Genomic DNA, 121,896 nt, shown 5'->3' with positions numbered 1-121,896 from the left:
CCAGGGTCTCCCCGCAGCACACGCGAGTATTGATGGGCCCAGCCCTGTTCTCTTCCTGGGACCGACCGAGACTCAAGGCTCCCTGAACACAGCCTGTCACCCCACAGGTGGGGCCAGTGCTGACTCAAACCTCCATGCTGAGGGACGGCTTGACTCCAAGTGGAAACCAACTCATTCTGCCCCATAACTTTCCCAATTTGCTTGCATTCCACAGCCGAAAGAGCGGCCGATGGGAACGTTACCATTATATAAAACAGTTAGCCCAACTTCAAAGCATCCTCTAAAGTACATTTAATTACATTCTCCCCAACAAGACGTCCGGAACGGGCTCGCTTTGCTTTTGTGTGGGTATTTATCTTGAGCACAATGCCCACGTCCTGTGACATCAGTATTTCTCTTCACATTGTTGGAAATACGAGTACTTTGGAACTGGCAGCAGCAAATTAGAATGCACCCAGCCAGGGCCTTTTGTTACGCAGCCTTCAACGGTGCTGCCCGCCTGGCCCTCTGAAAGCTGTGGGACCACTGGAGTTCATTTGAGAACACTCTACCCCAAGTTGGTCTTGCAAATTATTTCTGCCCTATGCAGAGTCTTTTTACTTTCCTTGTGGCATCAAGAGACTTTGAATTCTGCATAATACGTGCTCACCCCGGCACAGGGGAAAGGACTATGGCTCAACCAGGATTAAGTGATGCTAATGGTAATGAGCTGGTGACAACAGAACTGCAGAGCTTCCACGTTTGTCCCGGGAGCATGGTGGTGTTGGTGGAGTGTAGTCAGGGAGGAGCTTCAGGACGCCACGGCTCTGTCTGCTCCAACAAGGACTGACCACCCTTCACACACTCAGGACCTGGACTGGGCTGCTGTCGGGTGTGGTGAAGCCTATTCCTGAGCCCAGGAAAGAGAGGACTTGGCCTCTTTCAGAGGCCAACTAGTGCTAAGATGGCAACCAGACAGCAGAGGGTCTCCTCTGCTGCTTCAGGACCTGACTTCCTAAACTCAGCCATGAGCTCACTGCTGGCCAGGTGGCCCCAGACCCTGGCTCTGTGAGAAGGGGGACCTAGCCTCCCCTGCCAACAGCTGATCAGACCAACAATCAGCACCAGTGCATGGGTAGCACAGAGAACTCATCCCCATAGAGACCGGTGCTAACTCCCCTCTCCAGTAGGCTCCTCCAGTGGTCAGGAACACTCAGCTGTCTCTCTGTGGTCACTCAGCCACAGGCCTCTGCCTCTGGTAGGGATGGAAACCTTTCTTGCCCCTCTGGGAGTAGGGAGAGCCTGATGAGGAGGTGGAAGGTCAGGCATCTTCCCAGGGGTCACTTGAAAAGGACACCAAGCCAGCCCCTGCATCACAGTGCCCTCAAGTGGACACGTGTGAGCACAGCTCTCCTTCAGGCCCCCATTGGGATGGCTCTGCCATGACCAGCGCAGGTCAGAGCCCTTCTATCCTAGAGAAAGAGAGGGTGGCATGCCCTTTCACGGTTGCCTTGGTTCATTTATTAATAGAAACTAAGCTGCTCACATCTCCAAGAAGGAATTGTTGGACAAATACCCAAAGGCGGTCAGCCGCTGGTCTGCTGGGGGCCCGCATGCCCCTCTGTTCCCACCCTCTCCCTTCTGCGCATGCTCACGAGCCACATCCATCTCCTAAGGAAGCAGGTGTCTGTCTTTGGGGACCTCCGGACATCTGGGGGTGTGCTGGCACAGGGAGACACGGCAGGGAAGCGTGACCAGTGATGGAAGAAGTGCTCACCGAGCTGGCGTTCGTAATTACACACTCGCCCAAAGTGTTCCAACTACAAGGGGGCTGGGAGTCCTGGCTCCGCATTTCCCCGTGGGCTCTAAATTGAGGCTCTAGCACAGCATTTTGAGGGGATCCTTCAGGCAGGACTGGCTCAAGCAGCAGAGCGCTTCAAGAACTGGCCTCTGCCTGGTCCCTCCTTCCCCCGACTCCCTGCCCTGCCGGGTGGGGGCTTGGCAGCTCAGCCTCCATGCACATCCTTGAGCCCGGCAGCCTCAGGGAGAGAGGGAGAGAAGTGCCCGCCACAGGGGTCAGACCCAGGACAGACAAGTCCATCTCAATGTTCGTCCTTGCATCGGGAGCACCCCACAGCCCGCACTACTTAGTGGGCAGTCCTGCGTGCTCTCAAGTGCAGAGCTCAGGACCTGACCCCTGACCCTGGGACAAATGCCGGTGCCAGCTAGGAGAAGACCCCACCCCACGCTCGCCCCCTGTGCTTCCTAGTGCTGCCCCCACGGGATCACTAGGTGTGGGTCTATGGGATGAGGATGGGAGGGGGTCATGCAGGGAGGAGGGGTGTGAGTAGTTTCAGCCTCAGGGGTAATTTACGCACAGGTGCCATCAGCAAGCTGAGGCTCCAAAAGCCACGGGATGTCTCCAGGATGTGACAGAAACTTGATGGCTCAACAGCCAAACTGATTTGGAGGAAATGCAAAAGAATGGAAGACCTAGCCCTCCCCCTCCTCACCAGAGCAGAGCCGGACACGCCTTCCCCAGAGCTGCAACAGACCTGTCGGGTCAGGAACGCTTTCGTCTTGGACAGTTTTATTAGAATATGGTGGCAGTGCTTACCTGTCACACCCCACCGTGACCCTACCCAGGGGGTGCACATGTGACATACCTGATGGTTTCTGTCTTGGGGAGCGACCCAGGATTTGGAACTGTGAAGTCCTAATGATCGGCATTGACTGTGGGAAGAACAGAGCCTCCCCTCTGCCGCCCACTGCACCCCAGGAGTGGAGACAGTCTTGCTGGCCACAGGCAACCCAGCAGCAGGAGGTGTAGGTATGTTAAGCTGGTTAAATCTCTTGAAGACCTTCTCGGGGGCCATTGGTACACCACACTGCTCCTTCTGAGGTCTCCTGCGGGCATCATCAGCTCCGTCAGCACTCCTGAGAGTCCTTCTCCCTGCACATGGCCCTGGAGGGGAGGCCTGGCAGCTTCCCCGATGCCATGTCATGCCGCTGCCTCCCAGAGGACCGCGGAGCAGCGGAGGTCAGTAAGACATCCTCAGCTCCTGCCCACCTGGCTCCATCTGTTCTAGTGAGTTTGGGCGTCACTGTGACCAAAACGCTTGAAAAGAACAACTTAGAGGAGGGGCAGCTTATCTGGGGCTCACGGCTTCAGAGGCCTCTGTCCACAGATGACGGACTCCACTGCTCAGGGCCTAAAGTGAGGTGCACATTGTGGGGAAGGGCCGGTGGAGGGGAGCGGCTCAGCTCAGGGAGGGTCAGGAAGCAGAGAGAGAAGGGGAAGGGGCTGCAGGGCCGATGCGCCCTCCAGGGCTCACCCCCCACCTCCTCCAGCCTTGCCCACCTGCTTGCCGTCCCCACCCCGTCAGCCCCTTCAGACGGCATGGATCAGGTCACAGCTCACCACCAATCACTTCGCCTCTGAGTATTCCTGCGTCAACAGGAGCCCTGGGGACACGTCACATCCAAACCACAACACCGCACTGTCTGCAACCCCGAGGATTGCAGAGAGGACATGGAGAGTGAGTGGGAGAGGAGACCCCCCTGGGGGTGAGTCCTCGGTGGACCACCACAGTGCCACCAGCCCGTGAGGAGGGGGGTCAGCCATATCAGCTATGTCACCTGCCACTCAAAAGGATGGCAGGTGCAGACTGGTCTTAAGGAGCCTGCCCAGGGCTCCCACACCCACGAGCCCCTGGAAGAACCCAGTGTGTTGATCACCTGTGTGACAGTCACCGGAGACTCTGGATCCCCGGTGGGCCTCACTGCAGCACTGAGACACACCTCTTCATGTCAACGTGCGCTTGTTGGTCTTGTTAATAAGAGGAGTCTTTATCAATGGGTCGTGTTTCAAGCCTGAGATCCTGCATTGTTAGCAAGCTCTTGGGTGTCCCTGAATTTCTGGTCCCCCTCGATGTAGTTACAAATACAGCATCTCAGCATCCACTGCTCCTTGTCTTCCCCAGTGGCTCTGGGGGACATTTCAGAAGTGCTGTTCCAGACACAGCCTTATGCACTAGAAATCAGAAAGGGGTGTCAGGGTGTGGAGGTGAGGTGTCCCCCAAAAGCTCACAGGTGAGACGCTGCAAGCAGTTCAGAATTGCATTGTAAGAGTCTTAATCTGATCAGTGAATTGAACCCCCTGACGGGATTAACTGGTGGGCACTGAAGTGGCGGAGTGGGCTGGAGGGGTGTGCTGGAGGGGTGGGCTGGAGCATGGTGAGGGATGTTTTATATATGGGGGTGGAGCTCTCTCTGCTTCCTGACCACGTGTGAGCTGCCTCCCTCCTCCACACTCTGCCACCGTGATGTTCAGCCTCAGCTGGAGCCCGAGGAATCGAGCTGGGCCTCTATGGACTGAGACCCCTGAAACCCTGAGCCCCAACTAACCCTCTCCTCTGCAGCTCTTCTGGTCAGTCAGCCCCTCTAGTCACAGCAGTAAAAAAGCTGGCTAAAACAGGGGGTGGAGTGAAGACTACTAGGGCATGTGGCCACCAGAGGAGTGGCCAGAGGAACAGGGGGCTGAGGATGAGAGCTGATAGGGTTGGAATGTCGCCTCCAAAGTTCAGGGGTTACCAGTGTGACGGCGTTAAGGGGGACCACAGGGCTCTTCCCTGTGAATGGAATCCCTCAGGAAAGGAAGCCACAACCGTCTGTCTGTCTTTCACTTCCTGAAAGTTCAAGGCGATGGCCCCAAATGGCCCTTAGCGCTCTTGTTTCCGGCGTACCAAGCCGTGCTACTCAGGGGTCTGCCAGGTTGGGGACAGTCACGGGAGCCCCGTGGAGGCAGGGCAGAGGCAGTGTCTGAGAGGAGGTGGGTCGCTCAGCTGAGTAGTGCTGCTGCCTGAGACCCACTCCCCAGTGGGCAGCACTTGGGCAGCGGCGCTCAGCATGCCGGGGCCTCCGCAGCGGGCGCCAGGTCCTGTCTTCCCCACAGCACACACTCTGCCCTCCGTGCCCAGGATCAACTGGCTTGAAAACTGACCCTTGACAAATGAAATACAGAAGTACAGGAGCCAGCGGCCCCCAACGCAGGACAACGTGGGACTTCTCTCTGCGTGGCCTGCCCCTCACCGACTCCTCCCTGGGTTTCATACTTGAGAAGATACTGAAATAACCAGAAATCGGCTTGTTTTAATTTGCTTCTTGTTTACTGCCATCGAGATTGGGTGTTTTTCCTGTGTCCTGGAAACAATTTCTGAATATCCTTCCATTTCCCTGGATGTCCCTCTTTCTTGTTGGGTTACAGTGCCTCCCCCCACACTGACACAGAAGCCCTCCTGGTCTTACACAGTCTCTCTTCTGTCTTCTGACTCCACGTGTAGTTTGTTTCAGATGCAAGCATCTGCCATCTTTACCTAGCCAAATCTCTTTATTTTCCCCAGGGGGCTTTCCAAGGCACTCCCACTATAAGATCAAAATAATTTTTTCTTTATTACCTTTATGGTCTGTTTTAAATTTTAGGTAACATGTCAGGAATATATTTCCATGTCTGTTATCAGTTAACACTCTGAGGAGGTGGGACAGGAGAGAATGAGGAGATGTTTGCAGGAAAAATGTCAACTGCACTTTTTCCCAGTGAATCAGTTATCTATTGTCTTACTTTTTTAATTTTTATTGTTAGTAACACATGACAGTAGAGTGTATTTTGCCAGAATATACATACATAAGCATAACTTATTCTATTAGGTTCCCACCTTGTTGTACATAATGTTCAGTTGCCCTGGTTGTGTACACAATACAAGGCTAGGAAAGTTACAATCAATTAATTCTACTTCCTATTCCCTCTGTACTGCCTACCCTTCATTACCCTTTGTCTAGTGCAATCGATTTCTTTTGTTCCCACCCCAACCTCCCTTGTTTGGGGTTAGCATCCACAAATCAGAGAGAATATTCAGCCTTTGGGTTTGGGGGGGATTGGCTTACTTCACTTAGCATAATATTCTCCAATTCCATCCATTTAATGGCAAATGCCATAATTTCATTCTTCTATGGCTAAGTAATATTCCATTGTGTATATATACTACAATTTATTTATCTATTCGTCTGTTAAAGGACATCTAGGTTGTTTCATAGCTTGGCTACAGTGAGTTGAGCTGTTATAAACATGTGATGTGGCTGTGTCACTGTAGTATGCTGATTTTAAGTCCTTTGGGTATATTCCGAGGAGCAGGATCCTCTGCAGTCCCAGCAAGTGCAGGTTGCTGTGTCCTCATCCACAGCAGCATTCAGGACCCCTGCTCCAGAAGGGTCCCTCTCGTCCATGTCCTCCTCCATCTCATCTGTTCCTCCTGTCTATCATTCTGCTTCTTCCAGGGGGTTCCACAGATGGAATCAGTCTGACTGTGACCTTTGGAGAATGACAGCTCTCAGTCAGCGCCACGCTCTGAGATCCACACTCCTTATTGAATTCCAGCGGTTTGCTAACCCTGTAGAGAAGTAACCATGGTATTCGTGCACTGCTGCCCACTTAACCATCCCAGATAAGAGATACTTGGGCTATTTTAAGGTTCGGGTTATCACCAAACAAAATTAATAATAAAGTTGCTAAGAGTATCTACGTACCTGTTTGTTTATTCCTTCTGGTGCTGAGTGTTGTTGGCATGATTGAGCCATCGTCCTTCCCCACCTCCACGTTATGAATATTGATCTTATTCCCAAGAAGTAGAAACAAGCCTGAGATAAAACCTACCAGTCTGGAGACCACCAGTCTCTCCCTGTTCTCTCACTGACAGATAGGAGACAACTATCTGCCTTCCCTGTTCTCTCTTTGAGAACATAAAGGGACAGCTTCCCTGTCCCCGCTTCTGAGAGATGGGGAAACTGCCTGTCTCTGTTCCCAAGAAACAAGCTTGCCTTCCACAAGACCAGGGGATGCTCATCATGTCCCTGAACACAAACTCACCTCTGTCCATGGCCTCGAGCCTAGCTGGTAAAGTGACACTCAAGGGGGAGTGGCTGCAGCTGTCCCTCCTTGCTCCTTCTGTTCTCCTTCTGCAGAGCAGCATCCTCAGGTTTCTGACAATAAACCAGCTTCTTATCCCAGGGGTGTGTGATCAGTCCTTATACCAGGTGTGTGTGTGATCAGTCCTTATACCAGGTGTGTGTGTGATCAGTCCTTAACCAGGTGTGTGTGTGATCAGTCCTTATCCAGGGGTGTGTGATCAGTCCTTATCCAGGTGTGTGTGTGATCAGTCCTTATCCAGGTGTGTGTGATCAGTCCTTATCCCAGGTGTGTGTGATCAGTCCTTATCCCAGGTGTGTGTGATCAGTCCTTATCCCAGGTCTGTATGATCAGTCCTTATCCCAGGTGTGTGTGTGATCAGTTCTTATCCCAGGTGTATGTGTGATCAGTTCTTATCCCAGGTGTGTGTGTGATCAGTCCTTATCCCAGGTGTGTGTGTGATCAGTCCTTATCCCAGGTGTGTGTGATCAGTCCTTATCCCAGGTGTGTGTGTGATCAGTCCTTATCCCAGGTCTGTATGATCAGTCCTTATCCCAGGTGTGTGTGTGATCAGTCCTTATCCAGGTGTATGTGTGATCAGTCCTAATCCCAGGTGTGTGTGTGATCTGTCCTTATCCCAGGTGTGTGTGATCAGTCCTGATCCCAGGGGTGTGTGATCAGTCCTTATCCCAGGTGTGTGTGTGATCAGTCATTATCCAGGTGTGGGTGTGATCACTCCTTATCCCAGGTGTGGGTGTGATCACTCCTTATCCCAGGTATGTGTGTGATCAGTCCTTATCCCAGGTGTGTGTGTGATCACTCCTTATCCCATGTGTGTGTGTGATCAGTCCTTATCCCAGGTGTGTGTGATCAGTCCTTATCCAGGTGTGTGTGATCCGTCCTTATCCAGGTGTGTGTGATCAGTCCTTATCCAGGTGTGTGTGTGATCAGTCCTTATCCCAGGTGTGTGTGATCAGTCTTTATCCCAGGTGTGTGTGTGATCAGTCATTATCCAGGTGTGGGTGTGATCACTCCTTATCCCAGGTGTGGGTGTGATCACTCCTTATCCCAGGTATGTGTGTGATCAGTCCTTATCCCAGGTGTGTGTGTGATCACTCCTTATCCCATGTGTGTGTGTGATCAGTCCTTATCCCAGGTGTGTGTGATCAGTCCTTATCCAGGTGTGTGTGATCCGTCCTTATCCAGGTGTGTGTGATCAGTCCTTATCCAGGTGTGTGTGTGATCATTCCTTATCCCAGGTGTGTGTGTGATCAGTCTTTATCCCAGGTGTGTGTGTGATCACTCCTTATCCCAGGTGTGTGTGTGATCACTCCTTATCCCAGGGGTGTGTGATCAGTCCTTATCCAGGTGTGTGTGTGATCAGTCCTGATCCCAGGTGTGTGTGTGATCAGTCCTTATCCCAGGGGTGTGTGATCAGTCCTTATCCCAGGTGTGTGTGATCCGTCCTTATCCCAGGTATGTGTGTGATCAGTCCTTATCCAGGTGTGTGTGTGATCAGTCCTTATCCAGGTGTGTGTGATCAGTCCGTATCCAAGTGTGTGTGTGTTCAGTCCTTATCCCAGGGATGTGTGATCAGTCCTTATCCCAGGTGTGTATGATCAGTCCTTATCCCAGGTGTGTCTGTGATCAGTCCTTATCCCAGGTGTGTGTGTGATCACTCCTTATCCCATGTGTGTGTGTGATCAGTCCTTATCCCAGGTGTGTGTGATCAGTCCTTATCCAGGTGTGTGTGATCCGTCCTTATCCAGGTGTGTGTGATCAGTCCTTATCCAGGTGTGTGTGTGATCATTCCTTATCCCAGGTGTGTGTGTGATCAGTCTTTATCCCAGGTGTGTGTGTGATCACTCCTTATCCCAGGTGTGTGTGTGATCAGTCCTTATCCCAGGGGTGTGTGATCAGTCCTTATCCAGGTGTGTGTGTAATCAGTCCTGATCCCAGGTGTGTGTGATCAGTCCTTATCCCAGGGGTGTGTGATCAGTCCTTATCCAGGTGTGTGTGATCCGTCCTTATCCCAGGTGTGTGTGTGATCAGTACTTATCCAGGTGTGTGTGTGATCAGTCCTTATCCCAGGTGTGTGTGTGATCAGTCATTATCCAGGTGTATATGTGATCTGTCCTAATCCCAGGTGTGTGTGTGATCAGTCCTTATCCCAGGTGTGTGTGAGATCAGTCCTTATCCCAGGTGTGTGTGATCAGTCCTTATCCAGGTGTGTGTGTGATCAGTCCTTATCCAGGTGTGTGTGATCAGTCCTTATCCCAGGTGTGTGTGTGTGATCAGTCCTTATCCCAGGTGTGTGTGAGATCAGTCCTTATCCCAGGTGTGTGTGATCAGTCCTTATCCAGGTGTGTGTGTGATCAGTCCTTATCCCAGGTGTGTGATCAGTCCTTATCCAGGTGTGTGTGTGATCAGTCCTTATCCCAGGTGTGTGTGTGATCAGTCCTTATCCCAGGTGTGTGTCTGATGAGTCCTTATCCCAGGTGTGTTATCAGTCCTTATCCAGGTATGTGTGTGATCAGTCCTTATCCCAGGTGTGTGTGTGATCAGTCCTTATCCCAGTTGTGTGTGTGATGAATCCTTATCCAGGTGTGTGTGGTCAGTCCTTATCCCAGGTGTGTGTGATCAGTCCTTATCCAGGTGTGTGTCTGATCAGTCCTTATCCAGGTGTGTGTGATCAGTCCTTATCCCAGGTGTGTGTGTGATCAATCTTTATCCAGGTGTGTGTGTGACCAGTCCTTATCCCAGGTGTGTGTGATCAGTCCTTATACAGGTGTGTGTGATCAGTCCTTATCCCAGGTGTGTGTGATCAGTCCTTATTTCAGGTATGTGTGATCAGTCCTTATCCCAGGTGTGTGTGATCAGTCCTTATCCCAGGTGTGTTTGTGATCAGTCCTTATCCCAGGTGTATGTCTGATCAATCCTTATCCCAGGTGTGTGTGATCAGTCCTTATCCCAGGTGTGTGTGATCAGTCTTTATCCCAGGTGTATGTGTGTTCAGTCCTTATCCCAGGTGTGTGTGATCAGTCCTTATCCAGGTGTGTGTGATCAATCCTTAACCCAGGTGTGTGTGAGCAGACCTTACCCCAGGTATGTGAACAGTCCTTATCCCAGGTGTGTGTGATCATTCCTTATCCAGGTGTGTGTGATCCATCCTAACCCAGGTGTCCTGGAGCCTCCGTTGGATGCAGCCCTGATCCTGGCTCACTGGGCCAGGAGCCTCATTTCAAGATTCTGTTTTGGTAGAGATGGACATCAGGAACTCCTGGCTTCCAGGTTTCCATGCCACAGTCATTCCTTCTCTGGCCTGTGTCACAGAATTCCGGAAGACACCCGAGTCTTTGAGAAAACGGACAAGAGTTGCCCCACCAGGGAGAATCCTGGCTCTAGGGATGGAAATGTCTGTGGCACTCTGAGCAGGCACAGGGGTCCCCAATAAAGGCAAGGCACGAGAAGTGTTCTGCACACGTGCACACTCATGCTCAGAGCAGCAGTAGTCACAACAACAAAAGCAGAGCATCAGCGGATGAATCACAAACAACTGTGGCCTCACCTGGCTCTGGAACACCACCCAGCCTCAGAAGGAAGGACCTCCTGTCACAGGCTGCAACATGGGTGAGCCTGGAGGGCGTGTGCCCAGTGAAGTCAGCCTCGAAAAAACAAAGACCGCGGATTCCATAGAGAGGAGGTGTTCAGAGGAGTCGAGCGTAGACTGTAGAGTGGGGAGCCGGGGATGCAGGGAGAAGGGGTGGGTGCTGGTCCTGGCAGGGTGGCTTGTGGGTTTGGGATGCTGAAGAGCGTTCTGAGATGGGTGTGGTGATGGTTTCACTCTCTGTGAGACTCTGAACCATTCACTTGGGAAACGGCTAAAATGGAAAATTTTACATGGTGTGCATTTTACCACAACTTCAAAATAAAACAGGCTTGTTACTCTCCAGGTCTGGCCTGGCTTCCACTTGCTGCCCAGGTCTGCCCTGAAGCAGCCTCGCTCTGGTTCCCAGACATCCAGGAAAGAGCAGAGCTCACCATCCTGGCTGCTTACAGAGCAGAGCCTGCTTCCTGTGTGCCGGCAGGTGAGTCCCACCCAAGTGCACCTGCAGCCTCCCTGGCCCTCAGAGCAGCAGAGACAGTGGCTTTGGGGCAGCCCCTTAGGGAATCTCAGATCTTCAGCTTTTCACTGGGGCCAGGGATAATCATTAGCATGAGACTTCCAGCTGCGCTGATCCAGAAACCAAAACCCTGTCCCCACAGGGTTATGCCCATAGTCACGGGTCCAGGCCAAACTACCGTGCACATGGGGCGCCCCAGTCCTGCCTCACTGAGCGCCATCGTGTGATCATGGAAGGAGCATTGACTGAGCCCCTGCTGCAGGCCAGCACTGTTCAGGTACTGATGTGCTCAGTAGTGTCCTGTGCCTCCCATTTTATGGATAAGACAACTGAGGCACAGAAAAGAGAAACGGTCAGCACCCCAAAGCACTTGGCTACAGAGATGTTATCCCAGACTAAATCCAAAGACTAAGGAGCGAGGGTCGTGGCCAGCCTCACACTGATGGCACTTACCCTGGCTCCTTGTGGTCCCAGCTCTCATAACTAAACCCCTTCTTCCTTCACAGAACGGGCACACAGAACACTGTCGGCACCACCGCAGGCACCTTTCCTACCCAAGCCATAGATTTGCCTCTGCATAGCAAGGGGGTGAGCAAGTCCAGATGGCCCTTCGCAGGCAGCAGGGAGAACACCTGGGTGCTGCTGCCCCCTACTGGCCTGCCTGGCAAGGCCTCAGGCTCACCCCGCCTAGGCCCTGCCGCCATTTTCCAGGGCTTACAGTAGAAAAAGAATCCCTGCAGACAGCCTTCCGCTCAGTTCTGAGTGGCCAGTGAGAGGATTCACAGTGGAGAGCTCCTCTTTCCACTGCTAGTTAGTGTCCCCTGGGAAATGGGTGAAGATGCTGTGAGTGGATCTCACCAGCTTCCTTTCTATGAGCTGTCATGAGCTGTCTCCCCTCATCTGAGGCAGAGTTTCCAATATGCAGAGCTGAGGCCTGTCAGAAATGGAGCAGCCAGTCACCTGTGGCCCACCCAAATCAATACTCCCTAATTATATTGGTCTGAAATGTGTATAACCCACAGGAGATAAACTTGTCCTTCCATTAAAATTTCCCCTCTTTATGTTTACATTCAGAGAGGTTTCCTGAACTAGACTACTTGAGAAGTAAAATTGATCCATTTAAAATTTAGATGATCAGCTAGGTGTGGGGCCACACCTATAATCCCAGTGGCTCAGGAGTTTGAGACAGGAGGATAGCAAGTTCAAAGCCAGCCTCAGCAATGGTGAGGCACTAATCAACTCAATGAGACTCTGTCTCTAAATAAAATACAAAATAGGGCTCAGGATGTGGCTCAGTGGTTGAATGTCCCTGAGTTCAATCCCTAGTACCATAAAAAAAAGAAAAGAAAAAATTTAGATGATGAACTAGTAGGTCTCTTGTTTCTGCATGAGTTAAATCCAGAAATTTTGTTAACTAACTGCTAAGCTCAGTCCTCAGTCTGCCAGCTGGTGTCAAGTCTCATGGCCTCTAGGCTAGACCAAGCAACTGAAAGCACATCATACACAAACTACAGAAGTGGGTCAGGACTGGTAGAGATTTTTTTTCCACTCATGATTTTTGAAGTGTTGAAAATGTTATGACAGTTCCATGAATAAATACATTTGTCAAACTGAAGTGATATGATTTGCAGATAGGATTAAAAAGCAAAACACAACTACATGTTGTTTGCAAGAAACACACCTTATAAGTAAAGACACTCACAAGATGAAAAGATAGAAAATAATATTCCATGCAAATGGGGCTTAAAGCAAGCAGGAGTAGCTACTCTCATATGCAGAAAAGTATACTTCAAGCCAAAATGAGTCAGAAAAGATGATGGAGGTCACTACATATTGGTAAAGGAAACATTCCAACAAGAATATATAATATCAGTGAATATTTACACATTAAATGCCAGGAACCAATTGCATAAAACAAACACTACATGAAATTAAGGCTCAACTATATCCCAATAAAATAATATTGAATGGTTTCCATACACCTTTCTCACCAACAGAGTGGTCACCCAGACACAAAGATACTTCAGACCTAGAATATATTAAAAATCAAATAAAGGGGCTGGGGATGTGGCTCAAGCGGTAGCGCGCTTGCCTGGCATGCGTGCGGCCCGGGTTCGATCCTCAGCACCACATACCAACAAAGATGTTGTGTCCGCCGAGAACTAAAAATAAATATTAAAAAAAAATTCTCTTCTCTCTCTCTCTCTCTCCTCTCTCACTCTCTCTTTAAAAAAAAAAAAAAAAAAAAATCAAATAAACTTAATAGACATTTACATAATACTTAATACAATAAGAGGTTAATACATTTTCTTTTCAGCTACTTATAGAACTTTCTCCAAAATATATTGTAAATATCTAGCAAGTCTTAAAAAATACAATACCTTGCAAAACAGATCATAATGGAATGAATTTAAAAATCAACAGCAAAAAAGAAAATTACAGAGACTACATAAACACATGAGATTGAAAAATACACTTTGAGTGATAAATGGGATATCAAAGAAGTTGAGGGGAAATTTTAAACTCCTTAGAATCAAAGGAGAACAGAAATAACAACATGCCATAATCTCTGGAACACCATGAAGTTTATCCTAAGAGGAAAGCTTATAGTTGTGAATGCCTAAATTTCAACAAATCAAAAAAGATCCCAAATAAATAACCTAATTGTACATTTCAAGATTTATAAAAATAAGAATAAGCCAATTCCAAACCAACAGAAGGAAGAAAATAATAAGTATCCTGGCTAAAATTAATTAACTAGATAATTTTTTAGATATATAGAGTTGGTTTTTGAAAAGACAAAAAAAAAAAAGATTCTTAAACCCTTAGCCAAACTAAAAAAGAGAGAAGACCCAAACTAGCAAAATTTGTGATGAAAAAGGAGATATCATAACAGACATCACTGAAATCCAGAGGATCACTAAGGACTATTTTGATAACTTATATTCCAAATAAACTGGCAAATCTAGAAAAAAAGGGATAGGTTTCTAAACACATACAATTAAAATTTTAACTGACCAACAACAAGCAGTGAGATCGAAACAGTTATAAAAAGCACTTCAATAAAGAAAACTGCAGACCAGATGGATTCTTAACTGAGTTCTACCAGATCCTTAAGGAAGAATTCATGCCAATGCTCCTCAAATTATTTCATGAAGCAGAAAAGGAGGGAATACCCCACTCTATAAAGTTATTATCACACTGATACTAAAAATAGATAGGGACACATCAAAGAACAAAAAGTGCAAAAATCCTTAATAAAATATAAGCAATTCAAATTAAAAACACATGATAAAGATTACACACCATGATTCAGTGGGTTTCATTCCAGGGATGTAAGGTTAGTTCAACACATGCAAATCCATAAATATAGTACATCATATAAATAGAACCAAGGACAAAAATCACATGATCTAAATAAATGCATTAAAGGCCTTTGAAAAAATTCAGCACCCATTCGGGATTTTTTAAAAATGAAGAAATCAGGGGTAGGCTAATATCCCCCAAGGCTTAATATGACAAACCTGAATCCAACACCATACTGAATAGGAAAAAGCCGAAAGCATTTCCTCTAAAATCAGCAACAAGACCAGGATTTCCTTTCTCACAAACCTATACAAGAGAGTACTTAAAACTTTAGCCAGAGCAATTAGGCAAGAAAGTAAGTAAAAGGGATACGAACAGGAAAGAAAAACATCAGATCATCACTGTTCACAGAATGATATGACCCTTGTTATGGTTTGGATGTGAGGTGTCCCCAAAAAGCTCACATGTGAAACAATGCGAGAAGGTTTGGAGGAGAAATAACTGGGTTCTAGCCTGCACCTAATCAGTGAATTAATACCCTGATCAGGATTAACTGAGTGGTAACTGAAGTGGTGGGGTGTGGCTGGAGGAGGTGGAATTGGGGTGTGGCTTGGGGATGTAGATTTGTATCTGGCGAGTGGTCTCTCTCTCTCTCTCTCTCTCTCTCTCTCTCTCTCTCTCTCTCTCTCTCTCTCCCCTCTCCCTCTCTCTCTCCCCTCTCCGATCATCATGTGAACAGCTTCCCTATGCCACACTCCTCCACCATGATGTTCTACCTCACCTTGAGCCCCAAGGAATGGAACCAACCTTCTGTGGACTAAAATCCCTGAAACCATGAGTCTCTAAGTCAACCTTTCCTCCTCTACACTTGTTCTGGTCAGAGCCTTTTAGTCACAGCAGCGAGATAACTGACTAAAACAACCCTGTACCTAGAAGATCCCAAAAGTTCCACCAGAAGACTTTTGGACTGATGAACAAACTCAGCAAAGTAGCAAGATACAAAATCAACATACAAAAATCAATAGCTTTTCTATACACCAATAATGAATCTACTGAAAAATAAATCAGGAAAAAATTATTTACAATAGTCCCCCACAATAGAATGCCATATCCTCCCATCTAAAGATCTCAATATTATCTAAAGGCCCATGATTCCCAAGTTCCATTCCCCACCAGGCTTTTTCCCCAATGGTAGATGTATTTCCAGCGCTGCCTACTCGATGCCTCCCTTGGACATACAATGCACAACTCAACTTTTAAAAGTCTAAAGTCCTGGTTTTGCACCCCAGCCCTGCCTCTCCCACCGTCATCCTCCGCTCAGTCACACTTCAGCTGCTCCTCCCACGGCACTAGGAGGCGCCCTGGTTCTGCTTGCTCACACCCACTTCCCATCCCTCTGGGAATCCTGGCTTCTCCATCTTCAAAACGCACACAGATTCAAAATTCCTCTCATTCATCTGGGCCACCAATCCTTTCTTGAATTGTCACTGCTGCATCCTGGTGCTTGGAACAAGGGTTATTGATTGAGTTCTTGAATCAATCGTGGTATGCTCTTTGCTCTGCGCCCCTCCTTCACCCCTGTCCTGCTGTGTTGGTCTCTCCTCACCCAGCAAGCCTCCTTCCACCTCTGGAAGTCATGCACCATTCTAAACCAGGCAGTCTCACCTGTTCCAGGAAATCTCCAGAATAAATCCCAAACTCAGGATCAGTGTGTGTGACTCCTTTGCCACCTGCATATCATCTTTCCCACCCTTACCTGTCATCGTGCATTAAAAAATGCTCTCTAGACATCTCTTCAGCACAATACAAAGCCCTGCAGGGAGGGATCGCCTGGTGCCACTGTCTCTGCTCTCCACCTTCTGAAGGTGTCCGGAACCAAAAAGGCATTGAGCTCACAGTGGTGAGATGTGACAATTCCCTTTTGCTCCAGCACATACTTGTGGGAAGCCCTGAACTCAGGGCTTAGGGGCCACTCAGGAAGAGTTACCCTCAGCACAAGGACCAAGTCCCTGCAACCCTAGCCCATCTGGCAAAGTACCACCACCCTCCCAGCAGCCTTGTCCAGCTGGTAGGATGGGTGAGACCATGGGATGGCCATGACATGAGGGAACAGCCCCACAGCCCATCGGCCTAAGAACCACAGATTTTCACACAAACGTGCAGGTCTGACACATCCAGCTGTGCAGGGAAGTGCAAGGAGTGTCCTCTCTTGCGTGTGCTCCCTCCTTGGATCCCACCCAGCTTCCTCTCCAGTCTGAACCACCATGGAGGGCTGACAATGCTGCCCATTTATCTGCTGGGTTGGACTTGGACATCCACCTCCTGGATTGTCACGAAGGGAATTTTGGTGTCCCATGTGACCTTGTTTGGTGTGTGAACGTGTTCTTGGAGATACATGGAATTGTAGTTTATTCTCTACATGGAAGCAGCTGGACTCCCATGCCCTACTCCGGTTTTTTTGTCCTTTGCAAGCTAAAAACTCAGAAAGGACACAAGGGAATGAAACTAAGAACCAATCACAGCCTAAATACAACCCACCTCCAGGAAGGCAGCCTCTCGGAGAGGGCAGAACTGAGTCCGCAGAGCAATGGTGAGCGCCATTCAGAGGTGAGACTCCTGGGGATGGCTGCACAGAGCCTCCGATTGTTGACTTGTGCTTCCTCCCAGCACCCTCCCTCACCCCCGACAGAGAGGAGCTTCAAGTCAGAATACATTTGAATGGCAAAATAATTTATGCTTCATTAGGGTGCTGGATTTAAAATCAGACGTTTACATGCATAATCACAGGGATTGCTTAATCTCATTGTGCTGCCACGTATTAGCTGCTCTTCTTAGAGGTCTGTGACACTGGGGTGGGCTCCTTATTCCCAGGTTCCCTGTCCTCTCGCACCATATACTGTGCCTTCCTAAAACCACCCTCTGTTCATTTCACAGTCTTCCTCCAAAAGTGGATAGCCAACATCTGGCTTCTGGGACCTGACCTGCTTCCCATGTCCTCTCCCCAGGGCTCCATGGTCACAGCCAGGCCTGCCACTCCTGCTGGCCCATCTGCACACCCGTCCTCCTCCACTTGCCTTAGTTCACTCTGCTCCCTCCATCTGGACAAAAGCACTTCTGCCTTCCAAAATTCTGTGCATCCCCTCAGACCCAATTCAAGAGCCACCTGCCCGTCGATTCTTTGATCATGATGGTAAGAAGTCATCTCTCCACCACCCCCACTCATGGCTGTCCAGCTCCTTGGTAAGGATTCCTGTCTTCTCTCCTCCCTAGACCAGATGGCCCTGGAGACCAGGAGCCTTGTGTAGGCCTTTCTAGTCTGTGGTAGGGGTTCACCAGGGGACTGTTTTAGACGTAGCACAACTGAAAGATGGCCATGCCTTCCTAAACCCTTTGGCGTTGATCAGAGAAGACAGGCTGTGATGGACTCAACCCAGGACCTTCCCTTATTGGAGATGCTACTAAAGTCCACAGGCTCTCGTTACCACTCGCCCATTTCCTCTCCTTCCTCGTGGACTCCCCTCCCACCAGCCTCCAGCTCAAGCTCTCTACCCAACCATCTCTCCCCTCTCCTCAACAAAAGACCTTTGACTCTTACTTCACCAGAAGAGAGGACATCCTGAGGCGTCCTCCCTCACCAACCTGGATCTGTGACCTTACACTGTCACAGCCTCCTCCCACCAGTGCCTCCTGCTCTGGCTGAGGCCAGGGCCCACAGCCTCCCAGACCACCAGCCATCTACTCCATTGCAGCCTCCTCTGCCTGTGTACTCTCATTACAATGAAGTTCTTCTCTCTAAGCTTTTACCTCTTGAAATACGAGCAGATTGAAGTCTGGAATCGCACGATTACTGGTCTCCCCTTTCCTCCCAGTCTTCTCAGACAGCCTTCACTCCGTCTCCTATGCACTTCTTAGCAAAGTTCAGCTTGCTGTCTGCCCTGGGGCTCTGCCTAACTTGCCTCTCTGTATTTTTAGACCCTCTGAACTGCTCTGGACCTTCTGCTCCAGCCCAGGACTCCCTGGGCCCCACCATCCCCTCCACCCTGGGTTGCATATGGCGCCCCCTCCTCTGCTTTTCCTGTGGCCTCCTTTCCTCTCCGTGCCTCTGAGTGTCACAGTGCCTGTGACCCCGTCCTTAGCCTCTTCTCTCCCATTCTGTGTGTCCTGGGCGCTCTCCAAGAGTCCCATCCTCCTGGCCCGGTTGACTCTTCCAGCCCAGAGTCCTCGCCAACAGCCTGGACGCAGACCCACTCACCCACTCAGGATCTTCACACTCGGGAGTTCACCCTGAGCTCACCCTTACTGCCGGCAGCCCCCTCCTCGGGGCTCCTCGGTCACATGGCCCCTGACACTACTGCACCGTTGTCCCTTCTATTTCTCTGGTCATTGCTCATCTCTCTCCACAAAAGCTCAGCTCAACCAGCTGTCTGCAACAGACTAATGACCCATTGATCCATCATCTACAACCAAAGCTGGGCCACACCGTGGGAACCTTCAGAACCGAGAGGAAGCAGAAAGGCCAGAGTCTCCGGCAGCCAATCAGGGTGGCCATCCCACATAATAGGTGCTTCCATTGGGGACCTTCACTCTGAGCAGTCCAGAGGCTGAGGGGCTTCTCCTGTGACTGGGAGGCCCCAGAGGACGTTGGCCCCTCTCTCATCCGCAGAGCCTCCTTCCGAGGGACCCTTTCTTGGATATTCTGATTCATTCAGGCATTTGAGAGCCAAGTCCTACTGATGTAAAAACCATTCTCTCTTTTTTGTAACATTTTATGTAAAGTGGATATAAACTGATCCATAGTATATTTTTCTATAAAAGAAATAGATGTTCATTATAGAAAAATACAGACAAGTTAACAGGATAAAATAAAATGCATTCTTCAATGTTTTTCTCTAAATAATAATGTTTTTTACAAATTTAAGATAGAGCATGCATTCAGTTCTGAAACTAGATTTTCCCTAAACTGTATACAAATTTCCATACCATTAAGTGTTCTACCATCACAGCATTTTCATGTCTACGTGGAATCTCATTGAATCAATGCACCATAATTTGTTTAGCCATTCAATCTTCTTGGATATTTAGGTTGCTTCCAGTTAGCAGGGGCTCATCCATGGCCCCTGCTAAAGACAAATTCCACTATAAAAAGCACCTACATTCCTCCAAATGACAATTTTTTATCTTCAACAATTTGAAGACCCAATATTCACTGAGGACTATTTCACATTGTCTTCCCGGCTGCGCACTAACTCCCACACCCACACCACACTTCCAAGGACAGCCACTTTGTGCTTCTGAGGAGCCTCTTCTTTGACTCACTCCTCAAAGTTTTCTGAACTTTTCTCATAAATGTATTCTTAAAAAATAGTTTTGGGGGCCAGGAGTGAAGCTCAGTGGTAGAACACATGCCCACTTTATGTGAGGCCCAGGTTCATCTCCAGCATCAATAAATAAATAGCACACCACAAAGGTAATATTTTCTTGTAGAAAACTGACAAAATACAGATACTCATTTAATAATAACTACTTTAAATATTTGGAATCTGTCCATCTCATCTTCCTTTAAGTATAATTTCATGTGTATTTACCAAAAATAAAATCATGCTATATATTCTACATTCCAGAAAATTGTTACTCACCAGAAATATATGTAAAGAATCCAGAAGGGGCCATTACTCAGCCTACAAATACATTGTTAAACTTTTGTCAATGTAATGTCCTCTTTTAATTTGCATTTTTGTAAATGTCAGTGATATTTAACATTAAGAGGATTTGTTGGTATTTTAGCTTCCTTTTAGTGTATTGGCTATTAGGATCCTCGGCCTCTTTTGCCCAGAATTTTTTTTTCACCATTTCTACACTTTAAGGATAATTGAAGTAGTTCTATAACATATTTTGCCATCTGATAAAGCAGATTTCTTCCAACATTCTTCTTTTATTACATTTCCTGAACACTGATGTGACTCTTTTTCCAAGATTCCCTCCTCCACGTTTTACCCAATTTTCTAATTTTACTGGTTTATAGAAAACTATTAATTTTGTTATTTGGGATGATAATAGGCTAGCTTACTGAACATTTTTACAAGTTCTAAATAATATTTTTATATTGATTTGTATGAGTTTTCTAAATAGATAGTTGTGTCATCTACAGATAATAATTAATCATTTTGATTTTTAAAAAATATATGATATTTTTGTTCCTTTTTCCTATCCTATTACAATGGCTAAAACTTCTCAAAGAGTATAGAATACTGATGAGGGTACCTTTGATCTCATGTTTCCATTTGTAAAAAGTTGCATTTTTATGACGCACCTAATCTCCTTCTAACCTCTCACACATTCCCTCTTGGGAGCATTTTATTGGTACCTTGAGAAGAAAGAGTTTGCTTGCATGTCTTAGCCCCTTCTGGAGTCTTTGGATCTGTTGTTAAGAAGAGGCATCCTCTGGTCTCTCTGCTCCCCAGGAGGGGGTCAATCAGAGCTGTATGTGGGTGGAGGAAGAAGGGTCAGAGCTGTCAGTGTCTGCGTAGGTAGTCTAATTCAGGGATTGTTAGCAAGCTCCTTTGGCTTCAGATCTAAAGCCACATTCTGCAGTTGGCTTCATCAGTAATGAAGTTGACATTTGACCCCCTGTGTCTGAGGCCTCCTTTCAATTGATTCCAAACTGAGACAAGGAACAAGTGGTAACGGCAAGCTTGCTTGCTTCTCGGCATAGTAAAAATATCTCTGTTGCATCATTAAATTGGATGTTGGCTGTTACTTTTAGAAAGATAATCTCTAATCGTGCAAGAAAGTATGCTTTCATTCTATCCAAATCAAAGTTGTAATAAGAAATGGGTATCAGGTGTTGTCAAATATTGTTTTAGCACCTATTGAGATGATCAGACTGTTTTCTCCTTTGGTATATATGAGACAAAATGTATTAGTAAATTTTTTTAAACTATTAAAATATTTTAAAGCTAAAGAATTTTGCAATCCTGCAATAAATTCTATTTTGTCACATGTATTATTCTTTCAACATATTACTGGAGTTTATTTTTCAATATTTCATACAGGATCTTTATACTTTTATTGGTAATTGATATTGGTCTAGCTTTATGTGTTGTTATTGCTGATTGCCATTATCTCTGCTGTGTTTTATTTTAACTTTTTAGGAATATTTCTTTGACAGACTCTTTTTAGTGTCTTCAATAAAATTGTTGTATTTTAGTTTTCTACTATTTTCCTTGTTCAGCTTTCATGTCTATTTATTTTTCTGAAAGATCATCCATTTCATTGAGACTTTCAAATGAAATAGAATATATTTTCTTGAAGATTTAAATTTTTACTCACTAATTATGACCTCTTTTTTCCTGAAGGTTATACATTTATGCCCATTCTTTTGGTTTTTGATTGACTTTTTTTTACATTACCTTTCAAAATAATGTTGAATTTTTTAATCATCTTGATGAATTTTCTATTTATTCGATTCTTTTTTAAAATTTATTAGTTGTCTATTCTTGTTTTCTTAGTTTTATCTCAGTATTATTTTCCTCTGTTGTTGAGGTGAAAGTTTAGTTCCTTTTTCTCCCTTCTTTCTTGTCTCACAATAAAGGTAGTTAAAGCTATGAATTTTCTTCTAAAGACAACTTTGGCTACCTCCTACAAATTTTGTTGTATAGTACTTTCATTATCATTCATTTGAAATTAAATTTTTTCTGATCACTAATTTGAATTCTCCTACAATGTATTAGTTACTTATTTAAAACCCTTTTGTTTCTTCTAATACCTAAATACTTTGATAATTCTATCTTTCCCTAAGAGTGTTGTTATAGTTTCACTTTACTCACTCATGGTCAGAGAATATAAATTTTCTTTGGAATTTTATTACCAAATTTATTACCACCGCCCAGCACACTATGGAATTTTCACTAATCTCCATCCCATCTTATCTTGGTCAGGAATCCTTTTTCTTCACACTACTCTCCCACTGCAAGTCTCTTGCTCTCATTCTCCTGTGTCTTCTCTTCTATCCCATTGGTTTTAAAGTATGTTTTGATGCCAATTCTTAATGTTTCAAACTGGCGTGTAGGAGCTCTCTTTAGTAGGATTTTTACCCAGGCCCTAAAAGTTAGTTGCTCACAAATGACAAGTGAATGGGGGGAATAGGGTAGAAGAGGAAGTTCTGGGAACATCAAGTATCATCCAAACCAGATGCCCAATGACCCATAGATTGACCTTTGATGCAAAGGTCTAGAAGGTCAGCTAAGGACTTCTCAGTCATGAGTCAATCCCCATTGAGTCTTCCATGTTTGCAACAGAAAATGTTACTCTTCTAGGCTGCTGGGGGAGACCATTACCCACATCTCAGCCTCCCCCAGCTCCAACTTTTTGGTTTCAAAGTGTAGAGAAATTCTCAATGAAAAACCCTCAGAATATTTTGGTCTGGTGCCTGTTTCTGCAAAGCTAGGTGTGATGGCACACACCTGTAACCCCAGCAACTCAGGAGGCTGAGGCAGGAAAATCCAAGTTTGAGGCCAACCTTGCAAGGCCCCGAGCAACTTAATAAAACCCTTTTTCATAATCTTTTTTTAATGTAAGGAGTTTAGAGATATAGTTTGATGGTAAAATGCCCCTGGATTCAACAATCCTTAATGAGGAAAAAAAAATTTCTTCATAGCAAAGGAAGCAACGAAGAGTGTGAAGAGAGTTTGTGGAGTGAGAAAATCTTTGCCAGCTGCTCCTCTGATAGGGGATTTATATCCGTAACATAAACAGAACACAAAACACACAAAAAATCCACAAGTGGACAAAAGAACTAGAGACATTTCTCAAAAGAAGAAATACAAATACATTTTTTAAAAGTTCAGTATCCCTAGCAATCAGGGAAATGCAAATCAAAATTACATTGAGATTTCATCTCACTCCAGTTAGAATGGCATCATCATCATCAGGAATACAAATAATATCAAATGCCAGTGAGGCTGGGGGTAAAATGTACACCCATACACTGTGATGGGCTTCAAATTAACCACTTTAGAAAGCAGTATGGAGAGACCTTAAGACTAGGAATGGAACCACCCTATGACCCAGATATCCCACTCCTTGCTATTGATCCAAAAGAACCAATCTCAGCATTCTGTAGTGGTATAGACACATCAATGTTTATAACAGCACAGTGCACAACAGCCAAGTTACGGAATGAGCGCAGGTGCCTGTCAACAGCTGAATGGATAAAGAAAATGTGGTATTTATACACAAGGGAGTTTCACTCAGCCATAAAGAAGGAAATTATGGCATTTGCTGGTAAATGGGTGGAACTGGTGAATTCCACTTTTATGTGTATCTAGAAAGCACCAATTTAAATAAATAAATAAATAAATAGGAAGACCATTAGAGTAAAGAAAGAGAACAGGGAGAGGAGGTGATAAAAACAAGTACTAGGGACCAAGTAGAGTACATTATTCCATGCATGTATGATTATGTCAAAATGAACCCATTACATACAACAGTAATGCAGTGATGAAAACATTTTTAAAAGTAACTTAGTGAATCATCAAAAACATCTACCCACACTAAATAACTGCTGGTGAATCATCACAAACACCCTGGGACCTGTTCAGAGATGAAGTGCCACCAGGACTTGCTCATACTTCTGTCCCCGCCTGCTGTATTGTCTCTCCTGCAAAAGCTGTCACTCTCGTGACTTCCATCGCTGTAGTCTAGTTTTGCCTGTTTTTAATCTTAATATAAACGCTATCATATTCAAGTGTCTGCGAGAGCCGCCCACCTGCTGCAAGTCCCTGTAGAATATGAAGCTCCGCTGCTGCCCGGGTCTGTTGTAGAGCACACTATGGCTTATGTAGCCGTTCTATTGGTGGTGGATATTGGGATGGCTTCTAGTTTGGAGCTGTTGGACAACATTGCTGTGAAGGTCTTGCGTGCCTTGGACATGTGAACATATTTCTGTTGGGCATTTCCCAATTGGGGAGTAACTGGATATAAATATCTTCAACCTAAATATATAACCCCACTTTTCCCAATTGATTGCACCAGTTTATACCCTAGCAGTACATGGAAGTCACATCACTTCAAACCCTTAAAAAGACTGGCCTTGTGGCTCAGTAGTAGAGGGCTTGCCTAGCATGTGTGAGGCACTGGGTTCTATCCTTAGCATCACATATAAATAAATAAAAACTAAAGGTCCATCAACAACTAAAAAATAAAATTAAAAAAAAAAAAACACTGGCCTCCTTTAGGCTGTACTTGCAACCTCAGGATTCCCTCTTCGTGCCACCGTCCTCACACACAGTCTGGCCTGGGTCCACTAGTCTATTTATTGCTCTGCTTGTCTATTCCTGTGCCAATACCACGTGGTCTTAATGACTGTGGCTTAACATGAAGTCTGAATTTCCATTACAGTAAATTGTCTCAGCTTGTTTTATCACCACAATGGCTTTGTTATTTTCATTCCTAATCTTGTTCTTAATTCTTATTCTGTTTAAATTTTAGAATCAGCTTATCAAGTTAGTTTTTTAAAAAGCCACATTTGGGTTTGGGTGGGGATATGTTAAGTCTATGGATCAATTTGGGGATATGGGGAACATGTAAGTATATTACATATAGACATATTATACATATGGATATACACAGATTATCCAGATTTATCTCTGTGAAACATTTGTAGTCACAAATGTAGCTCAGTGGTCAAGGAGTGGGGTGCTGGCTCCAGCATGCTCCTTTCTGGACTGCCTGCTCATTGGCTCACTGGGAGCAGCTCATGTCCTCTGCCACCATCTCTCTCTGCACTTCCCTTACTTCTCAGGTGCCACAAGGGCAGCAAGTATCTGGAAAATAGAAATCCACCTAGAGAGCAAATGCCAGCCTCCCTTCTGCAGGCTCCCGCCATCCTTGAGTGAGCCACCCTCGTCGGCTCTGGACAGTGTCTGTCGACGCCTCCTCTGCAGGAGAGAAAGAGACAACCTCCTCCTGAAACTCCAAACTCCAGAGCGGAGTCTCCCGGCCAGGTGTGGAGGCTCTCGGTCCTCCCTTTCAGAAAGAGGCTGACTCCCACCTGCAGGCAGCTCTGCACCTGGAGGGTTCTGACCCTTGTTCTCAGCTAGGGCCTCTGATGCACTCAAATCACTTCCTTGATTATTGTACTCTTTATTGTTCCCCGAACATTTTTTTTCTTTTTTGACAACTGTTTAGCTCATGTGTGTGCTATAACAAAGGACAACAGACCGAATAATCTTGTTTTAATATTTATTTTTTAGTTATAGGTGGACAGAACATCTTTATTTTATTTTATGTGGTGCTGAGGATCAAACCCAGTGCCTCACCATGCTAGGCGAGCCACAACCCGAGACCCCCAGACCGAGTGATCCTGAAACAACAGGACTTTATTTCCTTATGGCTCTTGAGACTGGGGTGTCCAAGACCAAGGTGCTATCAATTTGGTGTCTGGTGAGGGCCGCTGTCTTCTTCCAAGACAGTACCTGGTGGTGTCCCTTGCCTGGTGGGAAGAGCAGATGAGAAAGGACCTTGCTAGCTCTCCAGCCCTTTTATAATCACTAATCTCCTTGTGAGGACTTTGCCCCCATGATCTAAACCCTTCAAACCAGAAATTAAGTTTCAACGTATGAATTTTAGGGAACACATTCAGTTCATAACATTGACTGTTCTTTAAACTCTATCCCAAATCTTAAATTTTTTATTTCATACAACTAAAATAATTCTTAAAGTTTATTTTCAGGAGATAATGTGTTTGAAATATTTCCTGAGTCCCTACATGTCTGAGAACCTCCTTCCGGAGTCCCAACATGTGATCATCAGATTAGCCGAGAAAAGAGTTCTTAGGTTATAACATTTTGCCCTTCAAACTTTGCAGGCATTTCTCCGTTGCTTTGACCCACTTTTGATAGGAAGAAACCTGCTTCCAACTAGAGAATCTGTTTTTTCTTCTGTGAGGTAGGAATTGTTCCTTTCTCCTGGAAATACCAAAATGTCCTCAGAATGTGTTCAAATATGTTTCCCTCTTTCAAAGAATATTTTGAAGAATACCTTTAATTTAAAGGCAGCTCTTAATTTCTAGAAGTATTGGAAGGAGTTCTGATTTAGAGAAAAAGACTTCCTTCTCAGGGAACTTGTCTTCTTCTGCTGGGCAGCCATAGCAAAACTCCGGTACCACAGATGGGGTGGCGGCTCAAACACCGACGTGGGGCTCAGGGTTCTGCAGGTCCAAGATCACGGCCGGCCTGGCTCACATAGGCACGGTCTCACTGGGCACTCATATGACCTCCGTTTTTGTGCCCAGAGAAAGAGCTGTGGTGTCTTCCTCTTCTGGGAGGACACCAGTTCTACAGGATCGGACTCCACCCTTCAGGCCTCATGACCAGCCATCCCTTCCTTCGGTCCTGTCTCCACTGCAGTCTCATGGGGGTTAGGGCTTTAACCTAAGGGGACTGGAGGTGGGCACAAGTCAGTCCTAGCAACATTATCCTATGTTATTTCTTCATTTACTTACTGGATGTTATGGCTTAGATATGCGGGGTCCCCCAAAAACTCATGTGTGACACAATGCAAGAAGGCTTCAGAGTAAAATTATTGGGTTACCAGAGCCTTAACCCAATCAGTGAGTCAGTCCCCTGATAGGTGGGTAACTGCAGGCAGGCAGGGTGGGGATGGGGAAGGCGGGTGCCTGTGGGGCATGTCTCTGAGGTATGGGTTTTGCCTTGGTTGAGCAGAGCTGTGCTTTCTCTGCTTCCTGGTGCCATCTCCTGAGCTGCTTTCCCCTGCCACACTGTTCCACCACGAGGTTCTGTCTTACCTGGAGCCCTGAGATGGGGCTCACTACCTATGGACTAAGACCTCTGAACCATGAACCCCAAAATAAACTTTTCCCCCTGAAATTATTCTTGTTGGGTCTTTTCATCACAGCATAAGAAAGGATGATGAAAATACTAGATTATCTCTATTCTCTTTCTCCTAAGGTCATATGAATGCAAGAATATTCAGAGCAAAATGATTAGACCCTGAGAACTGCAGCCTAATCCATCCATCTTGGCTTGGGTGGGCTGACTGGGCGGTAACTGTGGGCAGGTGGGCCACTGGGACATGACCTGGAAGGGCACTGCTTCCTGTGCCCACCCCCATGTCTCTACCTCTTGCTCTCTCTACTTCCTGTCATGAGCTGAGCCGCTTTCCACTGCTGAGACCCTCCCCCAAGATGTGCTGCCTCACTTGGACCCACAGCCATGGAGTTACCATCTATGGACCGAGACCTCTGAAATCGTGAGCCCCTCTAAATGGTCCTTGGTAGGTGTATTGGTCACAGCCACACAACAGCCAGCTAAACGAATCCCAGAAATGTGTGTATAGATCATGTTCACGGATCTCCTGGCCCTCTCTTCCACCTTGCTCTGTTTCCATAGACCATTTTCTCTCTTTCATATGTTGAAGTGGAAGTTGAAGAGAACTTCTGTGTCTGGTCTTCTTGATTGGATTTCCCACAACCTCCCCTCACTGTGTAAGTGATGACCAGCCCTGTGGAAGGACCCAGGTGAGTGGATAGTCTGTGGCTTGTCCAGATCCTAGGGGACAGTACGAAGTAGAAATGTCCCCAATGCTTGTTTCTTGCAGCAATTCTGATTCCTAAGAAGACACAAGCTCTTCTGGCTCAGGGACCCACTTTAGCTCTGTGAGGCCAGAGCTCACACTCGGCTTATCTGTGATGGGGAAGGAGAGGGGGAAGGACAAGCTCTTTGGCTGTCTTCAAATAGTAGTTAAGGTGGCAGACCAATCATCTATTGCTGAATAACAGATTACTCCCCAAGCCTAATGCTTAAAACAACACACATATATAATTTCACACTTTCCAGTTTAAGAGGGTGGTGCCAGCTCAGAGCCTCTTGTGCAGTCACCTCAAGGGTAGACAGGGGCCGAAAGCTCTACCACCATGCCCCCTGCATGGCCGTGCCCCCTATGGGCACCACAGACTATCCACTCACTGGGCCCTTCCACAGGGCTGGTCATACTTGGCAGCTGGCTTCTGCAAGACTGAGCCACGCCGGAGAGAGCTGAAGAGAGCCTTGGGATGAGCCAGACCTTTTATAACCCAACCTCAAGCAGCTGCCTCTTCTGCATGAGCAGCACCAGCTGTTAGGAGTGCATCTCAGAGGCCCCGCAGCCCTCGGAGCAGGGAGGTTACCAGGGCGATGTCAGCAGGCCGGCATCAGGAGCTGCCCACCAGGGACCATTCCAGGATGGACTATGTCATTATCAAACATCTTCAGACTCCTACCAAGAGTAGACAACAGGGTCGGACCTTGTAGACGCGCCACTCTTCTGTAACAGGTGTAGAAATTGGAAAGAATTAGCAAGAGGGACAGGGAACGTCACCTGTGGGGCAGGGTGTTCCTGTCCTATTTCTTGTTCATTTTGTTTTTCAACGTCCAGCTGCTGGAATGGCAGGGCACTGTCCTTTCTGAAACATGCTTGGCTGCCTCCCAGGAGCCCGCCGTGCCCAGGCCGTGCTGCTTGAGATGCGGGTGTTTGGCGTGTGCTGTGGGACGCAGGGCCCCTTTCTGGGCCTGCTGATGGGGCAGGAACTGCCCTCCACTCACCCTGGCTCTCTCTGCCTCCCTCTTCCCCCACCTCGATCAGCAGCTCAGCCCGCGCCCGCCCTACCTGCCCCGTTGTTAGCAAAGTCCTCACGACTTTCTCTTCGTGGATGCTGCACTCTGCCCTCAATGCCATCCGGGACACGTTTCCCCATTTCTCCCAGGTTCATTGGTTCTGAAGACTGAGTGAGGTGGAGGGAGGGTTACGAGTTGTCAGACTCCTCTGCTTTGCCCTGTCAGGGAGCCTACCCAGCTCTGCTTTGACCTAACAGGGCGACTTTAACTTCAGCTCTCAGAAGGCAAACTCTTCCCCTGAGTCATGTGCTTGGAGGTGACAGTGACACCATGATTAGCTGTGCGACTTTTCAACAGGAGGCCTTCGAGGTCCAGGCTCAAGGCAGCGTCTTGGTTGGGAAAACACCGTCCAGCCACACAGAGCTCACAGGGCGGAGTTGCCTTTCTCTCTCCGTCCACTTGCCACCTGAGACAGCCCCCAGCGATGATGCCCCGAACGCTGGCGGCTACCCTCACCCTTGCACCTCTTCTTTCCCTACCATTCCTTCCTCATCTCTTCTCACGGTACTGCATCTCCTAAAAAGACCAAACGAACAGAGAGGAAGGAAGAAGAAGGAGCTGATTCCTAGAGGAGGTGATGGACAGCCAGGAAGCAGGACCGCACGGCCATGAGACATGGTCCCACTGTCAGCCCCACCCCTTGACTGTAGCATGACCTCAGGCAAATTGTTTCTTTCCCCAGCTTCCTCACCTGCCAAGTGATGGCAGCAATAGCTCCTGCCTCCCAGGGTGTCAAGAGGGGAAACTGCATTCACATTTGCAATGCCTGAGAAGGGTACCTGGCCTGTGTCACCAACTGTCATGGGCATATGGCACATAGCATCACATCGTCAGCCACCCAGAATTGCCTGGCCCTAGCAGGGCTCCAAAGTGTTTGCTGCATGAAACTTCCATGTTATTTCGTTTGGGTGGTTGTATTAATGGAAAATATATGAACCTCCAACTGAACCGGTCTCTCCTTGTGCCTTTGCAAATCATGACCCAACAGAGGAAAAAATCTTGCAAGAGTTGCTGATGAATTTCCGCATATCTGGTATCTAACTCCTGCATTGTTCCCAACCTTGTAACTACTGGGGAGATGGAATCGGAATCTGTTGTCTCCTTGCACAGAGACCTGCCATCAAGACCCCACTCCAATGCCACTCTACAAAGAGGTGCAGTGGGCCAATGAGCAAGCCTGTTCCATCACAGAACAGTCAGTTCACTGACACAGATATCTTGGTTGTGATTGACATGCCTAAAATGCTACGAACGGCTTGCTTAAAAGGGATTCAGAAGACCCTCCAGCCAAACTGAAAAGCTCTGGCCTCAGGGACAAGCTTCTGTGTCACTCCAGCAGGGAATTAAGAGTCGCCATGTTAGTCCACTTTGTTGCTATGATGAAATACCAAGGCACGCTACTTTGTACATTACAGAAAGTTCATTTGGGCTCATGATTCTGGAGATGAAAGGTTGAAAGCTGTCACCTGGTGATGCCCTTCCTTCTGGCAGAGCCCCAAAGTGGCACAGGGCATCACATGGTAAAGGACAGGAGCACACATGTCTGGGCGTCTGGGCTCTCTCCCTCTTCTTACAAGGCCACCAGGAGTCCATCATGGAGCTTGAACCGAATAACTTGAATCCCAACAATTTCCCAAAGCCCCAACTCCAAACACCGTAGTTAGACATGTCTCCACCCTTTTAAGACCTCACCATGAGGGCCAACTCCATTGTGCCCCACGGGAGACAAGCCACAGTGAACCACAGCAGCTGCAAACAAGACCCTGGGAGCGGGGAGAGAGAGAAAGAAGAAAGACAGAAAGAAACTCTGCCCAAGAACAAAGCCCCAGTTTAACTGGACCTGGGAAGGTCGGGCAGCTAGACTGGGAGGGGAGAGTGACCCAATAGCACCCACAGGAATTCTCATGGGAACCGTGGGCAGAAGGAGCAGCCCCAGACTCTCCACAGGAGTGGGAACATGGCAGGCTCAGTGAAGATGTGGGCCCAGAAGTGGGCCTCGGTCACTTGAGTCATTTGTACATGGACCATACTTGTCCCTCACCTGAGGTCCACGGGGTTGGCACATTTGAGACTCTCCATTTCTCCCCGGCCAGGACCCTGTTTTGGCAACTGACTCTCACTGCTGTTCAATCCTAACATGGGGCTGACATGTAACTGGACTCCAACCATGTCCACTCACTCTCCAAGCTTGGTCAGCTCATGGCAAAATTGCTCAAAACCAAAAGGATAGATACAGAAGAAGCTGCAGGTCCAGCAGTCACAGAAGGTACACTTTGGGGGCTCTGAACAACTACACCAAACTCCACCGTAACTAAAAGCCAGAGCTTTTCAGTTCGGCTGGAGGGTCTTCTGAATTCCTTTTAAACAAGCCTTTCATAGCATTTTAGCCACCGAGCCTGACCTCACTGGACACAAACCATGGGACATAAACACCCCCACCCTAGAACCTGCGTGCTTCTCCCTGAGGATCTGTGCTGCTAGCCCCCCCCCCCCCGCCCCGGACATTTGTAAACATAAAGACGTGAGTCAGTACCGCGTGTCACTGAAAATATATGACTTATGGCACCTGATAATGACTGTTTAAAAATTAAACTAGAACGATGAAGCGACCTTTATCTGATTCAGAGAAGCCGGGATGTGTCTGCCATTGATTGCTTAAATATATTTTGCACCCTTCAAGGACAATTGCTGAAGGAGAAAATCAAATATATGATCTCCAAGAAGTGAAGGGGGAAGTCTTGCTACTGAGTCCCTTTCTCCTCAGGAACAGTCCAGGCTAAGAGGGGTTGGGTGGGGAACAGCGGTCACACGAGCTATCAAAAAATAAATAAATAAAGAGGAAGAAATAGAGATTAGAAGATTTCATACTGAAATAAAGAAATTCATGTTGCCTTAAATATAATTTGTGTTCGTTACATTTCAATTCCTAATTTATACATAGCAGGGTTGATAAAGAATTACATTATAACAAAATTAGCCAGAATAATTAGCATAGCGTATGTGCCACTGATTAAACACCCAGCGGATAGCGCAGTAATTAAGAGAGAGCCGGATTTTGAGGCTTTGTCATCTTGTTATCTGCCTAACAAGTGCTTCATCTTTACCTCCCTTCTGATTTGAAGTTTGATATCAGCCTCTAATAATGCTCATTCGATTTTTTTTTTTTTTGGATTCATTTATTTTTTTATTTTATAAGCACTTTTTACATATCTGCTAATTTTTATACCATACATGATATATGGACAAATCACCTCTCCCGATGGAGATGATTTTTCCTGTGGTCACCACCCTCCCTCTCTGTGTTGACACCAATGTGCTAAATTCCTTCTGGAAGTAAAGCATTTATAGGGCATTTGCACTTGGAAATTCAAGCTCACAACTCTTTCAAATCCCTAATTCTTTGGGCTGGGGAAACGTGTCTGGCGTGTGTGAGACCCTGAGTTCCATTTCATCCCCAGCATAAAGTAAACAAAACCCCTAACTCTTTGGGCAAAGAAGGCACTCGAGGCCAGTGGCTGTGTGTTGGAAGAGTTCCCGTCTGCTTCCTGGGTGGCATCCACTGCCTGTGACTCCAGTGATTCCAACGTCCCCACAGGGTCCAGTTTTCAGTGCATGTGGCTTGAAGGCGGTTGCCCGAGTGACCCTGGACTTGCTGGTGGCAAACTGGACCCAGGAGGCCTGGCTCCCCCACTTGGGGTCTGGGGCTGGCTGCTTGCGGCAAACCCTTGGTGGCTTTGCCCTGAGACAGGAAGTAGCCATCAGCCAAGAATGGGGAGCTGTTCCTCACCTCTACCTGCATTTTTGTGGAGTCTCTTTAGGCAGAAACTGAGACCCGTCTGTGATTCAAAGGCAGAGCGAGTACACAACCTACCAGGGAAACCTTCACCTCCCGGGGCACAGCACACAAACAGCACCAAGGACTAACCCGGGGACCCCGGGCACAGCCAGCGCCAGGCAGAGGGTGAGGGCCTCAGGAGCCAGCCTTCCCTTCTCCCTGCTTCGGGCCCCTCCACCTGCTGACCTTCATCTCCTCGGCCTCCCTCTGCCAAGCTCCAACTACGGGTCCAGTCCAAGGAAAGGAAAAGGGAAGCAATGTTCCCGCTCAGTCAGGACAGCAAAGGGCTTCCCAGACGACACCCCAGACAGACACCCCAGACACCCCAGATAGACACCCCAGACACCCTAGACACCCCAAACACCCCAGACACCCCAGACAACCCAGACAGATACCCCAGACAGACACCCCAGACACCCTAAACAGACACCCCAGACAGACACCCCAGACAGACACCCCAGACAGACACCCCAGACAGACACCCTAAACAGACACCCCAGACAGACACCCCAGACAGACACCCCAGACAGACACCCCAGACAGACACCCCAGACAGACACCCCAGACACCCTAGACAGACACCCCAGACAGACACCCCAGACACCCCAGATAGACACCCCAGACACCCTAGACACCCCAAACACCCCAGACACCCCAGACAACCCAGACAGATACCCCAGACAGACACCCCAGACACCCTAAACAGACACCCCAGACAGACACCCCAGACAGACACCCCAGACAGACACCCCAGACACCCCAGATAGACACACCAGACAGACACCCCAGACACCCTAGACAGACACCCCAGACAGATACCACAGACACCCTAGACAGACACCCCAGACAGACACCCCAGACAGACACCCCAGACAGACACCCCAGACACCCCAGATAGACACACCAGACAGACACCCCAGACACCCTAGACAGACACCCCAGACAGATACCACAGACACCCTAGACAGACACCCCAGACAGACACCCTAAACAGACACCCCAGACAGACACCCCAGACAGACACCCCAGACACCCTAGACAGACACCCCAGACAGACACCCCAGACACCCTAGACAGACACCCCAGACAGACACCCCAGACACCCTAGACAGACACCCCAGACAGACACACCAGACAGACACCCCAGACAGACACCCCAGACACCCCAGACAGACACACCAGACACCCTAGACAGATACCCCAGACAGACACTCCAGACACCCCAGACAGACACCCCAGACACCCCAGACAGACACCCCAAACACTTCAGACACCCCAGACGATACCACAGACACCCCAGACAGACACCCCAAACACTTCAGACACCCCAGACACCCCAGACAGACACCCCAGACAGACACCCCAGACAGATACCCCAGACAGACACCCCAGACAGACACCCCAGACACCCTAGACAGACACCCCAGACAGACACCCCAGACAGACACCCCAGACAGACACCCCAGACAGACACCCCAGACAGACACCCCAGACAGACACCCTAGACAGACACCCCAGACACCCTAGACAGACACCCCAGACACCCTAGACAGACACCCCAGACAGACACCCCAGACAGACACCCCAGACACCCTAAACAGACACCCCAGACAGACACCCCAGACAGACACCCCAGACAGACACCCTAGACAGACACCCCAGACAGATACCCCAGACACCCTAGACAGACACCCCAGACAGACACCCCAGACACCCTAGACAGACACCCCAGACAGACACACCAGACAGACACCCCAGACAGACACCCCAGACACCCCAGACAGACACACCAGACACCCTAGACAGATACCCCAGACAGACACTCCAGACACCCCAGACAGACACCCCAGACACCCCAGACAGACACCCCAAACACTTCAGACACCCCAGACGATACCACAGACACCCCAGACAGACACCCCAAACACTTCAGACACCCCAGACACCCCAGACGACACCACAGACACCCCAGACACCCCAGCGCAGAGCTGCTCCAATGGCAGAACCTCGTCGTGAGGGAGGCTGGAACACCGAGTGGCCAGTGGTGGAGATGGGATTTAAACCACTGTGAGTCACCCCCACGGGCTAGTCACAATCTACAAGGTGGTATGCAGGAGCCGAGTGGAGAAGAGAGTTTTCCCGAGGAGCAGAAGCAGCAGGATGAGAGAGCTTAAGGAACTGGTTCACCAACCGTGGAGACTTGGTAGGTCTGAAGCCTCAGGGCAGGCGGCCCCCGGGACAGCTGCAGCTGGGTTCCCAGGCTGTGTGCCGGCAGATTCCTCGCTGCCTGGAGGGCGGTCTGTCCTGGCTGGGCCTTCAGCCATTACCCTTTATTCCAAATTCACTGAGCTTAAATTAATCTCATCCAAAAAACATCTTCTCAGAAACATCCAGAATAAGGTGTGACCAAGTAGCTGCACACTGTGGCTCAGCCAAGTTGACACCTAAAATTAAGCCCAGGGAGAGAAGAGAGAAGGGAAGAGGTGGCAAGACCAGGAGCCAAGGTAGCCCCTCCAAGGCCACAACACACTTAGAGTTAGAAGGGAAACTGCTGGGACAGCCATGTTTGTGCACAGATTGACATTGGGACACCCAGGAGTACAGGAGGCAGTGGCCGCCTTGAGAAAATAGCCCACCCACTCCCCAGGAGTGCAAGTAAATCAGGACAGGGCTTTGCTCCTGCATGGGTGGGCGCTGTCACTTTGAGCCAAGTTTATCAGCCTTGGGGGGGGGCGGCTAATGTTAGGTTGCTTCCTGTGTCCCCTGGTCTGTGCTTCTGTCCCCAGCTGAGAAAGAGTTCCTGTCTATGCTTTTGTCCTTCTTTGAGACCAGCCTGTCCATCTCTGAATTCAGAAACCCAAGTTCCCTTGCATTCTGTTCAGCTGAAGGCCCGCCCACACTGTCCTTTAGATGAAGTAGAGTGTGAGCTACAGAAAGTCAGAAAATGTTCTCTTCAACAAGCAGAGAGCCAGCCCGTCCCGGGGGACAGTGTCCAAAGTTTCTGGATAGAACCGCACTTTTGACAAAGGAGACATTCAACAATGCTTCCAAGAGCTTCCTTTGAAAAGGCTGGCTCTTCCTCTCCCAGCACCACAGACACGTCCACTGCCCCCATCGAGAATAGCTCTTCCCTGCGCCCGGAAGACGACCTCACAGCTGCCCGGGGCCAGTGGCCCTGGCTGTAAGGGAGCCACAGAACCTCAGCTATTTATAGCCCCCGCGCCACTCCCTCCCCAGGCAGCTGCTAACTTTGGCCTGAGATTAGAGGAAGAGAAGAAAGACAGATCCCCACATAAAGGATATTACAATGTCCAGCTCAGATGACCCGCCCGATTACCCTGTCAATTCAGACTTAGTGAGGAGACTGAAGGCCGCCCTGGACACCAACGATGAGGGTTCACTGAGGGAGCTGATCGGCACGGAGGTGGAGCCAGTGGATGCGGTGATCGAGCTGGCCAACGACGACTGGATGAAGGACCCCTCAGCGCAGCTCCCGTCTGGCGCGCTGCTAGGTAACCAGAATGAGGCCCATGGGGGAAGGAGATGGCTAACTCCCACACCAGAGTGGGCCATTCCTGAGTAGAGGGGCCGACGGCAGGAAGGGGCCAGGACAGTGGTTGGATATCAGATTCCTACTGCAAAGATACCAATCATAACGGAGCGAGATTCTCCAAAGATATGGTGTTTATTAGGGAGTGGGCATTGCAAAGGGAACACCATGTGCCGCAGTGAACTGCGAGCAAATCGAGGAGGCAGAGGCCAGGGGCAGAGCTAGAGGCAAATGAGAAGGGCCACATATTTGCAACAATAGCCCTTGGCTACAAGGATCGACAGCCGGCATCCGGCATCCATCCGAGGCTGGACGGGCAGTGGCTGGGCAAAGGGCCCTGCAGAAGCAATTTCTGTGCAAGGTCATGGTAGCCTCTGTACAAGGCTGTGGCTCTGGCAGAGCCCTTGGTGCAGTCTTGGTTTCCAGGCACACGTGTGGGGCCCCTCCTTCATACCCTCCCGGCTTTACCTGCTGTCTGTCAGGATTGACATGGTGACTTCATCTGGGTTCTGATGGCTTTCACATAAACACACTGCGCCCAGCCTGGTGGGTGTATCACAGGACCAACAGCACAGCACCCCACAAGATGATTCAAAGGAGAAATCCACCCTGGGTGCCCCGTCCTGGCACAGGGGCTGTTGTTGGGTCTCTGTGTTCTCCCACACTGGTCCGTCTGCCTCCTTATAACCGCATCATAGACAGCATTTTGTGCTCTTTCTTGAGATCCAAAAACCTGCTTTCCATGTTGCCACCTAGGCTCCTGAAATTGTGTTAATCAGCTCTTTGTTGCTGTGACCCAAGTACCTGACAAGAACGACTTAGAGGAGAAAAAGTTTATTTGGCTCACCCTTTCAGAGGTTCAGTCTATGGTCACCTGACACCACTGCTGTGCGTCCAGGTGAGGCAGAAGAGCATGGTGGGAGGCTGTGGAGGAGGAAAGCCACTCTGCTCCTGATAGCCAGAGAGATATAAACCTCAAAGTTCCACCCCCGAGACCTACTTCCTCCAGTCCCACACGCCCTGCCTACAGTTACCACCCAGTCCAATAGTTCTAGCTCTTTCAAATTATTAATCCAGAAAATGAATTAATCCACTGATCAGGTTGTGGTTCTCATGACCTAATCCTGAGCTTTGTGGGACACCTCAACTCCAACCCCTGACCCCTGCACAGGTGATTGATCACAAAACGTCATAGGAGGAGGGTATCGGTTTCTATTTTTGTTCCTATAAATAATGCTGTAACTAGCATCTTCATTAGAATCCACATGACTTTTTTCTTATTTGGGGTTTATCCTTAGGATACATTCCTAGGAGCCCATTACTGGAATGGGAATATAAATTTCCTTGAGTATAATTCAAATTGTTTTCCAAAAGGACTTCTATTCCCTCTGACAGAGAGCTGTTTGCCACGACCTCTCCAACAATGAGCGCCGCAGAAAGGAATCTTCACATTGAAACATTTAAATCACCAACTTAATCATTGTATGTGTGCAATTCTTTGCTGCCTGCTCGTCCATCCTCTCTTTACAGGCCAGGACAAGGGACTTTGCCTCTCTTTGGAGGCCTCTTCACATGAAATGCAACTATCTCTTTGAGTGATTGCTGTCACTTAGTAGAACATCTGCAAGGAACAGGCACAACCCCTGCTTGGGTTTGCTCAGGACGTCTTCCCTGGCCTGATTTACTTTTAATTGTATCCTGCTATCTTCTAGCTGGTGCAATGTGCACCCTGGGAGGCCTGTCTTGGCTGAAGGCTCCTCTCTGCTCTCAGGGGGTGAAAGGGGGAGCCTTTCTGATCATAAGTGGCAATTTGACTAGGAGTGTTAAGCGCTGTCCTGACCCACCCTGCTGTGCCCTGTGCCCACCCTTGAGGCTGATCTTTATGAACTGCATCTATCCATCCCCTGCCCTCTGGTTCCTGTTGGCTGCAGCTTTTAGAAGGTGCTAGAAGAAGGGGAAAGGACAGGGTATTTGCTCCCTGGGCCCTTCCCTGCCAGGTGGCTGCTGCAATTTTGCAACATCGTCCAGATGTGGACCCCGCTCCTGGCCGGCATCTCCTTCCTCCTCGCTGGCCCTTTGGGTGCAAGAATGGAGAACCTCCCCCTGCAGCTCCTCCCCTGCTTGACTTCCCTCTCCTGCACCCTGTGGTCATGCCTCTGTCTTCTGTGGGATTCTGACTGGAGCAAGGTCGTCTCCACACATCCTCCTTTGCAGACCGGCCACGGCCGGCACAGGCTTGTGCATTTGGAGCTCCTTCACAGTATCACTGCTGCTCACGCTTCTGCTGACCTGCCAACCTTCCCATCCCCGTCACTGGGCTGAATGCTTCAACCAGTGAGATTTGTCTTGGGAAAGCCACACACCCTTCCCTTGGATCCATCAGCTCATGGACACCACCATACACAGGGACCATTCCCTGCTGGATGGCATGGTTCCAGAGCACAGGGGCCACGGGAGGCTGAGGACGTATTTAGGCACTCAGGTCTGGATGATGATACACGGTATGAGTAGGTGCGTGGTCAGGAGTGTCTTGTCACTGGTGATTTCATTTCAGACAGAGCAGGCTGCACTTCTCCCAAGGGCAGAGGGAGCCACGTGGTCAGAGTTGTGTGTGTGGCGTGCCACTCTGACTAAATTGGGAAATTAGGGCTTGAAGGAGACAAAGAAGGCTGGGAGGTAGGTGTAGTCAGGAGGGGACTGAAGGCAGCTGCCCAGGTGCACCATAGCAAGGGTCTGGGATAAACACAGATGAAAGGACAAAGACAGGGAAGAGCAGGGCTGCTCGTGGGAAGGACTTGGGGAGGGACAGGAGGCATGCAGACGGATCTGCTATTCTGTCGCGTGTGAAGTCTGCTCCGTGTGTGACGGAGTGGAGAGTGGAGGATGAACACAGGGTCAGCACAGGAAACTCCCTCCCAAGAGCCTGTGACGCAGAAGACGTCATCATGAGAAGCTCATGAGGAGCCCCGGGAAACAGCTGCCTTCAAATGAGGCTCTCAGAGTCAAGCTCAGGTTCTGCCACCAGCGAACTGTTTGACTGCTAGGAGCCACAAGCAAAATATACGATGTATGGCACCTTTGGTTGTAAAGTGACGCCAGCTAGCCACTGAGGTATTATTATGCTAAGATTTACATTCATATGCAAATTGGGCTCCTGCTGTTCACCTTGGCCTACTACTGGACTCATCTTACGGGGACTCATGGAGAGTTCCCATTGGTTGGGGAAGGATAGTAGGAGGGAATTCCGGGGGGGAGGTCCGAGGAGACCTGCGGTTCCGGGAGACGCGCGGTTCCGGTCAGACGCCCGCGTGGGAGGACCGGTTTTGGCTTGCTGGCGCTGAGAGTGTTGGCGGCTTTTTCAAAATAAAGTTTTGTTCCTGCTTGAGTGGCTCGTGATTCTGTGCCCAGCCAAGACTGCGGCATTTGACCTCAAGAAAGACACTTTCCCTCTCTGAGCCAGCATCTCCACTTACCAACAAAGATGAGGTAGGAGTATGTTCCCCAAGCAGAGGTCCTAAAGTTTCCTGAGAAAAGCTCCAGGATGGAATGAGCTGGGAAGGGCTCCTTGCTATCCTACCCTTGGAGACTGGCACTTGGAGCAAGAGTGGAACAAGGGCTCAAGGGTTTAGCCACAAAGGGACTTACAGAATGCAATCCTGCTCTCCATGATTTCTCCTCTGACCTCAACTTTGCTGATGACCATGGAAAGGGGGCTTGCAGATGCTCATTGGGATCTTCTGGCCTGGGCTGTGAAATGGGTCTCTTCCTTCTCCATGCCGAGACCAGCATCCCCAGGACTCACGGTCACAGCCCAAGATGGGAGTGTGTTCCTCTGCTCTCAGGGGACACCTGAGGCCTTGCAGAGCATCCTAGAGGAAGCAAGAGCCATTGCATTCCGACGGACATGTGGGGACATGAGAGTTTCTGGAACTTGTGGCAGGAGCCTGAATGCAGCCTGGATCAGGAGCAGATGCTGTGAAGAACTGAGGCCCTCGGGAGGAGGAAGGTGAAGGGTGGTAGCAGCAGGAAGAGGATCAGGCCAGGAGGGCGGAGAGCCAAGGATGCCCAGCAGGGAGAAAGCATCTGCCAAGGTTATGGCAGCCTCAGCATCTGGGGAAGAGAGAAAAGATTTCCAGGATAGCCTGAGCTGACAGAATTCTGGAAATCATTCAAAAGGAGACAAGTGTGCAAAAACAGGAAAAAGTAACCATTCTCTGCTGGTTGACAGATCACACAGGGATCCCTCTAAAGCTAACCATCCTGTGAATTTTTATTTCCACTAATTTGAACAGAAGGGAAAATCATTTATTTTGATGTGTCCCATCCAAGACAATGCAGGAAATGGCTTTTTCTGGAGAAGTCTTGCAGGTGCCTATGTGCCCTGTGGTGTGGACAGAGGTTAGAGGAGCAGGAAGTTCAGCCCTGCAAATGACAGAGTAAATGTGCCTCCTGAGGTGGGCTGAAGACAGGAGAAAGGTCATCAGTCAGGGTCCCCTTCCTGGGGCAACTCACCTGTGCCCCGGCAAAGACACCAGCTCTCTAGCAAGACATGCCTTGGGATGCCCAGCAAGATGCCCCAAAGGGCAGGGAAACTTCTCATGTGCACTCAGCCTGCCCCAGTAAGAACCACTGTGATCCCTCCTGGCTCTGGATTGTCCCCTCCTTGCTCACCCTGCTGCAAGGAGTCCTGTGTTGCCAACTCTGCATTCCCACCATGGAGACCCTCGACACATGAATGGAGTCCAGCAATGTGTAGTAGGCCATCTATGTGAGAGAGAAAGACACACCTCCTCCTTTGCCAGAGTGCAATAGCCTTAGTCTGCATTTAATACTGAAATATATGGCTGTCTTAGTCTACTTTCTGATGCTATAACAAAATGCCTGAAGTTGGATACTTTAAAAAGGAAAGAGATACCCCTAGTGGTAGTACACACTTGTAATCCTACCTAGGGTTTGAAGTCTGGCTTGTGTTGGGAGGAGTGCAGGTTGAGGCCAGCCTGGGCAACTTAGGTGAGAACTTAAAATAAAATACATTTTTAAAAATGGGGGTGGGGGACGGGATGCAGCTCAATGAGAGCATTTACCTAACATGCACAAGGTCCTGAGTTCAATCCCCAGTACTACAAAAAAAGAAAAAAAAAGGAAAAAAAAAGAGGTTTATTTATTTCACAGCTTTGGCAGCTGAACACCTAAAACCAGGCAGCCCTTGAGCAGAAAAGACAAGATGAGAAAGGAAGCCAGAGACCAGGAGTGGCCCATCTTGCTCTTTTCAACACAACTTTTCTCCAAGTATCTCACTCGGGCCCCAGGAGGTCTGCACTCACCCCTCTGAGAGTGTGTCCCCTGTGACTTCGTCACCTTCCACTAGGCCACACTTCTGAAAGGCCCGCCAGCTCCCAGAGCACCATACTCCTCTGGGGAAGTGTGGGACCAAGCTTCCAGCCTTGAGCCTTTGGTAGTCACCCTGAGACCATGTCCGGACCATGGCCCTGGCTTCTATGTTATTCCCACTGATGTTTCAAACTCAGACATGCCTCCTCAAGGGCAAGACCTTGCCTGACACTTAGTGCCCAGACCTCACACAGGCTACAGATTGGGGTACAGTGACTGCCACAGGCCAGCCAGACTTCTCGGCTGGTATTCCGGGGTGGGGGGTGGGGGGGAATGCACTTCCATAGACATATCTGGAATTCGTTTTTCTGCAAAGGAATGTTTCATTCTACTTTCTTCCAAAGCCGTCTAACTACCATCTAACATGGTGAGCATTGCATTAATTGTCCTTGTACCTGCTCATCACCAACCGGCCCACTTGGCATCAAGAACACAGAGAGGGAGAAAGGACGACTGGGGGAGGGTGGCAAGGCCCATCTTGCCCCCCATATGCATCAACTGCACAATTTGGTAACTGGTGTAATCAAACTACTTAAGGAACAACTGATTACTAATTGCTATTATTAAGGATGTCAGCATCCTATGATTTTGCTGCTGATATATTATATACAAGTCAAGATGCTACTTGAATTCCTGATTGAAATAGAAAAATAGAGGCATTCTGTTGTGTTTGGGGTAATGGTATTTAAGCATCCAGAGGAAAGTTAAAGAAATACTAATTGGGTCTTTATTAAGAGGTCTGTATAGGTGGAGAATGAGCGTGGGTAAACGGGCAATGGACACGTGCGCACCCAGGAAGCTGGGGTCCATGTTTTGAATTACACTTCTCGTCCACAGCTGGACGCTAGGCCGACCCTGGGGCCGCATCCACCACCCCAGTGGGCCGTCCTTCCTCAGGCACCTGGTAGAGATGGCACCAGGACAAACAGCTGGACCTCAGCTAAGCCAGCACAGCTCCGGCCTCCTCTTAAAGCGCAATGAGGTGTGCATGCGCATGGACCTTGGCACAGTGAGAGGAGCGAAAGGCCACCAGTGAGGTGAGCCGGTTCCCACCGGCGCTCTGCCACTACCCGGGTGACCTTGAATGCATCAGCCCACCTGTCCAAATGAAAAGTCGTGCTACAATTGTATACAATGAACCAAAATGCATTCTGCTGTCATATATACCTAAGTATAATGAATTAATTAATCAATTAATGAATGAATGAAAGATAAAAGAAAGAAAAAAGATGACATTATTCCGGATCAACCCCAAGGGTCTATACAAATTGGACTAACTCGGGTTCTAAGTCTGACTTGTGTCAGGGAGGTTAGAGGCACTCCTTCCCACCCCAGGTGCCTTCCCAGGAGTGGCTCAGCCTCTCAGGGCCTGTGTAGGCCTTCCCCTGCCTTCACCAGAAGGGCTCTGAGGCCACTTTCAGGTCAGCTGGGCAATGAAGCTATCAGATGGGAGGCTGGTGGAAAGCTGTACATACAGACCAAGCAACCATATCTCATTAGACCTCGAACCCACCTAACCTACAGGCAGAGGGGAGACCCAACAACTCACAGTGATTATTTTCCAGCAGAGGAAAATGAGGCTCAGAGAAGCTGAGCTGCATATCTGAAGCCTCACAGCCTGCAGTTGCATGCTTACATCCTGCATTTTGCAGATGGGACCCTGAGGCTTTCTTGTATGCACTTACTGGTGAATGGACAGTAAGGAGCAGAGTAAAACCCAGGTGTTTCCTGTTTTGTAGTCAAGGCCTCTTGCTGCCTGCCCAGCCAGTGGCACTGTGCAGGAAAATGCATGAAGAAATGTCCCCTTTTGAATTGAGAGTAGCATACACATGCATATACACACATGCACACACACACACACTCACGCACATGAGCATAAACACACATGCACCCACAATATCAATAGCCTGAAGTCCCTGGATTCAGCAAAAGTGTTCAGGAAAAAAAAAAACATGGATGGTTGAGTGGGGTGCTCCTCTGAAGAATAAAAGCAGAAACTAGAAGCAGGAGGTCACCCATGACAGGGAAAGAAAGAGAAGCATCCACCAACTCAGCTGCTCACCCGGCCAGAGAATGTGGGGGCAGGGAGACCCTGCTCGAAGCAAAATGAAATTAAACCTTTCTAAGCACTTATAAATCAGCACCTAATGACACTATCCCACCACCAGCCTGAGCATTGCTCTTATTACTTTGATTCACAAGCCAGGAAAAGATCCGGAATTATGCACAAATTATTGTCCCATCTTCTTAATTAACGCTGATTGCAAAATTCTTGCTAAAGTCCTTGCTAACAGACTCAATTATGCGCTGCCTGAATTGATTCACCCAGATCAAGTGGAATTTATTAGAAATACACTTTCCTACAATAACATCAGATTATCTTTGAATATAGTTAAATTATTTAGGAATAAAATGGTTGCTGCTGCAGCCCCTGCTTTAGGTACAGAAAAATATCTCTCCCCACCTAAAATTAGAATGTTTCTTTGCTTTCTACAAGATATCTCCCCCACCCTGGGCGCTTATTTTTCCCAGAAGCAGGTTGGATCACACTGTGATGAGATTATATGCACGCCTTAGAGCTAATGGTCCAGCTTCAAAGGCATATGGGAAGGAAGGAAAACCCTACAGGGTCGCGTCTCTGCTACCCCCAGTACGAACCGTCACTGCCTCTGGAACACGGTGAAATTGCAATTAGACTAAATCAGGATATTTTCAGAATCAAAATTGAGAAACAGGCTAATAAAGAAATAATGTATGCTGATGACATCCTTCTATTAGCATCACTCCCGAGCACACTGGAGAGGTTCGAAAGAACAAAAAGAAACGAGGATAATAGGGAAGAGGATGTTGTGCCTTCCAAGATGAAGGCGGCAGCTGCCTGCAATGGAGGGCTCTGCTTCCGTCTGCAACACTCCTAGGGGACGCGGTGCAAGTGGCAAGCACACTCCCTGGTCCCACCTACCTGCTCCACTTCCTGTCACCTCCTAATACCAACTTCAGCACCCAGAGGTTGAACAGGGACTAGGTTGGTCTTATTCACCATATCTGGGCACATAATAGCTCTAAAATAAATATGTATGGGCCAAGTAGCACAGCTATTAGGAATAGCAGTCTCCCAGATTGGCCTTGCAATTATGAGCATGCTCTGAGAGGGTGTGATGGACAGAAATAAGCCAAAGAGAGGAAGTGGAGTTTCCAAGGGAGATACAGCAGGGAGAGAAGAACAGGACCCAGCTGGACCTGGGGTGTGGGTCTGTGTTGTGGGACTGTACCCATGAGGACACAGACTCTAGACATAGTGGCTACACTTGTTTGCAAAGGCAGTGAGGAGCCATTCAGCAGAGGAATGAGATCATATGGCTTGGAAAAATGAAAAAGAAAACCATGTGACTCTTTCACATAGGAAGGAAGGCTAGAGCCGAGAAAGTGAAGCTGGAAGACTCGTCCGGCTGTCTGCTCATGCCCTCTCCAAGCCCCCTTCCGCGCTTGCTATGAGAATCCCTCCACAAAGTGCCCACCTGGAAAGTGCCCCTTGACGCTGGGGTTGGTCTCATTCTTGTCAACAATGGGTTAACATCACATCAAGGATGACAGAAGAAAGAAAAAGAACCTGCGAATGTGAAAACATATCAATACAAAGTTCCCAGTCTGAAGAACAGAAACTAAAATGCCTGAAAATAAAAATGACCCAGGACTGGGGATCAGATAAAAGCTCTAACGTATTCAACTGGAGAGGAAGAAAGAGAAAGAGAATGGACAGAAAAAAAAAAGATCAAAGAAATAACCACCAAGCTATGCCAAAAATTTAGAGGTAGAAGACATAAATTTACAAGTTCAAGTTCAGCAGACCTCAATTACACTGAGTCTCTTTTCCCTGGAAAATAAGGACTAGGTTTCACTGGAGTGGGGGAGGGAGAAGCGTGCCCAGAGAAGGCTGGTATGCCCACCTGCTGTTGGAGGCCGGGGCCTACACCACCCAAGGCAAGGGCTCCCTCCTGCCCCGCCAGCCCTGCCGGGACCAGCTGCCTGGCTTTATGAATAAAGTTTTATTGGAGTGCAGCCACATCCTGCCTTCATACAGCATCTCTGGCTGCTCTCATGCTGCCACAGAGCTGATCCGTCACCACAGAGACCACACAGCCCTGAGATAAGACCTGAGATATTTATTCTCTGGACTTCACAGAAAAAGGTTGGTGAGCCCTGTCCAACCACAGACAGGCTCCATTTTGTGGCAGGAATCAGAGGACCTACCTGACCTGTGCGCTCCCAAGACTGGCGGGTGGCAGGGCTGCTCGGAGCCTGGTGGGAAGCAGGTGTCGTTCTGGGGGTGCCGGGCCCTGAGGGGGACAGTGAGCATTGAGAGTGTTCATAGCAGCCCAACATTCCCATGTGAGGACGTGTAATTGTGTTTTTTCCTTTTTTCTTTAAGAGATCAATTTTCATTGGATTTTGAACAGATCAGGATTTAAAAAAACAAAAACAAAACTCTCCCTGGCCTTCACCTCTGGTGTGGAGTGAAGGTCTAATCTGTGGTGAGGGGCCATTGTTTCTGGCCCTCCTCTGCCTTTGCGTGCAGTCTCCTCTGCCGGCTGCCTCCTGTCCTGGTACCTGGGGACCGCCATCCTTCCCGGTGGCTCAGGGGCCTCGGGGCCTTGGGGCCTCACAGTTGGGTGCTGGGTGGAGTTTGACCCCAGGCCGTTTTCTAGGATCAACACCTAGGAAGCCTATTGGCAATAGGAGAAGGGACTCTGGTGACACCGCCTGATGGTGCCTTGGCTAGCTGCAGTCACAGCTCTGGAGCTAACTGGCTTGACATAGTTTTCCCACCTTGGATCCAAATGTCAAGGTCTGTCTACCTGGACCTGCCTGTGGGTCTGGCCATGTCGGGCAGGGTGCCTGGGTGAGGCAGCTCTCGGCCCCTCCTTCAAACCTTAAGGCACTGACAGCTGCAGTGACAATCTCCCCAACACTGGGGTCTGTGTCCACCCACGTCCAGGCCTCGCCTCGCCTCAGCTCTGAACCTCAGACCCACGGCCTTGCTGGTTTCCTTCCCACCCAGGTCCCCTCTGCCTGACCCTGCCACCTGGCTTCCAGATGGCCCCCTTGTTAAAGATGCCCACCTCTCACTCTGCCCAGGGCCTTCAGCTCCAGACAGCAGGTAAAGAGGGGGAAACAGACACCCCAGAAGAACACACCGTCCTCGTCCTGTCTCCTGGCTCTGCTAGGTGCCGCCTGGAGGATGCTGTCCCAGCCACCCTCCCTGCCACTCGGACGCCTCACCTAGCACGTCACCCCGGTGCAGTGACCACTGAACTCCGCTTGCCCACAAATGGTTGCCACGTCTCTCCTGCCAAATCTGACGCTGCTCCCTGGCGAGGACCTCCACTCTCTCCCTTTGTGCTTCTAGAATCTGAAAAGTGCTCAGGACATGTAAGTTCAACTGAATAGAAATTCACCCTCTCACCTGCAAATCATGGAAGTATCAGCATCAATAAACTCTCCCCAAACTCAAATTAAAAAAAAAAAACTTTCATAATTTAGTAGGCAAAAGAAAAAATTCGACTTATATTTTAAATTAGAAAAATGTAATATTTTGTATGTTAAATATTCATTCATATTTTAATAATTTTCACTGTTTTTCTGTTGGAGTTTAAAGTTCTAATTTTTTTGCCAATAAAAAAAAATAATTCCAACAAACTCTCAGTCCATCAAACAAACACAGTGGCAATGGGACCCAAAGGGGCCCCAGGGAGACCTCCCTACTCAGCAGCAGGCTCAGAATACTTCTAAAAGGGGCACTGAGGATGATCAGCATAACAATCAGACAAACCAACTTCAAGAGAGAAGTATTTTGCTCCCTGTGTGAGATTCATAAAAAACAATCAGTCTGAACATGCAATTTGTCTCAAGAGGCAGAAGCTGCAATTTCATCATGTAATTAAATCCCCATGACAGTTGTAAAGAAACTTCGTCACCTTTATCAGGGAAAGTGTTGATGATATGCTTTCCAGCAACATCCCCAGAGCCTATGAATGTCCTTCCAGGGCTATTTGCTCCGGGCTCTGCAGGCCGAGGATCTGGCGGCTGGGTTTTCCACTCATCCACAGTTGATGCTCAGTGTTCAAGGGTACCTTTGTTTCTCAGCTTCCCCAAAAAAAGTCCTCCTGGGCTGTCAGTGCAAGCAGCACTTGACCTTTGGATAAGATCACATTAATAATGAGAAGTGACTTTGTGGTTTTGCATTCTCTGCACTGCGCTCGGTAGCAACATTGGGGAAATAAGTTATGAAGGTGGTTTGTGCCCTCCCCCCGCGCCATTGTGTTCTTCCACATGATGAGAATGAGATTTCTTAATAATGTGAAATCAGTACAGACAATTTAAGTCATTATTAATAGATACAGTTGATCTGAAGAAGTAAAATGTTGTAATGTTTTGTTAAATGAGGTGTGATGTGCTAACGTTGTTATTCAGACAGGAGGTTAAGATATTTAACATGTTTGATGTTAATGTCTATGTGACTAACTCTGGTGAATATGTCTTAGAAGTCATGAAAACAGAACCCTACCCACCTGCCAGCTTCTTATTTTTAAAAAAATTCAAACCAAAAAAATTTTTAAGATGGACCCCTCCGGGGAGGAGAGGTGAATGAAGAGTAGTGTTTAGAAATTTTGTAGCGAGATTAAGACCAGGGAAAGGGAGTGAAAGTGAGCCACTGTCAGGTCTGCAGCCACCATGTTGTTGGGGGTAACGTCATCCCAGGCCCAGGGGAGTCAGCCCACTGCCATCTGTATCAACTGTCATCCAGGGAGGGCAGACTGACCCCACCAGCATATCCACGGGTGTGTGTAAGAGTGTGCATGGAATCTGTCCTCGGCTCTGGCCTCTTGCCCTCCTCTAACCAGTTACATGGGCCCTTGTATCTAGGAGGAGGGCAGATATTTTCCAGTGACCCAGGAGAGAGTCAGAACCTTGGCCCTTCCCCAAGAACACGAAAAAATGACAGGGTCGTCCTGCCACCTCCAAAACCCTTCCTCTTGGCCAGAGGCATGGAAGTTGCTGTGTGGAGAAGAAGCTGGCCCAGGGGGGCACTGTGTTCATTCAGGAGCAACATCTCTGACCAGCTCCCCGGAGCAGAAGCCGGAACGCTGCAGGGACTGAGAAAGCATGGAACCACACTGCAAAGGAAAGGGACAGGATTTTAATGGTGGCACCAGGGAGAGAGGAAGCTGAGCGGGTTGGAGAAAGGTGGGATGAGGCTGTGCAGACTGTGATCAACCCACTCAGCCCACTCACCAGGCCCATCCGTGTTGTTAGGGCTAGCGTACAAACAGGCTCACCTAGAAAACTCCACGGAGCTCCCATGGGCACCAGCATGGGTCAGAGCAGGGGGAAGACAGTCCCCGGGCACACAGAGGTGGAGGCCAAGTCAGGGGCTCTAGGGAGACTCTCCTGTCTTCAAGCCAGGCCTTGGTGACTGAGGGAACCCACTCGGACACCTGGCTGACAGTTTCTCTGGCTGCACATTCACGCTTTGCATGTTGTGAAGCAGCTTCCGTGACTTGCTGCATTTATGCCATCTAAACATGGGTGCCAACATCAGCTCACCCACAGTCCCAAACACTCTGAGCTTACAAAGAAGAAAGAGAAAAATCTAGAAAGAGCAACAGGAGAAGCCACAGCAAGGAGCGGCAGCTTTATGCCACAAAATTCACAAGGATCCTGTGTGTCAGAGGTTTGGATGTCAGATCGGGGCGTGGATGGACTCAGCCCTTTGCTCTGGCCTGTTACCATCTTTAGGAACCCTGACTGTGTCCTGCTCCATGCCACCTTTCTGATACCCAACTCTGCCTGCGCTCAAGGTCGGGCTGAAGCCAGGCTCTGTGGCTTCCTTTCGGAGCAGTGGTTCCCAGCCCTGCTGCCCGTTAGCAGCACCTGGAGAGTTTCCGGCAGTCCTGAGCCATGCTGAGCCCAACACCACCCCAGAGCCTCTCTGCCCCAGAGCCGGGCACCAGCAATCGTTACAGCTCATGGGCGAGTCCACCTCATGGCTGAGGTTTGAGACACTCTTCTAGAGGCATTATGAATATTATTTCTCCAGTTTGAGTTTTTAAACCAAATTTTCTCAAAGAAAGATGTTGGGATCCCGTCTCCTGAGGTCATGGAAAGCACACCCTGAAGAATCTAAATGCAGAGTTCCTCAGCCCAAGCCAAGGAGGCTAGAAGGCCGCAGGTGGCAGCACAGCAGCAGCTCCCACACCAGGCTCGTTCCTGTGGGGCACGATGACCCTGTTTAAGGAGAAACACAAGGCCCCGGCAGCACGACCTGCTGTGTACTTTAGGTGTCTGTGTCCTGGCATTTAATGAGAACACATCCTGTTTTGCCACTGGGGAAAATGTTTCTTAGAACTAGCCAATCAGTTCCTTGTCTCCCATGTGTTTTGCTGTAGTTAAGATGTAGCCTCACATGGCCCTGTAAAGGGAGTGCTGTGTGAGAACAGGGCAGGCTGGGGCTCTGCGGGCCCAGCTCCCCACAGTAAACACACTGTCAGTTTTAGGACTCAGCGTCTTCCTACATAATTGTGGGACGGAATGCTCAGCACAAAGACACATCGTTTTTCAACTTCTCCCAAAAGTTTTCATAACACTTTCCATTAAACATTGAGATATGCACAATGGCTGCTACAGCCCCTCCTTGGAAGTGAATAACCAAGTCACAAGAGACAATTCTCCTGGTCCACCTGGCCATGTTCTTAGGAACTCCCCGAGCTCCACGTGATCGCAGTCCTTTTCTAAATATTCCCAAACCATCGTTTCCATAATGCCACAAGGGGACTTGCCCAGGGCTAATGTGAAGCTCGAGAATCTGAGGAATCCCTATTCTTTTCCAATTTGACAACTAAAACTCCAGCCTTCAGGTCCTGATGTTCCACCAAAATTCCCTCAAAATTTCCAGCAACTTCGGATGCATATTTACTCTTGAAAGAAGCTGAGTTTTCCTGTGGACTGAAGGTAGCAGAGCAGAGAAGACTTGAGTTGCATCTTGAGGCTAGGCCCTGGGTTTGACCAGCTGAGGGATGAAGGCGATAAAAATGACACAAAAATAGCTTGACCAACAAGGTATGGATGGCAAAACTGGGGTTCAGGGGGCAAGAAGGAGCCCAACCAGGAACACTGGGTCAGGAAACAGTGACACTTGAACCCCTAAAGGATGTCACCCAGCGGGCGACAAAGAACAGTAACCAGCTCTTGTCTATTGGGGTCCCCTGGCCACTGCTCTTTCCTGAGTGATCCTTGCTGGTAGGGGTACTGCCATTTACACCTCTGAATCCCCAAAACTCCTACCCTAAAACATAAAGATTACGTAAATGTTTATTGAACAAATACATGAATGGAAGTGTTGGTTTCAGGTTTGTTTATTTAATATAATTGTCAACAGTGTATCTATTCTTGTCTTTAAAAAAAAAAAAACTCTGTGCCAGGCCTTTGGAGTCACCCCCATGCCCCACTTATGAGGCAGTGCTGTCATCGTGGGCTATTTTTAAAGCTCTCACAAAGCACCAAGTCTGTTCTCGACTACTACTCCCCACTCCTGAAATCAAGCTTGGATATTTAGGGAGCTGTTGACAAAAACACATGGAAGCTAAATTTAGCCTAGAAGAACGTAGAGTGGCCTCTCCCCTGGACTCCCCTCAGAGCCCCATCCCTTTTTAAAATACCCCACGACAAATTATATCAAGTACAAAAATAAAATCCTCCAATTTAAAGTGAAATGCAAACTCAAGCAGGGTCGTATTAAAGTTGTGCTTGAGCCAGGTATGGTGGCACACCCCTGAATCCCAGCCCCTAGGGAGGCTGAGACAGGAGGATCATGAGTTCAAAGCCAACCTCAGCAACTTAGCTAGGCTCTAAGCAACTCTGTGACACCCTGTCGCTAAGTAAAATGCAAAAAAGGACATGGGATGTGCCTCAGTGGTTAAGTGCCCCTGGGTTCAATCCCTGGTGCTGATAATAATAATAATACAGTTGTGCTTGAATAAGTCTTTCAGAAATCTAATTACAAATAATCAGTTGTAGAAAAAAATGGCCCGACGGCTATGCTTAGAGAAATTAAATATCCGAGGAGCCTAACACTGCTACTAAAAAACGGAGCAACTATGTACGGCTCATGTCCAGGCGGCCCGACCCCAGGCGTAGCTGTCCCTCACCGACATGAGCCTCTGAGGACCACCCAGACAGACAGACAGGGCCCATCGCCCCAGCACATCGTCTGTGGCGCAGGAGCGGGTTTGACCTTTTGTGGGCAACCTCTGGGCCTGGGGTCGGTCTGTGCCCACAGTGGTGCCTGGACTCAGTCCACGCCAAGGGTGAAGGCACACCCTCCTCTGCCCGACTCCCTTGGTTGGAGATGTTCAGGAAGGGGCAGCCCAGAGACCAGGTTACTGTCAGAAATAAAGAGCCTGTTCCCTCTGGGGCCCACAGCTCTGGTGGAGCTCAGAGAGGATGGGGAGTCACGGGCAGCCTCCACATGCAGAACAGAGACAGGACATGGGGTAAGAGGCTGTTTGTGAATTTTGACTGCGACCGAGGACGTGCTGCCTGGATGAACTCTCCAGCTTGACTTCACGTCTGCCTTCCTGTCGCTTCTGAGCTGTTTACTGGATTGCAACACCACATGGGCACGAGATGTGTGGGTCCCGTGTCTCCTGCTGGCAGGGCATGGATGGCGGATATATCACCCTCCCTGGGCTCAGCTCTCCTGGCAGACCTCACTGTTCCTCCCTCAACCAGCCAGGCACAGCCCTCCTGACCCTCTTCCTGCCTTTATCATGATGCATGTGGACAGACCAACTTCCTAGGGAGAATATAAGGTGGGAAAAGAGCTTATATTTAAAGCCCTGAACTAAACTGTAGTAAATAACAACTATTCCTATACAAAATGCTTGAGACCAGAAGTGTTTGAGATTTTAGAGTTTTTCAGATTTTGGAACATTTGTGTAGATTTTACTAGTTGAGCACCCCGAATCCAAAACACTCCAAAATCCAAAATTACATATCAAAAAGGTTCAGATTTTGGAGAATTTTTAGATTTTCAGATTAGGGATGCTCAGCATATGGTTAGTTATTAATTTTTTTAAAAAACTAATTATTCGGTTTTTTTTAATTGTGGCACTTCTCATCTTGAGCAAGGATGCACATTTAGGGATATATTCTCAGACACTGGAAGTAACTACAGGCCGCCGCCACCTCAGAGGATGCCTGAGGGAAGTCCTGGTGTCCCACCAAGGGACACTCATGTAGAGCCTGGTCATTGGCAGCTCCAGCTGGGCCTGCTTCTTAGGGGCTGATGCAGCCCTCAGACCAAATGTCCACTCACTGGTGGCCACAGCCACAGAGACAGAGAGTGAGACAAGAAGCAGAAGGAGGCCCTGCAGAGTGGGCAGAAGAGGCCTCGCCTACTTTTTAATGGTGTATTAGTAAGAATTATCAATGAGCCTTTGCTGGGAGGGGTTGGCTGGCTCTCTCCACTTCAAGACCAGAGTCAACTTTTTCCTGCAAAGAGCTGGAGAATAAAACCGTTCTGTTTTGTGGGCCATCTGTCACTGTCAACCTATGCAAGCCTGCCAGGCTGAGTTTGAAAGCAGCAGCAGACAACATGGACATGAATGAGACGGAGGGGATCCAGTAAACTGTATTCATGGACATTGAAATTTGAATTCCTGTCATTGTACATGTCAGGAAACAGTCCTCTTTTGATTTTTTTTTTTTTTTTGCCCAAGCATTTATAAATTGGAAACCATTCTTAGTTCCCAAGCCATTCAAAAACTGAGCACGGAGAACACCGACAAGGGAGGGCCTTTCAGCTCCATCCTCCTGACAGTGGAAACTATGAGAGAATACACTCTGAGCAGCAGAGAGGCATCTGGGGAGTCATCCACCCAAACAGCAGATGAAAGAGAAGAGTCCATCACAGCTAAACGTGTGTGCTGGGCATCTTCCCCAGACACGCGGAGAGCAGTTTTGAGATAGACAGATGTGTCTTTCTCTGAAGCTAGCATCTATAGAGTCACAGGGGTGGCCGAGCACTGTGGCATCTCAGTGATCACATGACCCTGGTCATATCAAGTAACCATTATCACATCAGAGTCCACAGGAGTTATAAATATACCACCATCGGGCCCCAACTGGAGGACAATTGAGTAATGACAATAGAAATAGCTCACACTCTACAAGACCATCTTTCCCCTCCTCAAGACTCGTTCTGAAATCCACTGCTTTGTAATGGAGAGACGGCCAGAGCCCGTCACAAGAAAGCTTCAGATCTTTCAGAAGATGGAAAAAGAGCCTCGGGTTAGAGCAGGGTCCCCGGAGCTGGAGTACCATGCCGCACTGGTGGCAGGAGACCTGGACCATATTCAGCCTCTCATGGACCAGTTCTTCCAGGATGCCAACATAGTGTTTGAGATCAGCAAGGATGAGATGGAGTGGCAGGTGAAATCCCCAGCTACGTTTGGGCTGTCAGGTACCCTCTGCCTTTAAAGCTCAGTTGTGTGTTTCTAAGGAGCTACTAACACTCTCGGAACATACGGGGCACATGTGTTTGTTGGGCAAGTGGACACTGTGTTTAAGGAGAGTCTCTAAGCAAAGGACATCTGTAAACGAAATTTGGTCTTTGTGGGTTTTAAGATGTGGGGTTTTGGTGATGGGATATGAGAGATGCAATTAGAAAAGCAAAACCACCAGTGAGAAATGCCCATCTGATAATGCTCCATCTGCCTCTTGCCTAGAAAAGGGAGCTGGCTTAGATGCCGATGTGCCAGCCCCTACACTTGGCAGCCAGGGAGGCAAGAGCCAGAGGAGGAGAGTCAGGCCCCTGGCATGCAGCTCTGTGGAAGGCCCTTCTATGAATCCATGATTGCCACAGCCTCAGGGAGAGCTGTGCCCCAGCCACCCCACACATAAAGGTCAAGAGGCGCATAGCAGACCTTCCTCCTGGAAGCGAGGGAGGCTGGAGAATGAAACCCCACGTCCTTGTGTCACATTTGTCTGAGTACACTCTTGATGCCTGGATGTGGTCACCTGGGCCCAGGCAGGCAAGCAAGCCCCCAAGGGAAGAGAAGCCTCCCCACCCCACCTGGATGTGCAGATGCTTGCTGACCACCTGGCTGCATCCAGGCTTCTTGGCTGGCGGTTGCACTGGGACCCCCCTACCCAGGCCCATATGCTAGAATCCACTGCAACTCTGCCAGACATGGGAATTTGAGAATCTGCTGCCAGTTGGGCCAGGGGCCAGTGTCCATGTCCCTGACCTGTGAGCGTCTGGCAGACAAGGAATGTGGAAGGTCCATGTCCAGAGACCCAGCATGATTTGGTTTATACCTCACAAGGGGAGAAGGGGATAAAGCAGAGCACCATGGAAGGACTGAGCAGCCCTAACCCACATGAGGAGACAGGGCTGCAGGGAAGGCAGGCGTCATTGCATCAGGCTCACTGCCTCCCAGCTGAGCCTCTCCAGGCCCCCTCTCCTTCACCTGCCCCTGCCCCGAACCAAGAATGCCACCTGCTTCAATACTTGAGCCATGTTTGTGTTATTTTGCAGGCTGGGGATTGAACCCAAGGCCTTGAGCATGCCAGACAAGCTCTCTACCACTAAGCTATACCACAGCCCTATTTATGTTTTATTTTGAGGCAGGGTTTCACTGAATTCCCCAGATTAGAATTTGATCCTCCTGCCTCAGCCTCTCAGATAAGTGGGGATATCAGGTGAGCACCACCACACATGGATGCCACCTGTATCTTTTTGTCACATGCTTCCTGGCCCTGCACTTACTCATATGCTCAAGCCTCAAATTTCAAATAGATGCTAATTTTAACCCATCTCTTACATGTCTGAATTCAAAGTCTGGGTTCTATTTTCCTCAGTAACCTTCCTGCCCCTAAGCTCTGCTGCTTTCTGTGGCACACCTGCCCAACCGAAGGCACAGCCTGCCAACAAAGAAGGGATGGGAAATGCAGCCCAGAGACTTAGCACTGGCCTGAGGCTCTGTGCACACTGGGAAGGGAGGGAAGATGGGGCAGCCTGGACCCCAAGCTCTTGGGCCCAGCTCTCCAACCTCCCTGAAGCAGAAATAGCCCTGGCTGAACAGTGCACCTGCGCTGCACTCTCCTGCACAAAGACTTCCTGGTGGCCAGTTCCAGCCCCCCATGGCAGCTCTGAGGAAGGGTGTGCTCTGGGTACAGGCTGTAGGTTCACAGTGGCCAACTCCTGAAGCCCACAGTCCCAGGAGCGGTTGGCATGGGGAGTGCACAGTGAGAATCTTCAATCCATGTTCGTCCTGGTGGGAGACCAACAGGGTCAGGGAATTATGCAAAGCTAACTCAGACTTTCTTCTGAAAGGGCTGCCCTAGAATCCAGGCTCTCTTGGCCTACTGGAAGCTCCTCATTCTCTTTCAGGACCTGGGGAAGGTGCTGTCCCTACCTCTGGCTGAGTCAGAAACCCACCCATGGCATTTCCATCAGTCTAAGGAGAAACTCAGGAATCAAGGATGGGTGAACAGAGCTGATGGGAAAGAGTTGGGAACTCAGCATGTCCTGCAAAAGTCAGTAAACAGACTTCATGTCTCTGGAAAATGAATACAATCAAAGAACCAAGAGTGGGCCGGTGCAGGAATGTAGAGTACTGCTATCATTAGGAATACCTCCATCCTGCCTCTTCAAGTCTGACTCAGAAATCAGTGGGAAAGGCAGCCAAATCCCATGCAGGACCCTAGCCCTGGGCCTGTGGCCACCATCACTTCACACCAGGGACAACAGGCCCCTGCCTCCCCCGCCTGAGGGGGCAACAGCTCCAGGCTGGGCCCTTGGGCCAAGGGGCAGGCTGAAACTGTGCACCACACATGGGAGGTAATTAATGAGTGGTCTTTCAAAACTGCTCAGCATGGGTCTTGGGAAGGCGGTGGCCTGCAAAAAGGGCCTCCTCTGCAGCTCATTACGGCCATGGTATTGATTCTCCCATCATTATCAGAAGGCCTTCCTGCCATGAGAAATCCTTGATGTGTATTCACCAGGGACACCTCCCCCCATTTCCACGAGTGCTCCTGGCTGCTAACAACCTTCCACGGGCTTTTTGAAAGCACCAAAGTTTTCAGAGAAGTGAAATGTATAGCACCTGCTCCATTCATCCCTCAAGAAAGAACAACCCTATATATACACACACCCCTCAAAAGCGCAGAGAAACAAACCAGAATTGTGCTGAATGTGGACGGCCACATCAAAGAGGCCTTCGAAAACTCAGCCACTTCCAAGGGGGCTAAACTTTCTCCCAGTGCTTTTCTTGGACAATCTGGGTGAGGTGGGTCAGTTTGTTTTGTCTGTTTGTCTTCTCTTAATCATAAAGAGGTAAGTTTGGCAGTTGACCCAGATAGGGCTGAATTCTGGAAAATTCCACTGCCCACTCTCCTCTCTCAGGTCATCCCTAATTCGGAGCCTGGAAAATGTGAATTCTGCCCTTAGATTCTCCCTCTGCGTCGGCGGGGTGGGCTTCTGACTACTTGAATCTTACCAGCTTTCTCAGTCACCCCCATATTTGGAAAGCCTCTTCCTTCCCAGCTACCCCACAACCTTTCGGTTTCAGCTGTACCCTTCCCAACCTTTCCTTCTCTCTCTCTTCCCTGTCTCCACCTCTGTCTTGCTCAGTGTGTCTCACAGCTCTCTGTCCCTCTATACTGTCGGGTGTGTCCCCTGCATGTGCACCTGGTACCTACCGCCAAGCAATTGTCTCCTGCTTCTCTCGCCTTAGTGTAGTGCGGCCCCATAGGCTCCCCACCCAACCCCATCATTTCACACCTTACCCCCCTCCTTCCAGGCCTCTGGACCCTGGAGTACAAGCGGGAGCTCACCACGCCCCTGTGCATCGCAGCAGCCCATGGCCACACCGCCTGCGTGCGACACCTGCTCTCCCGCGGCGCTCACCCCGACGCCAGCCCTGGAGGCCGCGGGCCCCTGCATGAGGCCTGCCTCGGGGACCACACGGCCTGCGCCCGGCTGCTACTACAGCACGGCGCCGACCCAGACCTTCCCAGCGCCGAGGGCTTGGCGCCCCTGCACCTGTGCCGCACGACCGCCTCGCTCAGGTAAGAGCTCCTGGGTTGGGGACAGCCGCGGCCCCCGGACTCCAGCCACACCTAGGACCCGGCCTCGGGACTCCTCCCGGACTCCGACCCTGGGCCGGGACGCGCCCTCGGCCGCCAGTCCCCGGACCCGAATACGCCGGGGCCCCTTCCCCAGCTCCGGTCCCACATCCCAGATCCAGGACCCCTGACCCTGGACCCCAGACTTGGCCCCAGGCGCGCACTGGCCCCGCCCCCAGGCCCCGCCCCGCCGCCGGCCCCCGGGCGCGTTAATTAGCGCTTGATTGCGAGCGCGGGGAGGCGCCACGCCGCGGTAATGAGCGCGCTGATCGCGCCCGCAGACGCGCGCTGGAGAATGCTAAAAGGCCGCTGGCGGGGTTGGAGGCTGAAAAATTAGGGGTTTTAATGATAATTTTATGCAGAATAATTGTCACAGTGTGACATAAATGGTTAGCTCCTCGGGCGGGGGCTTCCGAGGCCCGCGGGAAGCGGAGCCGTGCGGGCCTCGCCCCCGCCCGGGCTGTGCGGCGCCGGGTTCGCGGCCCACACCGCAGTCCCCGACAGCGTCCTCCACTCGGGGACCGCAGCGTCTCGGCAGAGGCGGCGGGGCCCAGTGTCACTGCACAGGACTTGGCTCAGTGTCCCTCTGGCATAGTTTAGCGTTGACCTTGCTTTTACTCCAGTATTCCCGTCCCCGGCTTGGGTTCTGACTGTGTGGCTTGCCTCCTTGGTGTGAGGATCAAATGAAATCATCCAGGCAGAGTGGTCGTGTCGCCCCGCTGTCCCCCCACCAACTGCCCGCATTACACAGGTCTCCTGCACCCAGAGGGCAAGGGCAGCGGGCAACAGGACTGCTGGGCTCCTGGCACTGAGGCAGGGGGCGCCACCAAAGAAGAGCCCCCCCGGTTCAGCGTGGGGACTCAGGACTCAGACCCCCACCACTCTGGAGAGTGAGCAAAAGAAACAGGGTTCTGGCTTTGGCAAATGTGGGCACAGGTACACATTCGCGAACCGTCGCCGTCCCCCAGGTGGTGAACCCATCCACCTCACCAAAAGCTCCTAGGCCCCACACTCTCTCTCCCATCCACCCACTGAGCTGCTTTCTGCAATTTTCAGCAATTTTTTAAATCAATTTCTAGAATTTCGTATTAATGGAATATGCTCTTTTTTTGTCTGCCTTCTTTCGACATAATTATTCTGAGACTCATCAGTGTCATGGTGTGTATCTATAGCTCCTTCCGGTTTATGTTGGAGTACTGTTCCATGGTGTGGCTGTACTACTGTGCTTATCCATTTACAGCTAAAATACATTTGATCATTTCCAGTTTCCAGCTATTACAAATAAAATGGCTACTAACCCTCTGTGTGGGCATGAACTTTTATTTCTTTTGGATAAATACACAGGATTGGAATGGGTGGAACATGTGACAGGATTAAGAAGATTCTTTTTAAGGAACTGCCACACTAATTTCCATAGTGCCCTTTACACTCCCACCGCCCATGTCCCGGGGTCTGCTTCCCATCCTCACCAGTTCTTAGTGTGGTCAGCCACTAACTGCAGACACTCTAACAGGGGTGTAGAAGTAGCTCTTTGTGGTTTGGGTTGGTGTTCCCTGGTGACTAGTGATATTCAGTCTCTTTCAGCTTGTAATTGTAAGTAATTTTACCATCCGTGTGTCTTACTGGGTGAGGTGTCTGTTCAAATCTCTTGCCTATTTTTAAAATTGAGTTGTTTGGGTTTTTTAATTGATTTTTCAGATTTCTTCATATATTTTAGGTAAAAGTCCCCTTGTTACATATGTGATGAACAAATATCATCTCCTAGTTTCTGGTTTTTTATTTTCTTCTCTGAACAGTGTCTTTTGAAGAACAGAAATTCTTCATTTTGAATCCAATGTATCATTTTTTTTTTCTTTTAGGGGTTGTATTTAAAAACTTTTTGCATAACCCAAGAAGCTCACAAAGAGTTTCTCCTTTTTTCTTCTATGAATTTCATAATTTTACATTTTAAGATTTAAGTCTGTGTGCATTCAGCTTGACATGGCAGTCATATTGAGGCACTTCTGCCATGATGGCCCAAGGTAGCCTATTTTTCCTGCAGTTTCCCATTCAACTATAAATAGACAAAAACACTAGAGTTGTATATGGAGCTTTATAACCAGACCCTGGCTCCAGGGATGTGCCTGGCACTTTAATATTAGCCTAAGATAAAACAGGATCAAGGATAAAGTCACTTTTGTCCTAACCCATAAATATGCCCCTTTGGTGACCCATATTGCAGGAATCCAAGTGTTAAGTCAGTCCCCCAATAAACTGCATTCTGTGCAATCCTGGATCTACCTGCCTTTTCCCTTCAGCCTCGACTGCCGTGACCAGTGCGGCCAAACTAGCAGCTTGCCCCAAAGAGTGATGGGAGATTGGAAGAAATAAATAGTCAACACACGCAGACCTTGAAGATAAAACACTGGGGTCGGGTGGAGTGCTGCTCTCTGATGGAGAAGCAGATCTAAAGAATTACACCAGCAATCTTTATATGTCTCTAAATCAGACTAAAGACTATCCAAGTGGTTTTTCTTTGTATTCATGAAAGTTACAGAGTTAGCAATATTATGCAGCTACTTCCTCAGTTATATGCTACAGTTGCAATGTGCAATGTTAGGAGCCTTGGTAGCTCAAGAAAGTCCATTGTTTAAAGTTGCTAATTCTCAGGCAGATTCAGGAGCAGCAAAGCTGGTCAAATGCTGTGGTTATCTCAGCAAGGAAGTTCTCTCATTCCCAGGAGCTGCCCTGCCTGAGAATAAGGTCGAGACTGATAAGACTCTAGCATGGGGGAGGGGGGATGGTAGGGGATAGGAAAGGTAGCAGAATACGACAGTCACTAATATGGCAGTATGTAAAAATGTGATGTGTAACCGATGTGATTCTGCAATCTGTATTTGGGGTAAAAATGGGAGTTCATAACCCACTTGATTCTAATGTGTGAAATATGATTTGTCAAGAGCTTTGTAATGTTGTGAACATCCAATAAAAAAAAAAAAAAGACTCTAGCATGGAGGACATCTCCATAGCAACCAGGCATCCTATGCCTTTGCACAGAAACTTTCCCAGTCACCAAGTATACTTGGTGGCATACCACAGCCATGAAGTCATCAGGGACCCCAATCTCAGACACTGGTCTCCCAGTCACTGTCACCACTCTCCACATGTGACAACATCTTGGGGCTGGTCCTCACACAGCAGAACTGGGCTGCTCCAGAACAATGGCTGTGCTCCATTGGGAGTTAATTTCTGGATCTTATAGAGTGAGGTATGGGGTGAAGCGTGTGTTTGGCTTGTTTTTGCCTATGGGTGTCCAGCTGGTCCAAAACTGCATATCCAGCGGGGTGTACAGAGTTTGACAATTTGTCAAAAACCCTTTACTTTCTTCACTCTGTTCCCTTTGTACTTTTGTCAAAAACCAATTGACTCCATACGTGTGGGTTTCATTCTGAACGGTCTTCTCAATTATACACAAGACGCCAGGAATTGCTTTTTGTGTGAACAGTGAAAGACTAGCTAGAGGTGCCAGCTCCTCATGGTCCTTACTCCGTCCCACACACCAGAAATGATGACATCCAAGCAAAGGGGGCTGGATGGTGGCAATGTGGGTGGAAGGCTGCCCCAGGGCTGAGATCCAAGTCTAGAGCTGGGCTTTGCAGTTTAGGGTCCGCAGCTCTGTTCTGAAGGGGTGAGGCAGGAAGGCCCACAGCTCATCAGAACCCAAGAGACAATAGGAATCTGTCTCACGACAGCCTTCCAGGGACGACAGGGGGGTCAGAGGACAATGGAAGAGTCACCCCCCATCTCTCCTGTAGTTCACTGATCCATCTGGGAATTTTGACACCAATCCCACATTGTCTTGAATACTGAAGCTTCTTAATAAACCTTGAAGTCAAGAGTGTAATTCTCAGGGCCATTCTTCCTTTTCAGTAGTTTGGCTAATCTAGCTCATTTGCATGCTCATATGAATATTAAATATTAAATACAGTTGGTCATTTTCTTCAAAATAGCTAACTGGGTTTTCACTGGGATAGCTATGAATTAAATCAATCTGGGGAGTACTGACATCATAAAAATATTGAGACTGGTAACCCATGGGTCTGATGCATCCCTCCATATGTTTAGGTCCTATAGTTTCTCTCAGCTGTGTTTCAGTTTTCAGTGCCCAAGACTTGCAAATACTTTGTAAGATTGTTCCCTAGTCATCTTATATTGGAATCATAATATTGTTCATAATATTTTTATTCCAGCTTTGGACTATGTGTAGCTATTATATGAAACCAAAATAACCTATTTGTGTCTTAACCTTTTATCCTGCAAACTAACTAAACTCACTCATTGTTCTGGTAACTTTTTATAAACTCTGTGGGATTTTTACATAGGAAATAAATTTTTATGTAGGAAATATATCATCTTCAAATAAACACTTTTACTTCTTTTGCCATACAGATGTCCTTTCCTATTTTCCTCCAGTGGCATGTTGAGTAGAGGTGGCTAGGGCAGACAGTTCTCCTTGTTCTGACCTTAGAGGAAAGCATTGAATGTCTCCTCCATTGTGTATGATATTAGATGTAAAGACTTTATACATTCTCCTTTTCAAAGATAGAACACTCCTCTTTATTTCTTCTTTGCTGAAGGTTTGTATTATGAGTGGATATCAAGTTTTATTAAATGATTTTCTTACATATACAGAGATGATGTGATATAATTTTTCATCTGTTAATTATAATGATTTACATTGATTTGATTTTCAAATGTCAAACCAACCTTGCATTCCTGGAATAAACCATACTTGGTCACAAAGTATTAGCTTCATATATATGTAAATACACATATGTACATGATGTTGGATTTGATTTGTTATAATTTTTCACATGTGTATATATTTTCATGAAAGATATTGGTCTATGGTTTTCTTGTAATGCCTGTCTGGTTTTGGTGTCAGAGTAATGCTGGCCTCAGAAGTGTTCCCTCCTATTTTCTGGAAGACCTGCAGTTGTCCCTTAATGTTTGGTACAGTTCTTCGTGAAGCCATCTGGGTAGGCATTTTTTTTTTGTGACAAGTTTCTAACTATGGATTCAAGTCCTTTGCTAGGTGGAGAACTACACAGTTTCTTCCTTTCTTTTTCAGAGAGCTTTCAGTCTGTCTCTTATAAGAGATTTATCTCTTTCAACTAAGTTTTGAATTTATTGGCATAAAGTTGATCCTTGTTATTCTTTTAATAGCTGCAGAATCTATAGCAATATCACCTCTCTATCTCATGCAATTGGAATTCCCATCCCCCACACACAGTCTTGCCTTTGGTTTCATTGATTTTCTCTATTAGTTTTCTCAGTTTTGTTTCATTGATTTCCACTAGATCTCTTTTACTTTCACACACATATATATATATATATATATATATATATATATATATATATATATACACATACATACATATTGGCCTTCATTTGCTCATCTTTTTCTAATTTCTTAAGGAAGATGCAAATGTCATTGATTTGAGAATTTTCTTATTTTGGGATGTAGGATTTTAGTTGTACATATGATCCTTCCATACTATTTTCTGAAGCTCACAGATGTTCCTATGTTGTGCTTTTAGTTTTAGTCAGTTCAAAAGACTTTCTAAATTTCCTTTTGATTTTCTTTTTAATTTGAATCCTGGGTTAAAGTGTGCTTTTAGTTTCCAAATACTTGGGAATTTTTCATATATCTTTCCAGATATCTTTCTATTTCTAATCTAATCATTGTGTTCACAGAACTTACTTTGTATGACTTTACTCCTTATGAATTGACTGAGACTTATCTACATTCTAGAGCAGGTTGTGTCATGGTAAATGTTCCATGTACACTACAACATAATGTGTGTGCCTCTGCAGTTGTTGGGTGGACTGCTTCCTGGCTGCCATCAAGGGTATAGCTTCCCTCACTTGGGCCCAGAGCAAGAGAGTCAGCCATCTATGAACTGAAACCTCTGAAACCATGAGCCAAAATGAGCCTTTCCTCCTCTGAGTTGTTCTTGTCACGTATTTTGGTCACAGCAGTACAGAACCTGACTGACTCTTCATGACATTCTTCATACTTGTTTTACAAGTTATTTTAAAAAACAGTGTTAAACTCTGTGACTATAATTGTTGATTGATCTCTTTTTCCTCATCGTTCTATCAGTTTTTGCTTCAAGTATTTTGAAGTACTATTATCAGGTACACAAGTGGTTAGCATTGCTATGTCCTCTTGAAGAATTAACACTTTTTTCTTCTGATACTAGGCATTTAACCCAGGGGAGCTTAGTCATTAAGCCATGTGGTGAGCCATTTTGCTGCGCTGCCTTGTGTGGGTGTTGGCTTAGTTCTTGGACAATAACTCAGTGCTTTGTGGTCGGCCAGTTCCGGAGTGAGCCGATATGATAATGTGCTGAGTGTTCTAAGAACCAGTAAAAACTGGTAAGAACCAGTTGACCTGTACTTCCTGGCTCTGGGCGCCAGTGCTGAATTCCTTGCCTTATTGGCTGCTGCTGTGTTGCTATGCGCTTTTGTCCAATCACATGAGACTTAGGCCGCGGCTCTAGTATATTAGGGGTGGTCTTTTCGGGCTCAGGGTCCTTTCTCTCAACGAACCTAATGGAAGCTCCCAATAAAGCGTGCTAGAGAAGAATCCTGTTTGTTGTCGTCATTCCTGCTGGCGGGAAGACGCGACAAAGCCACATCCCCAGCCCTTTTTATGTTTTATTTTGAGACATGGTCTCGCTAACTTTCTTAGGGCCTGGCTAAATTGCTAAGGCTGGCTTTGAACTTGTGATTTTCCTGCCTCAGCCTCCCAAGCACTGGGATTACAGGTGTGCACCACCATGCCCAGCAAGAAGGGACATCTTTATCATTATGAAATGGTATTCTTAATCTCTAGTAGTATTCTTCAGCCTAAAATCACCTTGATATTAAAAGACATAGTCTGTATTAATATAGCTTTCTTTAGATTATTTGAAGCATGGTATGCCTTTTTGCATCTGCATCAGAAATCTATTGCTGTGTCATAAATTAGCACAAATGCAGAGACTCAAAACAACACACACTTCTTACCTCACAATTTCTGGCATTTGGCCATGGCTTTGCTAGGTCTTCTGCTTCTGGGTCTCACAGGACTGCATGCTTGGTGATACAAGGCCTACAGTCTCATCTGAATTGTCAACTGGGAATTTGCTACCAAACCTCTGTGGTTACTGGCAGAATTCAGCTTCTCAGGTACTGTTGGACTAAGGGTCTCAGCTCCTGGCTGACATTGGTTGAAAACTGTCTTCAGTTCCTTTCTGTCATTTTAGTCAGCTTTTTATTTAATTATTTATTTTATGCTGTGACCAAAAGGCCTGACAAGAACGATTTTAGAGAAGGAAAAGTTTATATGGGTATCACAGTTTCAGAAGTCTCAGTCCACAGACAGCCAGCACATTGCTCTGGACACAAGATGAGGCAGGAAGAAGAAGGGTGTGGTGGAGGAGAGCAGCTTAGAACATGCTCCAGAAAACAGAGAGAGACCTTCCCTCACCACAGACAAAATATATACACCGAAGCACCTCCTCCAGCCACACCCTCCTTGCCTACAGTGACCACCACCCATTTAATCCATTCAAGTGGATTAACACGCTGATTTAATTGATTGGTTAAGGCTTTCAAAACCCTATGATTTCACTTCTGACTGCTCTTGCATTGTCTCACACATGAGCTTTTGGGGGCACCTAGTATCTAAACCTTAACACTGTTGCTGGCCATTCCTGCTGCTATAACAAAATTCCTTAGACTAAGTAACTTATAAATAATAGGAGTTTATTGCTCACATTTCTGGAGGCTGAAAAGTCCAAGGTCAAGGTGCCAGCAGATTCAGTAGCTGGTGAAGACTGCTCACTGCTTCTAAGATGGGGCCTTCTGGCAGAGATGGAAGGAATGGACTTGCTCCCTCAAACCTTTTTATAAGGATGTTAATTCTATCCATGAGGACAGAACCCTCCTGGCCTAATCACTTCCTAGAACCCACCCACCCACTTAATACTATTGCATTGAGGATTAGCTGTCCATGTAAATTTTGGAGAGACAAAACATGGAAATTATACCCCTTGCCATGTGGGACTCTGTAATATTGCAACTTGCTTCATCAAAGCATGTGAGCTGAGAAGACAATAGAGAGATTTGCTAGTGAGATGGGAGTTATGATCTTCTGTAATCTACTCACATAATGACTCCCTATCACTTTTGCCATTTTCTATCAGCTAGAAGCAAGTCAAAGGTCCCGCCCACATTCAAAGAGAGAGACTCAAGAGACGAACACTGGAAGGTATTCATGCCCTGATCGCTAGGAGACTAGGCCAGAAGCTGCCAGCCATACCAGCCTTTCACTTTGAACTTATGTGTGTTCTTTTTTAAGTCAGCCTCTTGTGATAAGATCATCATTGGATCTTGCCTTTTTATGTGTAATCTGACAGTCTTTGCTTTTTAATTTCATGTTTATATCACTTACATTTAATGTAATTTTGATTTGTTAGGTTTAAAGTAAACCTTCTGCTTTTTTCCCCCTATTTGGTTCATCTATTCTTTGCTCTCTTTATCATCTTTTTTTGCCTTCTAAACTTAGAAGTATTTTTCATAATTCCATTTTGTCTCCTTTTTGCTTATTAAATATAGCATTTTGTTGTGTTAGCATAGTGATTCCTTTAGGGTTTTCAGTATACATCTTTCCTTATCACAGTCTGCCCTCAGTGATGTTCATGTGTAGTGTAAAAGTCATATGATAGTATACTTCCATGTCTCTTCCTGGCCTTTGTGCTATTGGTATCATACATTTCACTTCTACATTTAAGTCCCACAATATATTGTTATTATTTTGTTTAAATGGTCAATTATCTTTTAAATATATTGACATAATAAGAAAAAAAGGTTTTTTATTTCTAGCCCTGTAGTTAGCATTTCCAGCGCCTTCATTGCTTTTTGTTGATCCGGCATTTCTTCTGGAATAGTTTTCTTTCTGCTTAAAGAACTTTCCTTAGTGTTTCTGGCACTGAAAGTCTGCTGGTGGTGAATGCTTTCAGATCTGTATTTTTGAAAAATACTATTTCACCTGAATGTTTGAAAGGTGTTTTTGCCAGCTAGAGAATTCTGGAGTGACAGTTTGGTTTTTCTTGACTTCCCCCTCCTTTTCCCTCTCCCTCCTCCTCCTCCTCCTCTTCTTCTTTCTGTACTGCAGACACATGACTCCACTGACTTCTAACTTGGTTGTTTTGTTTTTCAATGAGAAATCTGCTGTCCTCCTTATCTGTACTTCTTTGTACCTAATGTATCCTTTCCCTGGCTGTAAGATTTTCTACTTTTCACTGATTTAAGCATTTGCTAAGGATGTGTCTTGATGTGATTTTCTTTCATCTGTTGATTTGTACTTTTCATCAAATTCAGAAAACTGTTGGCAATTATTTCTTCCCCTTCTTTTATACCCACTCCTTCTCTCCACCAGGGCCTTGGAGCACTGATCATGGTGTGCACACCGTGCCTCTTGAAGTCTTTCCACAGTTTACTGGAGCTCTGTTATCTTGTGCAGTCTTTTTATCCCTCTGTGGCTGATTTATCTTTCCTTCTAAAACCCCTGATGTACCAGGAACCCCATCTAATGTACTTTTCATCTTAGACGCTGTAGTTTCAACCTTAGAAGTCCAGTCTTGGGTCTTTTCCATATCCCTCATGTGTACTTCACACGCTCTGCCTTTCCTCTAGCCTCCCACCCATATGAGGACAGTTGTAACTCTGCTTCAGTGTCCCTATCTGTGTCACTTCAGGGTCACTTTGGTTGATTTTGTTTCTCTTTCTTTCACTGGGTACTGGATATTTTTGTGTTTCTATCAATACTCTTTACTTTGTTTTTTTTATTGGTTGTTCACAACATTACAAAGCTCTTGACATATCATATTTCATACATTAGATTGAAGTGGGTAATGAACCCCCAATTTTACCCCAAATGCAGATTGCAGAATCACGTCGGTTACACATCCACAATTTTACATAATGCCCTATTCGTAATTGTTGTATTCTGCTACCTTTCCTATCCCCTACTATCCTCCAATACTCTTTACTTTGGGAGGTAAACTTACTTGGAAATAATTTGATCCTTTTGGATCTTGCCTTTAATCTCTGCTAGGCAGGATGAGAGCAGGATGTAACAGAGGTGGATTTTTTCTCCACTCCTGGACAGCATTTTCTTAAGGCTCCAGTGCATGCCTCATTAGTTGTGAGGTTTTATGCTCTGGTTGTGGAAACAGGCCTGTGCACTCTACAGGCACTCTCCCCTAACCCTTTCAAGGCTGTTCCTCATAGGCACACAGTAATCAGTACTCAGTACCCAAGGGGCCCCTCTGCAAATTCTTTCTCTCCGACTCTCCCTTCTCCAGTACTCAGCCCTCGCATTCCAGCTGCCTCTGCTCCCTAGGAGTGCAGATCCACCTCCAACTCGAGAGTTCACCAGCTTCTGCCTGCTCCCTTTACTGCTCCTGGGAGCCTGGGGGCCCTCTGGGGGGGCTGTTCAGTTTGCTGTACTACACCAAAGTTCTTAATTTTGACAAATGTACCCTCTAATATAACAAGTTAACTTCAGGGGAAGCTGGGTGAAGGATGTGCTGGAACTCTCTGTCCTATCATCCCAACTCTTCTGTAAATCTGAAACAATTCTTAAATAAGAAGGGGTTCTATTTTATTTTTATTAGAAAAAAAAATGTTGCTTTTTGCTAAGAAATGAGAAGGCAGTAGCTATGCAGAGCACAAAACACTGTGAATCCTGACAGCAGCCCTCAGGAGAAACCAAGAGTCTGACACGTGGAAATCAGGAAGAGCTGTGACCAGGTGCAGACCATGGGAGCTACTCATCCCATAACTGGGCAATAAAAACTAATTTCCTGGCTTCGGTTGGCTTTTCAAAAAAAAAAAAAAAGATCATACAGGCCTAGGACATTGTTTAATAAGGCCTTTGAAACGTCTTTGTGTTAGAGTGTTGTTTTTTTAATCTCCTTCTGTCTTCCTCTTGTTCCTCCTCTTCTTTTCTGTCCCGTTTTCTCATCTAAATCTCTCTCTGTGAATCTTTCCTTTTGACGGTTTAATTTGGGAGTCTTGACTCATTCAAATCTTCACTATTGGGGAAAAGTTAAGTGATGGAGAAGCCAGAAGTTCACCAGCGCTAAGAAGCAGCTGACTTAGAACCCTCCACACCAATGATCACAACGGAAAACGCTGGCAGGTCCCATTGAACACCTCTACAATAATGCAACCAACTACCTTGAAGGATGAAAAGTTAATAGATGTCAGAAAGGACTTGAGGGTCCGACCAGGCTTTTCAGCTTTAAAGAGTCCCCCTAAAGTTAGACTCTGAGGAGGTCTGGCTTTGGGGAGTATAAACATTATCACTTTGACAAGAAAGAGCTACTTTCTCTGGAATCTTTTTATACATAGTAGATTTTAGGTCATCCTTAATTTTTTTTACCTCCCAGTAGAGAGGGGGTCGTTGACCTACATACAGAGCCATTTCATTTTCTTACTCTTATGACAATGGTCCCCACACCTAGGGACCCAGCTCTGCTCTGCCCCTTTTAGTCGGCAATTCTCCGTGGGCATAGGACTTTAAAACCTTTGAGTCTCTGAGTTCCTGGGATTTAAAAAAAAAAAAATTATGTGTGCTTCCTTCCAACCAGCAAGCTTCAGAATTCAGAATCCAACACACAGAAAGGGATATCAGTCCTTTCATCTGGAAGCTTTTGAAGAGGTTTTCCCAAAAAGAAAAGTTCCAGTAAAGTTACCTGTGCACACTGGCGGCCAGCCCGCCAGCCTCGCCCTATTTATTACCAGATTCCTCCCCTCGACCCTTCCATTCTTACTCTGAGATAATTAAAATGAGAAAAGAATTTGTTGAGTCCAGATTCTTTTTCTTGTCTATAGCTGTCTTGATTTAAATGAAAGCCGGAACAACTCACTTCCTTCATGGGACTTATTCATGAAAAGCACACAGCTTTGCTTTTGGGGGCTGGTTGTGTCAGATCAACTAAATGAAGAACAATTCATAAGCCAGAGTGAGATGAGGGGAAGCAGCTAATTATCTCAAGTGGGAACAGACATCATGGAAGAAAACCATTGCACGATTCTTTTCTAGTTCTGACCCAGCCGATTGAAATCCGGGGAGACATAAACAAAGCACTAATGATCTGCAGGGCTGTGGTTCCAGGACCCCTGAGGACACCAAGATCCACAATGCTCAAGTCCCTTCTATAAAGTGGCACAGCTTTTGACACACATTCTCCCATGGACTGTAGATCATGTCTAGATGACCTACAATACCTAGCACAATGTCAAAGATATGGTCTGTGCTTTTTAGGGAATAATGACAAGCAATAAAATTCTGTGTTCAGGCAGGACAGATGCAATTGGTTTAACAGCTTCAATCCCTGGTTGGCTGACAGTGCAGATGCAGAACCCATGGATGTGGAGGACCGACTGCACACCAATGATCACAACAGAAAACGCAGCCACTGTCGGGTCAGTATCTGAGCAAGAAGCTTGCGCTCCTTCCCCTACCCAGCAGCCTCCAGCTGTTAACAGGGTTTTACTGCATGAGAAGCAAGGCTCACAGGCTTGGATATGTCACCCAGAAAACACCCGCTCTTTCCACAGCTCAGATGAGTGCTCGATTCACCCTTCCAGTAGGAAGAAGGAAGACATGGTCTTTTTCTTGTCTATGGCTGTCTTGATTTAAATGAAAGCCAGGACAACTTGCTTCCTTCATGGGACTCATTAATGAAAAGCACACAGCTTTGCTTTTTTGGACTGGTTGTGTTTGATCAACTAAACGAAAAACAATTTATATGCCAGGAGTTCAACACATCTTAAGGAAGATTGAAGGAAGAGGAGGAACCCCCACTGGAGGACTTACTGTCTGTAGTTGAATGCACTCCTGAGTGTTAGCAGGTGTCTTTTTCCTACGATCATCTTAGGTCTGCAGGACTTGGTCATCCCCCATCACGAGATGAGAAAACTGAGGCTCAGAGAGGGCCAGTGCTTTGGCAGGGACAGTGTCAGAGCCGGGGCCCCAAACCAAGCATTGTGCAAAGGATGCTAAAAGATTGCCTCTCCCTTATTGACTGATTTATATGTATATATAAACTGCCTATCATCTGGAAGTAGTTCCACTCATCTGTAACCATTAACTTTCAAACATGTTCTATTATAGGCTTTCAAAACTTCCCAGCCTTTGGTGGCATTCTGGGTAGATTTACTCATCTTTTGCTTCCCTCTGGGCATAAGCCTTAATCAGACTCTGCATGAAAGACAGATGCCAATGAGCACATCAAAAGGCATTCACCACCTTCAGTCATCAGAAAAATGCAAATTAAAACCACAAAGATATTCACCATGTCACTGTAATGATACAGTCACTCAAAACAAATAAACATCTGACACCACCAAATGTCGACAAGAGTGTGGAGCCACTAGAACTCCCACACTTCGTTGCTGGGTGTGTAAAATGGTTAGATCTCTTTGGAACACTGGGAGTTAAAAGTCAAATGCAAAACTACCTGCAATCCCACTTGTAGGTATTTACCTAAGAGTGAGAATATATGTCTACAAAAAGATTTATACAAAAATGTTCTTAGCAGCTCTGTTCATAATAGTCACAAAGTGGAAAACATCTAAATGTCTATCAATATCAATAAGAGAATGGATTAAAAATCATGGTATATCTAAGCGATTGAATATGATCCAGCAATAAAAACAAGAACGACTTGCTCTGTGCTTAGAGCAATACAGATGAATTGTTGCATGCGCAGAGCAGATGCAAGAAAAATAGAAACTTCTAGAGAAAAATAAAACTGCACCATGGAGGGAGAAATTGTAGGGAGAAGTGGCTGCCTCTGGGGGTGATAACAAGTGGCAATCAATGCAAGAGGAAACATGGACATGTACTACATCTTGCCTGGGCTTTTGATTATGATGATATATTCCTTTGGAAAATTCATTCAATTATACTCTTAAGCCTATGCATTTCTCAGTATGTAAATTTTACTTTAAAGATTCATACACCTTTTCTCTCATCCAGATCAAACAAAACCCCCACTCCCACCCCTCCTTTTTCTCCTCCTCTCACTCTGGTGCTTCTGGGTCTCCTCCATCCAGTATGTTGGGACCAGGACAAGAGAGGAGGGGGAGAAGCACTGTCTATTCTTGTGTCCAGGAAGGACACTGGTGAAGCTGCTTGATGGACATGAGGGGAGGCAGTGGAGCTGATTTCTGAAATCTTGTTCCCTAAATCATGTCTCCATTCTCCAAGATGCAGGGCTCCATTTGTGATCTGAGGACAGTTTGCCCAAAATATCCCCTACTGCAGCCATGCAATGCTTCAGAAAAACATCAAATGGCAGTCATTGCTCCAAGGGAAACTGTGATGATAGAAATGACCAATAAGGTTTTCTCCTGAGCCCCCACCACCCTGAGGATCTGTCCGTTCACATCAGCCATTTCCACTGTCATGCGTATGCCTGATAGTCTCATAACTTAGCATCCCAGGAGAAAGCAAGCCAGAAGAAAACACAGACAGCAACGGGGTGGATGGCAGGTCCCCCAAAGGACAGCCTCAGCAGAAGGTACAAGGAAATAAAGTGGAACTGCTCCTCCATCAAAGTCTCAGGCTTGTGGCTTCCCCATGCTTCATGCAGAGCCAGAGGGGGAATCAGTCCACAGGAGGGAACCTTCTCCAACGGCGCCCTTAGACAATGATACTGCATTTCCCCAAGTCCCCACCCACTTTCATGCAGCATCCATATTGTCCTCTGCCCCCACCCAGGGACCCAGCCTGCGGCTCCAGGCACCCTTCCCCTGGGACATGTCTGCAGCCCATCTGCTGCCACGTCAACTCCAAGAAGGAAAGGAGCAGCAGCCGGGATCCAAGGAGACTAGCTCCTCATGCCCATCACCCTGCAGACACACTGCTGAGCGCTGAGCCCCTTCTGTCTGTCAGAAGGGATTCTGGCAGCAATCATGTGAAGTAAAGGGCATGCCAGGATTGTCCAAGGGCTCCAGGGAATACGGAGAGAGAAACCGTTACCCAGGAGACAGCAGTTTCGCCTCCTTAATATTTCTAACAAGAGCTTATGAGCAGCGTCTTTTGTCCCCTGCAAAAAAAAAAAAAAAATTAAGCGATGTGTTCATCTGGAATGCAGCCATATTGGTAGAGTTCTTTGTGGTGCTTGTTGCTTTGTTCCTTTGGCATCATCTTTTTGTGGGTGTGGAATCCCTCCCTTGCCCAGGGGGACTGGAGCTCACCATGTGCTGTGAGGCCACCGTGATGCCCTGGTCTCCACCTCCAGCCCCCTGCTCAGACCTCTGAAACTGAGTCACACCCAGCAGTAGGGAGAGTGAGACCTTTGTGCAGCAGCGTTGCTGGGAATTCTGGGTGAGAGGAGGTTGAGGCCCATGGGACAGGCTACTTCCTGCCCGAGCCCACTGCAGGGGCTGTCAGTGGGCCTCCCGGGAATTCCCATGGAGTGCTAAGGAAGAAGCACTCCCTGCCTTGAGAGGAGAGGAGCGTGGGAGGGTCCTCTCCTGTTGAATGAGTGAAGGAGGGAGGAGCTTAGAGATAACTTGAGGGCAATACTTGGTGTGGTTCCTGGCTTGTGGAAGGTTCTAGACCAATAACACAGGCACGCTTTGCTTACTGGCCCCATCCTCCTGACAAACTCGTCACTAGACCCTCCATCCCTAGGCAGCTTCACACTGTAACATCACAACCACACAAGCCTAGACAGCATGGCCCCTGCACACCTGGATGCTGGAGCCTATTGCTCCCAGGCTACGAATCAGGAGAACATGTCAACCTACTGGATACTGAGGGCAATAATGTCTGTGTGTACAAACATCTAAACCTAGAAAGGGTCTAGCAAAAATCCTAGGAGTTAGGAATTTTTCAGCTCCATTATAAAAGCTTAGGCGACCACCATCATGTATGCTCACGGAAACTGACCAAACACAGCCAGACGGTTGTGACTGTACTGGGGCCAGCAGTGAGGTGGACCATGTAACTGAGAATTTGGAGCCAGACCAGCAGGCCACCTGGGCTATGTCCTGGCTGCAAGGTCTCATGCAAGCCACTGGTCTTTTTTTAAGCCTTGATTTCCCTACCTGTATATTCCACCAGAATCCTGAAGAGTTACAAGGACTAAAGGTCACATTTGTTTAAAAAAAAAAAAAAGACTAAGTATTGGGGAACCCAAAGCCTTTCCAGCTTATAACTAGGAGGCAGGGGAGTACCATTTGGGGGACTGTGTGAAGTGATTAGGAGACAGAGAAGATGGGACAGAGAAAAGGTGGGAGAAGGAAATCCTAAGGCAGATGGGCGGGGGGCCTGGCTGACAGAGCAGGGGGCAGAGGAAGAGGCCAAGGACAAGAAAGCCCAGGCTGGGCAGGACCTTCCGCCAGAGGAGGTGACCAGGAAAAGCTGTGGCTTGGCAGGCTGCTGCCTGGTGGACAGGAGCTGAGTTGGGAGAGAGTGGACTCCCAGCTCACTTCCTTCTTGGCATGAATTAAAGTGACATGGATTCAACAGCCCTTGATGGCCCTTCTCCATTCACTCCTGCCTTTGGGTCAAGCTACTCTTTCTTTGTGCTGTCAACCTTGGGCCCTGTAACAGCTGTCAGCGCAGTCATTATCCCTGACAGGGATGAGGAATGGAGGGGGTGAGTGTGTCGGTCCAAGCGCCTTCTTACAAGAGGCTGTGGAGATGGCATGGAGTCTCCTCCATCCCAGTGAGAGACAGAAAGTGCCTCTCATGCTCCAGATGGGAGTGCACCTCCTGCTCCCCACACTCACTGTTCCGCGCTGACCCAGGGCCCTTCCTGGCTTCTGCCCATCCATCAGGATACCAGGAAACCTGTCGCAAGTCCCAGCTCTGAGTAAAAGGCTCAGCCCTCATGGGCTCCCCACACAAATCTGGGAGTTGTGCTCCAACTAGGTCATTTCTTCAACTGGGGACACATACACAGCACTGAGGACCAGTGTTTGAGGAAGGGCCTGAGTGCCCGGATCAGGTCTGAGAGGTCTCCGAGACTTTAGCCACTTTTCTGCTGATTGTGGAGTGAGCCGTGAGAGCCCAGCCCTTTCTACTCACCTTCCCGAGGCGTGGCCATGCCTACAAACATTCCGGGGCTGCGGCTTATGCCTGAACAGATCAGTGGACAAGTTGAGAGTGTTTGGGAAACTGGAAAGCAGGGCTGACATTATTGGAATCTGTGAGCTGCTGCTGGAGCTGCTGAGGGTGGCTTGTGATTAATAATGCCAGCTGTGGCTATATCAAACTGTTACTCTGACTTATGTTGGAAAATTTGAAAATACAGGCAGGTGAAAAGGAAATCAAAGCCCCTGTCACCCAGTCATCCAGAGACAACGCACGCTGCCCTGCTTTGTCTGGTCTTTCCTTCCACACACATAGACATGGGCAGCTTTTTTACATGGGATGGCACAGTGCTGTTTGGTATTGGACTATCCACATGTCCAGGACACAGCCCCCTCCACACCATCACTCAGGTTCTCAAGCTTCATTTTTTTTTAAGATTTTTTTTAAGATGGACACATTATCTTTACTATATTTATTTTATTTCTTTTTATGTGGTGCCAAGAATCCAACCCCAGTGTGTCACATGTGCAAGGCAAGAGCCCTACCACTGAGCCACAGTCACAGCCCTCTCGAGCTTCATTTTTTTAAATATTTTTTTAGTTGTAAATGGACACAATACCTTCATTTTATTTGTTTATTTTTATGTGGTGCCAGGGATTGAACCCAGTGCCTCACGCATGCTCGGCAAGCGCTCTGCCACTGAGCCACAGCCCCAGCCCGTGAGCTTCGTTTTTATTAACTGCCCACAGTGTGCCGACAGAGACGTGCCCTCTGCCAATCTGTGCTGTTGTGTTGCTTTGTACCTGCGATTCTGCAGTGCTAACCACTGCCCACGGTCAGAAAGGCCAAGGTCGAGCTACCTGGAGGCTCCTCATTAAGACAGAAAAGAGCACCTTCCACCCTCTGAAAGGCGGGCCAGTGTCCTGGTTCTTCTGACAGGTGTCTGGGCTGCAGACGGCAGCCCGGCCATCCACCAGGTATAGGCTGAGGACCTGGAAAAGAGGACTGGCTCTGTTTCCTGGGGACATCTTTGGAGGCTGAGGTGCTTTTAAAAAAAAAAATGTAGAAGAAAATGGTTTGTAATTGTTTGCTAGTCTCAGTGGCAAAAAAAAAAAAAAAAAAAACCAGAACCCTTGATTTCTAACCTCCTGCGGCATGGTTCAGCATTCCTCCCAGAGTCAAGCAGGAAGACGCTGGAGCGCTCTAATTATAAAATTTGCATGTTCTCCTAGCTGGTTACCGTGCCAAGGGACATTTCACATCACATTGTACTGTTTGTCAAAAATCTTTTGCCCAAACAGACCACTTCTCAAGATACTGCTGATGCTGAGGCTAAACAAACACAAAGGTAGAATTTAAAATACTGAGAGTTCCTAAGAGGAAATATAAAGAGATTGAGGGGCAGCCACTGTCCACTCTGAACCTTCAACCGGTGATCTGGTTCAGAGCCCAGGTAGATAAATGACAGAAAAACAGCAGAAACAAGGCTGCAAAGTGTTGATTCATGAAAAGCGCCTGTTCAACATGCTTTCAGGGAACACCAGCACTTTTAGGCCAGGTGCCACAGGAGACACCGAGACATGAAAGAGCCCCCATGTCCACATTCAAGGAGCCAACAATCTAAGAGAGGAGACAAAGGTGCCAGCGAATGTTGGAAACATGGTGTGACAAGTCATACCTGGGCAGCTGCAGGCTAGATGCAGTGCTGAGGGCCATTGCCAAGTAGGAATGACGCATCGAAATTTCCTTGCCAGCGTACCCCATGTTAAATGGACTTGCCTTGGAAATTCGCTGTGACATTGCATGTGTGTTTGAGAAAGGTGACCCTGCTCAAGGACGAGGGTGGATCCAGGTTTAGGGTGTATCCTGCAGGTTTTAGGAAGTATCCCGGTTTAGGATAATTTGGGTTTAAGGCGTTCCCGGTTTAAGACAATCTTGGGTTTAGGGAAGTTCCAGGTTTAAGGTGTACCCTGTGGGGGAATAGGGCTTTTCCTGCTGCCTCAGGCACGCCCGATCCTTGAGTTCCTGTTGAGTTCTCGTGGAATTGAGAAAGTATTTGGGACGTGAATTGTGCGGCAGAACTTGGATTTCCCCAGAACGTGTGTGTAGAGGCCGGTGTGAGTTCGGGAATAAAGAATTGCTGTTTGAATCTACAAGGTGTGTGGTGGCTCGTGATTCTGTGCCCAGCCAAGATTGCGGCAATGCAGGACAACACAGAGCTGTGGCCCTCTGCCTGGTGTCTCTGGGAAGACTTTCGGATAGGAATGTGGGGGCCATTGTGGTGCCAGGGGATTAGGAGGAAGGGAGAACAGGCAAAGGGAGAACAAAATGGCTGGGGGTTCTAGGGACCCCCCCTGGTGAGGTAGGACTGAAGTCCAGCTGGGTGGAGCCTCCCAAGGTGAAGCTGGTGAGGTCCACCGGAGCTGGATCCCAGGGCAGCTGGTGTCCTGAGAAAGGAGCAGGGCTTTGCCACCAGGGAGAGGAGCTGTTGGGTTTTAAGCAAGTGTGGCTCTTCTGACTCACATTGGCAAGCCTCTTTCTGGATGGCATGAAGCTTCCCAGATTGGAGCAAGGGACAAACTAGGAGACCTGTGAACATTCCAGCAAGAAGTGATTTGGTCTCTCAAAAGACAGTGACAGTCAATGGAGGGAGGAAGCCATTCAGGTGATTATTAAAGAGATGGCACCAACTGGCTGAGGCACCAATACAGTGGGGAGTGAGGGAGGGACAGGACAGAAGAAAGAGAGCAAGTAAGCTGCAGAGCAAGACCCTGGGAATGCTGAAGAGGAGTCCAGGGAGGCAGGGCGCAGGAGGCCTCCCTCCTCAAACCCGGGAAGACAGCACAGCAGTTGTAGAAACAGCTTACGATACCTGTTGGAACAGACTCCTGTGCAGGAGGCAGGCAGGTGAGGGGGTTCTTGGAGTGCACTCTGAATGGAGCAGGTCCAGTACTGAAGAGCAGGATGGGGGCAGAGTCACAGCACTCTAGAAAGCTGAGGAATGAGGACTCAGCCTCCATCCCTGAAAAACAGTAATTAGCCGGAGCCCCGAGGCCAGCTGAGACCAAGGCCAGTCCCCTCAAGCAGTGCTTTCCCAGCCAGCGGGCTCAGCCGCCAGGAGAGCGAGAGGAATGAACTCCGGGTTAAAGGGGTGGCCATCTGATGCAGGGCATGGAAGCTCATTGCAATTCAAGGGAACTGAAGATTAAGAAAGGGAAATCAGTGACCCCAGTGCTGCCCGGGATCAAGGAAAGCCAGGAAGGGTTGAGAGACAGAGGTCAAGGACTCCAGGCTCATTAGATGCCCACCCTCAGACAGAGCAGACTGAGTTTTGCACCAGGTACTAGGCCATGAGGTCCAGCATGGGCCTGCCTGGAAACAGCCACCATTCGAATGGCAGTCGAGGTGTCAGGAGTGCTTCTAGGGGCAGTCACTCTTCTGGGAGAGGCCTTGGCAACTCCGCTCAGGTACAGTCTAGGAACCAGCAGAAGACACCCACCTCTGGGGGAGACAGAGCCTCACATGGGGACCTGGAGCCTCAGAAGGCTGTTGGGGAACTGGGCTACAGCCCCAATTCACAGTCCCGTCGAAGAGAGTCTGTTTGGGATAAAGGTCGCCCCACAACTGGACATGGTTCTGTTTCCACCTGACCTTCCAGCACTGTGTTGAGGACATGGCCGTGTTGCACTGAGTCGGTGCTCTTGAGGGATAGATAAATTATCCATCGGAACAAGAGGGCTCATGTTGGTTTCACTCTCTAAGGAACTCCCCCTAAATCTGAGACCACCAGACCCTGAAAGTCCGGGTATAACAAGGAACGCAGGTGACCAGTGCATGGAGAACTGTCATTCGTCCACATTACTTTCCCAAGTAGCACCAAGTTTTAAGTCTGAGTTTTTATGAAAGGTCCCAGGCTATTCCCGTTTTGTTTTTTGTTGTTGTTCTGTTTTGTTTCCAGATAGTTTGAATTCCTGTGCCCTTTGTACTGGAGACCCAAATTCATGGTTTTTCTCAGGCTCTTGGTATTCAAATAGGCTAACCCGCGGCGTAAACTCCAGCCTACGGGCGGGCAGTAGATTGGGGGCGGCAGGGGTGTGTGTTGCGCCGCCATCTTTCCCCTGGTGACAGCCTTGGCCTCCCCGCAGGTGCGCGCAGGCGCTGCTGGAGCATGGTGCCTCCGTGCAGCTCCCGGGCGGCGCGGGCCGGGACACGCCGCTGCACGTGGCAGCGCAGCACGGCCTGGACGAGCACGCACACCTCTACCTAGGCCACGGAGCGCGCGTGGACGCGAGGAACCGCCGCGGCGAGACGGCCCTGAGCTTGGCCTGCGGGGCGGCGCGGAAGCCCGACGAGCACACGCGCTGCCTGCGCCTGTGCGCGCTGCTACTGCAGCGCGGCGCGGCGGCGGACGCGCGCGACGAGGACGAGCGCAGCCCGCTGCACAAGGCCTGCGGCCACGCGCGCCACAGCCTGGCGCGCCTCCTGCTGCGGTACGGCGCGGACGCGGGCGCGCTGGACTACGGCGGAGCCTCGCCGCTGGCCCGCGTGCTGCAGACGGCCGCCTGCGCGCCCCAGGCCGCGCCGCAGCTCACCGTGCAGGCACTGCTCAACCACGGCTCCCCCACCTTGTGGCCCGACGCCTTTCCCAAGGTAAGGCGAGCCCCAGCTGGGCTGGCATGCGCCACGATGGCCAGCCGTGGCCAATGGCGGAAGAGCATCCCCAGGGAGCTTTGCCACGCAGAGGCTGGACTTGGGAGCTGGCTTTGCATGCAGGCTTTCAAACTTTGACGGCCCAGGCCCCCGGGGGCGATTCTGGGATGCAGGCTCTGCGTTTCTAACAAGCTCCTAAGTAGCCGAGGCTGCTGATCTTAGGACCCCACTTTTTGAGAATGAAAGGCCTAGAAACTTCCTAGTGGTCAGAGTCACAAGGAAATTAAGAGGTTGGGCTGTAAGTAGCATATCAGAACATACCCTTTCAAAAGAGTAACGTGGGGACCTCAATGACGTTATCACGACCCAAAACACGTTGGCGGTTCATCTTCTGGTGTTATTTTCTGAAAGATGAAAAAATAGTCTCTGTTTGCATCTGGTGTTTGATCTAAAACGAAATTACCCAGCCTCGTCCTCCGCCTTGTTAATGATAGCACTTAACACCCTCGCAAATTCCTCTCCTTTAGCCTCTTAGCACTGGTGTGAAATTCTCCGGGGAGGATGTTGTCCAAACATCTGTCTACCTGAGTTTCCATACGTCAAGTGCCTCCTTCTGGGTCACAGCTGTGTTGAGACTTCAACTCCATTTCCCAGGTTCTTACCTTTGTAAACTTGACATCCGATCCACCTGTCAGATCTGCCCTGAAATAATAATGATGAAGAATAAAGATTTCTCATCAGAGAAAATACCCAAAAGGCAGGGAGTGTTTCCAAAAGAAGTTTCCAAAATGTTGTTTGGAGTAGGAAATTGCCCTTCCCAAAGACTTCATTGAAGGAAATCATTTCATTGGATGTAAAATTTTTGTGTATTTGACATAAAAATTGATCTCATTACCCAAGACGCAAAGCCATAGGCAAATGACATATTTTGGTCTGGCACGTTTTTAATAGATATCAGGAAGGTTGTTACCCAAAAGAACAGTATCTGAAACAGTACAGTTCACATATTTCTCTCAATGCTAACTCTGCATTACAAATGCATTCAGGGTAGAGAGTATGTCTACAAAAGGAAAGGTAAAAAGTGGGAAATCCACTGAGACCAACATGATGTCCCTTTATGTGACCAACATGATGACCCTTTTCTGTCACTATCTCCCTAAGGTGCTCCTTCAAAGCATTTCAACATGGTAGACTCTTAAAAGGAGGAAACGCCAGCATGCTTGCATTCTCTGATGCCCTTTGTGTTCTTAATTTAGCCCTTAACCTTTCCCATTACTAGCAGGCTTAGTTCATCAACCTGTGTTATAGAAGCAAGACTCACCGCTGCCCTGCCAATCACATTGCATCTGCATTAAACCATGACGTGCACTTCAACACTCCTTGTATGACACTGCATACAGAATGAAAGGAGCAACCTTATAGGATGAGCCTCAAGTGGAAAATACATGGAGCCATTTTTAAAGAAAAAATTAGGAGTCAAAATGTGCCAGTAGCAACCAGGAATAATCCTTCATTAGCCTTGATGTCATTTTAGTGCACATGATCTTTGCCCAGGTTTTCAAGTTTTGAGGGCAGACTCACAGCCATCCCCTCTAGAGACCTCTAGTGCGTGAACTCTGTCTCCAAGCTACAGGAAATACCCTGCCTTGACCTAGAGATGAAGGACAAAGCCTCTGGCCCATCTTCAAGACTCTGTTCTGGATCCCCAAAACTATGTCAACCACACATGACTGGTATATAGTCAGTGGTCCAGCTCCCTCTGCCCAGCCAGGCTGGGGTGAGTCCAGGTTTACCAGGCAGTGAGAAGTGCTTGGCCCCTGGTCTAACAATAACTATCCAGTCAATTCCACCCCAAAGTGGGAAGATTTGGATTTTTTTTTTTGAGAAATCTTTAATATCTTGAAGTTTCACCCAAGCGTTGCCCACTGCTGCCTACCCTGTGCTCAGGTGGTACAGACAAGGCAGCCCTTGATCAGGGATGTTGAATGAATGCAAAATGTTCCAGCAACTATAGGGTATGCAGCCACCTTTAATCTCTGGACAATCCTCACACTTCCAGGGGGTGCGCCCACACCTGGCCAGGAGCAGCTGGTGGATGGGGACACATGTACCACACTGAGAATCCTCCAAGCAAAGGTAGAAGTGCCTGTGACATTCTAACCTTGCCCCAGGACAACCAGACAATATGCTGTGATCTGGAGGTGGCATCTTCCTCCCCCAGGCTCCCCAAGAGTGTCCCACTGGGGAAGGGGTCTAATCACGCACAACATCAAAGGGACAGGCCCAAGAAGGCTCGGCAGCCTTGGCTAGTGCCCACAAACACTCACACAGGCCACAAAGACACTCAGCAGACAAGACTCAGGCGCCATGGCGAGGCAAGCACAGGGCCACTGGGAATGTCACAGCACGCAGCCAGTGGGCATCAGCCGTACTTTAAATAGATGTAAAGAGAGATGTAAAGAATGACTGAGGCACAAAGCTTCACAGCGGGGACATAAAACACCATTCCCCCACACCAAGACAAGGACCCCTCCTCGGCAGCAGGCGGACACAAGGATCTGCCGGAGCCCCACTCAGTGCTCCGTGGAGAATCAAAGGGTATCCAGGCTTCCAGCCATCCTGTTGACAACGCCAGGCCTCTCTTCCCCTCTGAGCTGCAGTTCACACCAGAGGCTGGCGCAGGTGGCCAGCTGCAGCGCCATGTGGGCTCTGGAAGGTGTCACACCAGGTTAGGGTCAGGCCTGGCAAATGCCGGCAGGAGGGCAGAGATGGGCCTGAAAGTGTTTGGCACCTGCCACAGGCCCACCGTGTGGACTGGATGCTTGATCTGGATAAAGGAAAAGGCTCGAGTTTCTCTCCTGCGCCTTCCTACCTGGAAGGCGCGTTCAGAAGCCAGTAATGAAGCCCAGCTTCCCCTTCTCCTTGGCACCTCCCACCTCTTTGAAGAGCACATTTTTGGTTCAATCTCAGAACACAATTTTGGAGCCACAAAGGGAGGGGTGCCCTTAAGTCCAGCCCCCTCCAAAACTGACATGGTAGACCCATAGTCGCGGAGCTGGGGGGTGGAAAACCAGAACCCTACCAAGTTCCTTCACCTAGAATCACTGCCCTCCCCTGCCTCCTCCCCCTCCCTGGTTCTCAGTTGGCAGCGACCTGGAATCAGTGCTTGGATTAAGTGGCCAGTCTCATTTGCTCCCCAGTATCACCCAACCACCTCCACAGAACTTGTCATTTGCATTCACCATGTGTGTGACCAAGCATTCTAGCCCCTCCAGCCCTGACCCTATGTTGTACTGCTTCTGTGACCCGTGGAGCAGAGGTCACCCTGAGCAGCAGAAATGCACCTGCAGAGGGTCGTAAACAGTTCCTCCTGGGACATGACCAGGAGTCGGGGAAGTGCAGGACAACACCACGGTGAAGGTTCCCCAGGCCGCGAAGTACCCACTTCGCCTCCCGAGGGCATCCTTTGCACATTGAGTTATGCGTTCAGTGGGCTTGTCTTAGGGACTTTTGGGCTGGAATTAGAGAGACCACACGTGTTCCCGGTCCTCATGGAGCTGAACAACCACACGTGCCAATGAGAAATCGCTGTGGTGACAACTGCCACATAGCCAAGAGCAGATGGGGGCTGGTCTGGTGGGGGATCAGAGGCTACACCAAGACCCAGCTATGTGAGGCCTCGGGGAAGGGACTTGCTCCAGACAGAAGGAACAGCAGGGACTGAGACCTGAGCCTGGACAGCCAGGCGGAGGCCTTGCCGTACAGTGTGGGATTCTGCAGTAGTGCACACCCGTGAGCCCAGCCCCAAGAGAGGCTGGGGATTGCAAGGTTGACGCTAGCCTCAACAATTCAGCAGGACCCTGCCCCAAAATAAAAACAAGAAGGGCGGATGATGTAGCCCAGTGGTAGAGCATTGCTGGGTTCAATCCAAGAACCAAAAACAAAAGTCAAAAACTATGGGGGGGCTGGGGATGTGGCTCAAGCGGTAGTGCGCTCGCCTGGAATGCGTGCGCCCCGGGTTCGATCCTCAGCACCACATACAAACAACCATGTTGTGTCCGCCAAAAAAAACTGAAAAATAAATATTAAAAAAAAAAAAACCTGTGGGAATCTACTCCATCGTTTTTAAGCAGAGGAAGTGCCATAATCCAACTCATGTTTTAAAACGAGTTCTCTGCAGTCCTGTAGAGAAGATGCTGGAGTAGAAGGCAGAGGGAAACCACTGGCCGTTGTGGAAATCCAGATGAGGGGTGCACTTGACTTGAACAACGGGGGGTGGAGGTGGGTGCAGGCAATGACAGATTCTAGAAATATCTGAAAGCCCTGGTCTTGCCTCACCTGGATGTTGACAATGCCAAAATAGGGGCCTTAAATGTTGACGTTTTCTTCTTGACCTAGTTACAGAATCAGATCAAGTGACTTCACCTATTTACCCCAGTTTCACAGGATTTTAGGGGAGAATCTAGGATAGCAGTAGTCAAAACCCAGGGCCCCATTTCCTGTCTTCACAGCCCCGTGCTCGGGCTCCGGGGGAGGGACGGCCATCGTAGGAGCGCCTCTGTTTTCTTGCCCTTGTTTTATTTCTCCATCTACATATAAAGCAACGTGCCTGTGTGATTTCTCCCCTTAATTTTCTCTCTGCCGCCTCATTAGCTGGAGAGGGTCTGCGTGGACACTAATGACATCAGCATGTCAGAGTAATGTGGCAGCCGCCTCTCCACAGACAGCAAGGAGGCAGCGGAGATTTTTAAACTGTGTTGGCGTAAAAATAATGAAGGCAGCCAGCTGCCTGGCAAACAGAGGGGCACAGCGCTGAGGGGCCGGGAGGGGCGGGGAGCCCCAGAGAGGTGGAACAGCAGAGAGACAGAAAATGAATTCCCAGAGACAGGCAATAAGACTTTGTCACAGTCTGTGACCCGGGGTGGGGGAGGGGTGGTGCTCTGCCTCTGAGGGCAGGCAGCTCTTCCCAGGCGGGGGACATTCGTGTTCCATGCTGTCCCTGGGAGCCATTTACCACTGCAGAGTAGTGACAGGGCCAATTGGGGGGTCGCTGGCAGGGTGAAGTTAGCAAGGGCTAAGGAAGGCCTTGGAATTGTTTAGAACACCATCTCCATAGGCCCAGTCCTGATCTGGGGGTGCCCCGTGTGAACCAGTCTTAGTGGCACATTTTCCCCTGACAGAGAAGGGGTGACTGAAGTCGGAGACCACCACGCACAGGGAAGGCGTGTTAGAGGCCTTGTGCTCACCAGAAACATGGACGCCAGGCCCTGCGGGCTCCCTCTGCAGCCTGCTTCGGCCTGACTTGGTGACAGTAATAGATTAGGGGGTGGGGGTGGGAGGGGAGGAGCTGAGATGAAAAGTCTTACCATAGCAGCAGCTCCATCTTCTCCCGAACATCTGTGAAGACAGAGACCGGAGGGAGGGAGGGAGGGAGGGAGAGACGGGATCCCTGGCACCAGTGAGGGGGGCTCTTACCTGATGTTCCTCTGTGGTGTGGCCACGAGTGTCCAGGCAGTCAGGCAGACGTTGCCTGCCCTCCGCTCTGCCCTACCACACTCTCCCCTGCAGCTGGACCCCGGCTTCGCACGTGTTGATGAACTTCACATCTGTTCCTCACCTCAGTGCAGAAGAGTAACGAGAAAGTGAATGGATTCACAGAGGGAAAAGGGCCAAGAAAAAGAGAAACAAGACAGTATCCAAAAAACAGAGAAGAAGTCCATATCTCTCATCAGAAGATTGGAAGAAAATCTCAGGAATCGAGTGCCTCCTCCAGGGAGTGCGAGAAGTTGCCCTGCTGATCCAGAACAGGGCCAGAGGAAGCCAGCAGCATGGCCTGCCAGGAAGGTGGAGGCTGTGGAGCGCCACCCAGAAAGCAGGGCAGTCGTAGATTAAACGACACCAAGGGAGGACATTTAAAAAACCAAACCAGTGACGTGAATGGGGTGCTGTGCTGTGTGCCGTGCCCTGAGCCCTCCTGCCGTTGCCCTGTTTGCTCTACATCCTGGGAGCAGGGGCGCGGCCTGGCCTGCAGGCTGGGCGCAGAGGCCCCTGTTGGCTGGCTTCTGGCAGGCTCAGCCAATGCACGCCAGGGCAAAGGGAATGGAGGGGAAGAAGCCACAGTTCTCCTCCTTCCTCTGCCTTAAGTAGCCCCCCAAAGCTTCTGCGTCTCCTCCAAGCCCCAGCACCACTGGACGGCTCTGCCTTAATGACCCAGCCCCTGACCCCACTAGGTTCCAGCCTGACCTGGGTGCCCTGTCCCCAGACTCTAATAACACCACAGTGCCCCACTGTCGATAGCACTAAGGGCCACAACTGTTGCTTGTCTGGCTAATCCCTGGGCTAGCTCACCTCCCTGTGCTGGCTTCCGGGCAGCTCAGGAGCCTGTATAATAAATTCCATATGTTCACTTCCTTCTGACTGAAATTCCTAGTGTGGTTTCTGCTGCTCGATGGGACGCTGACTGATGTAAGTCATTTCAGCCACAAGTAGAAGAAAATCCAACTCAAAGTGGATGAAGTAAGGAAATGCATCTTGTTATCTCAAGTAACACCAAGTGCACACGTTGCAGCCTGTAGGAGTGGCTGCATCCGTGTCTCCATGGTGTCATTCAGGCACCAGCTCCCTGCTCCACTATGCCGGGAGTCAGCTCCAGCCTCCCAGGGCTCCTCTCTTGGTCAAACAGGGCTGCCAGCAGCAACTGGGCTAGGCAGCTTCCTTGTTCACAGTTTCTTGATTTATTTATTTAATTTTTTTTGTTTTAAAGAGAGAGTGAGAGAGGGGAGAGAGAGAGAGAGAGAGAGAGAGAGAGAGAGAGAGAGAGAGAATTTTTTTTTAATATTTATTTTTTAGTTCTCGGCGGACACAACATCTTTGTTGGTATGTGGTGCTGAGGATCGAACCCGGGCCGCACGCATGCGAGGCGAGCACGCTACCACTTGAGCCACATCCCCAGCCCCAGTTTCTTGATTTATAAGAAGCCCTGGAAAAGGAGGGGGCAGGAGAGGAGAACCTAGAACAAAAGTCTTGAAGTCATAACCAAAGACTCAATACAGGAAACCTGTCTGCACTGAAAAGCTTACGTTTCTAGTTAGAAGTTGATTGGTTGTTCTCTGTAGATCAATGACAGGAAGCATGCCAATGTCCAGTCTAGCAAAAATGTCCAAAAACATGGGGAATCCTTGCCACATATTCAAACAGAAAACAGGTTATTCCTGAAGAAATAAAAGTCAGGCTATATATTTTGGGAGCAGATTTTTGTCACACACACATCAGAGAGAGCACTTGTCTTCAGGATGTATAAAGAACTCCAAAAACTTAACACCAAGAAAATAAACAACCCAATCAATAAATGGGCTAAGGAGCTGAACAGACACTTCTCAGAAGAAGATATACATTTGATCAACAAATACATGAAAAAACATCCAACATCTCTATAATTAGAGAAATGCAAATCAAAACTACTCTAAGATTTCATCTCATGCCAGTCAGAATGGCAGCTATCAAGAATACAGACAACAGTAAGTGTTGGTGAGGATGCGGGGAAAAGGCACACTCATACATTGCTGGTGGGACTGCAAATTGGTGCAGCCAATCTGGAAAGCAGTGTGGAGATTCCTTAGAAAACTGGGAATGGAACCACCATTGGACCCAGCTATCCCACTCGGTCTATACCTGAAAGACCTAAAAACTACAGTAACATACTACCGGGACACAGCCACGTCAGTGTTTATAGCAGCACAATTCACAATTGCTAAACTGTGGAAGCAACCTAGATGCCCTTCAGTTGATGAATGGATAAAGAAACTGTGGTACATATACACAGTGGAGTATTACTCATCATTAAAAGAGAATAAAATTATGGCATTTGCAGTTAAATGGATAGAGTTGGAGAATATCATGCTAAGCAAAGTAAGCAAATCCCCCCAAAAAACAGGGGCCAAGTGTTTTCTCTAATAAGTGGATGCTAATCCATATGGGGAGGGTGCATAGGATATGTGGAAGAACTTTGAATGGGGCAAAAGAGGTGGGGAGGGGGCAAAGGGGTAGGAAAGATGGTGGAGTGAGATGGACATCGTTACCCTAGGAACATGTATGACTGCACGAAGGTGTGACCCTACTTCATGAACAACCAGAGAAGTGAAAAATTTTGCTCCATCTGTGTGCAATGAATTGCAGAGCTTTCTACTATGATATATAACTGATTAGAACTGATAAATAAATAAATAACAAAAAAATAAATTCCAGATTTCTTTTACCCCCCAAAATAAATAAATAAAAATGGTTAAAGATGCCCCCCCAAAAACAAAACAAAACAAAAAAACCAGATTCCTCTGCTGCATTGTTAGCATGAAACAGTGAAATGTCATCTACAGATTTTTTTTTTTTTTTTTTGGTACCAGGAATTGAACCCAGGGGCACTCAACCGCTGAGTCACATCTCCATCCCCTTTTATATTTTATTTAGAGACAGGGTCTTGCTAAATTGCTTAGGGCCTTGTTAAATTGCTGAGTCTGGCTTTGAACTCACAGTCCTCCTGCCTCAGCTTCCCAAGCTACTGGGATCATCTACGAATTTTTAAGGGAAAATTTGGATACTATAATTTTTAGGCTCAGCCAAATAACTTTCATTTTATGTCAAAAGGAAGACACTTAGACTGGGTGTGGTGGCTTAAGACAGAGCTCCATCTCCACAGATCTAGGGGAGGAAAAAGCATAGGGCTCTAATCATAAATGTGAGGAGTACATAATGAACCTTGAACCAAACTGAATCAGTTTCTTCTACCACCCTGAGAAGATGCTCCTACGAACAGTGCCGTACACCAGAAATTAAAAGTAAAAGGTAGTCAACTTGTTTTAAATAATATAATCTTTGAAACTTTTATAGCACACTGTCATGTGACCACCACATCAATAGTTATTCAGTCAGGTGCTCATGGTCCCAGCTACTACAGAGGCTGAGGCAAGAAAATCACTGAGCCCAGGCTTCGAGGCCAGCCTGGGCAACAAAGTGAGCCTTGTCTCAAAACAACAACAACAACAAAAAAAAAAACAGTTATTTAATTGCAGACTATTTAAGGAAGTACTGTGGAAGTACTGTGCCTTAACATTTATTGCTATGAGCCACCTATGTTGAAAAGGAAATTGATGCCACTTTAAAGTAAGTTTAAAGTTGCTGACTTCAGGGGGCTGGGGCTGTAGGTCCGTGGTAGAGCACTTGCCTGGCATGGGTGAGGCACTGGGTTCAATCCTCAGCACCACATAAAAGTAAATAAATAAAATAGTTATTTTTTAAAAAGTTTTTTTAAAGTTGCTAACTTCATTTAGCATTATATTCTCCAACTCCATCCATTTGCCAGTAGATGCCATGATTTTATTCTCTTTTACTGCTATTATATATGACTCAGGGGAAAAAATACCACTAAATCAAATGAGCCATCAATCCAAGGAGTAGAACATACCAAGCAGAGGGGAGACAGGAAATAATCATGAAAATGGCTCAAATTAATGGGTTAGTGAATTTTAAAGGAGACTTGCTCAACAAAAGCCAATTGATTAGGGGTGTGTGTGTGTGTGTGTGTGTGTGTGTGCCTGTGCACGCATGTGGTATGCTGGGGATCAAGCCCAGAATGGCCCAGCAAGCAAGAGGCCCTGGGCTACAGTACTAGTACCACTAAATGTTTTTAAAACTCTGTCATGTTGTCTTAATCCCAATAACTATATACTTTTAAAAATCTTCCCAAGTATTAAAAAGATTTAATTTTCTTCAGATAGTTGTACTAAGTTAGCATAAAGTGATATTCAAACCCAATTTTCAAAAATGCTAAAAGAGAAAACACTACAAAGCAGCTGGGCACTGTGGCTCATGCCAATAATCTAGCAGACCTGGAGGCTGAGGCAGAAGGATCACAAGTTAGAGGTCAGCCTCAGTAACTAAGCAACACCCTAAGCAACTTAGTGAGAATCTGTCTTAAAATATTTTAAAAAGAGCTAGGGATGTAGCTCAGTGGTAAAGCACTTCTGGGTTCCATCCTGAATATAAAAAAATAAAAAAATAAAAATCTTATCGAAGTAAATCTAGCATTATATTATATACACTAATCATATATATATATATGGCATATGAAATACCCACAACGTATAGCAATTGGAGAGAAGAATAGCCAATTAGAGTTGGTTTTATAAAGGCAGAAATGAGACAACATTGGAAAATCCTGTTCTATAGACTTGGTAATATAACAGATAGAATTAAATTAAATCTCAAATTTTGTAACAACCTAGCAATAGAAAGGTGTTTTCTGAAATCAGAGCAGGATATTTATATGAAACTTATATCCAAGATTATGTTTATGGTGAAACATTAAAGAAAATCCTATGAATTCCTATTAAAATTGGGAACAGAATGATTACACAGTCTTTATCAATGCTGTTATTTGGCATTGAACTTTAATTGAACATTAAAGTGCTAGCCAATATAATAAGACAAGAAAAACAAATAGGAAATATTAATATTAAAGAAGAAAAACACTATATTTGCAAAAAACACTATATTGTCTACCTGGAAAAACAACCTAAAGTAAAGTATACTTCCAAGTCAGAGAAATAAAATGAACAGACCAATAGAAAAATGAGCAAAAGATGTAATTTAGCAAGTCATAAAAGAAGAAAGATAAGTAATTAATCAAACCAAAGAGGCCCAGGGTCAGAGTGCAGGCCAGGCTGGCCACTGGCTCCGGTCATGGTCTCCACAGGAGCTTGTTCTTGGAAGACTCCCAGGACTTCAGCCTGTTCAACCAAGTCTTGGAAGAGTGAGCTTGTCACCAAAGCTGACCCTCAAAAAATGCTATGAGGTTGCCCTTCCCTTCTCCAAAATCTAATCTCAATTCTGTTAAGCTGAAAAATCTAGCTACTTTTTGCAGAGGACAGAGGAAGAACAGCAGGTTTCAAAACTCCACAGGGTCACAATCAGCAAAATCCCACAAAGAAAAACTACAGGATCAAGAATCCGGTTTCTCCAACAAATAAATACCATGAAACAAATGAGAGGAAAAAAAATAAAATAAAATAAACCAAACAAATTAGTAGAGTGTGGTGTCACATGCCTGTAATCCAAGCAACTCAGGAGGCTGAGGCAGAAGATGGCAAGTTCAAGGCCGGCCTTGGCAACTTGATGAGTCCTGGTCTAAAAAAAAAAAAAAAGAAAGAAAAGAAAAAGAAAAAAAATTATGAAAAGGACTAGTAACGTAGCTCAGTGGCAAAGGAGAAATTATTTTGTTAATGGCATTATATTCATTTCCCCAGTACCAGAAGGGAAATTATTTTGTTAATATAATGGCATTTAAGAGAAATTTGTACATTGTAATGCTAACTAAATATTAGAAGATATTAAGAAACAATTGTTAAAAAGAACAAATAAAAAAATAAATTAAAAGAAAGAAACAAATGTTAATTTCTCAGGTGCTATCATGTTTTTTTTTTTAAAGGTCCTTTAAGGGAAACACTGAAATAATTACAGGTGAAATGATAAGGACAAGTGGGGTTTTGCTTTAAAACAATATTAGGTGAGTGCTGAGGACGAAGCTGCGGCAGAGCTTGTGCAGGGCCCTGAGTTCCATCCCCAGCCTCACAAAAATAAATAAATAAATAAGAAGTTAATATGAGGGGAAATGGATGCAGCAGGATCCACATTGATTCAATGCTGAGTGCACAGGGCTTTATCTTTCTATTTGATCTATTTTGTGTGGTTCAAATTTCTCCATGATAAAAAATTTATTTTTCAAAAGCAAAAATTTATTTTTCCCATCTTTACAGTGAAGCTGATATACTCAATCTATAAATTTTCAATTAAGAAAACAGGAATCTTTGCCAGTGGGCATTGTGAAAATAAAATGTAAAGGCCAAGCTAAGAGGACATTCAGCAGCCCAAGAAGTGAGCCCTTGTCACCCTCCTGATTCAAGGAGGCGGAGGCTGGAAACGCCCTCCTGGGGCCAGGTTTCTGGTGCAACTCAGGTTTGCTTGCCCTCAGGCCCTCAGCATCTTCCTGTGGAACTTGGTGGCTTGAGTCCTGGTGCCCAGAGTTCAAAGCAGCCATCCTGAGAGGAGAGGGCACTCAGAGCCTGCCTGTGCTTGTCCTGGTTCACTCCTGGGCCCAGCAGCCTCCTGCTGGGCTGTGTTGTGGCTCTTCTCCAACTTGAGACCCCAGTCCCACCGCCAGGGAGAGGCAGGTGTGCACCCGACATATCTGCATGCCTCCCACCCTTCTGCAGGTGAACCCCAACCCAGTCGCCCTACAGTGCATCTCTCTCCTTCCCACCAGGTGCTGAGGACCTGCGCGCCAGCCCCGGGCGTGATCGAGGTTCTTTTCAACTCCTACGCTCAGCTGCACGTGTCCGAGTCCTGGAAGGAGATGATTCCTGACGAAGTGTATCAGGTGAGGAGATGCTTCTTTCTCCCACTCAGGTACAAGATTTTGCTGTCTGCGCATCTCTTTGGAGCTTTTCATGGATCCAGGAAGTGTGAACCATTGAGTTGGTGCAACTCAGCGGTAGAGCACTTGCCTAGCATGTCAGGCCCTGGCTACCATTCCCAGCACCAAAAAAAAAAAAGAAAGGTAAAGAACTAATGAGGAGAGGGGACCCCACTGGGGCACATTTACATGTTTCTGTTTTCTTCCGGCGTCTGAGTAACCACATAGCCAAGAGCCAGTTATTGTACAGTCACCTTCCCTGTACATGGGTTCTGCATCCATATTTTGGATTCAGGGATCAAAAATCTTAAGGGACAAACTACACTGAACATGTGCAGGCTTTGTTTGGCTTCTGGCCCTTCCTTCCTGAACAATACAGTGTGACATCTCTGGGGGGCATCCTAAGTCAGCTAGAGGTGATTTAAAGTCCATGGGAGGATGTGCCCAGATTACCTGCAAACACTGTGTCATTTTACAGAAGGGACTTGAGCACTTGCAGATTTGGGTACCCTCAGGGGTCCTGGAACCTGTCTCCCACAGATGCAGCAGAGGATGGTGAGGGTGCTGTGGCTGCAGGGAGCACACAACAGCCCACATTGGCTTGGAGGCTGCTGGAGCTTAGGGAAGCAACATCAGGGAAGGGATTTGAAGCCGCCTGAGTGTGCAGGTCCTGGCTCCTTCTCTGGACATGCCAGTCTGGCCCTGAGTGTGGGCTTCCTCTTCTGATGGCTCAAGATGTAACTCATGTCACAGGTGGTGGCACATGCCTGCAATCCCATTGATTCAGGAGGCTGAGGCAGGAGGATTGCAAGTTTAAGGCCAGCCTGGGCAACCTACCAAGATTCTACCTCCAAACAGAAGGCCAGAGGTTGAAGATGTAGCACAGTGGTAGAAGGCCCCTGGGTTCAATCCCAGTACCAAAAAAGGAGCAACCCGCACAGCAAAGGGGGTCACATCCACACACAGAGTGGTCCACGGGTGACTGTCAATTGCACAAAGAGGAAGAATGTTTCTTCCTAGATAATCCTCTCCCGGTTCACTGGCTGCATCAGGTGCATGTTAATGAACGCCAGGGATCACCATGCGCCGATGGCTTGGCCTGGGCTCTGGAGCCCATCACTGGCCAAAGGGAAGGCTTGTCAGGACTGGTTTGACAGGAGGCCACCCTTGGAGCTGCAGGGCTGCTGTCAGAGAGGACAGGGCAGGAAGGGATTGGAGTGCACAGCCCAAGTCCCTCAAGACCGCGCCTCCCTGACTGGGTGGGAACTACATTGTAGAAGCACAGCCCAGGACAGCCCTCCTCCCTGCACTGAGCCAGGGAGCCACAGAGGGACGACTTTCTATGGTGGCCTGGTGGGGGAGGAATGTGGGTGGGTTCCGTGCGCCCCCTTACGCTCCCTGTGCCTTCCTTTCCAGATGCACGAGCCTTTCTACCAGTCTTTCTTCGCCTTGGCCCACACCCCGCGCTGCCTGCAGCATCTTTGCCGCTGTGCCATTCGCAGATTGTCTGGAAAAAACTGCTTTCACCTCATACCCCTGCTGCCCTTGCCCAAGTCCCTGCAAGATTACCTACTTTTGGAGCCAGAGGGTGTTTTGCACTGAAAGAGCTTTGCAACCAAGGCTGCAGGTCCTCATCTTGGCCCTTCAGGGAGGCCCTGTGGGGAAGGGAGGCCCTGTGGGGAAGAGCGCCTGCTGAGGAGGGGCACATCTGCATGGGCCTCCCGTGCCCCTCACTCCCATGTGACCAGCGGAAGCACAAAGCTGCCAAGCCTCGGGTTTGCCTCAGCATGGAATTGGTAATGAACATCCTTCCTGCATCTCAGGATTGCTTGTGAGTCTCACAGGACAGCGTGGCTACTGCTGCACTTGCTGTTGCAAAGTACCTTTCAACAAAAGCTGAACTAAAAGGCATATGTCTTTTTCTAAGATCTGTCCCTGACCCCTAATGAGCTGGCAGCATGCCTACTGCCCCATTGCCTGTGGACCCTCCGCCTCATAGAGAAGGCCTCCTACCCCCTCCTGGAGCCTGGCTACTGGGAGTGGGTCTGTGCCCAAAACATGCCAGGCCCACCTGCTGAGAGCACTCTTGCTTCCATGACAGGGCACCTCCCTGAGCCTGTCACTGCTAGCAAGCACACAGCAATCCAGCACTTTCCCAGGAGGACCTTAAAGGGCTGTCGAGTTAGACTTTTGGTCCCATAGGAGTCCTTTGTCTGACACCCTCACTCAACCCCAGCAGATCCCTCTGGGAAGTAGCGTGGAATGCACAGGTCCACGGGGGTTGCCCCAGCTCAGCTGAGCCCACACAGCAAGAGAGAGGGGCTCATTATCTAGGAACATGTCAATTTTGTCTTCTGTTTGCTCTTTTCCTATGCTGTGACATCTGGGGCCTTGCTGACATGAGGGACAGCCCTTCCCACTAGCTAGTCCCTAGAGACAACAGACCACTGGCCACAGAGCATCTTTTCACATGCATGCCAACCAGGCCAGAGCACACAGCCACCTTCTTTATTTGACTCTCACTAAGGGCCACTGTCCATCTGTCCTGATCACTCCAGGACCATGAACTAGACAATGAGGGACAGCTCCTATGCCTGAGAGCCACTGAAATATTCACACTAACCAAACCTAAGCCTTGTTCCTCCCCCATCTCCTGACCAATGCTCATGCTTCCCTGCATGGCCCTATGGCACAGCGAGCCCTCTTCTCTCGGGAACTATGAGTGATAAGCAGCTCAGTGATAGATACTCATCTCTCAATGTATTGCCTTACTTGACCTAAAGTTTTCTATCAATACACTTGTGTGTGTGTGTGTGTGTGTGTGTGTGTGTGTGTGCGCGTGCGCACGCTGAGGATGGAACCCAGGGCTTCCCTCATGCTGGGCAGGCACTCTGCCACTGAGCTATAGCCCCAGCCCAACACACTATATTTCAAAGCAAGAACTCTTTATGGTCATCATATGAGGATAAGCAGTGGCCCCTTTGCTTTCCAATTAAAGCCAGAGCAAGACCCCTGAGGCCAGGGCACACACTCCTACTGTCACTGTCTGGAAGCAAGTTCAGGCCCCAGGACACAGCTATAGCTTAAGATGGGGTGTTGTGTGCACCACGGGTGAGTAAAGCCCCCTGGCAAGAAGGGTCCATCCATGAGGTGGGCCACCATGAAGGAGAAGACAGGCTGAGCCTGGGTAGATGGTCACATTTTGACACACTGGACCTTCCAAGAGAGTGATAAGACAGCTTGTCATCTTCCAACTCCTCCAGATGACCCATCCCCATCTCCATCCCACCCTTTGATAATGGACAATTGACCTGTCCTTCAAAGGGGATATGTAAACACTGTTTCAAGACCCCCAGAGGCCCCCAACCCAAGTAGATACCTCTCCCAGGACCCTCCAGGTGTCATCACTGGACCCAAAGGAGAACTTGAATGATGTCATTGGTGCAGGAAAGTGCAGGGCAGGATGGATGGACGGCCAGAAGGAAAGGTCCCCATCCTTTGGCAGGTGGAAGGAAGCAGGGCTAGAGATGGGGGTTACAAATCAGGAGGCCCTGGGCCTCCAGAGCAAGGCTTCTGAACCTCACTGGACAGGTATAAGGAACCAGAGGGCAGGTAAACAGTTACAGTCAAAAGGTGATGCTAGAAAGATTGCTTTGTCCTGGAAGGGGATACAGTACACTGGACATTGCATAGCCCATGGTTAACAGCCTACAGACGGGTTCGGAACTGTGTTTCTCCACTGAGCAGCAGAGACAGATACTGAAGTGAAACCAGCTGCAATTTGCTCACCTGGAAGGCAGCTCTCACTAGCTTAGAGACTCATGAGGTGAAATGGTATAAGGCAGGTCTTCTGCAGCCCCAAGTGATCTTGCTGAAATGTATCCAGCCACAGGTGTTTTTTTATACCCCCCCAAAAAAAACTGACTAATACAATGATCATGCAAATATTTTTTCAAGACCCTGCATTCTGCTCCTTTGAAATTCACCCAGAAGTGAGACTGTCGAATCAGATGGTAGTTCCAGTTTTAGTTTTTGAGGAAACTCCATGCTGCTTTCCATGGCTGCTACCCCATTTCACAGTCCCATCAACAATGCCCCAGGGTTCTGATTTCTCTACATCCTCACCAGCTCTTGTTTTTTTCTGGTTTGTTGTTTTGGTTTTCCTTTGACCTTTGTTCATTTATCTGACTAACCCAGACTAACCCTTCATAGCAGTTGGCTAGGAATGGAGCCCAAGGCCAGGGGCTGGGAACTCTTCAGCAGCAAGACAGGCATGGTGGCTGCCTGCCTTCTCCTGGAGCTCTTGACCAGGTGAGCAGGACAACATGTCCTAGGACTGCTATGAAATATGGGGTCTGTCCTCTCCAGCCAGCACCCTTGGTCATCATGGACCCATGTGTGACAGTAACAGCCATAAGCTGGCTCTCCTTGGATGAGGGGCGTCCTCTATCCCACCCCCAACTCTTCAGGAGCATGACATCACCGCTGCAAGAGAATGGCCAGGGAGGAAGCAGGCTCTGAACAGCAGTCCTCCTGGGTCCTGGTGGCTGTCCAGATGCGCTACATGCTGTCTCTGAATTATGACCATGACTGTATGGGGCAAAATGGCTTGTGCACTTGAGGCTATCTTAGTCATCAAATGAGGTACAATTCATTCATAGTTTTGCAAAATTTAATTATTGCTAGCAACTTACTTTGTTATAGCCAAATAAATAAAATAACTGACAAAAAAAGTTGTTTCACTGACCTGTCTAGCTATGCTCCATGCTATATTGCTGGAAAGTTCTAGACTTATAGGACTTGCATAAGGAAGAGACTAAGAAGAAAGGGAAGGAAGAAGAGAAGTAGGGAGAAAGGAGATAGAGAGGGGACAAATTAGCTGAAATGAATATCGAAAAAGATATTCTATTTTAAGACCAGAATTCTCCCATTTTATTTCCTTTCCAGTAAACAAAATTTACCCTGGCATTTATTTTTTATTTTAAAAAATCTAAATTTTTTTTTACTTTCTTAGTCCACACTGAACGTCATTTTTCTTGTTGCATGTATAGCATAAATTGATTCTGCGAGGTCTAAATTGTTTTCTTTAATTTCACATTTAGTTTTTAATGGTACATTCACCTGGTTCAAAATTGATAAGGTAATAAAAGAGTGAATGGCCCCTTTACCTGCTGCTTCTACTAAAATGAAAAAAAAAAAAAAAAAACGGCCAAGGCATGCTTTTCTTCCTACTTTTATCAAATATCTTTGATTATTACCTGCATCTTAACACAAGGATCCAAAATTACCTAAGTGAGGTTCTCCACCAACACTGGTCCTAGAGAGGTGGGCTTCTCTGGTGCACCTATCCCCAGGACAGGAGCAATGTTCACAGCTGGACCCCCAGACTCAGTGCACAGTCCACGGGCAGTTAGTACACGGGCTGGACACTGTGTGACATTTTAGGGTTAAAATTTCAAATGCAGCATTAGGTCTGTTTTTTAGTGAATTTGTGTCAGTTTGACTTTAGGTTACTTGATAGCCATCAATTCAGCAGGTTTGGTAGAAAATCAAAGCCACTGACTCCCTAGGTATAAGGAGGATTTGCTAATCTCAGTAAGTATATAATCATCAAATTTCCAATCTCCGAAATAACCGGTTAGACCAACATGATGGGGCAGGCTGTTGAACTTTTGCAGAGAACACTTAACCCTCTACAGAAATGGTTAAAGTGCAGACTTGGAGAATGAGCTGGTCTGCTCCAGCAACTCAGCCCCCTCCTCGAAACCCTGGGCTCTGAGAAGGCCCTCGGTCACTACAATTTCAGATGCTGATTGCTTCTTACCTCTTCAGGGTAGCTCCCAGGACCAAGTGATAAACAGAGAATACTTCACCTTTTATTCCATCCCTTCAAGGATAAATTATTCCTTTAGTCCTATTTTCTATATGCCACTGGGATGTTCAAAAGCCCTGGCAGTACAACTCTGATCAATGCTGTATCTTATTTCTCAGACTTAAGCATAGTTTGGCAGCATCAAAAATACTTTTTAGACTCCAGGATTTATCTTGAAGTTGTTAACATCCTTCTATGTTAAAACAAAATCAATTTCATTAAATTGCTAAAATAACCCAGAGCCCTCGGGAAGATTTTAGAGGTGTGGAAATTCCTTGTCATAGAGTCCTGCAGGTGGCGCCATCAGCAAACGGTCTGACCCTCACCCTCCAACCTGCTCAGCCCAGAAAGAAGGGAGGAAGAGAAGAAAACAAGGAAGGACTTTAGCTCCCGTGATAAAGGGAGAAGAGCTCTGGAAGGCCATGGAGTCATAAAGTATCATAGAGAACTGTGCTGCTATGATAAAAAATTCAGTAATTAAAATATTGATTATGGAATTGCTTGCTTCCTTTGTATTAAATATGTGCATTTTATAGGCAATGTGTTTATAAATAAATATAATTTTCAGTTGACTCTTTTATGGTGTCATAATGACAGCCGGGTCCTCGTCTGTGTGTTAAACGTGTTCTTTAACAAAATTATATATTTACTGTTGCAATGTGACTAGCTGGGTTTGCAGCCTTCGTCTGATCTTCAGGAGCAGCATTTCTGCAATCCTAACACTCTGCTTAATCACTCCAATAAAAAGAGTAGATTTCTTTGTAATGCAATTTGTAAGCAATAAACATGATTGAGAATGCAGTATTTGCTGTCGACTATGTTTAGTGCAGGATTTTAATTTGGTGTGTAATTATTCATTTGGTAGGTACTTTTTTCCATTCACATTTCCTATCCATGATCTGGAGAAAGTAGGCAAGTTTGAAGAACATAGGGAAGACAGGTTTTCGTGTATTTGATGTAAGTGGTAGTTTGTTATGGAAGGAGATTTTTTCTTTTTATCTGCTAAAGATAGGAGGTCACATTAACGCATAATACAGACACATAAAAATGTGATTATGGTTCTAAACAGAACGCAGTAGGCTCCTAGTTAACACAATGAGATTTCTAGGAAGTGATGCATAAATTCTTCAAAAATGACACATTTCTCACGTTCTATTCCAATTAAATTACTGAGGCAGCTAACAGCGATGAGCACAAAGTACGAGGATAAAATGAGGGTTTTCTTCTTGTAACTGTATCTGTGAAAGTATATTTTTATGAGAAGCAGTTAATATTAAGCTATTATTTTTCGACTGTGCTGGAAGGGATGTCGTGAGCCTTTCCTGTCGTGCTCTCCCCAGAAGAGCTTCCTCCTTTGTCTCTCGGGTTTGCTAATGGGAGCCCTGTATATGGCTTCGCTGGGTACCGCCCGCACCGGGGACCTTGGAGGGAAACAGACCAGCTCGAAAAGGGGTACCCAGTGTCAGTCCTTAGGGCCAGTCCAATTGCTGCCCCAGGCCTGCGGCGGCGGGACTCCGGGGCCCCCAAATCTCATCAGTGGCACTGGGCTGGGGCGGGAGACGCGGGGCTGGTACCCACTCGACCAGCCGACGCGCGCGTCCCAGGCCTCGGGTCCCGAGCGCCCAGGGCCGCCCGGGGGCTTCCCAGCCCAGCAATGAGATCGCGGCTGGGGGAGGGGTCTCCCGAGGCCGGCGACTGGGGTTCAGGGCTGCTCCCCGGCGAAGGCCCCGGCAGCGCTGGGCCTCCGGAGGGTGGCGGGCGGGGGCGTCGCAAGACAAAAGGATGGGAAGCTTTAAATTCAAAAGGATGTTTTCGCAAGTCTCGCGCTGGGGTTTGAAAGGCGCTCCGAGGACGGCTGCCGAGCGATCCCAATCAGAAATGCGATTTGAAGTCCTAATGAACTTGATTGCGTGAACATTTATAATCCCCCATGGCCCTAAATGAAATCAGATACAATCAGAAGATACAGGGAAGGGAGTGTTTACGGCGACGCCGGGCAGCCGCGGGACGGGGAGACGCGGCCCGGTATTGATGTCGAAATGATGGATAACGCGGGAATGGCAAATATACTATTTGTCTAATGGCTCGGCAATTAAATTCCCCTGTAAATGACCCATGCCTCATTTCATCCTAATCTATGGAATTTTGATTGAATTCGTCAGCTCTAATTGAAAAATACTGCACTTTAATGTCTGCATGGCAGTTTCGGGACGAGAGTGGTTTTAATGAGACAGTGCCCCCCTGACCCGGGAATATTTGAGACTTTTATTCGGAATTTAAAGCCAGAAGATTGCTCGACCGAGCCCTGTGATTTCTTCCCCTGTATCCACGTCCATCCATCTCCAGGCACGATTTAATAAACATACTTCAGGATAAGTGCATCCCCGACCCACGCCTCAATGGGCACCCAAGGGCGCACCCTCTCCGGGATAAGTGACGGCCCGGGCGGGAGCGGCGCTTGGGGTTGCCCTGCCCCCTGCTGTCGGGGTCTGGGCAAGGTCGCGGACCCTGGCCTATGTCGGCCCGCGGCCAAACCTAGGCGCCCTACCTGGAAGAGGAGGCCCTGCTGTCTGCGACCCACGACCCCCGAAATGAGGCCAACCCCAATGCGCTTTATATGCAAATAGAGAGACGAAGCCATCCCTGAGAAATTAGCTACTTGCTGAAGCATATTTACTAGATTGAAATGAGTTAAAAGGAAACATTTTAAGTCCTATAAACGAGATAATTGGCCCGAATTAAAACTGGGAATGTTTGCGCCTTTCAAGGGGGGGGGGGAGCCCACGGAGGAGCCCGCGGTAAAAGAGCGCGTGGAAACGAAACTTGGGGTGCTGAGAGATCCTAGAACCAGGAGGGTATGGAATGGGTCCCCAGAGGGGCCTTGGCTGGAGTCCCTCCAGCAGGACCTTGATCCGCGGCCCTCGGACCTGGACTGTACTGGCCCCGCTTCCTCTCCCAGAGGGGCCGATCCCCACCGCAGCCGGGAGGGGGCGCCCTTGAGCCAGTGTCTTGAGTACGAGCGCGGAGGAGCGGAGGGAAGTTGGTGGGGTCAGCCCTGGGTCATTTGCGGGCAACTGGGACCCGCCCAGCAGCTTCGCCCACCCCACTCCCATCCTCCCGCGGTGTTCGAAACTCCGGAGGTGGGAAAGTGTGGCTCTGAGGACACCGAAAGTGGAGGGATGCAGGAGGTCGAAGTGCACCGAGTGCCGCCCCCTACCCAAAAGAGGAATGAAAGTATTTGTCTTAACACGTAAACGGAGTTTATGGTGTTTTTTTTTTTTTTAAGAAAAATATCTAAAATGACGTAAAAGCCATCTCCCTGAGAAGGCCGTGCCTTGCGCCCTGGCATTGCAAGACTTGGTGAAGATAGCAGACAGAAAAGGGCGCTCCAAAGGCCAGGGATGGTCTCTGCGCCTCGGTCTCCGTTGGTGCTGTGGAGTGGCCGTCACCTGCCCAAGGGAGGTGTTTGGGGACCTCTGTCTTCCGGGGGGAGACGACATATATTACTAAATACCACACTACATCCTGCTCCGCTTGGTGGCCTGAGGCGTTGGAGAGTCCTGTGCAGAGGCAGCCCACAGAGGACACTCTCACTCCAAGCGCACGGCTTTGGTCCAGGCTGGCTCCGGCGCGCACTGCAACTCCGGGGAGGTACTGGCTTGAGGGCTCCTAATGAGCTGCCCTCCCCAGCATTCGCACTGGGCCAGGCCCCTGGCCAGGGAGCACGGCACCACCTAGTTCAGTCTCCACGACAACCGTGATATATGCACTATACTAATTATTCCCGGTGTAGGGACGAAGGCAGGCGGCTGGTGAGAGAGAGCTGGGATTCCCACCCATTGCATAGATGGAACAGCAGAGGCTGGGATGGGTTCAGCTGCGCACCGAGAATCTTCAGCCCCAGATGTCCAAGATTTCTTTTCTATCTGCCTCTAGGACCTGTTCAGGGCGAGTTAGATCCAGGAGAACCTTAAACGGATTTTAAAGGGAGTCAGAGTGGGTTTCCTACTAGCTGGTACAAAATCTGATAGTATTTCCTACACCTTGTGGAATTATGAAGGTTTGTGATGGCTTAGACGTTTAAATTAAAAAAAAAAAAATCTGGAAATCTTCCTTGACCAACCGTAGGCGTGATCAAGATGGACGCCTCAGCACTCTGATCCCTGGAGAGGGCAGTTCGGCTGAACCTGGGGGCTGTAACCACAGAACTCTAACAGGCTCTAGAGCAGATACCATTACTTTCGTGATCCCTAGGGGGCGCTGTGCACACCCACGCTGCTTCTCAGGCTAAAGCTTAGAAATTGTGAAACCTTAAATAAAGCAGTTTCCTGCTATTCCCTCATTAATCCACCAAGATCTATGACACTTTTTATACATATATATTCTGTGTGTAAAATTTGGCTTGAGCAATAAATTATTCAGTTCACTGTATTCTAAAGGATAATTTTCCAAATAATTTCCAATATGCTGAATGAATTGAATTTGACAGTTTTTCAGTTAAAATAAAATTGAACTATAAGAAGTCACTCATTTTTTTTTTGTATGGGGCTTGAACCCAGAGGCACTTTACCACTGAGCTATATCCCCAGCCTTTTTTTTTTTTTTAACGTTGCTGAGTCTGGCCTGGAACTTGTGATCCTCCTGCCTCAGTCTTGGAGTTGCTGGGATTGCAGGCATACAAAACTATATCCAGCTAAGAAGTCTCTTGTCTCTTAAGGTTTCTGAGGTTTTCTTATTTTGCTGTGTTCGTGGATCTGCAAGAGACTTGAGAATAGGGAAATCATAATAGCCAAGAGATAGAGCAGAAATAGTACAGTAACAGGCTCCAAAACACTTATGTTCTCGAAAAGACAGGAGGGAGGCTGAGAGGAGCGAGGAAAGGAAGGAAGGGGGAAAGATCCTAAACTCAATGAATACACCAAATACGGTCACCTGAGAGCCAGTCGCCCATTGTCTGAGCCATCATGATCAACTTCAGCTCCCTCCAGAACTTCATCTTGGTTATTGTCACATTCTTCGGGGAACAGAAGGTGTGTCTGGGTGGGTACAAGCTCCATTGTTTCTGGCTTTGGTTTATTTCTCAGAGAGACCAGTGTTTCTCAGATGCCCAGGAGAAAAAGGAGGACAGCCCAAGGCAGACAGCCAGGATGGGGCCCACCTACAAAGTCCTAGCCCCTGCCCTGCTGCAGCTCTGCCACTTGGCTGGGGCCTGGTGAGACCAAACATGACACCCAAGGGAGCCCCAGAAGCAGCCTCCCCCTCTGTTGGTGCTAGTGGCTATGTCCCCTACATATTGTAATTTCCAGAGTGTGGCTACCTCAGTGTGGGGGTGTAAGGAGCTTTGGGGAAAGGACACGGTCCACTCCCCCTGCAGGACATCCACAGTCACCGTGCATAGAACATAATAGAGAGCAAAACTCAGATGACGTCCATCATCATATGTGCATCATATGGAGAGAAAAAAATACTACTCCCTTGACACATGTACACACACATGTGCACACATGCATGCACACATGGGTAACACGCCCCCTAGCAAAATGTATTCTATTTCCCACAAAACCCTGAAGTATCCATTAAGAATGTGTGAGGGGCAACCTTCTGTAGTTTTCTGGATTCTTGGGCTGTGATTCAGAGGACTCCCCTCCCCTCCCCTCACCCCCAAGTTTCCTCCTTGATCTTCATCCACACCAGCCAGTAATCACTAGCTGAACTTACTCTAGGGTCTTGGAGTCTTGGGTCTGTTCTAGCTTCCAGTTCTTTATTTCCTAAAGTTTGGGAAGTATAGACTGCACCCATAAGGAAGATATAATTGTTTGCAGCAAATTAACGCAGATTGAGTCCTCTGTATTTTTCCAAAGGACAAACAGAGGAAACTCAAGAGTCTTCTCTGCTTCAAAGACCAAAGAGGTCACCAATCTTCACGGTTTCTGCCAAACCATTAAGGTGAAGGGGCTGCATATTTAAGGAAGCTGAGATAGCAGGGACATGTAGATCTCAGATGAGGATCCTCTCTAGCCAGTATGCTCAACCCCAGCTTCTCAGGCAGTGGCAGGGAATAAGGACAGAGAATGTGTCTGATGTAACTATGAAGACATTTGAGATTGTCCCAACCTATGCCTCATTTCTCAAGCCTCACCACAGGACACTGCCTCATCGCCTGTTGAGATGGTGACTATGCCCACCCTTGGAGCCCTGGCCAGGTGAGAGTCTGCAGGGGCCTGGGGTACATCCTGGGGCTAACCTTCATTCACTGTTCTGGCACATTGGTTCTAGTTCTCCGTGGCTTTCAAGCCCCCCCCCCCCAACACTCTACCTGGCCTCTCCTCCACAGCCTGCCACCTCTGTGGTTCCGGAGTAAGCACTCTTCTTTCCCCGACCCCTAACTTGGGCGCTCTGTTGAAGTGAGGTGTTCCTGTAAAGGGGCTGTCATCTATCACTCCCTGGCTTTCCTGGTGATTAGTAAGTGGACCTCCCTGATAGCTCACACTCCTCTCTTGCTCTCTTCTTGGAAAAGTCCCTCACTCAGGGTGGTCACTCTGGGGAGCTGTCCCTGGGGCAGCCTCCCTCGGATTAGGTTGGTCAGTTATAGACTCGCTTGTCCTGAGATTTCCACAGGAGCCTATTTTGTGAGTCAACTTTGTGTGTGTCCTTGGGAATTCTTCTTGAGGGCATTTGTTAGGCTGATGGAGACCCTTCCTATTTTCCCTTCCCATTTGACCAACTTCTCTCCTTCCCATTCACACCTGATGCACGGCCCCTGTCTTTGACTTATTTTCTGGGTGGCATTTTGTCATGGGAGGAGGCCAACAACCAAGTGAATAGGGACCTCGCTTTGCAGGCATTTCTCTAGGAAGAAGACAGAGCTCCTTCTAACAGCAATCACTGCTTCTTGTTTCTTCCGCAGAAGTTAAAAAAGTCCCGACTGGTGCCCCTGAGGCGCAGGGCTACTGATCCAAACATCCTCTTGCCCGCTCCAAGGGTTAAAAGGATGCACTCCTGGAAAACTGCGTCCTCTTTGAAAGACAACGCCCCTGCAGGGGGTCGAGGCCCTCTGGGGCAGCAGCTGGGCCCTGGTTTGGGGGGGGGGGAGCCTAGGGAGGTGTCAGCCGCCTGGAGAGATGCTCTCTGGACCCTGACGGGCCTCACCCTAGACACTGGCAAGAGGTGGAAGCTCCGTGGGCTCGCAGCTGGGCTCTGGCCCTCCCTCGCTGGGTCCAGCCCGGGTCCATCACGTCGTGCCCGCCGCCTCCTGGAATAAGGCAGGAAGGATGCGTTGCCAGAACAGCAGCGGACTGGAGTTCCCCAGGAGAGCTGCCGCGCTGTGGTCCCCAGGGCGCCTAGCCAGGGCCAGAGCACCCTCTCACCCCTCGGTGCCCTCTGCGCGCCTCCCAGGCCGCGGTTTAGGCGGCCTAGGATTAGCATCTCTGTGAAGTCCCGCACACAATGCCTGCCATGCGGGAGATGAAAGCGGGGAGCCGGGTGGCGGGGGCACGTTTGAAGTCCCCTAAGGTGGGGCCGCGGGAATTCGAGGGAGCAGATGGTAGGAGATAAACCAGGTGAGAAGATCCCGGCGGCCCGCGCCTCCCTCCCCAGCGCCCGAATCTGGGGTTCCCAGACGACGTGGCCTCCCAGGTCCCGAGCCAGCTGGACGGAAGTGAACGCCAACCCTGCGACACCTCCGACCTTTAGCCAGCGCCCTAACTGCCCCTCTTCGCCCCCCTCAGGCCTCACCCCAGGGAAGCTCAGCCTTAGGCCTCCGCCTGGCTCTCCCTTCTCTCCTGCTGGAGCCCGCGGGTGGGCGAACTGCGCCTGGACCCTCTCCCTTGGCCCTCGGGGTGCTCCTGGGGAGACGCGCCCCGAGCGTCAGCTCGAGATTCCAGGGCGAAGGGGTGGGTGATCTGTTGAGGCGGGTTTCACAAACTCCCAGCCCCAACTATTAGGGCTGCTCCGAAAAAGAATTGGAACCCCAAACTGTGCCCTCGAACGCACGCCTTGGCCGTGGCTCTGGAAGCCCAGCCCAGCGTGGGGTGTGCCCGGTTCCAAGAGCTCGCAGCTTGCGCCTGTGCGCGGTCGGGCGGCGGCTCTGAGTGGGCAACTCGCACAGCCGCGCGCGTCTCCGGACCAGCTCCCACGAGGGCTCACCCCGCGGGCCACCTGGATGTGCCTCTGCCTGTCCCTCCGCGCTGCGGGAGCAGCGCAGGTGTGAAGGGTCACATTTCTCGGTCTTCAGGCTGGCGGAAAATATTTTCCGACTCCCCGGAGAAAAACTCTGGAGAAAACAAAAAGGAAAAAAAAGCGCCCTCCCCTTCACGTTTCTGGTTTGCAGTTGTTTTGTTTCTGCTACTTTGAGGGTGGGGACAAAAAGCAAAGTTTCTACATAAGAATGTCAAGGCACACACAGTCCCGCAAAGTGTTTCTTCTTCAGGGCGCTTTAGAGAAACCCCCTGTCCCGCTTTCTGCATGGTCAAGGAGCAGAATAAAGAAGCCAAAGACTTTTATTTTATACACCACTTGATCTTTGCTTGGGAAACTCTATTAATTGAATGGGCTTGCCTTTTTTGCCAGTCCCCTTTATCATTATTTATGGGCTTTAAATTGTTTAAAGTTCCCTTGACGTTCAATTTACAAGTTTGGGGACTTTTTTTGTTCCGCCTTTTGTCCTGGAGAAAGACATCGTGTTGGAAGTGCTTTGAAAAGCCAAACATGAGAGGTTGGCAATGAAAGGGAAGCAGGCGAGATCCCTTTTAATTCCGTCCTGTTGGTGAATGGCTCTTTTACATAATTGCAGGAGCTATTTCAAAGCCAGCCAAGGGCTGACTTCACTTAGAACCACATGGAGTCTATTTTGGGCTTTCAGATTAAAAAAAAAAAAAAGCTGAATAAAATAGTTTAAAAAGATGAGGCTTCAATGCTTTCTGCTACTTGCAAATTGGTGTGTCTGATGGGGAATTTTACACAAGCACCCCTTTGTAAGTGCGTCTTGGGCTTGGAGGCACTATTCTGGGTTAGCTGGGTGTGAATCCCAATTGCCCTTCCATAAATAAAACCCATCCCAAGTTATTTCCCAACTATTGCCAGGAGCAAGAGCTGGGGCAATGACCGAATGATCAGGCCACTCAAAATCCCTATAAATAAAAACAACCCGGTTGTCCCAGAAACTAGCCGATGTCCTGGGTCTGTGCGGCTGGCGACGAGACCAGCCGGCGAGGCCCGCAGGTTTCCACGCGTCCTCAGAGACCCGGGGTGCCCAAACTGCCGCTGGAAGCGCTGCTCCTCCTCCTGCCTGGGCTTGACAGGCCAACGCAAGTTTGCTGCATGAATATTCATTTACTTGTGCGTTTTATATTTTACACTCAGCCTTCATACACCTGCATGCAAACGCTGACTGGGGCAGCCGCGAACCAGGAAGCCAACCTAATTACCATCATTTCTACTGAACGTCTAAGCCGCGTTTTCAGTGGTTTAATAAGATCCTGATATTAGCTTGACACCAGCGGAGTAAAGTGCCCTGGGTCTGGGCCATCTTCATCTGTGATGGAGATTTCAGGGAGAAAAAGTTCCCAGAACTTAGCTGGAGCCGAGAACCCTGCTCTCTCTCCGGGCGCGTCCAGCCTTTTTCTTAATTGAAGGGGGGCGGGGCTCTCCTAGCAAACTTGCGAAGATCTCTGCTGGGTGGTTTTCCCGCGCAGCCTGGGCCGAGCTCTGCCGCGCAGGACTCTGCAGTTTGAGGTAGTTACAAGCTAAGTAGGTAGGAATCCGAAGGAGGGACAAGCGGTGTACCTGTCGCTCCCGGCCCATAAATCTCTCCCAGGAACAGAGGTCTCTAAAGGCTTTTGTTACCCACAGTCCCCACACTCTGAATGTTTTGCAGGTAGCTGAGGTGCCTCGAATGAATCTAGTTAATCACGCGGAGACACAAGGATTCTTTTATGACAGGGACAATCGTTTTCTAAGCAGTTAAGCATTAGATGAGAAAATATTACTGCCTTGCACTCGAGAATAGCATACTAGTAAATAAAATTCATATTGATGAGAATTATCTGAACTCACTAATAAAAGATTAGTATTATAACCCCTGCAGTCAATACTTTTCATGGCAATTTATAGATGCAAATAATATGCCATCAAATTACTTCAAGTATAGCTATAATTCAACGGACCTAAATCTTATTGCTGAACTTTAAATGTGGAATCATCACCAAAATAATCAGAGGAATACCTGTCCCTCTGGGAGTAATCAGGTAATGGAAGCCCCTAGAACAATATCTTTGCCCCAAATAGCAAAGTGGCTGGCAGACCTGTCTAGGTCAGATGCCTAACAGCTTACACAGATACAGCAGTGGCCGGTGGAGCAGGAGAAGGGACCCCGCTGTAGCAAGTAAATCAAGGAAACGTTTATTCTTAGTATTCGAAAACAAGGTAATGGCACTCGAGACTGTGACTGTAACCATCTCATAATGAGAGGGAGCATTCGTTATTCTCATGAAGAAATCAGCCTTTTGCCCAGGGCTGCGATCTTTTTTCTTTTTCTTCTTTTGTGGAAATGGAGAATGAGGGAGAGAGCTCAGAGACCCCACGACACCTCCTTCCCCGTGGACCCCAATGGGAATTAATTTCCCCTCACGCTGCCTAGGCCACCACGGGTCTGGCCGTGAAGTGAGGGGAGGCAACACAGGCAGCGTCCTAATGAATTCCTTTCAAGCCGCCTGCTGCCGGAGCCATCTATTACTGCGGCCTGGAGTGGAGAAACGCGCTGGAGACGTCTTTGTCCGGGTGACGGTGAGGAGGGGAGAGGAGGATAGGAGGAGGGTGGCTGGCAGCCCCGCCAGCGAGTTTTCTCAGCACCCCAGGGCGCCAAGGACGCACCCTCCGGTCTTACCTCCTGGGCCTGACGGGTGGGCAGAGGCTCTCGAGCCAGACTCCTGGCTGAGGAAATGGTCTGGGATTAAGACGTCCCGGGGGTGGGGGGGCTTGGGGTTACAGCGAGAGAAAGAGCAAGAACGAGAAAGAAGAGCTTCAAAGAATCGGGTCGATAAATTCATAAAGATCGATTTATCTTTATCTCCCAATTAAATGTGCTTGTAAGTGATACATAACACACGTCCAACACGGGCCAATTCCCCACCATTAGCTCCTCGGCGTGAGCTGGTTTTTAATGACCGATGTAACAATGCCCTCCTCTCCTCCCTGGCCGGGTGCTGTCGGCAATTCGGGTAGGACGTCTAGACCCAGGAAGTTGAAACCGAGGCCCTGGAGATGCGTGGAAGCCCTGCGCGCGCGGTACTGCGTTTTGCACGGTCTGCCCCTGCCACGAAATGATTCCTTTCTAAAAGGGAACAGGAGAGCTGAAAAGTTTGTTTTAACATAAAGGAGGAGATAAGAACATCCCAAGTCCTCCCTACCCCCTCAATCCCCAAATTCCAGTGTCTTTACCATTGTCGAAACGGGGGAAATATCTTGAGGGAATCAGCTTCATCCTGCAGTCGAAGGGGAATCGCGTGCCCTCGAGTCCTCTCGCTGGAAACCGGGCGGCGGCGCCAGGGTGAGCGCTCCCTCCGTTCCCAACGTGCTTAATTAGCGCCTATTTACAAAACGCAGCTTTTATTTGAGCAAACATCATAAAGCTTTCATCAGGATAATCTCACGTTATACAATCCGGGGGCATAGCAACTCCCCCTTCCTCCCTCCCCGAGGATGGAGCAGATAAAGGACTCGCTTTATTATCATAATTATCGTGGTTGTTATTTTGGTGCGCGCTGGCAAAGTGGGTAAATAGGTGCGATGATTAAGAATGTCATGAAAAATGAGAAGGGATCGTTCACTGGAGGACCCAGCTCCGAATAGGGGACCAGCAGCCTCCCCTCCCCGCAGGAGTGTAGGGATGCAGCTAGCAACTCGTCAGGTTCCCAGCAGCAAGCAGGGCTGACAGTTCCTGGCCCGCGCGCCCTGGGGGTGGATCTGCAGGGGTAAGACCCTCCCCCTAAATCCAAGAACCTTGTCCGAACCCCAGGTTCAGCCGGAGCACCAGAGACAAGGTGAGCCTCAGGCTTGTTCCATTGCAAATATCAGAGGAAATAAAACGCTCCCGGCCCATCCATGGCGGGTGAGAGCAAGGAAGGCGCCTTTTGAAGCGGCCTTAACACGGCTTCAGGGCCCTAGGGTGTGAGCCTGGGTACCAACGGCCCCTCTCAAGTTTGCTCTGCGCGGTCCCGGCGCTAGGGATCCTGCTTTCTGGCTCAAGCGCTCCGACGGTGGCGCCCGCAGCTAGCTCTCCGCCAGCCAGGAAGGAGGGGCGGAGTCTGATTCGCCCCGCCCACGCCCTGCTCAGCCAATGGGGGACGGCGCCTGGCCCCACGTGAGGTGGGATCTGCTGGGCAGCAGGCAAAATGTGAATGAGAAAGAGGAGCGCGATTTAAAGGTGCTGGCGGCGCCCGCCAGAGACAAGTGCGCCGGCTTCCCGCGCTCCCCAGCGGCCCGCGGGAGGCGACGAACTGCGGGAAGGACAAACGGACGCACCGACGGCTGCTAGTTGGGCAAAGAGCCGCAGACGTGAAGCTCTCGGACTCCTACCGACTCGCAGCGGGCAGCGGCTCCAAAGAGCCCGCAGGGCCGGAGCGCCCTCTCCAAACCCCGGCGCACAGCCTCACCCCACGCACCTCCCGCGCCCGCGCCCGCCGGTCATGCAGCGGACCCAGGACTGAGTGGCCGCGGAGTCTGCTCTCCGGGTCCCGCTAGGCGCCTTCCCGGCGCTCCGGGTAGTGCTCGCGTCGTCTGGTGGGCTTCCCGGCAGCGGCGCGGCGCGGGGACTTTTCGTCTCTCCCTGGCCTCTCCCCAGCGCGTCTATGAGCGCAGCGTTCCCGCCGTCGCTGATGATGATGCAGCGCCCGCTGGGGAGTAGCACCGCCTTCAGCATAGACTCGCTGATCGGCAGTCCGCCGCAGCCCAGCCCCGGCCATTTCGTCTACACCGGCTACCCCATGTTCATGCCCTACCGGCCGGTGGTGCTGCCGCCGCCGCCGCCGCCGCCGCCCGCGCTGCCCCAGGCCGCGCTGCAGCCCGCGTTGCCGCCCGCTCACCCTCACCACCAGATCCCCAGCCTGCCCACCGGCTTCTGCTCCAGCCTGGCGCAGGGCATGGCGCTCACCTCTACGCTCATGGCCACGCTGCCGGGTGGCTTCTCCGCGTCGCCCCAGCATCAGGAGGCGGCGGCCGCCCGCAAGTTCGCGCCTCAGCCTCTGCCAGGCGGTGGCGGCAACTTCGACAAGGCGGAGGCGCTGCAAGCCGACACCGAGGACGGCAAAGGCTTCCTCTCCAAGGAGGGCTCGCTGCTCGCCTTCTCCGCTGCCGAGGCGGTGCAGGCATCTCTCGGTGAGTATGAGGCGCGCGCAGCCGGAACGTGGGGACGCGAGGACAGGGGGCGGGCCAGCTCCAGCCCCCCGGGGAACCTGGGGGCTACACCATGCCCCCGCCCGACCCCGGCTGCCGCGTAAGGCCACGCAAAAACTCAACAAGCAGGATCTCTGGGGAAGGGGCATTTAGCGCTCTCCCCCTCCCAGAGCCAGCTGCTGCTTGGGGCTGCATATTGGTCTGCGCATTTAGCTCAGTCCACTCCAACTCCACGAGGACCTGGGGTCCCGGGTTGATTGAAGCCTTAAGGAGATGCCGGTGGGCAGTGCGTCTCGTCTGTGCATTTGCCCCGGGGCGCTCAGACTTATTAAACCCTTTCACTGGGCTGCTGCTTGCCTCGGAGACCCGAATTCTTGGGAGACTTGTGTGTGTGTGTGTGTGTGTGTGTGTGTGTGTGTGTGTTGAGCTGTCTGGTGGGAACTTCTCCTAAGGCTATGAAACATCCCTATGACAAACATTACTATCGGTCTCAAAAAAGACAAGGTCTGGCTTTGCTCGAGCCTCCACCCTGGCTCCAGCTGCGATGAAATTGAGATTCACTAGATTTTCACTGTGCTGGGGGTGGAGGCAGGATGGATGTGAACCACCCCCCCAAGTCCTCATCCATCCCTGATTCCCCCCCCCCCCCCCGACAATGGGGACCCTCTCTTGGGCCTCATGCGCCCTGCTACTCTCCTTAAGCTGACCGAGGCTGGGAGTGTGTGCAGGAGGCTGGCGGCCCCTTGAGTGATGGTTCTGGGCAAAGGGCCGTCGCCTATGCTGTCTCCTCCTCTCCTTTGAGCTTTCTCACGCTCCCCCCTCCTTCTCTACTCCTCAAAGGCCAGGAAATCACAATGTGTTAATGTCATAGAAAGACAGTCCGCAAAGGGGTGGGGGATGCCCAAGTGATGGTGGGAAGGGGAAAGGAAGGCCAAATGTAATAAAACGCCGTTTGGTTTTGCTTTCAGTCGGGGCTGTCCGAGGGCAAGGGAAAGACGAGTCAAAGGTGGAAGATGACCCGAAGGGCAAGGAAGAGAGCTTCTCGCTGGAGAGCGATGTGGACTACAGCTCGGATGACAATCTGACTGGCCAGGCCGCTCACAAGGAGGAAGACCCAGGCCACGCACTGGAGGAGACCCCGCCAAGCGGCAGTGCGGCAGGCAGCACCACGTCCACGGGCAAGAACCGGCGGCGGCGGACGGCCTTCACCAGCGAGCAGCTGCTGGAGTTGGAGAAGGAGTTCCACTGCAAAAAGTACCTCTCCCTGACGGAGCGTTCGCAGATCGCCCACGCCCTCAAACTCAGCGAGGTGCAGGTGAAAATCTGGTTCCAGAACCGCCGAGCCAAGTGGAAACGGGTGAAGGCGGGCAATGCTAACTCCAAGACGGGGGAGCCCTCCAGGAACCCCAAGATTGTCGTCCCCATCCCTGTCCATGTCAGCAGATTCGCTATTAGAAGTCAGCATCAGCAGCTGGAGCAGGCCCGACCCTGAGGGCCCAGCCACGGCTGGCAGCCTTGGAGAAGACCCAGCACCCGAGGGAACCCATGGTGGACTCCACTGTGTGTGAAGCGAAACTCAAAATCTTCCCAGACGTGGACATCCCAAGCAAATCGAGAATATATCCATTAAACAGGCTTAAAAGACTGCTTTTGAAGGGGCTACAGCCACACCTGAAGATACACTAAATATTTATTATACTATCCTACTTTGTACATAGATATCTATATAGACTGGATCTCAGCTGCAGTATTTTGAAAGTTATAGGACCAAATTACCTAGTAATATTCTCCACTCACATTCCAGAAGAAACCAAACCCTCTGCTGTAACCTGCCGTGCTTAGCAGCCATCTTTCCATACTTTTCCAAAGGTAAACATGAAACACAAGAACCAACACTGGGGCTTAAACTTATTTTTGTTTCTATTCTGGCTTTTTGAGTTGACCGAAAAGCAGAGAGTGTTGGGCAGCCTGGAAATTGCTTTGCTTTCCTTTCCTTTGCTTTGCTTTGCTTTGCCTGGCTTTCTTTCTTGGGGTTGCTTATCCTATCTGAGCCATGTCTGAAGCGCGTCTCCGTTGTGTTTAATTTATTTCAATGTAGTTTATTTTCTTATAAGTTATGACATTTAAACAATCTCAGTCTTGTGAATAATAAAAAGGAACAAGGAAAAAAATCAATCCTTGGGCCTCATAAATGTGTCCAGAATTTGTTCCAAGGGCTCTCTGCAAGGGTGTGGCGGAGCAACTGGTCTGGGGCCCTTACTGGATAAACCCCCAGGTCCAGCTGTCCTAAGGCCCGTGGGCATGATTCATGCAGCACCGAACCAGGTCTTGAAATGGAGGCAAGAGCTCCAATGGGATTATGAATTTCAGAAAACCCATTCCACCTTAGATATTTAGCATGTCTCTTCTGCCCAGCCTAATCAATACCTAGGGAGCCAGAGGCGAGGGTGCCCTAGAAGAGGGAAAGCGAGTGTGGGTGATGGTGGATTTGCACAAACTGCGGGTGCTCTAAATCGGCTACAGCCAGGAAAGAAACACGTTTCCTTAAACATCCTGGTCCCGAAAAGCAGCGGTGCTTGCTCGCCAGCAGCGCCGAAGGTCCATAAATCAGTCTTCAGGCGTTATCTTCCGACAGGAGCAGGAACCCAGCAAGCCAAGCCGCTTCCCGGCAGCGCTCGGCTCGGAGGCGGAGGCGGAGGCGGGCGGTGAGCTCCGGCGGGCCGGGAACCTCCCCCTCCGGGCGGGGTCGGAGGGGCGGGCCCGGACCACCGCCCCACCCCACGGCGCCGGGGCAGTCAGTACTACACGTGGGGAAGAGGAGAGGAGCGCGGAGAGTTGGGGATCCGTCCGCCAGGGCCCGAGGGCTGGGCGCCTACCCGCCTGGGTGGGGCGGCCAGCAGGGCGCGGGAGGGGCGTGCCCGGCCCCCGAGCCCACGGCTCCCCTCCCCGAGCCCCGCCAGCGCCCCGGCCCCCTTTCACACCCGAGACTCTTCGCGGAACCAGGCCCTCGAGAGGCTGGGATGGACAGGCCCCGGGTGTCCCGGAAACGTGGAGAGCGCGCGTGAGTGTGGCCGTGATGCCAGAGCTCTTCCCGCCACCAAACCAGCCGGCCGGCAGCAAGAGAAGCCGGTGGCTTCGCCAACTCAGCCTCCCCTGAAGGGAAGGGAGCCCGGGGAGCTGGCTGCAGAGCTGCGGCGCCGCACTTGCTCCTTCTCGGCCCAAGACACTGCGACAAGCGTCATACGAATATTGACTTAATGTATATGGCTCACAACCCGTCACCGGTCGGGGGACCGAGGCCGCCGCCCGAACTTCAGGCGCCGAGTGAAAGCCTGGAGCGACGGAGTCACGGTTTCCCGTCGCGTTCGGAACATTTCCGGTGGCGGAAAATGGCCCGGGCTTGGTTTTGAGCACAATAAATCCGAGCGGCCGGTCCTCCGAGGGCCTCAGCCGGCTGAGGTGTGGAAAACTGCGGCAGCTCCCGCCTAAGGGAAGAGGGACAGCGCCGGCGGGCGCGCCGGGCCCCAGCGCCTGGTCCACAAGGCCCAGCTGCTCCTGGGCGCTATTGTTCAGGGCAGGTCTCCCCTGGTCGCCCGCTGGTACTGCGATATTTGAGACCCGCAGAGACGCTGTCCTCTCCTCCCCCATATACATACACCTGGACTTCTTGGGCAGTATATCCTTGGGCCGCATATGCGCCCCGCGGGGACTATGGCTAGTGGTGGCAGAATGCAGCGCGAGGACAAGAGGAACATGAGGACTCCTGCCCAGTGACACTCGGGTTCTGAAAGAGAAATCCTGGGCATTGAAAGTCCAGCATTCCCTACAGATCCTAGAGTGCCCCCAAATGCCCTTCCACTGTACCCTGTAAACCCTACTTGGCCTTCTCCAAAAGCCCAAGGTAAAGATGGGCGGCGGCCACCTTGATTACACACCCCACGGTAAAGTGAAGCTCCCTAGGAGAAGGAGATGGCCTTCAGGTAGCCCCATCCCAGGACCCAAGCTTCCCAGCCATCCCCAGCCACACTCCTCACACTTTGGAAGCACCAGGAGGGGACAGCCTTGGAGTCATTCTAGGCCCTCCTGCCCTTTCAGGATGCAGTTTCCTCCCTCCCACCCCCTGAGCACCAAAAGCCCAGAGAGCCCAGCGCGAGTCAGAGGCCCTGGAGACAGGCCGAGGGGAGGAAGATAAACAAGCGGCGCTTGATGGCCGCTGTCATCATGGCCGTCATCATGGCTTTCATTTGGCTGCCTAATGAGTCACATCACAGGCAGAGAGAAAAATTGTCAATCGCCCGGGCCCTAATGAATTTTTTTGCAAATTGTAATCAAGCCAGGCCGTCTCAGCTGGCTGATTAATGAGACCCACGAGGCTCGGCCAGCACCTCAGCTTTTTATTCCATCCCGTCCTCCCTGCACTAAATTAACAGCAACTTGTCTGAGCTTCAAATTAACTCCCAATGATTAATTCTGATGGGGGGGCCTGAAGAATAGCTTGTTCTAATAGGCTCTGGCCTGAGATGCTGTTGGAAATTAATACACTTCCCCTTTGGCTGCCGGCTTTAATCCAAGGTTGGGTTTTGACATCACTATATTTGTTGTTACAATAAATTCCACTTACATCTGCAGATCAAATAATTACGCTTGAGAGCACAGTGGACCTGCGCCCCCAGCTGTGCGGTGGGATGCCTGGGGCTGCCTGCAGCCTGGGTCCTTTGACCTAAGCAGAGGCCCAGGGGGGCCACAGGAACAGCCATCTGACCCTGTGCCCCCAGTCCTCATTCCCCGGGAGCCCTTGCTCTCAGAGAGCCAGGCACCTCCAGCCCTTTGGAAAACTGAGGGTACTTTGAAAAGCTGGAGCCAAATATTTTTGGTCCTGAGCCTAAAGCAGCCTCCTCCTTTAGCTACCTTTGGAGGCTGGGGTACCCTGCAACTGAAGCCACCCTCTCTGAACCCAACCTACACTGGAATCTTCAAGACGTGGTGCACGCTGTGCACCTAGCCTCTGTCTCCTAGTCTTCAGTCCTCAGGATGGTTCTTCCACTGGCACCTTTTTAGCTAAATAGGGGGTAGGGAATCTTCCAGGCCATCTCCAGCTGGGATTTGCTTCCCAGAAACATCCTGACTCTATGACTGTCTGCATGTACTGCCTTCCAAGATGTCCTTTCTCTGGGGACCAGGGCTTGTCCCCCTTGTTGCTGCTGGATTCAGCCTAATTGGGCCAATCATTTCAGCTGCTTCTAGCAGACCTGGCACAGGCCTGCCAAGGTTGATCCCTCCTGCCCAGGGCCTAGTCAGGGCAAAGCTCCTTGCTGCCCTCCTTGTTAGGGGGTGCATAAAAAACCTGGAGGAATATATGGCTCCCCAGCTGGGGACTGTGTCTCCACGGAGTACTGCAAGGCCCTCCTAGATCCCTGTGGTTGTCCTGAGTGGTTGTAGCCTGCACATTTGGCAGCCCTGGCTGTTGATTAGGGCTTGCTGCCCTCTCCTTTCACCTACTGGACTTGGGCTATGATTAGGAGAGTGTCCTGCTTGCTCCCCCCACCCCCACCCCAGCTATGGCTTGTGTATATGCACCTCCTTCTGTATCCAGAAACCCTCAGCTGAAGCCCTAGTGTACACAATCAAAGCAGGCCACCTGATCTGACCTCTGGTGCTCCAGAACTTCCCAGATGGCTTGAAAAGGTGCATCTTCCTTCCCCTCACAACTTGGAGGATTCTGGGGTAGCTGGGCTCTAGGGTCTGGGGGTAGCCCTGAGGTCTACAAGGATGGCCTGGACAAAGGGAGGCAGCATCAATCTTCATTTCGGGGCCCTTATGGTGTAAACAGGAGAAATATGATCTTGGTAACTGAACATGAATGCAAATCACACCATCAGAGTAATAAAGCACCTGAAACCCCGACACACAAAAGCAACACCATATGTATGAAGACAACCTGCATAAATTATAAATTACATCATAAAAATTGATTGCCTATTTGAACAGTTTAGAAGTGGGAGACCTAAGCTGACTTCCGCCCTCTGAAGCTTTGGGGGAAAGGTCAGGCAGCCCTTCTCCTTGACAAACTGCAGACCAAAGTACCTGGGCCCTGTCCCCTGACAGCACGGAGTTCCTGCCTGGTTGGTGCCCCCTCTGGGAGGCTCCAAGCCTGCACTGCCTGCTTCCTTTGACTGTGGGAAGTTGTGGGGACAGGAGGACCTGCGACCTATGCCATTTGGTCTGGGGCGCCAAGGGCACTGAGCCTGTTTCGGTCCTGGCTCGATGGTGCCCTAGATCTCGTCTTCCTGGGCAGTGCAGGGTGACGCTGCAGGGAAAGCTGCGGAAACCTTCTAGCTCCGACCCGGTCCCCGTGAGCTCCCCGCTCCCTGTGGAGTTGACTCTAGGATAATCAGGGTGGCAGTGTGTTGGTGCGGTTTAAGTGTAAGCTCTTGTGCGTGTGCGCGCGCCAGCGCGTGTGAGCACGTGAGTGTACGATGTGGTTGTGCGATTCCCTTCCCGCTTCTACTGCTTTTTTGCACGATCCTGGATCCAAGAGAACCAAGAGCCTGATCCTACTGGCAGAACCCAAAGCCGGCGGAGGCGCCCTACTTGATGGAGCGCCACTGTGTGCTGGGGGCGCCCCTCAGGACTCAGCTCTCCCAGCGTCTCCTTTCCCGGCCCAAAGCCCTCCCCTGCCTGCGCCCCGGAGCTCTCGAGGTTCCCTCCGACTGGTCCCGGCCTGGTCTCCAGGCCCCAGACGGGCCCAGCAGTCCGCGTGTCCGACTCCGCTCGGCCGCTGGGCTCTCTGCGCACACCCAGACCTCCACTACGCGGAGCACCCCCACACCTTCTGGTCTCTGGGATGACCCCTCCCGGCCCCCCTGGTCCTCCTCTCCAGTCTCGCCTCCGGGTCCTCCAGGTCTGGCCTCTGCGCCGCTCCGCACCCCCGGCCCAACCCACCGCCTCCTTTGCGAACCCCCTCCCCGCCACACATACAGGTTTAGGGACCCGTTCCTCCCCCAAGTCCACCCGGGTCACCGTCGCGGTCAGACAAACTTTCTGTCTGGAACTGGCACCAGGAACTCCCGCGTGCCCGCCCCGGAGCTGCGCTGCACGCGGGGCTCGGAAAGCCGAGACCCGGGCAGTCAGGCAGAGGCCGCCAGACCGCGAGGGGACCCTGCTCCGGCCGGAACCATCGAGCACCCCGCGGGCCTCGAGAGAGAGGCAGGAGGCCAGGTCGCGCTGGGCTCGGGCGGCCGGGGACTCCGGAGAGCCAGGGAGGCCATCGGAGACCTGAGCCCGAAATGGAGCCCGCAGCGAGGGCGCCCCCCAGCGCGGCCAGGGCGCTGGCCAGGGCGGGGGCAGGCGGGCCGGGAGGGAGCTTCACGCCGGGCGCCCACCCCCAGGCCTTCATCTCTTTATTTCCCGCCACTGGATCCCTCGCGGCCTTTGTCAAGCCGGTGCGTCTCTGGTGTGGCCGCGCGCTCTCTTAAAGGGCCCGGCCCCCCCAGCTCGGGCTCCCGCCGCTTGAATGACAATGGCTGAAATGGGATTACACTGACCTGATCCTATTAAGTCTGCCCGCCGCGGCCTTCCCCGGGGACGGGCTCCGACCGACTCCGATTCCCCACCCCTGGCCCTTCCCACTCTGCCCGCCCCCGACCCGACTTCAGCGGGTGCACCTGGCTCGGCGGGGACCCGCGGAGAGCCGAACACCATGGGGGTTTGGAAGTGGCCGCCTGACCCCAGGAAGGGAGCTCAATCAGAGTTCTGAATAACAAAAGCAAGACCCGCCAGGCCAGGGAAGGAAAAAAAGGGAGGGGCAGCCCGCCCCAGCCCGTACTGACCTCCAGGCCACAGGCCAAGCTAGCCAGGCTCTCAGAACCGGTGCCCTGCTGCTTCCAGGGCACCTCTCCACCTTCCTGGTCCCTGGACTGGGCACCTTGTCTGCTTGCTCAGATCTCACAGCAGCCACCTGCAAGGGTGAGGCCCCCTTTCCCTGAGATAGCAATCAGATGAGGCAGGGGACTTGGGCAGGCCACACCTGCAACAGGACTGGCCTGGATATGCCCAAAGCCTGCTTGTCCTCTTGCCCACCCATTGGGTTCTGTGGGGAAGCTGCTGGTCAACTCCTTCCCTGGAGTCCAGGGCAAGGGCAGAGGTTGGCCTGTTGGGGAAGGGTGCAGAGGTGACATTGGACTGGGAGCTGGAACTCTCTTGATGGTCGAGGGATTGAGGTGCTGAACCCTGGTTTCAGGTTTTCTTTCTTAACCAGCATGCATAGTGGGTCCAGCCTCCAGGAGTCCTGCTTCCTGGGGCAGTTTGTGGTACAGAGGAAGCACATGATAACATAGGAGCCCCCAGAATAGCCTGCTGGGGGGGGCAAAGTGTTGGTCTTAGACCACCTGAGGTCCCATTTTTGGTCACTGAGCCTCAGTTTCCCATCAGCACTCAATGGGCTGATGCAAGCGAGCGGTGCTGTGCAGAGCTGGGCACAGCGTGAGTGCCCTTCAACATCAGTCTCTGTTTCTGTCTTACCCTCACAGAGGCCCAATACTCTTTCTCCCCTTAGGGCCTGTAGTATGTGGTTCAAGTTCTCCAGAGCACCCTTCTACCTGCTCAGTGCAGAGGCTCTTCAAGGCCGGGACCTTCAATTCTGTTATGTTCTAGAACTAGTGACACCTGCTCCACTCACTTGCCTAACTTGCTCAGGTCTCTGGTGCTTTTGGCTCTCAAACAGCCTGAGGTCAAGGTGGGGTGGCTGTGTAGGCCAGGGACCACTGTGCCAAGAGATGCCTTGGCAGGATGACTACTCTGCTCTTCAACCCACAAAGACCATCTCAGTTCAGGGTCCCCCCCCCCCAAGAAAAAAACAACAACAACCAAATAGCTTCAACCACACACACCTCTCTCTCTCAGCCTGCTTTCATATCTTAGATACAGAGTTGGGGATCCCCAGGGCTGGAGAGGTTGCAGTGAAGGTGTCAGTTGTGAACAATGTCCTGAAGTCTCCTTTCAGAGAGGGCTTCCTCGCTCCTAATATCTACACGGTGCCTCCTTTGCACAGACTCACCCGTCTTGCTGCTGAGCAGTCTGATTGGAGAGCTGGCTCGAGACTGTCAGTGTCAAATGAAAATAAGAATTCCAGCCCCACCCAAGCTGGGGAAAATCCATCCATACTTATCCTGTGGTTTTCCAGTAACATGGAGAGTTGTGCCACCTGGATCTAGAATACCTTCCTTCATGTGATACCAAGGCAGCCTTTTAATATGTATTAGTGGGATTATTACATTTGAACTTTAGAATTATTGATCATTTTTAATGTGTTATCAGAAATGGTGAAGTGGATTTCCATGACCACAGCTAGGATCTTCCCCCAGTAATTTTCACATTTCAGGAAATTTAAAGCTATAAATTGCCAAAAAAATGATAATCACCCATCTTTAAATGAGAAATTGTTAATTGGGGATTTATAAAGGACTTTCTTTAATGAATAGGACTGAAGACAGATTTGTCTTCCAGGCTCATTTAGCAAAGCCCCATTTGTAAAGTCAGGAGATTTCCCTCCTTCCCTCTAACTATTGTCCCCCCAGAAGGCATCTGTACAGCAAAGTGGAAGCCACACAGGGGCGAGATGGGTGGGCTGTAGTGGTGCTCTTGGTTCCTGACCGGGGATGCCGCACCGCTGCCCTGAAGGGGGCTCCTTGGTCACCTGAGTGCTGGCTGCTACAGGCAGAGCTTCTCCACCAAGGCTGAGGCTCTAGGGCCAGGACAGTTCTCTTTGTTATGGGATTTCCTGTGCATGCTAGGAGTCCTGTGGCCTCTAGAGGAGCACAGAACTGTCCCCAGTTGAGCACATGTCTGCAGGCACTGTGCAAGGCAGGGGGACCCACACAGGTGCCTGGGTGCGGTTGATGTTCTTGGCGCTCAGCCAGGGATGATAGGGAGTGCCAGTGTTTGGGGACTAGTGTGCCCTGAGGCTCATGGCAATGCCCTCTTGGGTCCTCAGGTGGCATGGGAAAGAAACATGCTGGGACAGGGGAGCTGGGGGCATGGTGAGGGGTGAGCAGGCGTCAACCCCACCAGCCTGGAGCTGACGTCCCAGCACCTGAGTGGAAGCTGCTCTGGGACCCCACGGCCCTTCCACCTTCAGGAGTGGAGAAACCCAGCTCCCAGGACCCCGCCACGAAGGCTGCAGTGCGTGGGAAGCCAGTGTGTGCCGGGGGGAGGCCCGTGACTGTGAAGATGACAGACCCCCCCGTGACTCTGCTCTGCGCACCACCCCGGTCAGAATCCCAGTGGAGTCACCTCTAAAACTTGACAGCTGGTTCTGAGGCACATCCAGAAGAGCAGACAGCTGAAACAGCTGAGCACCTAGTGAG

General features: G+C 49.3%; 2 protein-coding genes and 1 long non-coding RNA gene across 7 annotated transcripts; 2 read left to right on the top strand and 1 right to left on the bottom strand.

Annotated features, from left to right (window-relative positions):
• Nucleotides 1-5,505: 5,505 nt before the first annotated feature.
• LOC308631151 lies at nt 5,506-35,486 on the bottom strand. Of its 2 annotated transcripts, XR_014018118.1 has the most exons (6): nt 35,069-35,486; nt 20,735-20,848; nt 20,007-20,048; nt 13,047-13,093; nt 6,562-6,646; nt 5,506-6,425 (listed from the first exon to the last, which is right to left on the bottom strand). It is a non-coding gene; the product is annotated as an uncharacterized lncRNA (long non-coding RNA). The 2 variants fall into 2 exon arrangements; XR_014018119.1 differs by lacking the exons at nt 5,506-6,425; nt 6,562-6,646 and adding an exon at nt 9,904-10,821.
• Nucleotides 35,487-36,048: 562 nt separating this feature from the next.
• ASB18 (ankyrin repeat and SOCS box containing 18) lies at nt 36,049-98,715 on the top strand. 3 transcript variants are annotated; one of them, XM_081262134.1, is made up of 6 exons: nt 36,049-36,389; nt 54,216-54,338; nt 57,682-57,949; nt 79,304-79,808; nt 92,122-92,235; nt 93,688-98,715. In XM_081262134.1, the coding sequence occupies exons 1-6, from the start codon at nt 36,185-36,187 to the stop codon at nt 93,871-93,873; spliced, it is 1,401 nt and encodes a 466-aa protein (XP_081118260.1). In that variant the 5' UTR covers nt 36,049-36,184; the 3' UTR covers nt 93,874-98,715. The 3 variants fall into 3 exon arrangements, with proteins under 3 accessions (XP_081118260.1, XP_081118259.1, XP_081118258.1); XM_081262133.1 differs by lacking the exon at nt 54,216-54,338 and having other exon boundaries at nt 36,097-36,389; XM_081262132.1 differs by lacking the exon at nt 36,049-36,389 and having other exon boundaries at nt 53,836-54,338.
• A 12,078-nt stretch (nt 98,716-110,793) lies between these two features.
• Nucleotides 110,794-113,235, top strand: GBX2 (gastrulation brain homeobox 2). Of its 2 annotated transcripts, none has more exons than XM_081262382.1 (2): nt 110,794-111,514; nt 112,501-113,235. In XM_081262382.1, exons 1-2 carry the CDS (start codon nt 110,989-110,991, stop codon nt 113,022-113,024), a joined length of 1,050 nt encoding a protein of 349 aa, XP_081118508.1. In that variant the 5' UTR covers nt 110,794-110,988; the 3' UTR covers nt 113,025-113,235. The 2 variants fall into 2 exon arrangements, with proteins under 2 accessions (XP_081118508.1, XP_081118509.1); XM_081262383.1 differs by having other exon boundaries at nt 110,794-111,563; nt 112,501-112,697.
• Nucleotides 113,236-121,896: the final 8,661 nt, after the last annotated feature.

Source organism: Spermophilus citellus (genome assembly GCF_964194105.1).
Source record: "Spermophilus citellus genome assembly, chromosome: 11".
Lineage (NCBI taxonomy): Eukaryota > Metazoa > Chordata > Mammalia > Rodentia > Sciuridae > Spermophilus > Spermophilus citellus.
The sequence above is the reverse complement of the archived record's forward strand: the minus strand, read 5'-3'. Positions and strand labels throughout refer to the sequence as shown.

What these genes read in the sequence shown, in the direction of transcription:
- ASB18 (XM_081262134.1), top strand. Translation starts at nt 36,185, where the DNA reads ATGTCCAGCTCAGATGACCCGCCCGATTACCCTGTCAATTCAGACTTA. An exon ending in CCCGTCTGGCGCGCTGCTAG is followed by an intron (nt 36,390 to 54,215) that starts GTAACCAGAATG and finishes CACTGGTGGCAG; the next exon opens with GAGACCTGGACCATATTCAG. An exon ending in AGCTACGTTTGGGCTGTCAG is followed by an intron (nt 54,339 to 57,681) that starts GTACCCTCTGCC and finishes CCCTCCTTCCAG; the next exon opens with GCCTCTGGACCCTGGAGTAC.
- GBX2 (XM_081262382.1), top strand. Translation starts at nt 110,989, where the DNA reads ATGAGCGCAGCGTTCCCGCCGTCGCTGATGATGATGCAGCGCCCGCTG. An exon ending in GGCGGTGCAGGCATCTCTCG is followed by an intron (nt 111,515 to 112,500) that starts GTGAGTATGAGG and finishes TTTTGCTTTCAG; the next exon opens with TCGGGGCTGTCCGAGGGCAA.